At 38.2% G+C, this 142086-nt stretch overlaps 2 protein-coding genes and 1 non-coding gene across 4 annotated transcripts; all 3 read left to right on the top strand.

Moving 5' to 3' along the window:
* Positions 1-11028: 11028 nt before the first annotated feature.
* LINS1 (lines homolog 1) lies at positions 11029-17740 on the top strand. 2 transcript variants are annotated; one of them, XM_069465792.1, is made up of 6 exons: positions 11029-11382; positions 11521-11610; positions 12407-12548; positions 12969-13559; positions 14853-14916; positions 16858-17740. In XM_069465792.1, the coding sequence occupies exons 1-6, from the start codon at positions 11029-11031 to the stop codon at positions 17738-17740; spliced, it is 2124 nt and encodes a 707-aa protein (XP_069321893.1). The 2 variants fall into 2 exon arrangements, with proteins under 2 accessions (XP_069321893.1, XP_069321892.1); XM_069465791.1 differs by having other exon boundaries at positions 11029-11427; positions 14745-14916.
* Positions 17741-48267: 30527 nt separating this feature from the next.
* On the top strand, positions 48268-48417 carry LOC138382122 (small nucleolar RNA SNORA62/SNORA6 family). Its single transcript, XR_011233282.1, has one exon. It is a non-coding gene; the product is annotated as a small nucleolar RNA SNORA62/SNORA6 family (small nucleolar RNA).
* Positions 48418-68529: 20112 nt separating this feature from the next.
* On the top strand, positions 68530-140400 carry CERS3 (ceramide synthase 3). The gene is made up of 10 exons (XM_069465790.1): positions 68530-68702; positions 78192-78306; positions 82131-82249; positions 91187-91244; positions 91732-91782; positions 95513-95605; positions 98364-98492; positions 102323-102429; positions 111436-111589; positions 140221-140400. The coding sequence occupies exons 1-10, from the start codon at positions 68530-68532 to the stop codon at positions 140398-140400; spliced, it is 1179 nt and encodes a 392-aa protein (XP_069321891.1).
* The last annotated feature ends 1686 nt before the right edge of the window (positions 140401-142086 follow it).

The following is a 142086-nucleotide window of genomic DNA, read 5'->3' as shown; positions in this document are numbered from 1 at the left end:
GCAGTTTATGTTCTAGTTGACAGTAGGTACTGTTCTGGAACTGCAGGGAGTGTCTGGTGACCTGGGTATAATAAAGAGACCCACCATAAACACAGATGCATCACAGTGGACCCCATCCTCTACCGTGTAGCCTAACTTGGTAGCAGGAAAAGGCAGTGGGGCTGGGTAAAGAAATTGTACATTAGACCTTGGTCCCACTGTCCCAGCAAAAATGATGCTGAAAGAAAGGAAACTAACTGGCAGCTTTTGGGTGCCTTGTAGCTCCTATCCTATAATTTTACGGTTTTATGTCTTCTAGAGGAGTTTTTATTTGCACTCTGCCACAACAATTTTAAGATACGACTTCAGTGTGTCTTGCTTCTTGCTTCTATTGAGCACATTGTCAGATGTATAGTACAGTAAAGAATGAATGAGGTCAGAACTCAATTCCTGCTGTGGATACTATACTATATAATTTTTTGACATGAAATTTTTATTGTAATTTAAAATTCAGAAGTTAAATATTACATGGCATTTTTAAAATTTTTTGAGATCAAGCAGTACTAAAATAAACTTTGGAACTGATTTTAGGATTATTTTAGTCGTATACACTACTAAATGTATCTTCAGCCAGGAATATAGTCAACAAATACAAGTATCTACCTACTGTGTATCAGGCACCATTCTAGGAGCTGGGGAAGAAGGGATGAACCAAGCATGCAGCTCTTAACGGGAAGTTTACAGTCTAGCTCAGGAGATACACACAAAGTATTACAGAGATCATTAACATTTAGTAAGACAGAGCACTGATGCTGGCAGACTGAGAATGCCACGGGAGGAGGACCTAGCCTTGGCAGAGGTAGTTGTATTTAAGCTTGAAACAAAAGGGAAGGTGGATAGAAGAGCTTTCTCAGCAGAAGGAACAGTATTGTATCAAGGCCCAGAGGCAGAAAGGAACCTTTTCAAGGTTAATAAATAAAGGAGTATTGGCATTCTCCTACTTGAGTCGTATAAATGTTTTTATCATATAAGCCACGTGGTTTTTTTGCACATCTTTAAGTATGTGATACTTTCTGAGGTAGGTAGGTAACCTTATTTTATCAACTGAAAACCAAGTCTTATCTGTATGCACAGATTTCAAGGGTTCAGTAAAATCTATAGACATTCCCTAAACTCTACCCTGTTACTGGTAGTGGGGTTTTGTTGTTTTTGTTGTTGGGGTGGGGGTGAGGGGGTTGTGGGGGAGAGTGGAAATTGGACAGGACCTGGACTGATAAAGGGGAATGACTAAAGAAAACCTTTCAATGAAACGTTTCATTCTGAAGCACCACTTAAACAAAATCGTATTTTAGCAGCTAAGGTTAGAAGAGTTTTGTTTTCCATATTGGTACACTGGAGGTTTTCCATTTTTCAAAAAATGCTTAGCATTAACACAATATGATATAACCTAAGGAGCTCAGGTTCCTCACCAGTAAAATGGAGTAGATTGGTCAGTTCTCAAAGTGTAATCCCTGGTTCAATTTTTGGGCCTTCCCCAAACTGGCTAAATCAGAAAATCTGGGAGGCCTAGTCATCTGTGTTCTAACAAGCCATCTAGGGAATTTTGATGCTACGGTTTGAGAACTACTGGTCTAAAACATCTCTGAGATTTCTTCTAGTACTAAAATTCTAAATTTTAATGTCCAGCATTAATCTGTGCTATGTAAAAAAAAAAAAAAAAGTCTGCCTTTGGAGTGGTCAAATAATAGAGTTACTTGGGAAAGATATATGTGGGTATTTTCTGTTGATCAGGTTTATGTTAAATGCTATAATCCTTCTATCATTCCAGGTGTCAACGGAAAAAAAGCCAAACTCTGTAAAATAATTTTAAAGAGATTTATTCTGAGCCAAATTTGAGGATCATGACCTGGAGCCATGCCCAAGAGGCCTTGAGCAAGTGGACTCGCTGTGGCTGGGTTATAGTTTGGTTTTATACATTTCAGGGAGACAGGGGTTACAGGTAAAGTCATAAATCAATATGTGGGAAGCATACATTGGTTTGGCCCTTTTTATCTCGAAGGGGGGAGTCTGTAGGTTATAGGTGGGTTTAAAGATTCTTTGGCTTGTAGTTGGTTAAAGACATGAAGCTTTGTCTAAGGGCTTGGAATGTTTTAACATAGTTGCTGTTTATCAGAGATAAGCCACCGGACATAGATTTGTTGTGTAAATTGAGGGCCTGTAGGTTTGTCTTGCATACCCTTAGGCTTGTTAATGGGTTATAAAGGATGTCCCCAAGAAGGGAGGGGGGCATGATGAGGCATGTCTGACCTCCCTCCTCCTGGCAGGGAATTTAGTTTTAGGATATTCCTTTGGCCAAGAGGGGGTCCATTCAGTCCGCCGGTGGGAGGTGAGCCTTAAAATTTTATTTTAGTTCACACAGGCTTCTCAAAACATAACTACTTCATTGTTTGTCTAAAACCAATAATGGCTCTTCATGAGTCTATCTAGCAGCTTTGCATCTGCTGATACCTGCATCTTGCCCAGTTAAAGGCAAACTGGTATGGTCTCAGTTGAGTTGTCAGGTTGTTCAGATGAATGTGCCATCTTGCTTTTGCATTGTTTCCCATCTTTGAGACCATGCCCTACCCCCCTTTCAAAGGCCCAAAATCTGTTACCTGGTTCCTACTAAATTCCGTACCAAGAATCTGGTAAACAGTATTTTACTCCCACCCTCTTAAAAAACAGAACAGGGGGCTGTCTTTCTCAAAATAAACCACGTTCATTCATTTTTTAAAAAACAACTTTCCACCGTATATAGAAGTACAAAAGAAGACACGTGCAGGGCAGGCAATGGAGTTATTATGGAGACAATTGCAGTTAATTTAACCCTCTTAGCATCCTGTGAGCTGAGTGCCATTATTATTGTCACTTGAACATAGAAGGAGACTGAATCTTAGAGGATAACTTGCCCCTGTGGTGATTGATGTGGTAGAGCCATTTGACTCCAGATCCCAGGCTCTTACTGGTATACCACTTTGACAGAAAAACACTTTTAAGCATTGTTTTACCTGTAACTTGATTACCAGGCTTTTCCTTCATGCTTAAAAAAAAAATCTGGGCCTTTATCAAGAATCCTATGACAATAGTTTAATAGGAGGATTTACAAAGGGATAAAAGTTTTAAGTGTTCCTAGTATCTTAGCAGGAACCTGGAAACTTGTTAGAAATTCAAATTATTGGGCCCCACCCCAGAACTATCTTACAGGAAACTCCTAGGATAGGGTCTTGCAGTCTGCTTTTACAAACCTTTCAAGTGATTTCTCATGCAGGCCAAAGTTTGAGAACCATTGTTTTGAGGAAATCAGCAAGAGACAGTGCATCACCCCTTTAGGCCTAAAGATAAGGAGAGCCCCACAGTTCCTGGAACTTGAAGAACAGCCTTTCTCCCTGCCAACCCAGAGTCTCCTGTTGGAGCCTGTTGCGCCACTGAGAAGGGTGACGAGTGGAACTAACTGGACCAAGGGAAGATACCCAGCACATGGCATGCTGTTTGGAAGATAGCTGCCCTCCTTCTTTTAAAAGGGGAGGGAGGTGCTCTTGAAGAGTCTAAGGAGACCCATTTTATTTTTTCTGGCAAAGTTAATGCTATCTTGATTGGGGCAGGGAACCAGAATCCTGGAACACTGGCTTTGTTTAGAGTGCCTCAATTTCTGCTTGAAATACCACAGCGTCTTCATTAATGGAGTAAAATAGATTAAGTAGCCTCAGGCTACAATCGGATTCAAATCTATTGAATTGGGCTAAAGCCCACTGTTGAGTTTCCCAATCTATTAGCAAACTGCAGTAGCCATTTCATATAAAGAAAAGTAGTAATTTTTTTGCTTTTGATGATATTCACCATGAGAATAGATGTATTTCTGTGTTCTGAATTTAAACATAGAGGTTATCTAAAGAAAACGTCCTACAAGTGATGCTGATGGTTTTTTTTTTTTTCCACATAAAAAGAGGAGTTAAATTACTAGGAGTTTGTTCTTTGGTAATTTTGAAATTAAGTGATAGAGAGTATTTTCTAATGAACAGATTATATTTAGAAGTTCTACCTATTTCAACTGGGCGTGGTGGCATGTGCCTGTTGTCCCAGCTACTCAGGAGGCTGAGGCAGGAGGATATGTTTTCATTTATATTTTAATTGATACTAATGAAATCCTATAGATATTAATGCTAGGAATCAAAAGATCATCTATAGCTTAAATTGTTATTTTTCAATTAAACTTTTTATTTTTATATCACTATAGATTCACAAGCAGTGAATAATAATAGAAAAGAAATAATACAAAGAGATACTGTATGGCCTTTCCCCATTTTCCTACAGTGGTGTAATAAGATATCACAGCCAGGTTATTGGCATCAGTATAATCCATCAGTCTTACTCAGATTTCCCATTTTTCTTTTATTCACTTATATGTGCATATATTTAGTTCTGTGCAACTTTATTATATAAGTAGATTAGTGGGTCTCCTGCCACTTCTGTCATCAGAATGGTACCTCTCATAATCCTACCCACTGAGTGGGAGGGGCCTCCCTAATAGCTGGCAACCACTAATCTGTACTCCATTCTTTAATTTTGTCATTTCAAGAATGGAATCATACAGTGCGCAGCCTTCTGAGATTGCCTGTTTTCCCTCGAGAGCCATCAAAGTTGTTGCATCTATCAATAGTTGTTTCCTCTTTATAGCTGAATAGTACTTACGGTATGGGTGTACCACAGTTTGTTTAACCATTCACTCATTGAAGGACATCGTTTATAGGTCTCCGGGTGACTAAGTCTTCATTTTTCTGGAATAAATGCCTCAGGTGTGCAATTGCTGGGTTATATGGTAGTTGCATATTTAGTTTTTTAAGAAATTGTCGGACTCTGTTCCAGAGTAGCTATGCCATTTTATATTCCTACCAGCAATGTAAGAAGGATCTAGTTTCTCAACATCCTCACCAGCACTGGGTGTCTGTCACTAATTTTTATTTTAACTATTCTGATAGTGGTATTTCATTGTAGTTTTAATTTTGCATTTCCCTAATGGCTAATGTGGTTAAACATCTTTTCATGTGCTTGTTTGCCATCTCTATATCCTCTTCAGTGAAATGTCTGTTCATGTCTCTGGTCCATTGTCTGACTGAATTTTTTTTTAATGTTGAGTTTTGAGAGTTCTTTATATATATATTCTAGTTACTAGCCCTTTGTCAGATATGTGCTTTGCAAATAATTTTCTCTCAGTCTGTAGCCTGTCTTCTCATCCTCCTTAGTAGGGTTTTTTGCAGAGGAAAAGATTTTACTTTTGTTGAGGTTCAGTTTATCAATTTTTACTTTTACGGATTGTGATTTTGGGGCCAAGTCTAAGAACTCTTTGCTTACCCTTAGCTCCCTAAGATTTTTCCTACTTTTTAAAAAAAAGTTCAAGTTTTACATCCCATGACCTATTTGGGGTTAATTTTTATAAAAGATTGGAATCATTTTAGAGGAAAGAAAATCTAGGTCCTAGCCCTCATATTCATAGTGCCTTTGATGATGAACTATTGAACTGATACCCAAGTAGGAACAGTGAATGGTTTGGCTTTTCATGAAGAGGTGCTGGGTTTGGTGTAGCTACTAAAAGTACAGTAGGCCTTCCATATCCCTGGGCTCCACATCAGTGGATTCCACTACCCCCAGATCAAAAATATTTGGGGAAAAAACAATTACATCTGTACTAAACATGTGTAGACTTTTTTGGTCATTATTCCCTAAACAATCTAACTATTTACATAGCATTTACATTGTACAGTATTAAGTATTGTATTAAATATTATAAGTAATCTAGAGTTAAAGTGTACAGCATGATGTGGGTAAGTTATATGCAAATACTACACCATTTTATGTATGGGACTTGAGCAATTGTGGATTTTGCTATCCACAGATACACAGGGATAACTGTATTGTCATTGACAGCCCCAGTACCAATGACATTTGATCCCAGAGAATCTCATCATCATTAACAAGGTCAAGGACCCATGAAAGTCTGATTACCATGCTGGCCTTTTGATTCCGGAGCTTATATGGAACTACCGTCAGCCCTCTGTATCTGCAGGTTCTGCGTCCATGGATTCAACCAACTTTAGATCAAAAATATTCAGAAACAAAAGCAATAAAAAAATACAATAATAAATTACACAAAATTTTAAAAACAATACAGTATAACAACTGTTTACATACCATTTACATTGTATTAAGTATAAGTAATCTAGAGGTGATTTAAAGTATACAGGAGGATGTGCATAGGCAATACACAAATACTGCACCGTTTTATATCAGATACTTAAGCATTCATGGATTTCAGTATACTCAGCAGGTCTTAGAACAAATCCCCCCCAGATTCTGGCTGTAATTTAACATAAAAACTCAATCAAATGGGTTTCCTGATTAACTTTTCAACCTTTAGTTGCTGAGCATCTTTTGAAAGAATTAATCTTGGTTTGCGTTGGGAAATTTTCAGAGTGATTGACCTTGATTTTAGATTTTGTGCGGTATGTGAAAGTGATTCAGAGGACTGATATTCTCTTTTATAGTGTCAAAGATGAGGCTGTGTGAGTTACTATTAGTACTTAGTCTTAGTTTATTTGAGGTCCTCTATTCAACCATTGTCCTGGAGCTTTTGCAACACCAGAGGAAGTTTGAGGAGTGCGTCAGCAGAATGGCGAAGGTACAGGCTCTCGAATTAGACTTTCTGGCTTCAAATCCTGACTCTGTCACTAACCTAGCTTTGTGACTTAACCTCTCTGTGCCTTATCTGTAAAATTTCCTTATCTGTAAAATGGGTATAATAATTAAATACCCACCTCATAAAGTTGTGGATGAAGCTCACTTAGAAGAAATTCACTTAGAACAGTGTCTGGTACATAGTAGGCATTCAGTAAAGTTTAACAATTATTATTCCTAACACATCAATTTTACATGAAGATAGGTGGGAAATATATTATTTTTATATTAAGACACATATGGTTCTATTGGGGCATAGAATGCAAAATTCAAGTAGTTTATAGTACTTAAAAAATACAGGAGGCTTCAGATAAATTTTATGCTTGTAATGGGTACCCCTTAGGCCACCTGGTGTGGTAGTTCACACTTCTCTGCCTTTTTCTGAATACACTAAGAGAAGTACTTCTCCTTCACTTAACAGGCTTAGACCTCTCCAGTTATTTGCTTCCTTTCCAGGCTAGGCAAATCCTGAGCACCCTTCCCCCGAACACTTGTCTCTGAAAAGCTTGCAGTCTGAAGACTACCTCCCTCCAGGCCAGCGTGGCCAGGTAAATCCCTTTGTTTCTTTTTTAAGGATTTGTCCTTTCCTTGTAATACCACAATTGCTTTTTTTTAAAAAAAAAACAAACTGTAGTTTTCAATCAGTTCTCACCAGGGTACCGACAGACATTTATTTCAAAAGACTGTATAATTAAGAAAAGTTTATGCTTGGTCACTATAGAAACAACCTAACACCTATTGTCTTTATTCATTTGTTACCTGCCTGGCCCCTAGGCATTTGTGACCTTGTGGTGTTATGATGTATATATTTTGATTTCCATCCTGGAGTCCAGGCTTTCAGCTTCTGTAAGCCTATTATTTCCTAAATGAGTAGAACAATAAAGACTATCTTTTGTTAATGTATTTGGCCTTTTGTCCTGGGTTCCTGAACCAGCTTCAGGACACCTTCAGAGCATTAAAGGTAAAAGACAGTCTTTGTTATGTATAACACACCCTGTCCACACACCTGAGCTTATGCTAATGAGGCAATTTTTGGAAAATCTGGGTGGCCATTAGATGGGGGCCTGGCTGCCAGGGGAACCAGCCCTGTGCTCAGAGGGTTGAGACTTTCAGCCTAGGGCAGGCCCAGCCTCCAGGGAGGGGGGTGAGGGTCTGGAGGTTGAGTTGGCCAGTGATTTCATCAATTGTGCCTAAGTAATGAAGCTTCCGTAAAAATCTAGAAAGACAGGGTTTGGAGAGCTTCCCCATAGCTGAGCACATGGAGGTTGGTGGAGAGTGGTGTCCCCAGAGAGGCCAGGGAAGCCCCGCACCTCTTCCCAATGCATCATCCTATGTATCTCTCTATCTGTATCTTTTGCAATATCCTTTATATTAAACTGGTAAATGTGTTTCCCTGATTTCTGTGAGCCAATTAGCAAATTAGTCAAACCGGAGGAGGGGATTGTGAGAACCCCGTTTTATAGCCAGTTGGCTCTAAAGTAAAACAACTTGGGACTTGCAATTAATGTAGGAAGGGGGGCTCAGTCTTGTGGGACTGAGTCTTTAATCTATGTGATCTGATGCATCTCCAGGTAGATAATGTTGAATTGAATTGGAGGACACCCAGCTGGTGTCCTATGCAGAATTGATTGCTTGCTTGCTGGTGGGGAGAATTCCCCACACATTTGGTGTCAAGTACTTTATAAGAGCACAGTGAGGGAAACTGAATTTTGTTTCTTCCATTCATGACCCCAGTGCTTTTGTTTTTTCCTCTGTCTGTAAAGAGTCATTTTGAATCTGTATTTCTTAACATCAGGTTTACAACCTTTCAGTCTAATTTCTCACCATCACTCTTACCAAAGCATCTGGGTCCCACCACGAGTGAAAATAGCCCATTTTCCCCCTGAAATATTTATACTGGCATTCACTTTAGTTGATGTGCTGAAATGATCAAACCATATGAAATTGCCTGTTTTGTAGGTTGAAAATGGTCAAGTAGCAATTTCATTTTCATTTGTGGTAAAAATTTAAGGACTTAATGACCCATAGGAATATTTTTGGAAGTATTTTTATTGCTATAGCATTGAAATAAAAATAATTCATTCGTTGCTGTAATTTTTAATAAATAGAGTTGAGCATCTGATATTAGTTAAAACCGAAAATATCCTATTTTAAAGTGTCAGAAATTTTTTTTTGGAAGAAATACTATAACTAAAATATAAAGTAAAATAAGTACGGTGGAATGAGACTTTGAAGTAGAACATGAAGACTAATTTCTGATGTGTGACAGATCAGCAGGCAGTTAAGGAGATGATTTTATCCAGGCTATTGCAAGAGAGAGAATGTTCACCAATAGAAGACCTCTCAGAGAGAGAGAAAAAGTAGGGTTTTATAAAACAAGGGAGTCATTGAGAAAGGGTGGGAATAGATCCTCTCTGGGAATTATGGACATTAAGTTTGTCCTTTCTTGAAATAAAAAAGGATGCGCTGCTTCTTAACCATCCCTGCTTTCTGGGAGCACAGGGCTCAGTTAAAGTGTAACACTGTCAGATGGAACAAGGTTATAAATCAAGTAGTAGGTACACCACAGTTTGAAAATAGGATTTAGATGAAATTTGTCAAAAGTTTCATTCCTAACTTTAAATTAAAATCTATAGATTTCTTAATATTTATTTCTCCACTAAAGGACTAATACAGGGCAGCTTTGTCTTGTGGGATAGACAACAATTGAAATCCTTAGAAGCTACATAAGGGGAAGAAGTCAGAGGTTAAAGACCAAGGCTAAGTTAGAGGGACATGTTGTAGAAGTGAGACCCAGTATAAGTAACAGCCTCTGAAGCCTTTTCCTGTGAGGAAGGAAGGGCATTTATAAATTGGCTGGGGAAGAGAAGTCTGTCTGTTTTGTTAAGGGCAGATTTTAAGAGGATAAAATCATGACCAATCTAAAATGACCATGTACAAAGATTTCATTTAGCTCAGTAATTAATAAAGGAGCCAGTCACAACCCGTTTAAAAGAGCAGTAAGAAAACCATGAATCCTATGTAGAGTGGAAGAATGTTAAAATGAATTTACAAATGGAGGCAAAATTGGCTTTCCCCACTGGAGGAGGGGTGCCTGTCCACCAGACAATTATTTGTATATTTGTAGACAAGAATTATTTGCATTTCCATCTGTTATCTACAGTGTACAGGTGAAAAATAGCCCAAAGACAATGAAAGGAGCAAAGCCTCCCTCCTCCCCAAGGTCACATAATTCAGTACTCTTTTTTGCTTATGCCAAAGTCTTAACTTTTTCCTTGCTGTACTCCCTTTATAGTAACTACACGATGCTTCTGACACTGATCCATCCATTGATTACCCATATTCTCTGCTTTAACAGCCGAGTCTGACCCTAAATGTCCTTTCCCTTTGCCCCACCCTTCTTCATCATAAGAGAGGTATCCAGGACAACCAGAATATCTAAATTTACATCCAGCTACAAGTATAGTTGCGCATGTTTGGATCGTTTTTGCTTAACATCTTATCTTTTTCTTGGGAAGGTGTTTTTTAAATTTTAATTTAATGTTACAGATAACCATTATCATATAATTTTTAAGTTGGACTTTAATCAGCAATAGCCATAACTTAGTTTGACCGTATTGCAATCTAACTTTAGGGTTTTATCTACAAATTAGAAGTGAAGGTTAATAATTAATTTTGAGTTAGCCCAGGGGTTCTTGACTGGAGCAACTTTGTCCTGCAGGGAACATTTGACAGTGTATGTAGACATTTTTGATTGTCAAAATCTGGCAGGTAAGGAGGGGAATGCTTTGGGCCTCTAGCGGGTGTAGAGGTCAGGAATGCTGCTAAACATCCTAAGGTATACAAGACAGCTCCCCCACTACTAAATTATCTGGCTCCAAATGTTAACAATGCCAAACTTGAGAAACCCTGACAGCCCATTGAAAAATGTTAAAGGAAAGTTCAAGTTTCTGCTGGGATAAAACTAAAAATAATTTTGTGTTCTAAAATCTATATGGAAAGCATACATTTCCTTGTTATGGTCTTAAAATAATGTTCTTATTACAATTTTCCATTTTAGAAATTAAGCAGTCAGCATTTCCTTTAACTTGGGAGCCAGTTATTAAGTGGAAACAGTTGCCTTTCCCTTGTAATAAGTATATAGCACTTGGAATTTTTAAATTACTTTTCCTATTTTAGGTTTCACTGAAGAAACATCTTGGAGATTCATTGCACTTCTAAGATTTAATATTTACAACTAGGACTTGTCAGTCTTCTTAAAGATACATTTTGGAAATCAAAATGAAAGCTTTCTATGAAGTTTTAGAACAATTATATAAGAAGGTACTTGTTGGAGCTACACTTGAAAATGACAGCCATCATTACATCTTTTATCTCAACCCAGCATTTTCAGATCAAGATTGCTTAACAACCACCTCCTTAGAATGGACGGACACGTTTGGCATCCAGGACAAGGATCAGCTATCCTCTCTCAAGGTGGCTCCCATTTCTGTAGCACCTGTGCGTTTGAAGAGCACCTCTCAGATGAATGATGCCAGAGAAGTAATACTCCTTCAGTTAACAGTGATGGAAGTGATGATAACCAGGATATTGTCTGTCAAAACTGAGTTCCATGCAAAGGAGAAATACAGAGATATAATTAAAAATCTTTTAGAATCAGCTGAAGTCGATACTAAATTAGTAAGACATTTGTTTTTTATTTAAAAGACTAGGTATTTGAAATAAAAATTTTAAAAACATTCATAATGTTTAAATGTATTTGTTGTCCTGTAGATCTCTATGTTCCAAAATTTGGATAAATTGTTATCTCACATGGCTGCAAAGTGCCTTGCATTGCTTCTGTATTTCCAATTGAAAGAAAAGGCAAGATAAGTAATCAAATTATGTTATTTCTCTTACAGTTTCTTTAAAATTATTCTTTGTTATTTGATTTTATCCTTCAAATATTTGTATTAATAAAATGTTTGCTCACATAGTAACATATGTAAATCTATAAAAATTTAAGATTAGTCTTAAATATACTGTAAATCATCATAAATCAGATTCTTACCATGAGAGGTGGGTATCACATCAGAGAGTGCATTGCTTTCTTCAGATTCTCAAAGGATTGGGTAGACCTCTCCCCAGAAGAAGGTTTAGGAACCTCTACTTGAGAACAAACCCATTTTCACAGGTTTAATATAAACTCTGAGAATAGTCCTCAGCATTATGAAAAACAATGCAAACAAATTCAGAATGAGGTTTTTCTTCTACCTTTGAATTGGTTAATAAATCTAAGCAACTGCTGACTATCCAACTATAATCACTTTCTTAAAATAACATTTTTCTATATATAAAAACTGATATTCATAGTAGAAAACTTAGAATGTGAGACAAAACATAAAGAACAGAGTGAAAAGTACATATCAATCCACCACAGAGAGGTAACACTGCTAATATTTTCATGTTTCCTTTTGATTTTTTATTTCTATAGTGTATTAGATTTCTTGACCTAAAAATGTTAGAATATCTCTGTGCCTTCTTGTTTTACCATTTATTTTACTTTTTTGGGCAAATGAGTAAACAATGTTGTATATAGTTTTGTATATAACAGGTAATTTATAATTATAAAGAAAATATGGTATCATAACTACTACCTTTTTTCGTTTCTTTCTTGTAGATAACATTAAGTAATTCCTGGGTTACTTTTTGCCAAAAAAATCTTTCTGAATACTCTGAGAGTGATAAAGTAATATACTGCCTCTGGACTCATATAGCTGTAATAAAAGAAATCTTCAAAGATACATGTTCACAAAAAGCAGGTATAGATTACATTGACCCATAAACTATTGTCGTCTCTCCCAGGATCATTATGTTTATAATGAAAAATAAAACTTATTTTAAAACATCTGATCATTCTTAAAGTATGAAAAACTGATTCTCTTCCCATATTTCTTTGTTGAGGATAATCTTTTATAAAAGAAAAACAGTAAAAGGAAAAAAATAAAAGCTTTTCATTATTATATATTTCTTGCATAGTTCACTGTTGATATTTGTAAAACAAATTTTAACTGTGGTTATTAGCTGTTAATCTGCATATCCTCATTTGTTAATGTCAGAGGTGAACATTACAAATCTATTTTTTCATCTTATAAAGTGATATTTAGAACGAATTGTAAAATTGTGTTTTAAGAAGCCTTCATTTTTCCTGTTATTTATAATTACTTTTTTTATAATTGCAGAAATTCTAAAGGAGTTCCTGATTCCTTTTGAAACTGTTTTTGAAGTATTTTACAATTCCTTATTTTCTCAGCATTTTGAAAACTGCCAAGATACTTCTAAAATAATAAACAGCTTGATGTGTTTTCTGGAATTGCTTGAGCTTCTCATGGCCTCCAGAATCTACCTGAAGCTTTATTTCACTTGCCAGAGGATTTTATTTTTGAAACCATCTTGTGTGCTACAAGTTATTACCTGGCCTGTTCAGGCTTTTGTCAAAAGGAAGGTCATCATATTTATCAAAAAGTGCCTTCTCCATAAAGTGGGTGAAGACCTCTTTCGTGGATCTATGCCTGCCTTAATGCCGTCAGACTGTCATTTAGAGATGGACATGTTGGCTTTAGCGAATGCGGTTTTGCAAGCTGTGAATTTGGGGTTGTTGAAGACATTGTCTGTTCATGGAAAACCTTCCTTCTTTGGAGGTGATGAAATTCAGCCTGGATGTGAACATATCTCTGGTCCAGATCATGTGATCCTTAGAGCAGTGAGTTTAGTTATAATGAAAGCCTTAGAAATCAAGTTTCAAAATTGCACCTCAGCAAACGAAATGAAAGGTAATTCTCCAAACCCTTTTTTTATGCAAAGTAACATATAACTATTTACTTTAGTACAATAATTCATAATTATCAAATCTCAAGATTGGTATAAATTCCACTAATTTAAACTATATGTTATCCTAGTTATAATTTATTAAATTTTCTTCCAAAAAGGAATTGGAATTACCTTAAGAAACATGTCAGCTTTTTGTCGACTAAATGCAAAGCATAATAAATGATTTAGGTTTAAAAAAAAGTTGCTGTTGAGTCATCTCAAAGTAAGTAATAGATGTCAGTTCATATTCAAATATGTAGTATTCATATTATCCTTTATAAAACTAGTATTCCTACTAATGTAGATTATTGATGATTAGAAATTAAATTTAAACTAATGTATGAAAATTTGTATTGACAAACTGTTGCATGTAATTTCCAGGATGTTAATGAGTTCAAAGAAAGCCACATAAAGTATGATTTTCAGTTTTGATATTGGGGAAGACATGTTCTCCATTTCACTTAAGAAAAATGAGTAGTGAACATCTCGAAACAAGCAACATACAGAGCCAATGAAAAGTATAGATCATAAGCAGTGATTTCCCTGAATTGCTTTGGATATCATTTAGTGCTTAATAACTATACGTGAGTTATAATTCTATGCAGTTATAATTTACAACACTAGGTGGCATCTGTTAGATAATTCAGTTTTAAATTGCAGTTAAAACTCCCCAAAACCTTTTTGATTTCTGTGTTTAAGAATAGTACTTTGTATACTCTAAACAAAAAAAGTGTATTTTTCTGTTATTTTGAAGGTAAAATTATTTTTGCTTGGTTGCATTGTTGCCTCTAGTAACATAGCTGTGGCATCCAAATGAAGTGATCTCTATTGTCTACTCATTTATTTATATGCTTTGAGCAAGAAATCATGTCTCTTCATTTCTAAGAGACAGTTATTTGGCAGTTGTGGCAAATAGATCATCTGGTTGTACATTTTAAATGTGTGCTCTTGGATGAGTCACTTTTTTCCCCTGAGCCTCAGTTTCATCATTTGCAAAATAGAGATAATTCTTAGCTCAAGGGACTTTTTGAAAGTATAAATTATGATAATGTATTTTAAGGTATTTTAGACACTATGGACTTATATATAGGCAAGAGATTATTAATATATTCATAAACTGTTGCCTACACTTTGTATATTTTTTGAAGTTGACTTACAGAGGTTCATGTCTGAGTTATTGACCTTCCTAAAGCCTCACCTTCAGCCCTCTCTGCAGTTACACAATCCATGTGAATGGCTGTCTAGGGTCTTCATAGAACAGGATGATGACATGCTGGAGGCTGCTAAAGCATCGGTGAGCATCTACCTAACATTGACCAGGTTAGTATATTTTAAAGTCATTGTTGAACTGCATACAAGTCAGGAAAGCAGAAAACATTTCTGAAAATGTGCTGGGCATATTATTTACTTTGCATTGTTTGGGGGAAAACATCCTGTGCTTTCCTTATAAGTTCCAATTTCTTTCTTTCTTTAACCCTGACTTAAATGAAAAGAAGATTACATTTGTGTTACTGTGAGAACTTAGGCCATGCACCGTGGCTCATGCCTATAGTCCTGTTGTCCCAGTGACTCAGGAGGCTAAGGTGGGAGGATCACTTGAGCCTAGGAATTTGAGGCTGCAATGAGCTATGATTGTACTATCATGTTCCAGCCCAGGTGACAGGGCAAGATCCTGTCTTTAAAAAGAAGAAAACTTGGCTGGCTGGACAGATCTGGATTAGTAGAACTAACCTGGGATCTGAAAACATGGGTTCTAGTTTAGCCTCCAGTAAGTTAGTACACTTCTGAATCCTAATTGATGTTTAAGACCTCTTTTCATGTCTAAGACTTGCTTTTTTGTATTAAGCTTTAGTAAGATGATTTTTGCCTTTGTAAAGGTGAGTACAAACTTGTAAATAATCAAAGGAACTGTTCTCAATTTTCATTTTAATATAGTGAAATTTGGTCTGATGCTGTCTTGAGGCAAATATCTGAAATTAGTTATGAAGTTATGTTACTGATGACGTTTATACCGATTCTGTTTCTGCTTTATTAAAACAGCTGTACTTTGGGTAATATCTTCTTGTGGCAAATATCTATAATTGGTTATGAAGTTAATAACTGATGACCTTTTCCACTATTTCTGCTTCTGCTTTATTAAAACCCTAAAGTATTTGCTTTATTTCCATTTCTTTCTTGGCCTGGGAGAAAGGGATTTCTTACTAATGATCGGCAGTGCAGTATTGTGCTGCCAGTACTTATATTATGACACTGCTGGCAATGGCTGCTTTTAGACCCTTAAGTGTTTCGGGCCAATTTTCAAAAGGTTCTAATCAGGAACACAAAACTCCTGCATGTGATTTGAATTAGGTTCAAAAACAGTCAAATACAAATTCAGCCTGAAACACACATGCCTATAAGGGTTTATCTTAATTGTACTCAAAGTTGGCTTCTTACTCCTCAGGAAATACAAACGTTTGAATTTTCTTTATGTGTGAATTTCTCACTTTCTTAACTTCAGTTCAATATGTCCAGAGGGGCATGTACTCATGGTGTATGTATTTTTTTCAGTTGTATTAGTTAAGATTTTTTGGTTGTGAATGATAGAAGCCAACTCAAACTAGTTTATGTATTGGCTCACAACTGGGACTTCCTAAGGAGTCAAGTTGGCATCAGGTATAACTGTTTGTACAGAGACTCAAATCACGTCATTAACTATTTCTCTTTATCTCACAGCTCTGAATTCATTCCCAGGCATGGCCACCAGCAGGTCAAGGCTTACGTTAGCCTTATAGTTATAATCTTTCATACCACCAGCAAAAGTCCCAGGGGGGGGATCTGATTAGCCTGCTTGGGTCACAGAGTCTTATCATAACCAGTTATTATGGCCAGGAGCATGGGATCCTCTGGTCAGTCCAGGTCATATGTCCACTCCTGTTGAGGAGAATGAGGAAGAAGGTTTAGTCTCCAGCCCCATCTCACCACATGGAATTGGTTACCGATAAGAATGAGGAATGCTGATGTCGGAGAAAGGATGACAGAGGACTTTTATTGGGCAGACAAAAACTAGAACTGCCAAAGTCAGTGGACTTTCTTTTACTGAGTAAGATTTATTTAGAGTTTGTAGAGAAAGGAATGAGTTTCTAAATTTTTTTCTTTTAAGGTAATACATAGATTACAAAGTAATCTGATAGGTGAATTTATGGTATATGAATTATATGTTAAGACTGTTATTTTTATAAAAAGTCATTAATCTGAGTTCTCCATTGTCTTCATTTTTAGAGAATGTGAAGCTACTGAAAGCTTGACCCAAGAAAAAGAAATGTGTAAGCACCACACACATGAAAATGGCTACAATCCTCATTGTATTTTCTTATTCTTCTTAAAAAATATAGGTTTTGATTCTACAGTTCTTCTTGACTTTTTGATTTCATCAGAAACCTGTTTTCTTGAATATTTTGTTAAATATTTAAAATTACTGCAAAAAGACTGGGATAATTTTTTTACCATTTGCAAGTACTTTGATGCAGCTGAATCTAAATATGATGTAAATATTTGTGGTTGTGACTCCTCACTTGCCCAAGACAGAAGCACCAACCAAACGATACCTCATCGCTTGACTATTCTTGATAGTCATGTAAATGCTTGTGCTTGGGTCTCCTGGGCTTCGGATGCTGCTTCTGAACCACGGAACCAGGTTGTGATGTCCAAGGAGGCCCACATCATGCAGGCTCATAGTCTGTCTTCTCCCCAGGCTTCCCAAAGTCTGGTAGATTATGACAGCTCTGATGATTCTGAAGTGGACTCCACAAACCAGTGTTCAGCGAACAGTAAACAGACATCTTTACACCAAGAAGCTATTAAGAAAATTCAGGATGCAGCTGAGACAAGTAGGGATATAAAAGAACTTAGCCTAGATCCTCAATCAAGGCCTCTGGTTCCAAAACACTTTAATACTCCCTTCTCTGTTAACTGTGAAGTAGCCCCAAATAATACTGTCTTGAAAGTGGGAATATCTTACAGAACAGTAAAATGCTTCAAAGAGCTACAAGTTGCCATTTACCGTTTACAGAAGAAAAATCTTTTCCCATATAATCCAACTGCACTTTTGAAATTGTTAAAATATGTAGAGGCAATATGTAATAAAAGTATGAGCCCTTTGTAAAGCAGTGGCATATTATTTCCAGGAATTGTTTTTCCTTAGTATAAAATTAAGAAAATAAATTGCGCCTCAATGAGATAATAGCATAAAAAAAATCACCACAAAAAAATTTTCTAAGTAAAGTTCTTTTTGCCTTATTGGAAGCAGCCTAGTGACTGGAAAAGATACATCAAATGACAAGTCACTTGATATAGTTCATATACCACTCAAAATTTATGGCATTTCAAACTTATACAAAATTTGGGTTGATTATTATATTAGTTTCCTAGGGGTGTTGTAACAATTTGCCACATACTCAGCAGCTTCAAACACCTGAAATTTATTCTCTCACTGTTCTGGAGGCTAGAAGTCCAAAACCACGGTGTCAACAGGGTCATGTTCTCAAGGATCTGGAGAAGAATCCATCCCTGCCTTTTCTAGCTTCTGGTGGCTTCCAGCAATCATTAGTGTTCTTTGTTGTGTGACTGTATCATTCCAGTTTCTGCCTCGTGGCCTTTTCCCTGTGTGCATGTGTGTCCAATTTCCTTCTTATAAGGCCACCAGTCATTGGATTAGGGCCCACCCTAGTCCGTGATCACATCTGCAAAGAACCTATTTCTAAGGTCACATTCACAAGTTCTGAATGGACTTGAATTTGGGGAAGACACTAACCCAGTACAGTTATTATTTACCTCTGAGGTATTTAATAAGGTGCTATGTAAAAAATGTAAGATCTTAGCAGGTTGTTTGAGAAGTGATTATACATGGTCTACTCTGTGGACATGATTCATTTTAAAAAAATTTTAATCACTAGGTAATTTTCCTATTTAAAATTGTGATATGAGTAATTCTGTCTTTTTGAGGGAAAGCACTAAATTCAATTTTTTCTGTGTTTATTAGGTTTGTGTAATGTGAGTAGCACCTGTATTGTGCTGGTCTGTCATTAAAGCAATCTAAAATATCCTTAATATTTTCTGTAAATGATCCTTTTGTATTGAAATACAAGGAAGACTAAACCTACCAGACATTAAAATATATCTTAAGACTATGTTAATCAAAACAGTTTAATACTCAAGTAGAAGTAGAAAAATCAGTGTAACCGAATAGAGGATTGCTAATTAAAATAACAATGAGATAACCAATGTTAACCAAATAGAAATGCAAAGGTCAAAAAATTTGCACTTACCATACTGTTGGTAAGGATATGCACTGAGGCACTTTCTCATTTAAAAAACACATCAAAGAATGTGTGTTCAAGGATGTTCAATGCCAGATCATTTGTAAAAATAAAAGGCTAGGAATATGTGGTTAAGTTAGAATTTATATACTCAGTGGAATACTGTATACCTGTGAAAAGAATGAGTTGTATTCATGTTTCTGGATATGAAAAACCTCCAGTAAAAAGCAAGTAAATATACAGGGCTACCAATTATTTAGGAAAAGAAGCAGGGTAGGAGTAACACACACACTTTCATATATTTATGTATGCTTTTATTTATAAAATAAGAATATATAAAGGCCGGGCGCGGTGGCTCACGCCTGTAATCCTAGCACTCTGGGAGGCCGAGGTGGGCGGATCGTTTGAGCTCAGGAGTTCGAGACCAGCCTGAGCAAGAGCGAGACCCCATCTCTACTAAAAATAGAAAGAAATTATATGGACAGGTAAAAATATATATATAAAAAAAAAAAAATTAGCCGGGCATGGTGGCGCATGCCTGTAGTCCCAGCTACTCGGGAGGCTGAGGCAGGAGGATCCCTTGAGCTCAGGAGTTTGAGGTTGCTGTGAGCTAGGCTGACGCCACAGCACTCACTCTAGCCTGGGCAACAGAGTGAGACTCTGTCTCAAAAAAAAAAAAAAAAAAAAAAAGAATATATAAGAAAGTCATAATGGTTGCCTTGGGAGACAAGTCCAAATTAGTCTTGACTTCTCATATCTTTTTTGTACTCTTTTTAGCTGGGTGCATATAGTCATGTACTGCATAAGGACTTTTTGGTCAATGATGGACCACATATATACCACAGTAGTACCACAAGATTATAGTACCATACCTTCTCTGGTTTTAGGTATGTTTAGATACACAAATACCTACCACTGTGTTACAGTTACCTTCAGTATTGAGTACAGTAACATGCTGTACTGTAGCTTAGGAGCAATAGGCCATACCAGGATGTGGGAAACCTGTGGCCTTAAGGCCACATGTGGCCCTCTAGGTCCTTAAGTACGGCCTTTTGGCTGAATACAAATTTTATGGAATAAGTCCTTTTGTTTTTATGAATATATTTTTGTTCATCTTTTATATTTTTATTTTTAAAATGAACAGATTTAAAATACCAAAAAATGAAATAAGTGTCAATGAAATAATCCTCCCAGATTGACTGGCACAATTAGAACTTCAGTAAGCCGTAAGGGCTAAATGATGGCTACTATGCTCACAATTTAGTTCTAACTTCCCCCACCTGACTGGCACCACTACCACATGAGTCTGGTTGGTGAAGTTTATGGGGGTCACATATGCCAGCTTTTGACAATGGTGCACTGTGTTTGTCTGAAGTGGAATTTGTGAATAGTTGCACAGCTCCACAGTATTTTTTAATTGTCTGCCTAACTCCATCATGTCAAAGAAGACCAAGAGAATGCTGAAGAAAGAAAACAGATTTTTTAATGAGGATTGGGAATTGCAATATTATATTGTTTCTGCTAAAGATAAGATGATTTGCTTGCTTTGTGATACTGCAATATCAATGCTAAAGAAGTTCAATGCTCATCAACATTATAGCACTGATAAGGACCATAAATATTTTAAATTAGAGGGAGAGGTATGAAAGTTTGTATTGCAGAAATTAAAAGATGTAAAGCAAAAGCAAAGACAATTCTTTCAAGTAGCAATAAGACCTGGAAATAATGCCACTGAAGCAACTTATAAAGTAGCTTATATACATATATTAGGAGGGAAAAGGATGCCATTCAGTGATGTAGAAATTGTGCAAGAATGCATTGTCGAAGTTGTAGGATGCTTAAACCCCGATAACATTTCAAAGTATGAACAACCGCCTCTTTCAAAGAAAACCATAACTGGTCAGCAGCATGAATTATCCTTCAACTTAACAGATCAACGTCATGCAATGCTTCAAAAGGAAAATGTGTATCATTGGATTGCTTTGGATGAATCAACTGATACTGCTGACTCAGCACAGGTATTATGCTTCATTTGGGTCATAACAGAAGATTTTCTTTGCCAGATAGAGTTACTCACTTTGGGCACTCTTGGGAACAGAACATGAGGAATAGATATCTTCAACAACTTTCAAGATAAATGTTGTGAAGTTGAACTGAATTTGGGAAATTCAGTAAGTGTATGTACAGACAGTGTACCTTCCATGACAGGAAGACATGAAGGGCTTATGCCCAGATAAGAAAAGTATTAACAGATCCAGATGCTCTCATTTTTTTCATTGTATCTTGTGTCAGCAAAATCTCTGTGCCAAAGCTACTTCTTTCAGTGACACTTTGCAACAAGTTATAAGTATTGTTAACTATATTTCTACAAATGCAAGGTAGCATTGTCAGTTTTGTAACATGCTAAGTTGAATAGTGAAATATTCAGTGTGGATTTGCCCTATTCACTCTAAAGTGTGTTGGATATCATCAAATGGACAGGTGTTAGCCAAAATTTTATCTCTGTGAGAACAGATGGTTACATTTTATGAAAAACAGAATCAGCAGTGTGAATTATTGAAAGAAGATTTCTATAAGAATGCAGAATTTCTGTGGGATATGTCAAAACGACTTGAATATTTCTTTGCAAGGTAAAACTAAGTCTGTATACGATATGTGGCAAAAAAAATCCAAGCATTTTGAAGAAAGCTATCTTTTTTCAAAACAATTCTTCAAAAGGAAATTTCAGATGAACATTTTCCCCAGTTAGCAAAGGACATTGATGAGCAAGATGATATATGCAAATCATTTGAAAAATACACTGCTGTTACAGAACAATTAATTGGAGAATACAATGAAAGCTTCACTGACTTTGAAAATCATGACATCATACTCAAATCACCATTTCAGCCTCACTTAGTTGATATCACCAAGGCATCTAAAGAACTACAGGTGGAATAGATTGAGCTCTCAGTAAATGACATTTTAAAGTCATGGTTTGATGTTTAAGACTTAAGGTCCAATTGAAAAATGGAAAAATGCAGTAGACTACCCAAACCTTTGGCAGCATGCCCCCCAAATCCTTTCTTTTCAATGACTTATTGCTGCGAATCTACATTCTCCTACCTAACCCAAGTCAAGACACCCTTAAGGTCACAAATGAGTGATGCCCATCTAGAGGATCAACTGAAACTGTGGACCTCCATGCTGCAACAAAATATTCAAATGCTTTCCAACAAAAACCAGAATTAACAGTCATTAAAAGGTTAGTTAACTTTAAAATAAAGTTTTCATTTTTTGAAATTATTAAATACATGGTAGTTAGATTTTTACAAAAGAATGTACATTTTTAAGTATATCTAATTGAAGCTTCTTGAATGTGGCTTTATTTGGTTATAGCTAAATTAATGCAGCTTTCCAACATGAAAAGGTTCCCCACCCTTGGGCCATACCATATATAGCCTAGGTGTATAGTAGGCTATGCTGTCTAAGTTTGTTAAGTACTCTATGATATTAGCACAACAATGAAATTGCCTAACAATGCACTTCTCAGAACATGCCCTGTCAAATGATGCATGACTAGTTTTTAATGAAAATAACTTTTTGAGAAAAGAAAAAAAAATGACTGTGTTCCTAAGGGTACGTAAATGTTGAATGCATTGTAACTCATGCTTATGCAGATGTGTTTTTGATTTGTGTTTCTCTATAAGGTTATAAAGGACCCATCAGCCCATTGTTATATGTAAAATGAGGAAAAAGCAATCTTACAGGTATGCTAAGTGTTGATATTTCAGAATCTCTACCTATATAACTGACTCTTGAGTGTAAATCAATTCATCACTCACCCACTAAGCCCCACTGTTGCTAGCAAAGTGGTAACTCTCCTTGGCCTTCCAGAGCATCCAAGAGCTGTTCTGAGTTAGGCCACAAAGGAACATGAAACTGATAATTTGCACAGTGAGTTCCCAGTGTACCCCTGAAAGCAGTCTCTGATCCCACCCCTTCTCCTAGTAAAAGCATATGGAACTCCAAGTGTGCACACTGTTATGAATCTAATTTATTTATTTTAACTTAAAGCGTAAAAGATACATAAAAATGCCCATATAAGTATCCAGCTTATTGAATTTTCACAGCACACATGTGGAGCCAGCACCCTAGCTCAAGAAACAACATGCATGTCACAGAAGTTCCGCTTGGATCCCTTTCAGTCACTGTCCACCCCTAAAGGTAACTATCCTGGATTGAGACAACAGAGATTATCTTTGCCTGGCATTGTCTTTTATATAAATGGAGTCACAGATTATGTATTCTTTTGTTCAATGTTATTTGGGAGTGCGTTCTAATTTATTTTTAAAATGTCAAGTAGCTGCATTTCAGCTATTATTAGTAACATTACTTTTTACTCAGAATTCTCTATGGCACACCCAGACGGTGAGATTGACAAACACTGGTTGAACAGTCAAGTGTAGCCTGAACAGGTTATGCAGGATCTTGTGCAATTAGCCCTAACCTGCTTCTCCAGCCTCACCTGTGGTTGTCTCCATCCCCTGTTCTTAGCAGCACAACCCTTTCCCTTACATAATCATTCTTCCAGCCCCATCCTAAGCGTGAGCGCTGAAGCCTTCCCCCATCTGTTCTGCACCATTAGATTTTACATGCTCTGTATTCTTTGCACTTGGCTCTTCCCTGTAATTGTAGCGTTTGTCATACATTGGAATCATTAGTCAGCAGTCTTTCCATTTGCCAACCTCTTTTTACATTGTCCCCAGTGGATAGCATTCTATCTGTCATAGACACACCAAATTTTAAATAAATGGGAAGAGATCCCTCTCCAAGGACTTGATAATCCACTGGGGGAAACAAATGTGCAGAGAATTATAATCATTAACACTTACATTGCACTTCCTATATGCCAACCACAGTTCTAAGTGTTCTTCTAATCCTTACAGTAATGTTAGAAGGTAGATAGTATTATGATTCCTGTTTTACAGATGTGGAGATTAAGTAGCTTGCCCAAGATTACCCAGCTAGTAAAGTGGCAGAGCTGAGAGAATAAATTCAGGTAGTCGGGTTCCAATATCCTCTCATACTCCCCTTCTTAATTTATTCCCTGTCTTTAAGACAGCATGTGATGGATGTACACTATTAAAACTAAAATTGTTGCAGCTTTGATTATGTGTGGGGGTTGTGTGACAAGTCACACTAGAAAAGTATATTGGGGTCAGATCATTCAGGGGTACTGTGCTAGGGAACATTGACTATTCTATAGGCAGTGGAAAGCTGATGTAATTTTTGAGTAAATGACTGCTTTTGTGTTTAAAGAAAGTTACTTCAGTAGCAATGTATCGGCTAGATGGACAAGCAGAAAGACTGCAAAGAGTCTGTTGCATTCCTACTGAAGGCAAGGGCATCGGGAATGGGAAGGGGGGATCCAGGCCTTCTGGCTAGATTCCCACATCGGGTTTCTCCCGCTTCAGACACCCACTAACACAACAGTGAAGGGGCCCAAATCAGAATCAACAAGACACTATTTTGGGAGCTCAAAAGTATGTAGATGAGTGATAACTGACTGAGCAGACCCAGGAAGAGTTAAGTTCTTACCTGGTGTAGGGAAAGCTGAGAAGCCTCCTGAGGTACAAGGTGGATTCCCCAGAGTGCTCAGGAGGTTGCAGTATTGAGTCCCACACTGTACCAAGGGATGGTTGGTGGAAAGTCTGTTCAAGAAACAATTACCTCTAGATCCCCTGCCCCAATCTATGTAAGCTAACTACTGCCCCCTCCTCTACCCTGGTAGATTAGAGGTTTATTTCCCAGAGTGAAACAGAGAGTCTTTGGACTAGGGAGCACTATACACAGCTGAGGATAAGAATAACACACTGAAAGTGGGATTCTTTAGACACTTACACACTGAATGCTGAAAACTACCGTCCTCCCCAACCTTCTCCCCAACTCTATACTCAAGAGCACTTTTAACTCCAGGAGGGGAGACTAGAAGAGACTTTTCTGAGGAATCTAACAAACCCAAGAGAGAAGATCTAAAAATACTGACATTGGGGTTTACCAAAGAAATTACTCAGCTAAATTAGCCTGCTATGAAGCCCACATTTGCAAACATCACCGTGTACATAGAGCTAACTGGCAGTGAAGTGCCCCACTCTCACAGGTGAGTGAACAGCCAAGGATCATCAGGCATTTGGGGAAAGGCAGAGGCTGAAACAAAAACATGAAACAGATTAGACAAGGAGAAAGTTAACCTACCAATATCCTCAGAGATAAGAGATTATAGATAACACTAGATAAAAATATTCGGTAGAAGGGAAAAAGAAGCCTTATAAATTAATATAGCCAAAGTGAAAAACACAAGAGAAATATAGTAAAATTAAATTGAGGAAATCTAGGCAATATAGCAATAGGATAAAGAAATTGGAAAATAGGCGCGAGAAATACCAGAAAGAGAAAAAAGAACTAGAAAAGAGAAAGTACTAAAGAAATGCGAGAGAAAGATTCTAGAACTGAAAGACTTTGAGTCTTTAAATAATGTGTGCAAGTATAACTGGAAAAAAAAATTAAAAGGAAGGGCAGGATCAACCTGAAATAAGGAGACATTGTTTCACTGGCATGGCCGAGATGTTGCTCCTGTTGTTCCACTAAAGTAAGGAAGTAGAAAGTCTTGTGAGGAAGACAGTTACGTTTTCACTTGAAGTGAACTTAGGCACTGTCCTCAGCACGTGGTGATGTAGAGCACAGTTAAAAATCCGCTGTTGACAATTAGAAGGACAGTGTTAAACCAAATAAGGGATTCATTTGTGTACAGGAATCATGAAAATCATGGAGGAAGGTATGATGGCCCTGACTGGAGAGAGAGAAGTGGGGACAAGGCCTGGAGAGAAGAAAGCGGAAAGGGAAAGAAACGAGAGGCAGGAGAAGAAGAAATACTATGAGGAAACTAAGAGAGGTCAGATAGGGCTTTGAGAAGGAAAATGTATGTAGAGCTTAGTGTCTGTACGAGGGACAGTAAGATGAGATCTGAGAAGAAGCCACTGGATGGTTTGACCATTAGGAAGTTGGTGACTTCTGGGAGAGCAATTTTAGTTGGATCTGAATGTGCAGGGATGGGAGGAGGTAGAAACCACAGGACAGTTGTTTTTAATTTATTTGTGTTCTCTGTACACAAATACTACTGGAATGTTGGGTGGCACCTTTGAAATAGGCTGAAAACAATGCCATCCAAGTCAAAAATAATTTTAACGTGACTACTGAAGGTGATGTTCCAGTCAACAAGCATCTCCTGGGGCACTGACTTGACCTGCTGTTGTTCCTCCCATCTCTTCCTCAGCACAACCCACTAGGGCTGCATTTGGCAGACGTGGGCTGCCCAGATGTTTGGAAACCTGGCCTAAATTTTGAACTTTAATTAGTCATGATTATCGTTTATGACAGCATAAAGTTGTCTTTATTAAAATACCAACTTGAAAATTGGAGTTGATAATTATCTTTTCTGACTGTATTGTCATATATCAGACTAGCAAACCAATTCTAAGCTTTTCTGATTATTCCAAGGAAGGTAAGCTGAACTCAGATCAGAACCTTTATAGGTAATGCCATGTATCCCCTACTAATTGCAACGCTCGCTAGTGTATGTGTGTGTGTAGATATAGATACAGGAAAAGCACACAGTGATCCCTTTCTAAGTTTGCAGTATACTGAACTTGACCAAGTAGTTGGACCAAACTATAGTCCAGTTACTTACTGCATTGAGTGAAATACATGTTTGCACTTACCCTGAATTGCTTGTGTTTCTCCTTTTCAGGATTTTTACTTTTTTTCAAAGTACAGTTATCTGATATTTAGAAGCATTAAGACATAGAATGTGACCTGCACATGATTTCCTTTCCAGGGAGAAAGGCTGAAGTGTTTGCAAGTCTGGCTTGAGACAAGAACCTACTAAATCTTTGAAGGTACAGTCAAAACGTGGGTTTACGTTAAAAGGACTTTCTAGGGGTGGTGATTGGGATGTCTGTGTACTTTTTAATTGCTTTAAGCCTCCTGTCAGACACATTTCTCCCTTTGAAGCCCACAAAGTGAACACAACAGAAGCACACTTATAACTGCTGATGACTTTGGTTTTTGTTATTCAGTAAATTATGAGGAAGGGCAGGTTTTTCCACAGCTAAACTTTTTTTACTTGCTAAGAAGGGGAGAGTATATTTTCCATCTCCAAATCTCTGGGTATTTTTGTTTATTTGTTTTTGTGTAAAACATAAAAGAGTAGTATACTTTACTTCTGGAAAACAGAATTGAGTTTTTCACTGTCAATTTTTCTGTAAATTGTCTTTTAACACATTGACTGCCACACCAGAAAAAAAGAAAATTTCCTTGGGGCCACGGTGTTTTATCATGAAAATAGTATAAAAACTTTGAAAACAAAATGATCCTTTCTAATTTAATGAAAAATGTGTTACTTTTTATTGTTTTCTGTGTATAAGTTATATGCAACTTGAAAAATAGTTCTCTGTGGCTCCCAAGGTGAAGAGATGTGCTAGTTACATATGCTTCATGAGGCCCTGGGTTCAAAACTAGTGTGAGTTAAATACAACTCACATGGCAGTTAATGTGTTAATTTTTTTTCTGATTTTGCTATTTTTTTCACATTGAAAAGGTATCCCTCCCTCACTCACTAGATTGTTGACAAGTATGTCATTTTTGTTGTCACGTAGCATTCTTTGCTTGAATATGGTATATGCGCTCTTAATTGTGTGTCACTTTTAACTGGCAACAGCTTTCCCACTGTACGGGTGACTTTTATTACAAATTGATAATGGAATCAGAGTAACATTTGGGAGTGATCACAAATAGCCCGTCTCTGAAAGGTTTGTTTAGGCAAAAAAGCTTATCAGCACACCTTCAGTTGGGGATTTGGAAATAGAGCGCTCTACACTTCCTGGATGGATTGGCAAGGAGAAAGAAGAAGCCACCAGAATTCCATGAGAGGCATTTCTTTTAACAGCGTTGTAAAAAAATAAATAAGCAGTACTGCTTACTTGTTCTTTAATAGTCTGCTGCGGAGGATGGCAAAGTCCTACCTCCAGTGAAGATGTGTCATTCCAGTTGTTATAGGTCAATGGTGACATACCTTCTGAGGGAGGCTGGATTCACAAACACAGCAGCATGCCATTTGGAGTAGTGATATGTAGAACAGATGACGCTGGAACTCTTACGCAGTCTGTCTTGTCCACCCTGGCTCTGCTACTTGAGTTGTGAATCAGATGGTGACAAGCAAAAACAAAAAACACTGCAGTCTCTAGAGAAAAGTGCATTGGGATAATAATACAAGGCCAGGCTTTGAGGTTCCACTATATTATGTGACTTTTAATCTAAACCTTTTGGTATGATTTTTTTGGTCTGATTATTTATAAGCCGCAGATAATAAATGAATTTTATATCATAAACACAATCAAAAAACTTTTGTCTCTTTTTCCTTTTTATTGAAATATACATAGGTTTAACCTTTTAAATGCTTTTTCTTGTCATAAATTACATATTTGCTATTTTATTTTATTTCTTGGTGTTTATTTTCTTTTGGTTTGCATATAGATCGTTAGTAATTTGTATTTATCATCTCTTGCAGTTATTTGGAAAAGATACCTACTGTTTTAAACTACACAAATCATTATCTTTCTATGCTTTTCAAAAAACATGCCTGAAAATTCCTTTTGCTGGTTATCAAAGCCAAGACTTACGCCTTAAGTGTAGATTCCATTACACGCAAGATTTAGTTCACTTTCCTTTTCCTGCCCTGTCTGCCTTTCTGGCCATTGTTAATTTCATTTGAATTCATAAATGAAATTGCTATTCGCAATAAATTTTTACATTATATTTCTTCTCTTCAAATTTCATTTTTGACTTTACACTCCATTTTTGTTATAACCACTATATTTATTTAGTCTTAACTCAAGTTCATGATGTGTCTAATGAGCTAATTTTAATTTTGGTTCCCTTCTTTGGTAATGTTTCCAGGAAGGATGGCTGGGTTATTTATGCTTCTCAGCAACTTTGCTAGGAAGAGGAATATATTTTCTAAGACTTTGTATATCAGAGTATGTCTTTTGTTTGCTATTCCTTTTTGTTAACCTGAATGACAATTTGGGAGTAATTTTTGTGTCACAATTTTTCTTAAACAGTTGCCCTTTTACTACATTGTTTTCTGGCCTTAGCTGTTCTAAGCTAAGGAGAAGGCTAAGACTAGGTCCTTTTGATTATTTTCACTTAACTGTGTTTTTCTGAAGGGTGCTTTCCACAATAATTTCTTGTCCTTGAAATACAGAAATTTCCTGAGGTTAAATCTAGATCTGGTTAGTATTCTTACCCAGAATATAATGAGTCTTTTATATACCATCCCATATATTTTTTTGCTAAGTCATTTTGTCTTCCTTCAATATTATTATCATTTACAGTTCTTTAAGTCAGTATTTGTAGATTGAGTTTCTGCTTTCTAATCTCCATGCTTATGTCTTAGCACTTTCAACTCTTTGTTCTTTCTCCTGAGTGTCCCAGGAGAATATCTGAACTCTATTTCTTCATACCTGATTTGATCTTCTCTAGTGTCAACTCATCACCACCTCCAAAGCAGGTTTTAAATCTATTATTTTCCACTTCCTTGCAGTCTCCTTTCAGCCATCTCTATTCGTATATTAATATGAATATATATCCCAACTCCTTGTCTTTTTATCTCATCCTGAGCTCTCCTTAATGCCTTTTTGTTTTTCTTTCATGGTGACATAGTAAGACTTAGTAAGACTTAATAATTAAGTTGCTTATTATTGAGAATATAAATCAGATATTTTCTAAAATTTTTGTGTACTCTCATTGTAAATACTAAAAATAGCTATCGTTTCCTGAGTGCTTAATTTCACCAAATATTGTGCTAAATACTTTATAGACATTCTCAATCCTCAAGACACCCTGCAAGGAGGAATGATTATCCTCATTTTACTCATGAGGAAATGAGCATTTTAAAGGGCTATTAAAAAGCCTTAGGCCACACATCCCAAAGTTAGTGAATTAAAGTCAGAGTTTAAATCCAGAGTTTAAATTCTGGGCTGTCTGACTCCAAGGCCTGTTTTCCTAACTACTACACTATACTATCTCCTCTGTACATGGTTTTCATAGATTTGTATTTTAATGAAATATTCAGAAAATAATTCTCTACCTCTCTTTTCCTAGAGAGGTTTTTCATTGCCGCATTTTATCCGTCTTGTATTTATCAATCTCTGTTAATTCAACCTTGTAATGAGAGACTGCTGCAGACCTGCAGACCTGGACTCGCCTGCTGAGAGAATATATGGATGTGTATAGAATTATTCTAGAACAGCTTCCCCTTCCCATCCCTAACCCTGGAAGTTGTCAACAGTCTGTAGGCCAGACTTCTCTCCTCTGTAGAGATTGTGAGTGGCACTGGGTTTGGAGTCATGAAAGACCTAGTAAACCCCGGTTGTGCCATGTCCTAACTGTGTGGCTTGGGTAACTTAGCCCCTCTGGACCAGAAGTGATACCCTTGCCGCAAGGTCAACGCGCCGACTGACACGAGTGTAGCCCAGGCAAAGTGCCTGACACGGAAAGGGCACCGGTGAAAGAAGCTGTCGTCATCACCAGCGGCGCGGGGGCCTGCTGGGGCTGCCCTTGGCCTCGAGCCGCCGCGTCCCAGGGTGCACCGCTGCGCCGCCTGCCTGCTCCACGAACGCGGCCTGGGCCTCGGACGAGGAGAGAGGTGCGGGGATGTGCGGGGATGTGCGGGGTGGGCCCTACCACGCCGCCCAAGGAGGCGCCGCACAGGATGAGGCCAGCGTCCCTGTCCCCGCGCAGCCCCTGTGCCAAGTTTCTGTCCCTGCTCAGGCCGAGGCCAAGGGTTTCTGTCACCACGCAGGCCCTGGCCCAGGTTTCTGTCCCCTAGCAGGCCGAGGGTCTCTGTCCCCGCGCAGGCCTTGTCCCGAGTTTCTGTCCCCGCATAGGCAGGCAGCAGCTGAGCGTCGCTGTTCCCCTTGTAGGTCGTGCTCCAGGGCGAGTCGCCGGCCATCTCGCCACAGCCCCAGCATACTAGGCCTTGCAAAGTCCGTTAGGAGCGTCCCAGGGCTACAGTGTTCTGAGGTTTTCCACCTTTGCCTTTGCTTTCATGGGTTTTTGTGACACGAATTGAGAAGAGCGTTGCTGGGTTGGCTCCACCTTCTCTGGACATTAACCCCACACAGGTAAATAGAGATCTAGCCCAGGTTTCTGCTGAGTTCTGATGTAGGGATTCAGCAGAGGGCCCTGGAGACTGTCCAAATGGGCTGGCGGCCTAGACTTGATTCCACACCCACCTTCACCTTTCTAGTCCTGGCTACAAAGCCGCCTTCAGTGAGCTTTGTTTTTCTCAGGTGAAAGGTATGATCCCTTTGCTATGACTCTAAGAAAACATCAAAAACACCGCTTTATTTATTCTCAAATCCACAAAAATTTATCAAGGTACCAGTATGTGCCTAGAACCTACAATTGTAGGTGCTGGGACCTCAAAGGAGAAAGAGGCACCCATCACTCTCTAATATTTGAGGCCTACCCAGATTTTTTTTTTTTATTTCATTAGAAACTGTCTTTAAAGCAACTGAAATGAGGAGGAACAAAATCTAAGTAGTATGTGGAGTTGTAGAAAGGGCAAAACAATCAAATGAGGTTGCTTTGAGCAGTGTAAATTGTGCACCATCATCCATTAATAGGTCAATAAACCAATGCAGTGGGTCAGACCAACTTTTTTAAATTAAAGATTCTAAATTAAACCTGAATAGACAATGGGGTACATCACAAACAGTATCGTATAGTATATTGTTTTGTGAAAATTTGTTTTCAGTTGTATGTACCTATGTATATATTTATAGATACTTTTGTACTAGATAATGATGTAAAATGTATTTTATTGTGAATTACATTAAAAACAATTAAGTTACTGGGTTTGGACCAGGGCAAATATGTTACATATACAGAAAGTGCCGTTGCAATAGTAATTATCTTGAGTACTAATTGTTTACATGATTGGAACTGTAGAAGAGTTAAATGGTATTTGTGCCCTAATTAGCTCCATGTTTTACATTTACTTTACATAGTATGAAGTGTGGCATGTGTTTGGATATCTGATCCATCACATTTAGTATAGATCATTCCTGACTTGTAAGGAATAGAATGGCAGAATTGCTCCAATATGTGAGATCAGTCACTCTAGTGGTTGCCGATTATGGAAGCCATGAGCCATCATTGTTACCATGAAAATATGCATGATTAATAGATTATTTCTACTATTGCCATGTGTGACTATACAAGGGTCTTTCCTTTACTTTGTTTCTGCTGAAACTCAGTAATGGAGTTTAATAGTCCAAGAATTTTCTGATCTGTTCCAGTTATTATGTTACTTTCTCAGAAAGCTTAGGAACCTTGATAACAGTGCATTCCTGCGGCTGAAGGGGTTTCATTATTGACAGTCATAATTTCCATTTCAGCTTTGATAAAAGATTTTTTAGAATTTTAACTAAAGTTTGAAGCACTTACTTTTAGTAATTTTTATATTTTGTATTTTAATTTATTTTTTGATTAGTTGGATGGCTGATTTGATTTTATGGACTTAAATAGCTAAAAGTTTGAAGTATATTTGTAGGAGATAGTTTCTCAATATACCATTTATCCTCTTAATGTGGAGTCCAGACATTTAATCATGAATGGCTAGTATCCTATTTTGCAAATGGGCCTTGCAGACAGTTTAACATGATGAAACAAACCTTTTATTTTAGCCATACTGACTGGTGTCATAATTGCTATGATGACAGCAGCATAAATGTATGCATGAATGAATGTTATAAATTATTTATCTAAACATTTGGTGACATGTATTATCACTTTTTAGTAAACTTAATTTTTACTCCTTTTTTTAATGAGAAACTAATTTTTGGCAAGTTTATTTCATGGAAGCTCTCTGTCTGAACAGATACAGGTGAATAGAAATCATCCTGTCCTATAAAACACTTCAAACAGCACCCAATAATGAAACAGGCTAGGTGACATCTGAATTTCTAATTCAAAACCAGTCTAATGCAACAGAGGCTTAAAAATATATATATATACATATACATATATATTTTTTTTAAGTAGGGTCTTAGTAGAAGCCAGTGAAGGACACTTTATAATCAACTTAGTATGTGGCGGTTTTGTTTATATCCCTTTAGTGCCTTCCAAAATAGTGGAGCCCTAGCCCTTCCACGTAGCTCAGTTGATCTCTTGGTGGACTCCCACAGAGGGAGAGTGAATGGCTGCCTGCATTCAAGGAATGTGCTTGCTTTCTCTAGCTGTAGTCAAAGCTGCAGACTCTGAGTAGCTAGTAAGCAGGGACCATCTCTGTCTTGTTTGCTGTGATTTCCCTATTTTCAGACACACAGGAAGTGCTCCATTAATAGTTGTTGAATAAATGATAACACCATGGAAGGAGGAAGAGCAGCAGAAAAATATATATAGCTTAAAACAAAGAGGGAAAGAGTGTTATCATCAGGTAAGAGCTTGATATCATTCTCAGATAAGAGTATGTTATCTCACCCTTAACTAATATGTATTTGGGGCCTCCAATGAACCCAGCAGTGTTTCTGGGATGAGATCTGGGCTCATAGGGTTTACAGCCTCCTGGAGACAGGGCAGATTATCTGTGTGTACACACACATACTCTGATCAAGTTGAATTACAGAAGCTGTTTGTGCTGTAGTGTTGAAGATGGACTCCATATAAAATGAAGCTAATGGTATAATTTAGATATTTAACATAAAGACTCATGGAAGAGAAAGGTTTCTTTGAGAGGCAAAGTTTCCCAGAAGAAAGGGGTGGGGCTTGGATAAGGAGGGATCCCAGGTGGGCACACACCATGGTCAGAGTGGGCATAGCTGCTGGCTTACCTGAAGTGGAGACTGGGATTGGGGTTTGGTGGAGAGTAAGGTGGGACATGTGAGGTAAGGATCACATTTCAGAGGGGGGTTTAGGAAATAGTCATAAAAGTTTAGAATTAATGTAACTGGCATAAAGAAGCCATAAGTTCTAGAACAAGGAAGTAATTTGATGGGGGCTATGTTTTGAAATTACTTGTTAGCAGCAAATAGGAGGGCAGCTCCCTCTCAGGACCAGAAAGGGAAAGGAAACAGCTTCCCAGGATTGGAATCTCAGCACCACTTTTAGTCACACTGATGTTCATTCAGGTCTCCTGGGATGCTTTGGTGACACAAAAGCAACTGATAAGGGGAAATCCATTTGGTTTAGATCTCCCCCTTGGGAGGGTCTGGAAATGATCAAAGAGTAGCAACACCTGCCAAATAGCCATAGTCCTGCACATGGCTTACTCTCAACCTCAAGCTTGGTCTGCATTTGTCTAATGCCCCGTGTAGTAACCAAATCTTTTGTTAATGAGAAGGCAGAGGATGTGGGTGTCTTGCTCTTGGGAATGGGTCATCATTGGCTGACATTATGAAACTTGGTCTAGCTTGTGTTTTTCATAAGACATCCCATCCCACTTTTTTTTTAAAAAAAAAATCATGATAATGAGAGGTACACATTCTTAGGTGTCTCAGGTTTCCCAAGCGGCTCTTCTCCCAGTTCTTTGTTAGCAGGTGGCATGGCAGGGTGGGTGGTAGAACAGGAGAAAGAGGGAAATGCTAGATTATGATCTCCTTGGAGTCAGGGACATTGTCTTCATCTTTCTACCTTGAGCAATATATGTGTTGGGTTGATGATGGATAGATGAATAAGAAGCATTTTGTTTCCTCATTGCCTTGTTCACACAAGGCATGGTATTGACAGCCCAGATATTACTCAAACACTAATCTGTCTTCCTCTTGCCTTCTATTTCTTCCTACCTATTTAGTGCCAATGCAACTCTTATGAATCCATTCAAAGCACATGAAACATTTACTGAGATATCCAGTACAATGTCAGTTAAAGGAATCACAGATGTTGAAGTCACCAAGTTCCATCTTTAAAGACTGAGATAGTCATGAGGGGATGAAAACTTTGTTCACTTCTGTCTATGCCCTGATTCCATATTATGTAGTCTTAGCTCCTTATTTAAAATCCACAGCATATGCTTTCATGCATGTGGGTTATGAAATAGTAAATTTTGAGAGTCAGTTTTCTCTATGGTCTCCATTCGTACTTTTGTACTTGCGTATAAGCATATAAATATACTCACACGGCATACACATGTGGTTATTTCTCTTTGCATTCCTGTGTAATAGGTCTGTGAATGCTTTTGCTTATCCGTGTGAGTGTATATTTGTGTCTGTTTTGACATTCATGCTATATTTTTATTCTTGAGATTCTTAGTTCCTTCAAAAGATACGATGTGCCTGGCACAAAGTATAAACCCAATAAATAATTGCTGAATGAGTTAATGAATGAATACTATGTTCAGAAAACAGTAATGGCTGCAACTTGGAAACTTTACATAGTCCTCGTAGTTAAGATTTAGTTGGAGAAACTAAATCTATATGCATGAAATAGAGTCTGTTACAAAGTAACATAAAAGTAAAAGCCTATAAATTAAATATATTAATAACCATCATAGTAATCATAACCATAATCATAACTAACATTCACATAGTGTTTACTGCGTGCCAGGTACCATTCGAAGTGCTTATACACACACACACACACACACACACACACACTCTCATTCAATGTTTTTACCACTCTATAAGTATTGTTATTTTCCTTATTTTGCAGTTGTGAAACCTAAGGGACTGAGAGGTTAAGTGACTTCTCTGGAGTCACATAGCTAATAAGAATAAGATCACATAGTGAGCACAAAGTGAGCTGGAGGGTGAGCAACAAAAACTTTCTGGAGGAAGCAAGTTGGGCTGTGTCCTTCCCCCAGCATTGACAGCCACACTTGCCTCCTTTGCATCAAGTCCTCAGTATATGGTAGATGTAAGTCTTCAAGGGAAAAAAATCTCCCCACCTCCAGCAAACTCAAAGTAGAACTGGCCTCCTTCATGATACACAATATTGACTTCAAGTTTTGAAAAAGCCTGATGAATTATCATTGAAAAAGTAACTACCTATTGTATTAGAGAGGAAGAGACATGATCAAAGATATGTAGGTAAATAAATGTACTCTGTCAGCACTGAGTGTCAACTCTGTGCCAGGAACTGTTCTAACAACCCCTGAGGATTCAGGAGTAAACCAGGTAGACAGAAATTCCAGCCCTCACGGAGCTTACCTAGGGGAGAGACAGACAATAAACAAATAAGAGATATATTAATAGTAAGTTAGAAGGGGATGGAGTTTTGCGGGAGGGAGGATACCCAAGCCAGTTGGAATGTATGTGAACCATTTGTTCTCTCTAGTGACTCATCTGACTGCAGATGATCTTTTCTTTAGTTTACTCACTTTCTCACAAAGTGGCCTCTCAAATTATCTGCCAGGGAGCCTTTCAACCCTGGGCCAGTGTAAGTGTGGAAGCTGGGTGGAGTGGAGGGAGGAGAGATGAAATTCAGGCCCTGTAATCCTATAATCAGTTTGGGGTTTAAGCGAACCATCCTAAGGAGGAAGGAAGACTTTTATGTCAATAAGTTGTAGTCCTCAGATTCAGTCAATGTAGATATTGGTCCAGGGACATAAAGATGACTAACGTATGTCACTTAAGATTTCTCAGTATAGTAGGGAAGCATTTTTGAAGACATTTGTGTGTTTCATTGTATCCCATATAAGTTTTCCCACACACCTATTTAAAGAATACACAGTTTGGTAGCATTTTGACTGAAACTGTGAGCAAACCTTAGCATTTTTGAAGTCTATGAAAATAGAAAACATTAGAAGAAAACAGAATTTGTTGATAGTAAAAGCTTAAAAAACTTGGCTGGTTAGGGTAAGAACAATATGGCCAAAACTGTATTCATTAAGTTTCTTGAAAGGGATTCTGTCTGTTGAGGGAAAAGGAGGTCGATTCTATATAACGTATATTTTCTTCTCTAGAAAATTAGGTCAAGAATTAGTTCAAAGCCTGGCATGCAGCTTAGAAGTTGCCTCACTTCCCTTTCTTCTACGTCTACCCTCCATGCAGCTGTGTACGCCTTTTTCCTGGTCGGCAGAGCTTTTGGTACAACATCCAGTTCTCTTCCTCCTGCCAGGGCCCGGAGTCCATTTTCCTGTATCCTGCTTTCTCTGTTTTCCTCTTCTGAGTTCCTGAGCGGCCTTCCGGAATCGTGACTGGGTTTGCCTCAGGTCCGTGCTGCTCTTATTCCCCTCCTGTCCTTCTCTGTGTGAAATGTACACGGAGGCAGGCTCTTTACACATTCACTCACGTCAGTAGCGTCTAGAAACACGCTTGCTCTGTGTGTGAAAACCCATCAGTCTGTAACGCACTCCCACTGCTCTGACAGAACCTCTCCAGGCCACGCTTAGTATCTGCATTTCATTTGTCAGAGGTGTGATACTCACTTTTTAAAATGCAATGCATTGTTAACATTCGAATGAATGACTCAATATCTGTTAATGAGGATTCAAAATATAAAACTGATTTAATGTCTCAACTCACTCCTAAAGTTTTCTCATAAAATGAAACAGTTAAGTATCACCTAGAAGAAATGACACCCGTACAGCCATCTTGCTCTTTCCTATAATGCTTCGGAGGTTCTGTTTTCTATTAGCGGTGAACTGATAAACTTACTGTGAGGAGAGAGAGAGAGAGAGAGAGAGAGAGAGAGATTGAGAAAGGAATTACCTCAAGAATCCTTGAAAGAACCATATCCCTCTTTGTTTTCAGCTTGGTGGCCTGTTTCCTGCCCTGGGGTTGTTTCCTCAGAGGAGCCAAACCTGCATAGAGACCCACAACTCCCACGCAGTCTTAACTGAAACCCTCAGAATTCCTCACTCTCATCCCTCTAGCATGGAGTGTGTAATGGGCTTATTTTTACATCTGTCCTTACATTTTATACCTTGACAGTGAGTCTAGAAAGACAGCAGATGCTAAAGGGATCCTTTTGATTATATAGGAGGTATTGGCTATGTATAAATAGTTCCTATTTGATTTGAACATTATATCTCATCAGTTTTTGTATAACAAAATAACATGTATTTCATTATACAAAAAACTAAAAGAAAAAGTGATTCTACAGTACTCCTTTGGCTTGTTTAATTCTGAGAAAGGGACTCTGGAGTAGGGTTCGGGAGTATTCTCTTTCTCAGATATCCCTGGAGTGAAAATGAATGTTGCTCACAATTTTGGGTGTTAATTGCTCAGCAAGTATTGAATAGCTAGGCACTATGCTAAGCTCCAGGGATAGAGAGATGCCTACAGCTTGGCCTGTGAGGATTCCCAAAGTAGTGGGAAAGCAGATACAAAAACAGTTAAGCTATGATAGTGTAGCAAGTGTTGTAGGTATAAACACAGAACAGGGAGGGCTGAGGGCTGGGAGAGCTTGAGAGAGGAGTCAGATTTCATTAGGCAGAGAAGGCAGAAAGAGCAGCCCACAGCAGGGGGCTGAAAGCCGCTTGCTCGTTTTGCCCGGAATGCAGTGGGCAGCTGCAAAAAGAGATCCTAGAGCAGGAGGTTCCAACCAGGCTGCCTGGCATGCCAAGGAGCCTGGTCTTGATCCTTTAGGAGGAAGGTGGCTGGTGGAGGTCTATCAGCAGAGGAGAGAGAAATGATAAAAGAAAAAGAAAAGTTTTAATTAGGAAGATGATTGAGGAGGCAATGAGAGGCAGATGGGCTAGAAATAGAAGGCCTGATGTCAGGAAGACCAGGCAGTTGTGCAGCAGTCTCCTGGCAAGAAATGATGGAGACCTGAACTGACAAGGACCCCATTTAGTGACCAATCTGCTGTAAGTTTGACCATTCTGCCAGATGGGTTTTAAAACATATGAGCCCCTTGATGAAAAATACAAAGTCTGTGAAGAGGAGGGCAGACTAGGAAGAACTGCGTGAGCGATCCAGGAAAGGACCTTTTTATCAGTCCTCTTTCTTTGAACTAAATTCATTAGCAAAATTTGAGACCCTTGGGGAGTTTCAATGAATTTGAAAGTGGCATTACCCTTTCTCGGCCTCTACTCCACTTTTAATTTGCTGTTGTCTATTAGCTGATGGAAAAAGAAAAATGTCTTTCAGGAGTTGAAGACAGCTAATGAGACGAGCTTTGAGACAGGCTTTCAGAGTAGGCGGCACTGCCCCTGTTTGGTTTACGAGTGATACGTGAATCAACTTGTTGAATCTTTCTTACTTGTCAGATCACCTTTAAATAATCCAATCCCAGAGCTGTTTCATCTTCAGGCAAAAGAAAGTGAAAATGGCCCTGAGAGGTACAACATCTCAAATAAACATTATAAAATGCCTACACACTTGCCTTTGAAATTGAAGTGCTTCAAGCTGACAAACATTTATTTCCTGATAGGAATAGGCTTGTCTTTTTTTGTCTGTGATAATTGTTCTTGGAGACTGAAAGAAAAACGATATAAATTACATCTGACAGTTCTGAAAAGGAAAGATTGCCAGAGTATTTTATTTTTTGGTTGTTGTATAGTTTAAAAAAGTGACCATTTTTCCAATTACTAGGAATCAGGCAGAGAAATCACATTTCTGTGGACTGATGATCCTGAGTGGGATGAGTTTTGTGGCACAGTGGTGGTAGTAGTGGTGGTGATTTAGTAGCAAAAAGTCCTACCGGTATTCACAGGCTTCTAGAGAGTACTATAGTTGTCAAACCAGCTCATAGGATAGTGCAGCGTTGTTGACAGTGTTCCAGGTTTCTCTCCACCGCATAAGTCCCTTCCTTTTAATGCAAATGGCAAGACCATCCTGTTCAGTAGCTAATGATTGTGTGCACAAAAAGCCAACAACGATGAGGCAATGGATGTGTTTGTAATTCAGTGTCTGAACTCCAGTTTTCTCTTCTCCAAGTGGTGATACAGGAAGCAACATCCTATCAGGAAGAACCTGAGGTGCCATCCAGTAGCTTCGCCTCACGTCACGAACAGCCCTCAGTCAGAAATCTTGACTTGCAACTTTAAAGGGTGGGTCTCCGAGAGAATTTCAGAGCTTACACAGGGATGAGGTGTGTTGCTCTCTGATGAGAACGAGGCTGGCTAGGACGCTGGAAATCTCTTTCTGCTCTTCACAAGCAAGGGGCACCTTTTGTGGACTGAAGTTTCAGAAAGGTAGGCGCCATCTCATTGATGTGGTTAGTGTTTGAGAACTTTCAGAACCAAGGTGGCCTTGACTCTGTGTGTGTGCGTGTGTGGGTGTGTTTGCTCACAAGAGAGAGTAAGAAAGAGAAAGATGGGGAGAGAGAGAGGAGGAGAGAAAGAGGGAGGGAGAGACGGTGAAATGATGAAAATGCTCAATTTTGGCTTGAGGTTTTGGAAGAAATACAGGAAAGAGAGACTTGAAGCCCTTTGCTTGAAGAGTTTCACTTCCCAAAGTGTTTAGTAGTGGAGAGCAAATGTTGAGTCCGAACTTCTACTTCTGACCTATGTTACTTGCTCTTTGGCAAGTTCAAGCTGATTTACCGAGGGACAGGAAGAATGGTTTAGGCAGTGAAATCACACGAGGCTGAATGCTCAGCATAGCTTGGTTTATTAGGAAAGCCCCGACTCCAGCTGGAATAAAAAGGGTGGCCACAGATCTTTGCCAGGTGGCAGGGCAAAGGCCATTTCAGACCATCTCAGAGTGCCTTAAATTTAGAACAAGGCAGGTCTTGCTAATCCCACAGACTTTTCTAAGCTAGTTCTATCTTGAGGGATTTAGTGCTCAATGTCATGCCCGGAAGAAATTAGCTGATTCATTCTAAAACTTCCAGATTCATGAAGAAAAGCAAAATAAAACAAAACTTTATTTTTTCTTATCCAGGAAAATGTTTAGCAACATGTTATTTTAAGCATTTTTATTTTCTGAAAAGCTTTACACAAAGCAAGAGAAAGAAACCTTTGGGACTCACCAGATGATGAATATTAATTTATTCATTAATCTATCATAAGTGAAGGTTCAGACTTTAAACTTCACCTTTTCATTCTCCTCTACCTGCAAGCCTTTTTTTTTCTTAAAAAGGGTTTCTATTTATTTTAATACAATTTCATCAGTCAAATTGCTGTCCAAAAGGAAAAATTCATTAAAAAGAAAATAGGCATATGTTCATATAGATAATAATTTTGTGGTCCTCTCATTGAAAATATTTCTGACTGGGGCACAGTGGCAAGCAGTCCCAGCTACTCATAAGGCTGAGGTGAGAGGATTGCTTGAGCCCAGGAGTTTGAGACCAGCCTGGGCAATGTAGCAAGACCCCATCTCTACAAAATATTTTTTAAAAACCAAAAAAAAAAAACCTCCCACCTACTTCTGCCTTCTTCTAAAATATCAATCAAATTAATTTAAATAAGTTTGAAGATAATTCTGGGTTAGTAACAATCTACATTTATTGAGACCTTGCTATTTTTGTATGCATTTTCTCATTTAATTAAAAAAGACAGGGCTCATGCTTTACAGTTTTCAGATGAAGAAATTTAGGCTTACTGAGATTTACAGTAGTATAGCCAGAAGTGAGAAAGCCAGAACTTCATTGCCCTTCTGCACACTGAGATATAGGATTTGGACTCCTCTGTATTCCTGTCCTAGTCCATCAGCCCTTCGCAGAGTACTTGTCATGTGGAGGAGTGTCAAAACCCATGATAATACTAAAAGATTCTAACTTGGTATCTTACAACAAAAGACCAAAAGTCAATCTATCATTAGCTTCTACTGTTGAGGAGAAGCCTTGGTGGGGTGGACAGAGCATGGATAGAAAGATCTAAATCCGAATTCCTGCTTCCTGCTTACTAACTGTGACCCCAGCAAGTCAGTGATAATTCTTCAAACCTCAGTTTCCGTATTTATAAGCCAACTATTATAACGTCTGTCATTCAGGGTTGTTTGTCATAAGGAATAAAAAGACAAGGTATGCCCAGAGCCTTCTATATGATCTGACAAGTGATATGCTCTCCATAAGTAGTATTCTGTTCTCCACTTTGCACTCATGTGTGTGCTTTTGGTGTGCTGGAGTCTGTTCTAGGCCCAGGGGCATCACCAGTGAACAAAGTAGACAGTTCCTACCCTCCCAGGGCTTCCTTTCCACTGGTACTTGTTTATTCTATCATATTGTGACTTCTTGGGAGATCACTTTGTGATTATTGAGATCCTTCTTTATGGAGCTGATCCAGCTTTGAAACAGCCTCTGAAGCAGGGTAATGATATCCTATTCTAAAAGTCCCCCGACACACAGTAAAATTAGGCAAAAGGCATGAATATCAGATATTTCTTTTCCAAAAGTCAGTTTGTTGTGCTAATCATTGCAGAGTGATAGGTCAGGAAAGATATGCTTTTATACACACACACACACACACACACACACGCACAGTTTGTGAGTTTTCCCTGGCCCCCACAGCCAGAGCAGAAGCATTGCCAGGAGCTGGCTGAGCACACATGGGAGGAGGGTCCTGGGCCAGCTCCAAAGCTGCTCCCTCCTCCAAACTATTCATTTGCCTTGGGCCCCAGGCCGTCCACACAATAGCCTTGGGCTTTCAAAGGCCTCCCCAGTGTGAATTTAGGGATGCAGTGCAAAGATTGACCTAGGGATATACACCTTTATAAAGATGGATTGGGGACAAGAGTGATAGGCTTATTTATTGGCAAAAAGCCTAGAATCAAGTTCATTGAGTAGGCCAGTTGGCATCAAGAATGCTGTTTTGGAAATCTGTTCCTAACTTTGAATCCTGAGGAACTGCAGATCATAGTGGAGAGAGAGGAGAAAGGAACACAGGGGAGCTTCCTCTGGAATCGAATGCAGTTATAGACTTCTTTCTCCTGGAAACACCTCCACACCCAATACACCAATCTTATTGTATGCAACCCGAATTTGTGGTTTTATTTACTGGGTGGACCCAGGATGATTGAACAAATCTTTATGTCAGCCCTAGACGGACCAGACAACTGGCAATATGAAAGAACTCATCCTAAAGTAGCAGGACTTACTTTCCTAAGCCCTATGCAACAATCAGTGCCATCATTTTACAGCCATACTGTATACATCGCCTTAAGATTTGTCCTTGTAGCTGGTATTTTAAATGATGAAAACATAAACTAAGCTAAAAGCCTAATTAAAATAAATAAATTATGGCTTACGTATAAAAAATCCAATTGGCAAGTTAATGGAGAGATTAAGAATCTTTGAACTTATACAGCACACTAATGGGCAGAATTCTCCACTGAGCTTTCTGTTGATGGTGGACAGATGTTGATTGTAAATAGACTTTAGCAATCACTATGTTTCTAAAACAGATTATTTCTAAAGTTTTTTAGTATCATATCTTAAAGTCTGAGAAAGTCTATTAATAAATAGAAGGTATCTCTGATGGGAAAGGGATATGGCTTGGGTGACCTTGAGACTAATTTCACCTTTCCCATGTATGAGAAATTTGCCTTTTTCAGTATATGAATGTTTACTTCTCAAATATTAATATAAAGTTAAAAATTTTTGGTTATTTTTTGGCCTATCTGGTCACTGGGAGGTCTATGGAGAGGATTTGTGCTGGTGTTTGGTTTATATAAGTTTCAACTTAATGGAAAGTTTCTCCTTTTTATTGTTTCCTGAATTATATCTTTAGGAAATACCAGGAAACTAAGATATTTAACAAAAATTCCCAAATCCCTCTTCTCAGGTTTAGTACACACACACATTCACACACATACTTACACACATGTGCACACACATAATATGAAAACAAAATCAAAAGATACATACATTTCTCATTAATGGGAAAATGTAAAATTCACAGGTAAGGCATATATTTAGGTTATCTGAAGAGACAAGATATTAACATTAGGGGCTTGAAATAATTTTTATTTACTATATCCATGTTCTACAGTGAAATACTTAGTGAAGAAAAATCACGTGTGATAATCCATTTAATTCTCTATAGAGTACTTGTATGCTGGAACAAGGTTTGTTTTATTTTGGTTCCTTTGCCAGACATATTTTATTGGATAGTCAATAAATACTTGTTGATTAGATTGATCCTGACGTAGGCTGAGCAATAAGCTAATCATTTCAAGATTTGAGCAAAAAATTCTGAAAGCATTTTCTTCAACAATGAAGATACTTGACCTCATTTAATAACTAAATTGGCTTCAATTTCTTCCCTCAAAGTTTGTTTTCTTGTTTGACATAAGATTAAAACTTTAAAAACATACAATGTGCTGATGCTAAACAAATCTCAAATTGTGCAGATTAGCAATTTTCATTTGTAATGTTCACATCACAGAGTCATTACTACATTCCACTTTGGGTCAAAATTGCAGGGTCTCATAATGAGCTCCTCCTGTTCCATTAGCTGTAACTGGCTTTACCTGGCTTGTTTCCAACAGAGATCTGCCTTTTGTGGAATTCTGGTTTATAACTAATTGTGTAAGAGGAAAACTTCATAGCTTTTCTAGATGAGGACCATAAAATTATATGCAAGTTGGATTTTCCTAAATTGATTGTTTCATAGATTGATTACACTATTGTAGTGGTTTTCAAACTTTTTTGACCATTACTGATGGTAAGAAACTTTTCAGATCTCATCTTAGAACACACACACACACATACACACATATAATTTTCTGAAATAATAGTTTCATAAAACAATACTTGATACATGTCAATGTTTTTTCTTCTATTCCATTCCATTCTACTCCACTGTATGAAATTTATGGCTATGACTTACTAATTAATTTTGTGACTCACTGGTAGTGGTTCTCAATACTGGCTAAAAATTAATGTCAACCAGGGAACTTTAAAAAAAATGCTGAAGCCAGAGGCACAATAGACCAATAGAATGGACTAGAAGTGCTAGAAACAAACCTCTACCTTCAGACCCTTGATTTACAGCAGTGTTGCCACCAAAGGAAAGGATGGCCATTTGAACATCCATATGGAAAAAAATGAGTCTTGATTCTCACCTCAAAATTCATACAGATCTAAATATTAATCTAGACATGACAGGTAAACTATATAACATCTAGATCTTCACTGTCCAGTACGGCAGCCATTGGCCTCATGTGGATATTGAGCACCTGAAATGTGGCTGGTCCAATGAAAATGTGATTAAGTGTGAAACACACAGCAGTTTTCATAGTTACTCTAGAAAAAGAATACAAAACATCTCAATAATTTTTATATTGATTACATGTTGAAATATATTTTGGATATATTGGGTTACATAAAATATATTGAAATTAATTTCACTATTTTTTTTTTACTTTTAAAAATGTGGCTACTAGGAAATTTAAAATTACATATGTGATTACCATTTTTTTCCTACTGGACAGCATTGTTCTAGATGATAACATAGAATATATTTATGACCTTGGGGTCAGCAGTGATTTTTTTAAACAAGATAAACAAAAATACTATAATAACATGATGAAAAAGACCTATAAAGTGGACTATGTTAAAATTAAGAACTTCTGTTTCTCAAAGGATACCATTGGAAGAGTGAAAGACAAGCTGCACAGGGAGAGCATTTGCCATGCATATAACCAACAAGGAGTTATATCCAAAACATAAATAAGTCAATATTGAAAGATAGACCAACATAATAGAAAAGTGGGTAAGAGATTTGAAAAGGTTCTTCACAAAAGAGCATATTCAGATGGCAAAAAAACATGAAACATGCTCAACCTCATTAGCTTCAGGGGAATGCAAATTAAAACCACAATGAAGTACCACTACACACCCACCAGAAGGTGAAAATTTAAAAGATAGACAATAGAAATGTTGGGTCATATACTATTGGGAGAGTGTAAATTGGCACAACATCTTTGAAAACTGTTCAGCAATATCCATTAAACTAAATATAAATATGCCTTATGACCAGGCATTTCCACTCCTAGGTATATGTTCTACAGAAATGCACACATCACCTAAAGACATGTTCAAGAATGTTCATGGATAGCTGCATTAATTGTTATACCCCCAAGGCCGGGCGCGGTGGCTCACGCCTGTAATCCTAGCACTCTGGGAGGCCGAGGCGGGTGGATCGCTCAAGGTCAGGAGTTCGAGACCAGCCTGAGCAAGAGCGAGACCCCGTCTCTACTAAAAATAGAAAGAAATTATATGGACAACTAAAAATATATATATAGAAAAATTAGCCGGGCATAGTGGCGCATGCCTGTAGTCCCAGCTACTCGGGAGGCTGAGGCAGGAGGATCGCTTGAGCCCAGGAGTTTGAGGTTGCTGTGAGCTAGGCTGACGCCACGGCACTCACTCTAGCCTGGGCAACAAAGTGAGACTCTGTCTCAAAAAAAAAAAAAAATTGTTATACCCCCAAACCTGAAACAACCGAAATTTCCATCAACAGTGGGATAGTAGGCCGGGCGCGGTGGCTCACGCCTGTAATCCTAGCACTCTGGGAGGCCGAGGCGGGTGGATCGCTCGAGGTCAGGAGTTCGAGACCAGCCTGAGCAAGAGCGAGACCCCGTCTCTACTAAAAATAGAAAGAAATTATCTGGCCAACTAAAAATATATATAGAAAAAATTAGCCGGGCATGGTGGCGCATGCCTGTAGTCCCAGCTACTCGGGAGGCTGAGGCAAGAGGATGGCTTGAGCTCAGGAGTTTGAGGTTGCTGTGAGCTAGGCTGACGCCACGGTACTCACTCTAGCCTGGGCAACAAAGCGAGACTCTGTCTCAAAAAAAAACAAAAAAAACAAAAAAAAAAAAAACAAAAAAAAAAAACAGTGGGATGGTAAAATAGATTGTGTTATAGTCATATGAGGGAATGCTAAACATCAATGAAAAAGAATCAGCTACTGTTACATACAGCAACATGGATGCATCTCAGTCTTAAAAGTTGAGTGGAAGAATCAAGGAATGCCAAGGAATGCATTTGTATGATTTTATTTGTATAAAGTTCAAGAACAGGCAACCTTAATCCGTGCTGTTAGAAATCAGGAGAGTTGAGGAAGTTGGGGTGGTGACTGGGAGGGGGCACAAAGGGAGGATCTGGGGTGCTGGAAATGTTTTATGCTTTGTTGTACTTCAACGATTATGTTAAACAACGATTGCAATACCGATACCAGGACTGTACCTTCAGAGAGCCTGACTTAATTTGTCTGGGTAGGGGGAGAGCAGGTTTAAAAATCTCTCCCAAGTAATTCACATGTAGAGGGAGCCAGTGCACTAATGGGTCACAACTGGCCCTTTGAAACCCTTGTGCTATGACAAACCATGGTCATTATACCAGGCTATGGTAGGCCTTTTTATCTTTACTCAAGTTACACTGACTTTGAAGGCATCATTCACATTGATAAATCTTGGTGACACAAGGAGTCACAAAGTTAAATGCCTTAGAAAGGTAGTCAGGTAACTGAAATTAGCAGTGGCCAAGTTAGTAAGCTTATGCCCTGTTGAAAGCCTGCAGCTCCAGCGATTATTGCCACATATGATTTTTCAAGTTAAGTTGCAAATCTGGATTTTTATGTGAAAATTCCTGAATTTTAAATGTTAGCTCAAACTGTTTTAAAGCCCTGTACGTGTCAAATCAAACTGATTGCTAGGCCCAACTTGGATGGCACTAAGTTCTTCCATTGGTTTGGAACCCTGACTTCAAGTTTTAGAACTAGAGGGAAACTTACAGATATAGTTGTACAACATATTGATTATGTTCCCCTTTTTCTGCTTCTGCAGGGATGTTGTGAAAGTAAACGTGATATTTGAAGATATATATATATATATACACACACAGAGTACTCGAGTTCCTTGGTAGAACGCTTCATATCTACTCAAGGTAATTATTGTTATTTCTATTTTATTTTATTTATTTTATCTCTATTGTGTTTTCATAACTGTAATCTTGGAAAATTACATTCATGACTCAAAAGTTGGTTATCTGGCATTGTTTTTCATGTTCTGGGGAGGAGTGGTGTTTGGGCAAAGCAAGTACCATGTTATTTTCTATGAAATACTGCAGATTCATATTCTTTGTTTTTGAAAGGGGATATGTTGGCTGAAAGTTCCATTTGAGAGCACCAGTGGCAAGTATCCTCACCATCTTGCATGGTATTTGCAGCTGTGCTCTGGTCTCACCTTCCCCTGCTCCAGCAGTCCCTGATACCTGCTGTTCAGATGGGAAGGAAGGAGTAGCTGGTTGCACCAGGCAGGCCTCCAGCTTCCAGTGTCTTGCCTGTAAAGGCAACCTCTCAAAACCACATTTCTTCAAATTTATAAAATGTGACAATCAGTCATGATCACTTGCATGTTCAAGAGTCATTCACGAAGCATATTCATGAGTATTGAGTTGATGAAAGGCAAATCAGTGACATGAAGAGAAGTTGTACTTTTGTGCACATTGTTCGAGCTTAGAGTTAAGGCCACTGGCCAGTGAACTCACTAGTACAGGTGGTGTGCTACGTGAGGGGCAAGTGTTTTGCTAACACCACAAGGGTATCTGGCCTAATGAGTGAAGTTTGATAGTATTCTTTGCTATAATAACAATAAGTTGTACCTTTACCCTTAATGCATAAACTTGAGTCTGGCTCTGTGTCACCATGAGCAAGTTGCTTTTTCTATCTCTAAACTTCGTATTTCACCTGCAGATTGGAGGTATGAGTACTTATTGTTGTAAGGATTCAATGAGTGGGCCGGGTGCGGTGGCTCACGCCTGTAATCCTAGCACTCTGGGAGGCCGAGGCGGGTGGATTGCTCAAGGTCAGGAGTTCGAGACCAGCCTGAGCGAGACCCCGTCTCTACTAAAAATAGAAAGACATTATATGGACACCTAAAAAAAAAAATCTATATAGAAAAAATTAGCCGGGCATAGTGGCGCATGCCTGTAGTCCCAGCTACTCGGGAGGCTGAGGCAGTAGGATCGCTTGAGCCCAGGAGTTTGAGGTTGCTGTGAGCTAAGCTGACGCCACGGCACTCACTCTAGCCTGGGCAACAAAGTGAGACTCTGTCTCAACAAAAAAAAAAAAAAAAAAAAAAAAAAAAAAAGGATTCAATGAGTGAATGTTTATGGCTGCAACTTTGTAAACTGTGATATATTACCCTGTTGTTAGTTATAATTTAAATCATCTCATTTACTTTTTATAATAAGCCATGAAAAGGTGGTGTTATTATTCCCAATTTCCAGCTGCAGAACCAGTTATCAATGCTGTTAGGCATCTGAATCACATCTTACACTTGCCCCTGCAGCGACTGTCCTTGCTCACACAGGGCTCCGCAGTCCTCCGACCCGCCCAGCTCCCAATGAGACAGCAGAGAACTCAGATAGAAGGGGTTCACATCTGAGGCAACACCCTGCTTTGGGCCTATCATTTTCTACCCCTTCTTACCAAGAGTTTTGCTAAACAGCAAAGCCAGTCGCTCACAAATGTATTTTTTCTAACTGCTTTCTAGTGAAGGTGAAAGTAAATAGTGAGGAGGTAGCCTGTACAACCGGGAAGCACCAGTAAGCCACGGAGTGAGTAACTACCTCCTGCTTTCCCTGAGAGTTCCCTGGATCATCAGGAGTTATATGAGGCTTTCTGGCTTGGTCATGCTACCAGCCCCTCCGCTGGATACACAGCCTGAACAGATCCTTAGCTTCCAGAATTCCTGGGACTTCTGGAGTTGCTGACCTATCCTCAGGCCCTGTGGACAGGCCCACACCTAACATTTGAGAGCCCCAGGGCAAAAGTACAAATGGAGGCACCTAGCCCTCAGCATGGCTCTCTCTCTCTTCCCAGCTCTGGTTCTGTCCCCCCGAACTAGGAGCCTGGCACATGTGGCTGTGGCCACCTCATTCTACATGTCCAAGTTCAGTCTCCTTTTCCCCTCTCTGACAGTTTCCTTTAGGCCATGTCTAGTGCTGTCACTTTTAGGGCAGACCTGGGAAGGGGCCTGTACAGGTGCTGGAAGTGGGCTCAGAGCTGTTTGGGCAGGGAATTCTAGGATCCTGGGTACCCCCAGCAAGTCTACAAAGGAGGCATGGAGTGTAGGTGGGTATGTGTCTTGGACCTGTGCACTCCTCATCCCATTGAGAGGCTAGGCCAGGGTGGGCCAGCATGTGCGGGTGGGGTGCTCATGGGGATCAGGCTCAGTGCCGTTTGTATGCAGTTGGCACTCGGTCATATCACCAACTGATGACAGAATGACAAAGGCTGAGCAAGTTCAGAATTGCTGCGGAATGTGTAAATACCGCCCCCTTTCTCCCACCATGCTCCACAAACATCCACCTGACAGTGCGGCAAAGGTGGGAACGGTCAGGATTTCCTAAGAGGGCAGAGGAGTGACATTCCCAGCCTCAGGTACCAGCTGGGAGAGGCGTTTGCTGAGAAACAGCTTCACTTGGCAGGAAAGAGAATCAATCCAAGGCTCTCCCTCTCCCTCAACAAGAGGACTTCACTGAGGCTCAGGTAGATGTCTCTTGGCATATTTGAAGAGAATCAACACAGGTTTAGAGTAGTGTTTTTATTGGGTATATTTCAGATAATATTAATACTTACGCTTGGAATATTTGCAGCTGAGTATCATATGACCCTTTTGTTTGCTTTCTTTCAGAGCATTCCTTTCTTTTAGATCAACCTAAAGACATCTATATTTAAATTTCACTACCATGAATAACACAGAGGAACTCTGACTCCCCTCATACAGCACCTGGAGCTGCCACCTGAGGGTGGGGACGGAGGTGTCCAGTTCAACTCCAACTCCCATTCCATTACTCTCTCTTCTCTAGGGTCCTTCTCCACAAAATTTAGACCAGTGATTCACAGTGGTACTTCTGCCCACTATATTTTTTGGCAGAAAAAAATTTTAGAAAAATATCCAGTGAGTCTTAAAGAAAAAAATTTTAAAAAGAAGGCTTGCCATAGACCCCAAATCAGGATCAATAGAAGAGTAATCAGAAAATGACACTGGCACATGTTCAACTGATCCTCCAGAAGAAAAGGAGTAAATGATCAGCCAGATGTGGTGCTGAGCTAGGGAACTGTATGTATGTTAGCACGGTATTTTTGTTCATTCATCTCGGCTGATTTTCATTAATAGACAGAAATCAGAGAGATGAAATGAAAATTGTATGAATGCATATTGGTAGAAATGTAAGGAGACCCTTTTAGGAAGAATGTATATTTGAAAAGCCTGGACACCAGGGGAAATTTTTTACTTTTAAATAGTATGTTACATTTTCAAACAATGTGCCAGGACTTTTTCTGCCAGACACCTTTGCAAGCAAAGTATCTTTAAATTTAAAGTTATAGATTTAATCATTAATCAAAAAAGTATATTGAATAAATAAAATTTATTTTCTATGTTTCAGACTTTGCAGATACCCTTATGTCAGTCTCTCTCTTTCTGTCATTCTGTGTGTATCTCTCTGTGTCTGTCTGTGTCTCTGTCACTCTCTGTTCATGTCTTTCTGTCTCTATGTCTTTGTCTCTCTGTGTCTTTCTCTCTATCTACTTAAAATCTGGGTGTTACGCATTTTTTCTTCTTTTCTTTAAAAGGATTCTTATATTAGATAGGGGCTAGACAGGAATGGCCAGCTCCTTTTAGTTCTGAGGTCTTATAATTTATTTTCTCTTGGTGAATCCTTAGCAAGTGCTGGTAGCCGCTGGCAGAGGGAGTAGAGTCCCGGGCAGAGAAATGAATGAGCCATCCCTGTGTGCTCAAGGGAGAAAACAATGACTATTTTAACAGGTGCCCAGTCCCCCAGCCCAATGGCAATGATCCTTGGCCAGAGGGAAACCTTGCTTTTTTTTTTTTTTTTTTTTTGTCCTAGCTTTTCTTATGACTTCAGAGCCTGAGAAGAAAGTGCTTGAGACTCTGTAACCGAGGCTGTATTTTCTGCCTCCTTCCCCACTTCCCTGCCCTCTGCTGTAGGCACTCACACTCACTGCACCCCACCCTCACTTGGAGATTACTAGAATCTTTGTCATCTTGTTCTTTTCCAAGGGATACTTTGTTCTGTGGGGGCAGCAGGCTGTACAACAGGAAACCTGGCCTTTCAACATTACATAAACATACATTTTAAAATATTAAAATTCAGGGGTTGCTTCATCAGTGTGCCTTAGTAACCCCAAGTCCTTCCCTAAAAGTGACCTGGCTTCCTTTTTATCTGTGGATGAGACAGATGTTCCAAATTCCTTCTTGATCAAAATGTGGCCTCACACCCTTCTCTAGGTCTCACTCCTCTTTCGTAAAGTGATTCCTTTGTTGACACTGCCCAAGACCAGTTCCATGATGTAAGAAATCCTTCTGTCACTGAGGAAGCCTGTCATTGAGTTACCCTGTCAAGTGACTCTATCTCCCAGAATAACCGCTCCCACACCAACACTTGGTCTGGGTGACCTAAGTGCTGATCAGGGCATTGTAGGAAATCAGAGTCTGACAGCTGCCTATCATGCCATTTGGAAGGCCAGGGTGCCATTGATGAGGAAATGCAGACAGTGACCACAGTACTAACACCTACAGCTTACTGGACACTTGCCATATGCAAGGCATTACACTAAGTGATTTAGACACATGGTGTACCTTATTTAATCCTGACCTAGACCTTATAAAATAAATAGTATTATGCCTATTTTACAGATTGAGTTGCTCAAGATCACTTAGCTAGTGACAGGTCTGGTCCTCAAACTGGTCTTCCTGAGTTTAGGGCCAAAGTTGTTTCTTAAGTTTTTAGGCTATGTGAGGAATTAAAGGCTTAGAAAACATCACTTGTCCTAGGTCACATAGCTGGAAAGTGGTGGCATTCATATTTCCAAACCCCCTTTCTTAATAAGCCACTACACCCTGTGTTCCCACATGTCCTGTCCTGGTTATTCTACCCTTGTTTGTTGGGGTGGGAGGGAGGTCTGGACATTTCTCCCCGACCCTCAGTTGAGACCTGTCATTGGAAAGCTTGGAACTACCGTCCCGGTGCAATACAGCCTCTCCAGGACTTGTCCCCTGGTTTTTTGCTTGGCAGGGTTGGTACCCATTATATAGGCTTCCTTTGCTGAAAGAAGGCTATGAAACCAGTTTTGCCTCTCCAGCAGTGAGATATAGAGAACATGGTGGGTAAGGAGGCTGTGAAGCCACAGGAGATTCTCCCTTCAGTCTTCCTGGGCAGGCTTAGACTTAGTACTTAGCTTTGTTGTTTAAACCAGCCTGACCTCTAATTCTTTCCCATACTCAATAGGTTAGGATAATAAGATAATGTCACTACATAACATTTATCCAACATTTTACTGTGTTCAGGTATGTCTGTATGCCTCATCTCCCTTCATCCCTCAACAGGTCTTTGCAGTGGGTAGAATTAACGCCATTTAACAGGTGAGTAAACTCAGAGAGACTGAGTTGCCCAAGATCACTCAGCTAGTAAGTGAGGTCACAGGCTGGCCCTCACATCTGGCTTCCTGATTCTAGAGCCCGAGTTCTCTCATAAGTTTTCAGGCTGTGTGAAAGACTGAGCTACTCGTGGTGTGTAAAACACCGCACTCATTCATTTTTATTTATTTGTTTGGTTTTCATTTTTATTTTATTCATCCATTACCAGCTTGCAATTTGTATGATGGCTTTACCAACCCCCTTTTAACTGGATGATGTGACGAGAAAGCTATCGAAGCACCCTTGAGTGGCACACAGGGGTCTTTGCGGACACTAAGCCGATCCTTTAGTCTCTCATATGGGAAAACTGAGACAGAACCAGGTGACTCAGCGTAGGCCCTTTGTGAGTCACTGGCAGCAGGTTCCCAACTCCCTGCTCTGGCCTGGACCACTGGCTTGTGCCTGACACTAACAACCCCGCAATTTGTGCAGATGTGTGACTCACCAGGAAAGGGAGGAGAGCCTGCAGGGATGGACCGGTGGAGTGAGGCAAAGTATTTAGTAGCAACTGGAAAGGAAATGCTGACGTGATGCTATTCAGAGTAACATTTCTTAACATTGCAACACCATTGCTTAGTTACCCAGCTACTCATTTATATTTTCTTTTTAATTTTTAAAATAGGAATTCATGTTTTTTCCATGATTTACACTTTAGATTCCTGAAGTTAACAACAACAACAGCAAAGGTGGGCAGGCAGAATACCTTTGAAGGCAGAATTATCAGTCCTGTGTAGCTTTCTCATAGCTTCCCTCCCCGGCACCTTGGACCCCCTTTTCTTTGAACCCTAAGGTTTACGTTCTTCTGAGACTTAGCTCTTCTGTAACTTTGCTTTACGTCCTTCTGACTTTGGTCATACCTGTTTTTCTGCAAATTTCTATCCATGTTGCCAGTCTAAGTAAACTTCCTGGCTTGCTTACCTCCCTGGGTCCCAGTGGGACTTTGGCAATCTCTGTCAAGTTGATCATCAGGACCAAAACGAACCAGAGAGTCGATAAAGGTGAGGAGGCGTCAGGAAGAATTACGTTTTGGTGAACGCTGCCTCCTGAAACTTCATGTTCTGTCTTGTCTGTATTACTTCCAGAATCTAAAGTCAATTTATAAGTAGATCTCAAGAGCCTGTCTTCCTACTGGCTAAGCACACTTTATGTTTTCTCTGAAATACGGAAGATTCCAATAGTTAGCTATTTGTGTATGTAAAAAGGCTGTGGTGAGTTTTCATGTATGTAGCAAATTTGCCTTACTTCAAATCAGCCATTAGTTTTGTATATGAAACATTCACTTGAAAAAATTAGCCTCTTAAAAATATTAATGTGAAGTAAATTGCCTTAATAACACCTTTTAGTCAGTGGGTACTAGGTGTATATGGAAAAAACACTGGCTTTCCTGGGTTTACTCAGGTAAAGCAATTTTATTTCCCTGGCCCTGTTTCCTCATATCTATAGGGCTGGACTAGATGTTGTATGATTTTTTTTTTTTTTTTTAGAGATAGGATCTTCCCCTGTTATCCAGGCTAGGGTATAGTAGCCTGATCATAGCTTACTGCAGCCTCAACCTGGGCTCAAAGGATCCTCCTGCCTCAACCTCCCAAGTAGCTGGGACTACAGGTGCGTGTCACCACGCTTGGCTATTTTGAAAAACTTTTTTTGTAGAGACAGAGTCTCACTATGTTATCCAGGTAGGCCTGGATCTCCTGGCCTCAAGCAATCCTCCCACCTTGTCCTCCCAAAGATCATAGATGTGAGCTACTGTGTCTGGCCTGATTTTTAGAACAAAATTTGCTTTTGTTGATTTGTATCATCAAATAAGAAAATAATTATAAATTTTTTAAACATTAAATCAAGAGTAACAATATTTAAAAAGTTTGAGCCATCCAGAATTTTGCCACTTTAATGTATCAATTATTTTCCATATTTCTTTCTAGTTTTCATCTTTATATACATACATACATATGCATATTTATAAAATAGTTTGATATAGTACAATCATATACCATTATATGATCATAGTATACATATAACTTTGAATTTGGGTTTTATTTTTAACATAAGCATTTTCCATGTTGATACATTTCATAATTTTTAACATTAGCTGAATATTATTGCCTGGAATTAACATTTTAAAATGTACTTAAACATTCTGGTTTTTAAAAAACTAATATTACTAATATCAAAGTGTTATACATTTACTGTAGTTTAAAAAATTTTGTCCAGTTTTATGTATATTCCTATGTAGGCATGAACATTTTAGTGACTCCTAAAATTTATTATCTAATTTCCAAAAGGGTGGTATTGTTTATGTTGCCACCAGTAACATATGAGTGTAATAGCTTTACTATATCATAGTTAGCACTGAATATTATTTTTAAATAACTTTTTCTAATTTAATAGGTGACAATTACAGAATTTTAGGACATGAAAGTTCATTTCGTTCCTCTCTTTAGAGGGGCAACTTCATAATATTTAATAGCTTGACTCCAATTTATCATTTAACAGACATGTAATAAAGTGATTTACAAGTGTTTACCCGCTTACTCATACTAACAACCCTACAGGGAGATACAATTACCATCTCCATCTTACAGATGGGGAAACTGAGATCATGCTAGTTGTCCAAGAGCACATGGCTAGTTAAGTGTCAGAACCTGGCTTTCGACCCTGGGAGCCTGGCTCTGAAGCCCAAGTTCTTGACCACTTTGTTATACTGCCTTCCCTAATTTGTACTGGGCACTTACTGTTTGTACACTTTCTATGTGCCAAGTTTGGGATGCTGCTGTGAACCATTCAGGTGTAGTCCCTGCCCTCAGGGGAGTCAGACCTTAATTAAACCAACATGCAAATCTATAATTATAAATTTGATACATGCTATTAGAAAAAAATGGGCATCAAGTTCTGCATCTAAAATAAGTACTTCACTTAGCTTTGGGAGCCTTGGAGAACCAGGGTCCTAGAAAGCCTGGATGTGGATCTTAAAGACAACGAAATGAAGACTTGAGAGATAAGGAGGAGGGAGAGGGTGAAAGGTTGAGCAAAGCATTCTGGGCAGAAGAAACAGCCTATGCACATGCTTCAAGGCCAAACAGAACTTTACATGTTGCTCTCAAGCATCAGAAAGCAGACCTAGTCTTTGCAGTATTAGAGCGTGAGGGGAAGGGTGGCACAAAGTGACTGGAAAAGTAGGTGGTGGCCAATCACCCAGGGCCATTTTATAAGCATCTCAGTGATAGGAGAGTACACAGGGAGAGGCAGGCAGGGAGCTGCCTCCAGACAGAGGTATGGCCATTTTGGACCATTGGACCATAAGCCTGTGGCAGAACCTTCCCCAAGTGAAGTTTCTTCTATACACAGCGGCAGACAGTAACTCTGCCTGGAGCTTCTCTAGGAATTAAACTTCATTGGCTCAAGATGTAGATTAGGAAGGGGCTGGTGGATGGCAATCTAGATCACGGCATATTGTGAGGTCAAAGCCAAGGGAAACATGGCTTGAGGACAAGAATGCTAGGAATAGTTCTGGCCTGAAAGGGAACCTGTCCCCTGTAGATGCCAAATGCCCATTTGGCATTTTAGAGGTGTATTAGTTTTTCTGGGAAAATATACCAATTGTGTTTAGTAACAGTGAAAAGGTATCACCCTAGTGGAACATGATAGCTGGCTCATGGAGACAGACGTTAATCTAAGTTTTAGGATCAGTGGGAGCAAAAGGACAGAATGACATCTTCCTGAAACCTCAAGTCTTTATCTAATCTGTGAGCATGGCAAAGTAAAGCAAACTCTGCAAACAGTATTGGAAGGGAAAACGAGCAGGCTCTCCCTTCTACTTTGAATTTCAGAGGTCTTTTTGCCTTGCCCCGAGGACCCTCAGCCTGTGTTATTTAGTGTTAGTGTAAGCATATAAAGGTGGCTGGACTTTTCCGTCAAGGCAGACTGTGTCCAATCAGGATTGGAGTAACAAGGCATTGGCCAGTAAGAACTCCTCAAGAACAGAGGAATAGCAGGTATAAGAAACAGTCGCTACCCCTCGGATAGTGAGCACCCAAGGAAGAGGCTCCCCTGGGACTGAGACGCAGACCCTCTTGGAGAGAAGTCTTTATAATGCCAGCAGAACTTGCTGGAAACCAGCCCTCTGGAACTTGCCATAAAACTACCCTGTAGGGTGCTGAGAGGGCTGTTCATTAGGTGAATGTGGAGTTGAGAGGCATTAAATCGATAACTGGCACAAGCTGCACACAAGAAGCCCTGTAGGCAGAGCCAATACTTACGATGCTACTCACTAGGCAGGACGCTAACAGAAACCCTGGCCCCAAGTTGACTTGGAAGAAGTCCTCTGATTTATTTTTTTATTGAGTTATAGAAGTTCTTTGTATATTCCAGGTAACAGTACTTTGTATTGCAACTACTGAAAATATTTTCTCTGGGCTGTAGTTTGCCCTTTTATTCTCTTAATGATATTTTTTGATGAGCAGAGGTCTCCAGATTTTATAATCCACCTGGAAGCAATACAAAGTGTGGTTCTTTCTACTTCTCTTTTATATTCTTCTCTCTATATTATTAGAGTTACAGTCTAGGCTCTTATAACAAAGAGAACTCGAAGTTCAATGACTTTAGTAAGGCAGAAGTTCATTTCTCTTGCAAGTAGCAGTCCAGATATGAGGGCATGCAACCAGGGCTAATGAGCTAATTGGCTTCAGAGGCTGCTCTGTGCTGTCATCTCAATCTCAAGCTATCAGGAAGGGAGATAGAAACCAGGTCATGCAGTTCGGTCTTTAGGGAGACCCAGGCATCGTCACAAGGGGAGGCTGCTTCACGTGGCAGGCAGCCAGGTGCCTGGGCAAAGCAGGGGTGGAGACATGGGGCTAAAAGTCAGAATAAATGGATACTTGGGGACATCCTGATAACACTCAATGGCATCTTTGAGGTATTACCATGTATTTGTTACAAATGCTATGATTTTTTTTTTTAATCTCTAAGTCGGTTCTAATTTCTTCAAGTCTTTATTTTTTTTTTTTTTTGAGACAGAGTCTCACTCTTTTGCCCAGGCTAGAGTGAGTGCCGTGGCATCAGCCTAGCTCATAGCAACCTCAAATTCCTGAGCTCAAGGGATCCTCCTGTCTCAGCCTCCCGAGTAGCTGGGACTACAGGCATGTGCCACCATGCCCGGCTAATTTTTTCTATATATATATTTAGCTGTCTGTATAATTTCTTTCTATTTTTAGTAGAGATGGGGTCTCGCTCTTGCTCAGGCTGGTCTCGAACTCCTGAGCTCAAATGATCCGCCCACCTCGGCCTCCCAGAGTGCTAGGATTACAGGCGTGAGCCACCGCGCCCGGCCTTCAAGTCTTTAAATTGATATAATCGTAAAATTTAGTATAAGAGAATTCCTTAAAATTGTTTTTTATCTTGTGGTCAGTTAATTGGTCTTCTACATAAAGGATAGGGTTTTTTTCTTTTTCTCTTCAGTTTTGTTACAGCTATAGGCCAAGGCATTTATAGGTTTTTTATGCACTAATATACGATAAATATCCGTCAGGGTCAGGTAGTTCTGTTATTTGCATTGCCTTATTAATTTGAAATGGCACAATTTAAAATGCTTTTAGAGCTGGGATTTACAGTTGACTCAGTTCTTAACACTGTGCACAGGAAACAAGTAGATGCTAATGTTTTCCTTTGTGTTTTATCTTAAAGGCATAACCAGTTTTTTTGGCTGGGTTTGTAGAGTTTGTTCCAAAGACAGTACAAACAGACTAAATGTAGATAAACATGTTTACTTGACCCTTCAACCAAATTTTAAGAATTGTTTTACAACTAATAAAAATGAAGTTGTTTGTAGATAATTAAGTTAGATACCATTTTTGGCTACAAATGATATCATTCTTTGATTGTTCAAAAATGCATTTTAACCCCAGTAAGCCTTACATCCATTCATTCAACAAATACTCATTTAGTGTCTACTGTGTGGCAAGCTCTGAGTAGATAGTAGTGAGCAAGACAGACTAGGTCCTACTCTTAAGGAGCTGACTTCCTCTTCACCACAGAACCCTGGCCCAGCTACAGTCTAGCTGGTCTCCCAATCCCCAAAACCTCTCGCCAGCTCTCACATCCTGCAACCATATGACCACTGCCCAGAGACTGTGAGTGTCGATTCAAGACTATCCTTCTTTCACTTTAGCACCCAGGAATATACCTTTGCTTCAATTTGACTTGCCTGCCCACATTCCCATCTCTTGTCACTGTTCTCTGAGAGAGATTTTTTGTTCTGTATAGATATTTTCTCTTCACTTTCCTCTATCTGAGAAATGAGTTCTATAGAGATAGCTTCTAAGCTGATGTGGGGTTTATAGTAGGGGTTGGACGGATTACTACCCGAAGCTGTCCAAAGCCTTATCCTGACTTGGAGTTCTTACTGCAGCAAAAGTTTGAGGGCTGCATTTTTTAGTACATTACAAAAACGTTGCTTCAAAGAGTGATAAACTTGTGGCCCAGATGGCTTTGTTTCTTTAGTCCTAAGGTCACATTTCCATCTGAGGAAGTGGCTCAACAGGCTTCATTTACCCTATTGGGTTCTGTATACCCATGAGGTCAGAAAATAATGACCATCAGTCACTACGCTAGCTAGATTGTCTTCCTGCAAACTTTTGGCAGCTGGAGTTGAAAATAGGGTTTAAAAATTCCATGGCAGTGGCAGGTGGGATAAAATAAAGAATCCCTGAATTTAAAAACTCCAGAATAGGACACTGCTTTTTAAAAAGAAGAGAGGATAAAATCAAAGGATGAAATTAGCTCTTAAAAAAAATTTTTTTTAATGCAAGAGCAAAAGTAAAATTCAGTAGAAGGGTGAGAAAATCAAGTTTAGGTAATCTCCCAAAACACAGAGTAAAAAGACAAAGAGACAGAAAATAGGAGACAGAAGAAAATGTGAAGACTTTTCTGGGAAGTCTGCAATCCAAGTAACACAGCTGAGTAGTGCTGCTGCCCCATCCCTAGTGTCGCCCCCAAAGCACAGAGAGATAACTGCAGGCGTTTTTCTTGCAAATATTCATTATTTTAAAAAGTACTTTCAGATATTTTTTATATAAATAAAAATTGCAATTTCTTGATACATTTTGAGATGAGTAGAAATTACAGTACTTTGAGAGTATACAAGGGATGAGAAAAGGAGCTTTGAGTAGCTAAAGAGAACAAAAGGGATTAGGAATGACCATGGAGTAAGTAAGTACGTTCGCCTCCAAGAGAGTGCTGAGCAGAGGTGCTGACGAGTTGTCAACAGAGTTTATTTTCACACTGCTAGAAAGGGCCTAGAGATGGAGATGAATACAGATGAGAGATGGGCTAAGAATCTAGTGTGGGAGTCAATGGGCTTCTCAGACTGACCAAAATGTGAATGAATGACAGTATTGCGAATGCTCAGGACTTTTTTAAAGCAATAACTTGAAGGATTTTAAAAATGTAGATTTCTCTCCATCTCAATATTCTGTAACTGTCCTTTCCATCTGGGCATTGTTGAAGTGTTGGAATACTTAGACAGTTAACCCAGCATAAATTTATCACTCTACTCACTGTGTAGGTAAAATGTGTAGGTCTTGTCATCTACCAAGCACCTTTTTAAGTCTGTAAAAGGGAAGCCAGCGGCCTTTTTACACTGAACAAAAAAACCTTAAGCAGTGACTATTAGTGCCACTCTCAGATGTGAAGCAGACAGAGCAGGTGCAAACAAAAGACAGAAAAAGAAAGACAGAGAAGGGGAAAATGAATGTCCATTGTCAGCAAAATGAGAGCAGAGGCTAAACGGGGGGAAACTGACAAATTCAGCAGGCTACCTACTCCCCAGTTATAAATCTTAAAAACAGCAATTTCTGCTAAGTTTAAGGTTCAGACAACTTAATTGGAGCTATCAGCTTCTATTACAGGAGGGTGTAGAAGATGCCAGGTGTATCACTCCAGGTTCTTGGTTGTAGGCGATAGAACCCACCTTTTTCTTAGTACCTTAAACAAAGGACTTCATTGGAGGTCACTCACCTCACTGAAGGAAGGCTGATGGACGAGACATGGATGACAGTGGAAACCAAGGCAATCAAGAAGGCCAAGAAGCTGAGCGACAACATGATCTTTTCAACAGCAGCTGCAACAGCTTCCACAGGATGCCATCTGCTGCTGCTGGATGGCACAATCTGCTCCAGATTCAGTGCTGAGTAAAGCATGTGATTAGCCAGGCCTAAGCCCAGGCCCATGCCAGCAAATGGAGAATTGTCCACCTTGGCCTTCACGGTGGGAAAGGCATTGCACCAACTCCACCCATGGTGGTGATTTCCCTGACTACTATGAGGGCTAGATGCTGAGCTATCTCCAAAGTGGCAACTCCAATACACTAGGGTCAGGGAAAGGTGACTCTAAAGGATGCCAGTGGTGCTGGCTATGGGTTAGCACAGGCTGTGGTCTTAGGAGCAGCCATGGAAAGGCCACGAGAAAGTGACTTGTTTCTTCCTTTTTTTATGTAAAAATTTTTTTCACTATTTCCATTTTTTAAAATTTCAAAATATTAAGGGGGTACAAATGTTTTAGGTTACATGGATCACTTTTGTAATGCTTGAGGCCCAGCTACAGATGTGTCCATTACCCAAATAGTGTTCATAGTACTATGAACCCTTTAGGTAGTTTTTTTTTCCCCTCCTCTCGTCTTTCCTCCCCCTGGTTGATTTCCAGTGAATTTTACTTCCCTCCGTGCACATACGTGCTCATCAATAGTTCCAATTTAATATTGAGTACATGTGGTGTTTGTTTTCCTGTTCTCGAGATGCTTCACTTAGCAGAATGGTCTCCAATTCCATCCAGATTGTTGCAAAAGGTATGAATTCATCTTTTTTATGGCTGAGTAGTACTCCATAGTATACATGTACCACACTTTGTTAATCCACTCATGAATTCATGGGCACTTGGGTTGATTCTACATCTTTGCAGTTGTGAATTGTGCTGCAATAAACATTCGAGTACAGGCATCTTTTTGATGAAAAGTCTTCTTTTCCTTTGGGTAAATACCCAATAGTGGGATTGCTGGATCAAATGGTAGGTCTCCTTTTAATTCTTTGAGGAATCTCCATACTATTTTCCATAGAAGGTTATACGAATTTGAAGTCCCACCAAAAGTGTATTGAGTATTCCTTTCTCTCTGTATCCAAACCAACATCTATTGTTTTGGGACTTTTTAATAAAAGCCATTCTGACTGGGGTTAGATGATATCTCATTGTGGTTTTAATTTGCATTTCCCTCATGATTAGTGACATTGAACATTTTTTCATATGTTTATTGGCTTTCTTCCTTTGAAAAGCTTCTGTTCAAGTCTTTTGCTCACTTTTTAATAGGGTTGTTTGTTTTTTTCTTGGTGATTTGCTTAAGTTCTTTGTAAATTATGGTTATTAGCTCTTTGTCAGATGTGTAGCTTGTGAGTACCTTCTTCCATTCTGTAGATTATCTATTTGCTCTGTTGATTGTTTTCTTAGCTGTGCAGAAGCTTTTTTAGTTTAATCAAATCCCATTTATTTATTTTTGTCATTGCCGTGATTGCCATTGGGGTCTTAGTCATAAATTCTTTGCCTAAGCCAGTATCTAGAGGATTTTTCCCTACATTTTCCTCTAGAATTCTTATGGATTCATGCCTTAGGTCTAAGTCTTTTATCCATCTTGAATTAATTTCTCTGAGTGGTGAGAGGTAGGGGTCCTGTTTTGTTCTTCTACATGTGGCTATCCAATTTTCCCAATGCCATTTATTGAACAGGGCATTTTTCTGCCAGTATATGTTATTGTCTGCTTTGTCAAAGATCAGTTGGTTGTAGATAGATGGTTTTATATCTGGGTTCTCTGTTCTGTTCCTTGCTCTATGTCTCTATTTTTGTACCAATACCATGCTGTTTTGGTTACTATAGTCTTGTAGTATGGTTTGAAGTCTGGTAATGTGATGCCTTCAGATTTGTTCTTTTTGCTTAAGATTGCTGCGGCTATTCAGGCTCTTTTCTGATTCCAAACAAAGCATAGAATTATTTTCTCTAGATCTGTGAAGTATGACTTTGGTAATTTGATGGAAATTACATTGAATTTGTAAATCGCTTTGTGTAGTAAGAACATTTTAACAATGTTGATTCTGCCTACCCATGAACACAATATGTTTTTCCATTTGTTTGTATCCTCTGCAATTTCTTTCCTCAGAATTTCATAGTTCTCCTGGTAGAGATCTTTCACTTCCTTGGTTAAGTATATTCCCAGGTATTTTATTTCCTTTGTAGCTATTGTGAATGGTATTGAGTCTTTTATTTGATTCTAGCTTGACTGCTATTAGTATATAGAAATGTTACTGATATATGTACATTGATTTTGTATCCTGAGACTTTGCTGAATTTATTTATCAATTCCAGGAGACTTTTAGCCGAATCTTTGAGGTTTTCCAGCTTTTCTAGATACAAGATCATATAATCAATAAAGAGTGATAGTTTATCCTTTTCTTTCCCCATTTGGATGCCCTTCATATTCTTCTGTTGCTGGATTGCTCTGGCTAGGACTTCCAGAACATTTCTGTGAATAGAAGTGATGACAGTGGGCATCCTTGTCTTGTTCCAGTTCTCAGGGAGAGTGCCTTCAGCTTTTCCACATTCAATATGATGTTGGGTGTGGGCTTGCCATATGTGCTTTTATAATTCTGAGATATGTTCCTTTTGTGCCTAGTTTTTGAGGGTTTTTATCATGAAAGGGTGCTGGATTTTGTTGAATGATTTTTCTGCATCTATTGAGATGATCATATGGTCTTTGTTTTTGCTTTTGTTTATGTGGTAAATCACATTTTATTGATTTATGTATGTTGAACCATCCTTGTATCCCTGGGATAAAGTCCACTTGGTCCTGGTGGATTATTTTTTTGATGTGCTGTTGAATTTTGTTTGCTAATATTTTATTGAGGATTTTTGCATCTATATTCATAAGAGATATTAGTCTGTAGTTTTCTTGTTGTGTCCTTTCCTGGCTTTGGTATCAAGATGATGCTGGCTTTGTAGAATGAGATGGGGAGGATTCCCTCCTTCTCAATATTATGGAATAATTTCTGTATTATGGAATAATTTCTGTATTATGGACACCAGGTCTTCCTTGTAGGTATGATAGAATTTGGTTGTGAATCCATCTGGTCTGGGGCTTTTGGGGGGTGGAGTTTTTTTTTATTGCTATTACTGTTTTGATTTCACTGTTAATTATTGGTCTGTTCAGGATTTCTATTTCTTCCTGGTTGATTCTGGGATGTTGTGTGTTTCCAGGAACTTTTACATTTCCTCTACATTCTCTAGTTTATGTACGTAGAGATTTACGTAATATTCATGGATGATGTTTTGTATTTCTATGATATCAGTTGTAATGTCACCTTTTTCATTTCTGATTGAGCTTATTTGAGTCCTTCCTCTTCTGTTCTTGATTAATCTAGCAAGAAGTCTGTCAATTTTGTTTACCTTTTCAAAGAATCAACTTTTTGTCTTGGTAATCCTTTGTATAATTTTTTTGTTTTGTTTTTCCAGTTCATTTAGTTCTGCTCTGACCTTCATTATTACTTTTCTTCTGCTGGCTTTGGGTTTGGTTTGTTCTTCCTTTTCTGGTTCCTTTAGGTGTGACCTTAGGTTGTTAATGTGTGATCTTTCTGTCTTTTTGCTGTAGGCATTTAAGGCTATGAATTTTCCCCTAAGGAATGCTTTTGCTGTGTCCTATAGATTTTGATAGCTTGTGTCCCATTTGTCATTCAGTTCAAAGAATTTTTTGATTTCCATCTTAATTTCATTCTTGACCTAATAATTATTTAGCAGCAGGTTGTTTAATTTCCATGACTTTGTGTAGGTTTGAGTGTTTCTCTTATGATTGATTTCTAGTTTTATTCTGCTGTAGTGTGAGAAGGTACATGGTATGATTCTGATTTTTTTTTAATTTGTTCGGGCCTGTTTTGTGGCTTAAGATATGATCAATCTTAGAGAATTTCCCATGTGCTGCTGAGGAGAATGTGTACTCTAGTTTTGGGGTAGAATGTTCTATAAATGTCTGTTAGATCCATTTGGTTTAGAGTTTGGTTACGTCCATTGTCTCCTTATTTATTTTCTGCTTTGATGACCTGTTGAGCTCTGACAGTGGGGTGTTGAGGTCCCTAGAAATTACAGTGGTGCTATTTATTTTTTTGCTTAGCTCTAGCTCTAGTAAAATTTGCTTTATGTGTCTGGAAGTTCCTGTGTTGGGTGCATATATATTTAGGGTTGTTATGTCTTCTTGTTGAATTGCTCTTTTTACCATTATCTAATGACTCTCTTTGTATTTCTTTACCTTTGTTGGGTTGAAGTCAATTTTATCTGACATGAGAGTGGCTACACCTGGTCTCTTTTGATTTCCACTTGTGCAGAATATTTTTTTTCCATCTGTCACATTGAGTCTGTGTGTCTTTGTTGTTTAAATGTGTTTCATGGAAACAGCAGATACTTGGGTTGTGTCTTCTCAACTATTAAGCCAGCCTGTCTTTTGAGAAGATCATTCAGTCTGTTGACATTAATTGATAGCATTGATATATGGGATGTTGGTCTGTTCATCCTGTTGGATAGTCCCTTATTGCTTTGTTTTACTTCTTGTTCTATTGTTTTATGAGTTGTGAGTTTGGTGGGGTTTTTTTTTTTTTGGGTGAATTTACATTGATGGGTGCTAATTTGTGTATAGTGCTGTTCTGAGTATTTTGCGCAGGGCAGGTCTTGTCATGGCAAATCTCTTCGGTATTTGCTTGTCTGGAAAAGACAATTTCTCCATCAATTGTGAAACTTAGTTTTGCAGGATACAACATTCTGGGCTGGAAATTGCTCTATTTAAGTTGATTAAAAATGGGGCCCAAATCCCTTCTGGCTTATAAAATTTCTGCTGAAAGGTCCGCAATTAGACTGATGGGTTTTCCTTTGTAGGTTATTTAATGCTTTTGTCTTGCTGTTTGCAGAATGTTTTCCTTCATTTTGACTTTGGCCAGGTTGATTACTATGTGTCTTGGAGATCACCTATTCGCTATGAATCTTCCCAGTGTTCAATGTCCATCTTGTATCTGTATGTTTGAATTTCTGATAATACCAGGGAAGTTTTCCTCAAACAGGTTTTTCATGCTTTTAGCTCTTTCTTCTTCTCCCTCAGAGATACCTATAATATGAATGTAAGTTAGCTTCACAAAGTCACATATGTCTCTCAGTGATTGCTCAGACTTTGTTATACTCTTCTCTGCCTATTTGAATGACTGGATTATGTTGAGAGCCTTGTCTTTGAGCTCTGAAATTCTTTCTTCTTCTTGGTTTAGCCTGTTACTAAAGCTTTCTACTGTGTTTTGAAATTCCCTAAATGACTCTTTCATTTCTTAAGTTCTGTTATATCCTTTTGCTAAATCTTTGTTGATTATTTTTGCTACACCATACTTGCACAATTTTGCAACTGTATGAATGGGATTTACCCCTCCCCCTCATGGTAGAGATTATAGTAAAAGGATAATCCATGCAAAAGAAGGTGGCCTTTCTTCGGGAAAAAAAATGAAGCCTGAACTCCCTTTGTTCTCTGTCCAGCTTGGATCCTATTAATGACATGGCCAGCATCTTCAGTTCCCTCCAGTTGCCACTGCTCCAGCCAAGCCTCCGCATTTCTGGTCACACCTATTGTTGCGAGCTCCTGATTGCTCTCCAGTCTCTCTATCCCTGGAATGTGTTCCATGTCACTGCCAGAAAAACTGCTGTGTGTGCCTGGGTAGGGGTGGAGGCAGGGGCAGGGGCAGGGCCTGAAATCCAGCCCTTGTCCCACTGGGTTGAAGAGCTATGTCTGCCCAGGAGGAGCACCTGCCTCTAGTCAGCACAAAGACACCATATGGACTCACAGAGGACCTGGCTGCCAATGTAGCCTTTCTAAAATATCTGACAATCTTATTCTTCTACATATAATAATACCTTTCAGTGGGTCCTATTAGCTAAAGTCCAAGCTCCTCAGCATGGAATGCAAGTAAACCCTCTAAGACCTAGCCAGCCTGTCTCACTAGCCTTTTGATAAGAGTGACCATATAATTTATTGTTCAAATAGGAACACTTCTGCGAGACGGGAAGAGCTATTAATAATTATGCCAGGACAATAAACTGAGACTACCTGGGCACCTATCTGTAACCCACCATTCCACACCTTGGTTTCTTTCACTGTAGTAGTACCAAACTGCTGGTAGTTACCCATGTACACCTTGTAATTTCCAGATCAAGAGGTTTTGATAGAGTTATTTTGACCATACTGACTCTTTTTTCTGATTAAACATTAAAAGATGAAATCAAAACATCCTCAAGGTCAAAATGCCAAGACCACAATCACGGCCTAAACAGTGATATTAAAACATCAAATTCTTGTTATTCTATGTTTCTGGGTTACTTGTTCATAGTACTTTTTCTCCTTAAAACATCTATTCTCTATTCCTCAGTTTTCTGCCTTTCCCTGGTTTATTTCCACTTATTGTTCAATGCATCACAAGGACTATCTATTCCAATTATTCTTCCCTGACACTTCCTAGCTGGGCTCAGTGCTCATCATCTTGTTCCCATAGCACACTGTATATACCTTTTTTATTATACCTAAAAAAAATTTCATGCAAGTTAACTTTTCAGGCCTGCCTTGCCTACAAGACTATTAGTTCCTCAAGGCAGGAGCCCTGTCTCTAAAATTAATCTTTGTATCGTCAGTGCCTCTCACAGTGTTTCACAAATAATAGACTCTCAATAAATATTTATTAAAATGGATGAATTTGAACTCCTTTTGTAATATGAAGTTAAATGTTCCTATCCTTTATCTCCTAGGAAATTTCTTAGGGTACTAGTGAAGATTTATACAAACTTAGAGCTTTCAGGGGTTTAACTTTTGGTGTATTGAAGTTGTAGAGTTGAGTTATGTTTTATACTGTAGAATCATTTAAGAGGAAAATACACACCCATAATATTCATATATGTTCTGCTGAAAGTATGAACAGTGATGTGTTAAACTTCAGTTTCTCATGCCATAACCAAAATTGTTCTGAGAATATTGGAAGAGTTATTCTTGTTTAATGCAATGAAGGGTCATTAAACCCATTACATAATAGTGCTCCATTCTTGCCTTATTTTCAAAACTCTCTGGTGTCAGTATTTTGAGTGAAGGTACTCAACGTTATTCCTATACTAAGTGTTTGTTTTACAAGTCTAATGTATTCTTTTTCCATTTCTCTAGAATGTTTCAGACGTTTAAAGAATGGTTCTGGTTGGAAAGATTCTGGCTTCCTCCAACAATAAAGTGGTCAGATCTTGAAGATCATGATGGACTCGTCTTTGTAAAACCTTCTCATTTATATATGACAATTCCATGTGCTTTTCTCTTTATGATCATCAGACATTTATTTGAAAAGTAAGTAGTATTTGCATGTCTTTTCTCCCCATTCCCTTTCTTTGCTCCAGTGCTAGAATAATAGAGTCTTAGACTTGGTGAGATCTTTAAAGAATCTGTTGTTCAGATTCTTGGGGGGATTAATGAAATCAAATGCAGTTCAAATATTATCTATAGGCTAAATAAGAAAAATTATTAAGATAAACATGGGTCCCCTTGAGTGTTTTAGTTTTACAGTGAAAAAAAAATTGAGATAAAGAGAAGTTAAGGACCACAGAGCTTATTAGTGTTAATGACAATGCAGGAAGCCAGTTCATCTCCCATGCTTCCATGGTGTCTCACAATGCATATGTACTCCCAGAAAGGCAGCACTAAAAGAGTTGGGATGCATTATCATTCTATAATGCCTACACAGTAACAAAAATGACTCATTAAAGACCAAACCAAATATTTCTGTATAGCATAGTTTATTTTAAAGGTTTATTTAAAGGTTTAATAGCTTCCCTTTATTCCAAAGTATAAAGAAAGTAAAGAAAAAATATGTTTACTTTCTCAGGAAAAGGAAACTTCTTTTTCTCTTTGATTTAATTTAAATAGATATCATTTCCAACCTTTTTATTAAAATTGTACTAGTATTATGATAACAGTAGATAAATGTTCATCTATAATTTCTGTAGTTGTCTTTTGAAAAAAACTGTTATTAGCACATTAATTCATTTGGAGCAAAAAGAATATTCAAATGTCAAGTGTTGGAAAAACTTAAGACAAAATCTGGTAAAGATCATTTTGTCCAAGACTAACTGTAATGCAGATCATATGCTTATAACCATTTGCAGGGTCCTTATCTCAAGAGTTAGTTTGACCAACTCTGTGTCATGAACTCTCCAAAACGGTTTTTGTACAAATAACAACTTCACTTGGGCCAACAATGTGCTATTGCTATTGGGAGGGAGAGGAAGGCCCCGGATACCACTAAACCCTAGCTGAGAGCATTTGAAAATATACTTCCTTTTTGAAAGTTAATTCTATTTTTTACTCACATATTTGGATTTGTCAATGAATGCATAAATAAATAAAGTACAGTTTACCCCTGTGCTTCAAAATTATCAAATTACTCTTTATTATCCTGAAATATTTGCTTTTCTTGCATTGTGTCTGGTGATCTTGGAATTTGGCATCCAGGTCTATTACTTATTTCTGTTGCAGATTTCCTACTTTTCAGTGGACAGCTCCATTTTTCACAGTTTGGCCAGGACTGTGAGCCAGAACATTCTTTTGGTTGCCAAAGCAGCACAGCTGTGGAGGACCAGCTTGTCATGGCTCGGTCTTGGCCTCTACAACAATAATCAGGAAAGAATCCAATCCTCTTTTAATCCCTAGGACCATTGTTGTTTCTTCTCCAGGAATTAAGTATAGTCTATATCTTTTCTATCTCCCTATGACTTTAATTCCCAATAACTCACCCTTGGCTTTTTCCATTTTGTGACACTACAGAAAACTATGTGTTGCTCCACTAGCTTTGTATCTCTTTTAATACAATAGAAGGAAGGAAATGTAACAGGGAGAGAAATAATACTTTTTAGAGTATAAGTTTATATTTTTTTCCCAGACTTCTATTATCATATGTAGTAGATTAAACCATTTATATCATAAATAAAATATTACTTATACCTTGCATTTGAATAAGAACTTATAGTTTAAGAGGTATATAAAATCACAAGTGGTGTGGTTTCAGTCTGCACATGAGGAAATGAGAGGTGAATGACCTGCCCAAGGTCACACAGCATGTAAGAGAATGTCAGGGACTTGAACCCATGTGCTATGACTCCAGGTTCAGGATTGTTGTTTTTTTATTTTCTCACTATATCAGGACTTCCTGGACGTTCACAGTGAAATACTACTGATGGCAGAAGAGAGTAGATGAATATCTCTTGGAAATATAGAAGACATAGGTTAAAGAGATGATATCAAATGTGAAATTTTTTGAACTATCTTAAAAATTCATGTCAATTTGATATTATGTTTCAGCATATCCTATGATATATTTACCACAAGAAAGCGTCCTTCCTTTGTCCTAACTATACTTATGCTTCTCATTCTGTGAAGTAACCAAGGGTTGTGATTTGGCTGGCTTGTTGTCCCTTAGAGAGATTTAACATCAGGAAGTAACGTCGCTTCCTAGAAAAGCAAGAATGGAGAGACAGAACACATAAGAAACAAAGGGGCAGATAATTTGAAAGTGACTGACACTTGCATTGTATTTAGAATTTCCTTTCCTTGAAAGTTTTAGTTTGTGGCTTATGTTTTGATTTTATTTGGTTGGGGGCAACTAGCAGTTTATAATTAGTTTATCTTCTATGTATTCTTTTATGTGTCTGAAATGTGATTTAAAGGAGATCTAAGCTATTCAAGTTTCAACACTTGTAGAATAAATAGATTGTTTCAAAGTAAATTCTGGTCCCAGAAGATCCAAGGCAGGGGTGGCGTGTGGGCGGTAAAAATTAGAAAGTCACCTTTTTCTTTTACTTAATTGTACAGTGAATAGATTATGCACACTAGACTTAATTTTTATCTGAGATCGGTATTGCTCTAGATACTTTGTTCTCACATAAAAACCCTCTGAAAAATTCTGCTCACACAGCCTCTGAATCCTTCGGAACTGTGAATCAATTTTATACTAATAGGCTATAGTATCTATTTAGGAGAAGTATTTAAACTTAGCATGCTTAATGTCTGCCTAGGGATACATTCGTTTTATTCTATAAAAAATATTGAAAATAAAGGGGGCTGTGGGATTTCTGGGCTTTTGGCTCCCAGGTAAATGATGGGGTGCTGGACAAAGAGGGGGCTGTCTGGGAGTCTGGATGGGGCTGTCTGAAGTCTCAGTTCTGCAATAGTAGCGAACCCAACGGACTCATTCCCTGGTAATTAACCTAACTTTGAACCATTTACGTCGGAGCAAAAGTTCACCATTCTTTTTTCTTCCTCTTGGACTTTTTTTTTCTATTCCATATCAATAAAATGAAAGTTTAGTCAAGCAAACCTCAAAGGTCCCTTCTAGGGCTAGGACTTAAAATTTCTCTTCTCTTTTCAGTTCAGTTTATCAAATATTTACTGTGCTTCTTTCTTCTCTCTTTTTTAAAAATAGATTTTTAATTCAGTGCCTATTCTACTTATCTACCTTTATATTAAGTAAGGTGGTTGATTTCCTAGATTTATTTGAAAAGGAAGGATAGAAATGAATTAGACAACTGTATTTATATACTTTCTCTGTTCTATTAAAAATGTTATTTCTGTCCTTGAAGCTAATGACGAGGACCGTATTTCTTTTTCTTGTTTAAATTAATGATTTTAATATATATTTGTTCCTCATATGAGCACGTATGCTATGGATGTGTATATTTATCTACATGTGTATACTTATTCATATACTTACTCTCATATGACCCTCAGAAGAAGGGTTAGAATAACAGAAGAATGTTATTCATTTGGCTTTGAGATTAGTTTTATTTGTTTATGGTATAACTATTCTTTGGTTAAATTATACTTTGATTTTTTATTTTTCCTAATTTCTTCATTTCTAACATTTGAAGGAGGTAGCATTAAGTGAATATGACTGAAAACACTACCATATGAAACCATTTCATATATGTGTTATTCTACTAGTAAAAACAATGGGTGTTTTCTCCACTAAAATTTTTCAACTAGTAGGTTGAATAAATGAACCAATTTGATTATTTATACAAAACCCTATCAAATATATTTTGTTGTGATTTAGTTAATTTTAAGTATATCTTAGTTTTGGGGGGGTATTTTTGGACCTTTACTGCAAAGGGGAAATTAATTAATCATATTGCTCAAATCATAGCATGCTGTTTTTTGTCTGTATAAGAGCACTTTTGAAGGATTGATTTGAATAACTTTTTCATTAATTACCTTTTATCTCCATTCCCTACTCCCTTTCCTCTCCCTGCTGTGTTCTGTATATTTGGTGGTTTTTTATTTGTGTGACCCAGTGAAATAGTGCTTTATGTACATATAATGTTAGTTGACATAAATGGTATAACGTTAAGACCTCATTCTCTTTCTTCTTTTTAAAAATTTAGCACTGTTTTATGAGTTATTCACATTGCTTTGTGTACATCTGGTACACAATTAGCTTATTTTTATATCTCTAAACTGTATGGGCCATTTTAAGGGAACTTAGTTCACCTGAAAGTTGGACTTTCAGATTTTACATTTTATCAGATTATCTTAGGAAAGTTTTTATTCAATTTCTATTGATATAAAAAATGAATCGACAGACTAAATGATCATTCATAACTAAAATTTTCAGCATTTAATTAAACACAGAAACTCTTTTAAATAAGTACTGGAATAGACTGACCTGGCAGATGATAGAGCCTTTGTCAGAACTGAAGGAAGAATAGGGATACATCACTATTTTTAAAAAAATCAGCTTTATTGAGGGTTGGTTTGCATACAATAAACTTTATCCAAAATCTGATGCATTTTGACAAATGTACACAGTTGTGCAATCGTTACTACGATTGTGATGTAGATTTCCATTAGCTGGCAAATTTTCTCATAACCTTTTCAGTTAAAACTCTCCCTACCCATTAGCCTCTGGAAATCACTGATCTGCTTTCAGTTACTATAATTTTGTATTTTCTAGGATTTCCTATAAATGAAATCATATAGATTATATCTTTTGTGTCTGATTTCTTTCATTTAGCATAATGCTTTCGAGATTTTTCTTCTCTTGTCATGTATATCAATTGTTCCTTGTGTTGCTGAGCAGACTTTCAACACACAGATGTACCACAACTTACTTGTCTTTTAACTAGTAGGAATTTTTGTTGTTTACAGTTTTGAGCTGTAATAAATGAAGCTGCTATGAATAGTTGAGTACAAGAATATGCATGGACATATGCTTTTATTTCTCTTGGTAAAGAGTGAAAACATTTGCTCTTCAACAGACACTATTGGTGTACTTCCATGTGATGGAGTATTATTCAGCAATAAAAAGGAATGAACGACAAATACGTGTTATGCCATGGATGAAAATAAAAAACATTATGCTCTGTGAAAGAAGCCAGACACAAATGACCGTATATTGTAAAAATCCATTTATATTAAATATCTAAAAAAGACAAAGCTATAAAAAGAGAAAATAGGTTAGTGGGCACCTGTGGCAGGGGTGAGAAGGAACAGAGATTAATGGTAAATATGCATGAGGGATCATACTGGAGTGATGAAAATGTTCTAAAACTGCTTCATGGTAATCGTTGTACAACTTGGTAAATTAATAGTAAAAAGTCATTGAATTGTATTCTTCAAAAGATTGAATTATGTGGTATGCAAAATATTCCTTGATAGTTATTTTTGTAGAAAAAGACATTGTAAGTAAAATTAAAAGGCAAGCTAAAGACTGGGAGAGAATATATATAAAACATATATCTAATGAAGAACTCATAACTCAATAATAAACAAAGAAATAACTTGGTTTTAAAAATAGGAAAAAGATTTGAGCAAATACTTCATCAAAGAAGATACAAATGGGAAATAAGAACATGAAAAGATGCTCAACATCATAGTCATTAGGAAAATGCAAATGAAAGCCACATGCATTGAAGGTTAGAAAAATGTCAGAGTAAAGACCTCTGAAAACTCTTTCCTCCATAAAGCAACCAGAAAACTAGCAAAAATAATCAGAATCAACTTTTTTGGAATTCAGAATTAGCCAAAGTCTTGTAGTAACCAGGGATTGTTATTTAAGAAATAGCTGAATCTTGGAAAGAATAGCAAGCTTGTGGAATTTTTAACTTGCCCTGTTCCTGTCCTTCCCTCTCCATATCAGTGATAGCCTTGAAAAACGAATAGCCCACAATTACAGTGGAAACTATTAATAGCAGCCTGGCAGCCATTGAAGGGATCAGAGCAGAGTTGGAGCCCCTACAAAGCATGATTACCAGAGAATTGTCATTATGTGATCTGTCTGGTGGTTCTCTGGAATACACTACTCACAAGGCTGTCTTTATTTGACCTGACTCAGGGCTCACCCAGTGAAAAAGGCCTTTTCCCTGAGGGTGTTTGACTAAAACAATTAGAAGCAATTGATTAACTTCACAACTACCTGAGGCAAACAATAAACTAACCAAAAAGCTTAAAAGGAAAAGCTAAAAAATGAGATATACAAGGAGGCCTTGAAAAACTTTGCCATGTTCTTGGAAATCTAAGAGGCCACTTTTATATGTAGGATTTGTACATGTTCAGGACTATCTGCATGCTCAGGAAAGACCTGAGAAAACCCTAAGCTCTCACCTCTGGATGATTTTGAGGCTCTGTGCAAACAGGAAGTGAAGGCTAAGGCAGAGTTGTATACTGACTGGCTGAATGTTGAAGGTGTGCCCCAACATGTACACCAGAGCCTCTAGGAAAGACTGAATGACTATTGGTTCTAGGAATTTAAGGAAATATCTATCTAATCATTAGCTGACCGCTAGGTAATCTAATAAAAACCTCAGTGCTCATATATCACAAAGAATTTACAGATTAGTTCAAAAAGGTAACTAAACAAACAACACAACAAACAGCAAAAACAATAAACTCTGGGGAGGGTAAATAATCTGGTTCTCAGAGTTGCCACATTATAATATTTAACTTGTCCAATTTTCAACACAAACTTATTAGACCTGCAAAGAAACAAGAAAGTATGGCCCATACATAGAAAACATAGCAATTTACTAGCAAGTGTCCCTGAGAAAGCCTGTATATCAGGATTATTAGACAAAGACTTTAAATCAGCTATTTTAAAGTCCAAAAAGTAGAGAAAACTATGCTTAAAAACTAAAGGAAAGTATGAAAACAATGTATCACCAAATCAAGAATATCAGTAAAGTGACAGAAATTATAAATTATAACAAAGAACCAAACAGAAGTTCTAGAGTTGTAAAGTACAATGACTGAAATAAAAATTTCACTAGTGGGGCTCAACAGCGTATTTTAGCAGCCAGAAGAAAGAGTCAGCAATCTAAGTAACAGAAAAAAATGAAGAAAAATAAAAAGCCAAATACACACAATGGGAATTCCAGAAGGAGAAGAGAGAATAAACAGGTCAGAAAAAATACGTGAAGAAATAAATGGCCAAAATTTTTCCTAAATTTGATGGCAAACATGAATCTACACATCCAAAAAGCTAAACAAACTCCAAGTATGAGAAACTTAAAGAGAGCCACACCTAGATATGTTATAATAAAACAGTCAAAAGCCAAAAACAAAGAGAAAATCTTGAAAGCAGCAAGATAGGAGCAACTTAGCACATACAAGGGATTCTCAATATGATCAGGAATTGATTTTTCATCAGCAACCATGGACGCCAAAGGTAGTGGAATAACATAAAAAGTGCTAAAAGAAAGACTGTCAACCAAGCAAAATTATCCTTCAACATGGAAGAGAAATTAAGACATTCTCAAATAAATAAAAACCAAGAGAATTCATTACTAGCAGACCCAGCATACAAGAAATATGAAAGGGAGTTCTTTAGACTGAAATGAGAGTACACAAGATGGTAACTCAAATTCATGTGAAGAAACAAAGAGCACTAGCAGAGGTAACTACATAAGAAGATAAAATGATAGTATAACTGCATTTTTTGTTTGTAACACTTTTTTCTCCTGGTTTAAAAGGCAATTGCATAAAATAATCATAAATCTTTGTAGATCAGAACATAATTTATAAAGATGTAATTTGTGATAATAGCACAAAAGAGGGGGATGGTATGGAGTTTTTGTATTCTATTTAAATTAGTTAGATATTAATATGAACTAGGATGTTATACATTAAGATGTTAATTGTAATCCCCAAGTCAATCAATAAGAAAATTAACTTTTAAAATAGTTTAAAAAATGACAAAGGAATTAAAATGGTATGCTAGAAAATATCTATTTAAAACAAAAGAAGGTAGTAATGAATAACAGAGAAACCAAAAAGGCATAAGACATATAGAAAACAAATAGGAAATGGCAGACATCCTAATTTATCGGTAATTACATTAAATTTAAATGGATTGAAGACTCCAATAAAAGGCACAGATAGGAAGAATAGATAGAAAAACATGATCCAACCATATGCTGTCTAAAAGAGACACACTTTAGGCTTAAAGACACAAATAGGTTGAAAATAAAAGGATGAAAAATGATATACCATGCAAACAGTAACCAAAATAGAACTAGAGTGGCTATACTAATATCAGACAAAATAGAATTTAACAAATTTAAAAATTACTATTAGAGACAAAGGACATTTTATAATGATAAAAGGATTAATCTTTTAAGAAGATATAACAATTATAAACATATATGTACCTAGCAAGAGAGTCCCAAAATACACGAAGCAAAACCTGACAGAATTGGAGGGAGAAATAGACAACTCAACAATAATAGTTGTAAACTTCAATACCCCACTTTCAATACTGGGTAGAACAACTAGGCAAAAGGATTGAAATACCAAATATATTTTCCAACCACAATGAAATGAAATTAGAAATCAATAACATAAGGAAATTGAGAAATTAACAAATATGTGGAAATTAAATATTAAATAACACATTTCCAAATAACCAGTCAGATGAGAAATCACGTGGTAAATTTGGAAATACTTGAGATGAATGAAAAAGAAAACACCATCCTGAAACTTATGGAATGCAGCAACAGTAGTGCTTGAAGGGAAATTTATAGGTATAAATGCCTATATTTAAAAAGATGAAAGCCCTCAAATCAATAATCTAAACTTCTACCTTAAGAAACTAGAAACACAAGATCAAACTAAACTTAAAGCAACCTATTATTATTATGAAATAATAGAGATTAGAGTAGAAAATCAACAAAACCCACTACATACCCAATGGAATTGCCGAGACTGATAATACCAAGCATTGGCAGGGATATGAAGTAACTGGAACTCTAACATATTATTGGCAGGACTGCAAAATAATACAGCCACTTTGGAAAACAATTTGAAGTTTCTCATAAATCCCATCAACCCCGTTCCTTGGTATTTACCCAATATTCGTGCCATTTTTTTTGCACATTAGAACTTGAAATAGGAACATAATAATTTCTTTAAGATATTATCACCAAACAAAACTTTTTCTGACAAAACTTTTATTTATTTTAATTCCTCAAAGTCTTAAAAATAAAATTGTAAGTAAAATGGCTTATCCTCATTCCTAAATATTGTATATAAATACATTTGGGTTAACATAAAATGAATTTTATAATTGTGTGAGTGTTTTATTTTATGTTTTTAAATTATTGCTTGTATATATGGTCTGAAAACTTTCTCTCCTTGAACTTTTGAGAGACAGATGTTGGCTATTGGTAGCCCCAGTGACAATATGAACAAATGATTGATCTTTCACTGGACACCTACAGTTACAGCTCAAGTTTTCTGTGTCATTGTGGATTTATTCTCAGATTTTGAACTTACTTTCTTTTCATGTTTTTGTAGATTTGTTGCTTTACCTCTAGCAAAAACATGTGGCATTAAAGATACAGTTCGAAAAGTTATACCAAATACCACCTTAGAGAATTTTTTCAAACATTCCACAAGGCAACCATCAAAAGTAAGTACAAATTCTTTGCTTTTGGATTTAAAATCTTCTTTCCTAATGGTTCAGTCATCTGCAGCTTAGCTTGTCTGTGCAAGAAATCTATTTCAGTTGACCAGCAAATGATTTGATTCACTTAGATTTTTTTGTTCTCAATATAAAATAACAAATGTTAATAGTTGAACTATTGTGTTCAACTATAGCGCTCAGCACTAATAATCAAAGCCATGATTTGAGTATAAGGATCACAATTTAAATTTTAATGGTAAAATATATGCAAAGTATATATTGATGAAGAAAGATCATTTTTAGAGCATAGAAGCCCATATCTGACACGTTTGATGATGGTGGCACCATCCAAATACATTACACACATTATGAAACTGTCTATTGGGGTTGCTTTCATGAGTAGGACTCTTATTCAAGGCCTCCACATACTTAGAAATATGCTTTGCCCCTGGCTACTCTCCAGAAATAAATTTTTTAAGAGAGTCAGAGTTCTCTTCCCAATATAAAGTGTTTGTCATTAATGTTGTAGTGCACTGCATGTTTATATACCATGGGAAAGGTTTTTAATCTAATAGTTAAAAAAATAGTGTCTAGGTAAGTCTAGTGTTCACTCCAGTCTCATTATGCTTCCTTAGTTAAAATGACAGATAGAACAAAACTCCAAAAGTGGCACAACCTCTATGTGTATATAGACATCTATCACTAGTAATTTTAAAAATCAAGAGTATATTCTTACGCAGTTTTAGGATAGATTTTTGAGGGTCCTGAACTCTATTGCTGGGTTAAGTTGCATGCACTATGACTATTGCTCTGTTGTTCTGGTGGGCTTTCTGCACATGAAAGCATGTTGGGGTTTGACTGCCCGGCCTAGCATGAAGCATAGCGTCCAGGATTGTTCATGGCTGGCCAGAGCTGTCTCTAGCTTGTTCTGCCCTCAGCTTCTGTATTTGACTACTTCTTAAAAACGGGGACAGTCTGACAGGCCATCTTCACATGCTTTTTATTTCTGTGTGCTTTAAATGACTACAGTCATTCATCTAAATACTTTAGTTAGCACTGGTGGTGATAATGCCTATGCATCATTTTACATGTTTCAGAAGGGAAATTAGTTAGCTGTGTTTGTGACAAAATGAAGCTCTTTCAGGGAGTCCTTATTATCCTTCTCTGTTTGGGAATAACTAATGTTGGCAATACCTTGTATAAAATGTGAAGAACAGTACTATACTATCAGTTATTTGCTATATTTGCTGTAGCCAAGAGCTTCAAGTCAGCTTTTCAGGTATTTAAAATAATCTGGAAAATTTGGTCCTTATCAAGTTTCCCTGCTGTGGAGAGAAAATGGCCATCTGACAGTTAAAGGAAAACTGAGAAAAATTGAAAGAGATTTAGAGGGTGGATAATCTTTCTTCATGACTAAGAAGAGGAAACTAAGACCCAGCGAGGGAGAATGGGCTGTCATGCAGCTCATTAGTGGCTGAATTCAAAGCTGGAACCTGGCCCATACTTCCGGTCCAGAGCTCTTTCTACTACACTCCAGTGACTTCTTTATCTGTAAATAGAATGTTAAAAATAATTTTTAAAGACTGGAGCTATGTTTGTAGTAATTGCTGTAACTCAACTGACATTACAGTATAGCTTAATGTAGACATAACTTGGACATTTGCATCCAGTAAGAGAAAAAAATGTTATACATCACCCCCAAAGTATTAGAAAGCTTTATCTATTGAACCAAGAAGGTGAAGGAAAATAGTTAAGATTCCTAAATTATATTGTTTTTAGTTTACAAGATTGAGGCATCATTTGTATAGCAGATCAAGATAACAAGTTGGCCAGTAAAATGCTCACAGCTTAAAAGTACTAGAACTTAGGAAGATAGAATATAATAGAGGAGGGCAAAGTTCATGACCTAATGGTAATTTCCGATGTGGAAACAAACTCATCTCATAATAGTGCCACACACTAACTTGGCCAATGTCATACAGGTAGCATTTTGCTTAATTTATGGCTGATGTAATAAGACAAATTGCTGGGTAGATAAAAAAAAAGTTTTGTGCTGATTCAAGTTATGGGTATCACCACTAAAAGTAAATATTCTAAACCTATAATGGCAGAACACTGTGTTGGTAATACATGTAGATAACACCTGGCTTTATTAAAACAATTGAGTACACAGATCCCAGTATGCTTTTTCACCTGCTATAGATTACACTATTGAAAACAAAAACATTTCAGTGTATACCATATCGAGTGTGGGCTGGTTAGCACAGAAGGGCTTAACATGGTACTGATTAGGCTGTTCACTTAGATCTCTAATGTCTAGCACAATGTCTGAAAGAAGTAGGTACCAATTAATAGTTGCCAACTTGATCTCCTCAAAAAACAAAACAAAATAAACAACAACAACAGGTGAACCCTTGGCCTATAAAAGAACAGGTATTAGGGCAATTTCTAAGAAACTGGGTATAATATGGGTTATGTCTTGTTTTTGTTTTGGTTTTCTTTTTCTCTCTTCAGATTAATAGGCTAGCAGTTTAGCAGGTGTGTAGAAGCCACCACTAGTCCTTTGCCAATCTTCAGTGTGGTAGCTTCTGTATGAATTTTATCTACTATTACACTGTGCCCCCCAGACAATTACATCAACTATATGAGATAGCAGAAGCTATCTGGCTAGACACAAACTATTGGGTGTCCAGACATCTGGCCCACAGGCAGGCTTTGTTTGGCCTTCACAATATTCATCCGTGATTGATTTACATTTACTTTGTGGTATTGGTCAATATTTTAAAAATGTAGTGATTTACATCAGAATACAGGATTTGCATGTTTTCTCTGGAAGTGCCAGCCAGAGCGTGGTCACAGCCGGCTTTCGGGAATGCAATACCTGCCTTTCTGCTGGCTGCACCCACACAGCTCCTGCTTACTTCCTCAGTGCTGAAGCTGAGGGCCAGTCTCATGCAATTTTACTTTTCTCATAATAGCATTAAGAGGAATTTGAATCATTTCTTATACTCACCCTGGAAAATGAAAGATCAAGGAGGCTGGCATTTTTCAAGAGCATATTTCTTTCTGATGTGGAGAGAGTTTCCACAGGTTTAATGTACGGAACTCGCTTGTTAAAATCCCACAATGAAACAGACCTGGTCCACTTGGTCATTTATGTTTCTTGTCTGGCTTTCATAGACCTTCGAATTTGTCACTTTGGCCTACTCCATTATCTGTATAGTTTCAAATTTTAAATCTTATCATACAACTTCTGCTTCCCAAAGGAGAAGCAATCATTATTTTTGTGATTGGAATTATTTTGCATTTGTTTGAAGGGCTCTACATTTGATTAATGTGAAAGTAGATAGCCAACACCTGTTTGAGGCTTTCCTGCATTATCTTCTGCAGTTCTTAGAGCACGTGAAATACTAGAAGGTGGACTAGCCTAAGTTCTAGTATACACTTTACTACTAATTTTAGGTCTTGGACAAGTCACTAAAATTCTCAGGGTTTCAGTTTCTGCATAGGAAAAATGAAGAGACTGGATTCAGTTGACGTCTTGAACTATACTACTCTACCTGGCACCTAGGAGGTCCTAGATTGATATTTCTCAGTAACTCAGAGAGCTGGGATACTAACATTCTCTCTGTTTTTTTGTTTTTTTGGCACGTGTGTGTGTGAGATTCCATCAGTAAAAAGGTAAATTTCCTGGCTCAAGGTCTCATGGTAGAATTTCTGTCATCCCAAGTACGCAGCTCTTGTAACGCAATATCGCTGTCTCTTGACTGCCTGCCAGCCAGTCTGCCTCTGTTCTTTATCACTCATTTGTTTGTTTCATCTTTTTTCAGACTGATATTTACGGACTGGCAAAGAAGTGTAACCTGACGGAGCGCCAGGTTGAAAGATGGTTGAGGAGTCGGCGGAATCAAGACAAGCCTTGCAGGATAAAGAAATTCCAGGAAGCTTGGTAAGAAGGATAGTCAGAGCGTTTGAAATGTACTGTGTTATCTGGAGTAGAGTGGTCATCTCAGAGAGAATACTACCATTAGAGCAGAGGAAAGGTTCAAACCCAGCTCTGCCACTCCCCGATAGGGTGTTTTAGGCGAGTCACTCCTTTGCCTTCTGAGCTTCCATTCCCCTCTATAACACAGGCAAGCTATGAACTCTCTAAGAAGAACAGGAGATCTGATGTACTTTCCCTGAAGTCCAGAAAAATCATAAAAAACATCTTAACTAGTGTTTTTCTTTTCTAGGGTCTAGGCTGGCCCTAGGTCATAAGACTTTATCACCTGTTTCCAGTCCTTATAATTGTATGGACAGAGAATGTCTGAGAGAAAGTCAGTGTTCTCCTCGCGGAAGACCAACTGAGAAGGCCACTTTCTGTCTGGCCTGTCTCATGGCCCCAGCCCTGCCATGGGCTGCCTAGCCTGTCTCTCTTGGTTTCCCAGGAGGCTTAGCAGGAGCCTCAGGGAGGGTTTTGCCAGAGCTGGCTACTTTGAATACATTCTGAGGGAAGGAGGCAGCATTGGATTTATTTTTGGCTTCATTTGAGTTCTTCTTCCCCCCCCCCCATAGAATATTATAGTTCTTTAGTCACTATCTTGGTGGCAGACACTGACACCTGTATGAAGAAGGAGAACCAGGTTATTGCCCTTGCTTTGTTTCTCCTTTATATCCAGACGAACGTGTCCTGGTTGGGTTGTGTTCAGTGCCACATTCTACACACTAACAGTATTCCTTCCTGCCTGTTTCTTAAAGTCCTCACATTGCTTCATGACTTCCACCAGGTGTTTTTGTTCTAATGGTGAAATTAATAGGAAGCTGATGTAAGACTCTCAAATAAGTGAAAAGAGGCTGTGGGAGGCTAAGCTTTAATGTCATCTTTAGTTTACCTATACGTTCCTGAGTCCTATAATCCAACTGTGACATGGGGTGATGCTTAGAGGGACAGACCAGTTCTTCAGGGTTGCTCACTCAGATACTCACTTGTCGTCACAGGCTTCCACTGCCTTTCCCACAGTGGCTCCAGGTGTATGGCCTTGTTTCTTTTCTAACCAGCTTCTCTCTGATTTTTTGCTCTTGAAAGGTTGGTAAATATTGTATAGCTTCTGATGTCATCTTGGCAGAGGTATATCTCTCTAAGCCGTCATCACAGCAGAGTACCCAATGGATCTGGTCTCCCATTACATCTTCCTTTTTTTCCTGCTCTCATTTTTCACAAATTTCACAAACTTATTCTAAGTCAGATAACTGTTAGAAGTTAGACTAGACAAACAGACTAAAGCAAAATGCCAAACTGTTTAGTTGTATAGGGACTGTGCTTTATTCTATCAGCCATGGGATGTGCCACAGAAATCATAGAACAATGTGCATAGCCCCAGGCATTTTGGAAATCTCTACAAACTTATTTCCCAACACCAGGCTCTTAAAATGCTCTCCAACAGGCAGAACTTCCTCTATAACATGAGGATGGGTTAGCCTCTGAGCATCCCGAGCTCATTGTATTGTTTGCTTGATTACTTTATTTAATGATGACCCACATCTGCTGTTCCACAGCATTCAGGATTTTAATACATAGTGGGTCCTTTTTTAAAAAAAACCATCAAATTCCATATTAGCCAACCACTTTTCTTTGTAAAATAAGCATTTCCATCTAGCAGTAAGAAGTAACTCCCAAGTGCTTGAGGTATACAGGCAGGAGGACTCCCCAGTGCGGGAGGGAGGGCTCCCCTTGGCTGGGTGGACGGTGGCAGTGGCGTTGCCCTCACCTGACCTGTGCAGGCCCATTGCCTGTTCCGTCTGGCCTCCCCCACCATAAAGCCCCATCTCTAGCCCCATCAGCTTCTCTCTGGCCTAAGTTCACTCTGCCCAATTCCTCCTTGACTTCACCCTATGGTCCCATCGTTCACGATTACTCTTAATTTCTGCATTGGTTTCCAGCTTTTTTTTTTTTCTTTTCCCACAATTATGTTTAGCTCAGCCTTTCCTTGACAAAAAAGAAAGTTTTAGTACTTTAGGTTCATTTGAATCAAGTAAAATGGCATTGACAAGTATGTCATCATTCACTTTATTATTAGTGAAGTGCAGAAGTTTTCAAACTGCTCAGGACCCCTTTTTCTCTTTAAAAACTCTTGAAGATCCCCAAGAACATTTATGTGTATTATACCTATTGATATTTAATGTACTAGAAGTTAAAATTGAGACATTTAGGCCAGGTGTGGTGGCTCACACCTATAATCCCAGCACTTTAGGAGGCCAAGGTGGGAGGATCACTTTAGTAGAGGAGTTCAAGACCAGCCTGGACAACACAGCAAGACCTCGTTTCTACAGAAAATATAAAAATTAGCCAAATGTGGTGGCATGCACTTATAGTCCCAGCTACTCAGGAGCCTGAGGCAGGAGGATGGCTTGAGCTCAGGAGTTTGAGGTTATAGTGAACTATGATGACATCACTGCACTCTCGCCTGGGTGACAGAGCTAGACCCTGTCTTAAAAGAAAAAGAAAGCACAAAACACTGAGACATTTATAAAATGTGAGACTACACAAGCACACATATCATTAGTGCAATTTCATTCAGAGCAATGATTGATCACATATCAGTGTAACCTTGCTTGTGAGACAATGAGAGGAAAAGGCAAATAACGTTTTAGTGTTATCATGAAAATATTCTGACCTCAGGGATCCCTGGCACACACTTTGAGAATCATTGGCGTAGTGTAATGAAGTCTGAGTAGAACTGGTCATGAAAAATGTGAAACTTGGGTTGTACTTTTGGCCTCCTGATGGTTACTGTAGAATGTTGGCTAAATTTTGTGACCTCTCTAAACCTCAGTTTCCTTTAGTATTTATTTTATCTGCTTTTTAGGGTTGTGAGAATCAAACAACAGTCTGTAAGAAGGGACTAATTATATTACTGGCTTCATAATCTTGTTATAAAGATTAAAATGTGCATAATGTGTGCTTAGTTAGCACAGTGCCTGGCCCAGAGTCAAGAAGTCAATACCAGCCTAGAATCTTGTACCCTGAAAAACTAAATTTCTTTTACAAAGAAATAAAGACCTTCTCAGATAAGCAAAGACTGAGGGAATTCATCAAGATAAGACCTGCCCTCCAGGAAGTACTCAGAACAGTGTTATACACAGATCAGCACAATAAACACTCACCAGTGTAGAATCATCCAAAAGCCAAAGGTCAGAGGCCAGATACCTTTGACACTGGCTCAAGAAAGGAAACAAAGCAACAAAGTTTGACTCAACAGGATGAACAGAAATCTGCCCCACTTATCAATTATTTCCATAAATGTGAATTGCTTGAACTACCCACTAAAGAGACATAGGTTGGCCGAATAGATAAATGTACATAAGCCAAGTGTCTGCTGTCTTCAGGAAACACATCTAACCCACAAGGATGCATTCAGACTCAAGGTGAAGGGATGGAAAACAATCTTTCATGCAAATGGAAGCCAAAAGAAAACTGGCATAGCAGTTCTGATTTCAGATAACTTAGTCTTCAAATCAGCAAAGTTAATGAAAGACAAAGATGATCACTATATAATGGTGAAGGGCACAGTTCAACAAAAAGACATAAAAATTCTACATATTTATGCACTTAACTCAGGTATACCAAGATTCATAAAGCAAATCCTACATCATCTAAACAAAATGATAAAAAGCATCACCATAATAGCCGGGGACTTCAACACCCCTCTGACAGAATAGGACAGATCCTCCAAACCGTAAATAAACAAAGGAACAATGGACTTAAACAGAACTCTAGAACAAGTGGCCCTGAGTGACATTTACAGAACATTCTACCCACAAACCACTGAATATACATTTTTCTCATCAGCTCATGGAACATTCTCTAAGATTGACCATATCCTAGGCCACAAAGCATGTCTCACCAAATTTAAAAAAATAGAAATTCTACCACACATCTTAGACCATAGTGGAATGAAATTAGAAATCAACTCCAATAGAAACTCTCATCTCTACACAAAGTCATGGAAACTAAACAACCTTCTGCTGACAATTATTGCATTAAGGAGAAAATTAAGATGGAAATCAAAAGATTCTTTGAACTAAATGATAAAGGAGACACAAGTTATCAAAATCTGTGGGACACTACTAAAGCAGTTCTGAAAGAAAAATTTATATCTATAAATGACTACATCCAAAAGACAGAAAGATCACAAATAAACAATCTAATGAATCATCTCAAAGAACTGGAAAAGGATTAGCAAACCAACCCCAAACCCAGGAGAAGAAAAGAAATAACAAAGATCAGAGCAGAGCTAAATGAAATCAATAATAAAAAACTACATGGAAGATTAATAAAAAAAGTTGGTTCTTTGAAAAAACAAAATTGACGTGCCTCTTGCTAGATTAACAAGAAGTAGAAGAGACTCTAATAAGCTCAATCAAGAATGTAAAAGGAGAAATTACAACTGATAACATGGATGTACAAAATATCATCTATGAATACTATAAAAACCTCTATGCACATAAACTTGAAAATGGAGAAAATGGAAAAATTCTTAGAAACACACAGCCTCCCTAGGCTCAATCAGGAAGAAATAGAATTCCAGAACAAACCAAACTAAAACTGAGCAGCAATAAAAAACCTTCCTAAAAATAGAAGTCCTGGACCAGATGGTTTTACACCTGAATTTTACCAGACCTACAAAGAAGAACTGGTGCCTATCCTGCAGAAATTATTCCACAACATCAAGAAGGAAGGAATCCTTCCTAACATGTTTTATGAAGCCAATATCACCCTGATACCAAAACCAGGAAAGGACGAAACAAAAAAGGAATAGACCAATATCCCTCATGAATATACATGCAAAAATTCTCAACAAAATCCTACCAAACTGAATTCAGGTGCTTATGAAAAAAATAATCCATCCTGACCAAGTGGGCTTCATCCTAGAGATACAGGGATGGTTCAACGTATGCAAATCTATAAATGTAATTCACCACATGAATAGAAGCAAAACCAAATACCACATGATCCTTTCAGTAGACACAGAAAAAGCATTTGACAAAATTCAGCACCCTTTTATGAAAAGAACACTTAGCAAAATAGGCATAGATGGGACTTACCTCAAAATGATAAAAGCTGTATATGATAAACCCACAGCCAACATCATATGAATGGGGAAATATTGAAAGCATTCCTGCTTAGAACTGGGACCAGACTAGGTTGCCCACAATCACTACTTCTATTCAACACAGTGCTGGAAATCCTAGCCACAGCAGTCAGACAAGAGAAGGAAATAAAGGGCATCCAAATGGGGGCAGAAGAGGTCAAACTATTGCTCTTTGCTGATGATATGATCTTATATCTAGAAAACCCCAAAGATTCTGCCCTGAGACTACTGTAATTGATAAACAAATTCAGCAAAGTATCAGGTTACAAAAGCAATGTACAGAAATCAGTAGCATTCCTATACTCCAACAATAGTCAAACTGAGAACCAAATCAAAGACTCAATACCCTTCACAATAGCAACAAAGAAAATAAAATGCCTAGGAATATATTTAACTAAGGAGGTGAAAGACCTCTACAGGGAGAACTACGAAACACTGAGGAAGGAAATAGCAGAAACTGTAAACAGGTGGAAAACCATACCCTGCTCATGGGTTGGTAGAATCAACATTGTTAAAATGTCTGTACTATCCAAAGTGATTTATAGATTCAATGCAATACCTTTTAAAATACCAACATCATTTTCTGCATATCTAGAAAAATAATTCTACGCTTTGTATGGAACCAGAGAAGACCCCATATAGAAAAAGCAATCTTAAGCAAAAAGAACAAATTGGGAGATATCAATTTACCACACTTCAAGCTATACTACAAGGCTATAGTAACTAAAACAGCATGGTACTGGCACAAGAACGGAGACAGACCAATGGAATAGAACTGAGTACTTGGATATAAAACCATCCTCATATAGCCATCTAATCTTTGACAAAGCAGACAAAAACATACACTGGGGAAAAGAATACTTATTCAATAAATGGTGCTGGGAAAATTAGATAGCCACATGTAGAAGACTGAAACAGGATCCGCACCTCTCACCTCTCACAAAAATCGACTCATAGTGGGATAGCATACTTAAATCTAAGGTATGACACTATAAGAATTCTAGAAGAAAATGTTGGAAAAACTCTTACAGACATTGGCCTAGGCAAAGAATTTATGAAGAAGACCCCAAAGGCAATTACAGCAACAACAAAAATAAATAAATGGGACCTGATCAAATTTAAAAGCTTCTGCACAGCCAAGGAAACTATCAGCAGAGCAAAGAGACAACCGACAGAATGGGAGAAAATATTCGCATGCTACATATCCAATAAAGGGCTGATAACTAGAATCTATATAGAACTCAGGAAAATCAGCAAGAAAAAATCAGACAACCCCTATCAAAAAGTGGATGAACGACGTGAACAGAAACTTTGCAAAAGAAGATAGACTAATGGCCAACAAGCATAAGAAAAAGTACTGAACATCTCTAATCACCAAGGAAATGCAAATCAAAACCACAATGAGACATCATTTATCTCCGGTGAGAATGGCCTTTATCAAAAAGTCCTAAAACAATAAATGTTGGCCTCAATGCAGAGAGATAGGCACACTCATACACTGCTGGGGGACTGCAAACTAGTACAACCTCTGTGGAAAGTAATATGGAGATACCTTAAAGAGCTACAAGTAGAACTACCATTTGATCCAGCAATCCTATTACCAGGCATCTACCCAAAGGAACAGAAGACATTCTATAAAAAAGACATCTGCACTTGAATGTTTATAGCAGCATAATTCACAATTACAAAGAAGTGGAAACAACCCAAGTGCCCATCAATACATGAGTGGATTAATAAAATGTGGTATATGTATACCATGGAGTTCTACTCAGCCACAAAAAACAATGGTGATCTATCACTTCTTGTGTTATCCTGGACAGTGCTGGAGCCCATTCTGCTAAGTGAAGTATCCCGAGAATGCAAAAACAAGCACCACACGTACTCACCATCTAATTGGTATTAACTGATCAACTCTTAAGTGCACATATAGTAGTAACGTTCATCAGGTTTTGGGCAGGTGGGAGTGGGGAGGAAGGGATGGGTATATTCACACCTAATGGGTGCGGTGCACACCATCTGGGGGATGGACACACTTGAAGCTCTGACTCAGGTGGGGTAAAGGCAATATATGTAACCTAAACATTTGTACCCCTGTAATATGCTTAAATTTAAAAAAATGAATATACATCCTGTTGGTGTTAAAAGAATATGGGTCCTAAAGGGACAATTACATTTTTAGTTCTTAAATAAAAAGATGTCAACAAATGTTTGAGAAACAAATAAAATGAGATATAGTACCTAGATTTTTGGCTTCATTTGTGGGCTGGCTTGACCTTATTATCTCCTGTTTTTTATGGTTCTTGTTTGGACAAGATAATCCAGGGAGTCAAGGAAATACTCTCTGCAAATAAAACAAGTGTGATCAGGTCTTAACTTTGATTTTGTAAAATGCCCTTTGGGTACTTTTATGGTTCAACTTCCTGAGTACTGAACCCTACTTTTTTCTGCTATCAAAATGAGCCATGAAGAAAGACTGTCATCCAGCTTAGAGGTCATGGTAATGTTTGGGAAACACTGCCTGATGCAGAGTCCAGAGACCTGCACTTCAAATCCCAGCCTTACTACTTCTTAGCTACATGAGCTGTGGAAGTGGCCTCATTTTTCCGAGTCTGATTTTTCATTTACAAAATAGGTGTATGTCTATGTTCCTCTTTCCTACTATCTTATAGGTATGTTGAGGAAAGCACCATAAGGCCTTATGCAAATGTAAGGAACAAATGTTATTTTAATATTATTATTATTCCTTCAGCAATTATTAGATACAATAGATGTAACTTAAGAAAAAAGCTTTTTAGTTTGGAAAGTTGCATTTATAAAAGTAGAAAGACTGCGTAATGAATTATATATGCTTTTGCCAACCACCAACTTTGACGCTGATCAACTGAAGGCCAATCTTTTCTCAACTGTACCCCTACCTACTTATCTCCCCTACCACAGACGATTTTTGAAACAATATCAGACATTGTATGATTTCATTTGTAAGTATTTTAGTATGTATTTCTAAAAGATAAGAACTCTTTATTTTAAACATACTTGCAATTATCAGCATCATAACTAAGAAATTTTTATTTAATAACAGCAAATATTCAGTGTCTAGACTTCCTTGATTGTCTCATAATATTCTGTACAGTTTGTTTATTTGAGTCAGGATCAAAATAAGATCCATATGCTATGATTGGTTGATATGTCTTTAAAGTCTCTTAATCTATAGATCTTTCTCCATACATTAGGAAAATTTTCTTTCAAAATCTGGTTTTAGGACAAAAGACTAAGATCTGGCAACATAGAAAGTTTTTAACTGAGAATTAAATGGGGATAAAATAAGTGATTAGACTAATTAGATTCCTTCTTGTTATGGTGATAATACTAATACTAATAACACTAATATCAAGCTATCATTTCTTGTGTGTCTGGAACTAGGCTAGCCGTGATAATAATAATAATGGCTACCGTTTATTATTGCTACCTTTATACTAGAGCTATGATTGATACTTTCATAAATTATCTTCAATTCTTTTTTACATTTTGAGGTAAATGTTGTTATTCCATCTTACAGATGAAGTTAAGGCTTCTTGAGGTTAAATAATTTACCTAAGTTTGCAGCCATCTAATAAACGGCAGAGCTGGGATATGCACTTAGATTTGTCTGATTCCAGAGTGTGTGCTTTCCAAACTCTGCCATACCAAAGCCTTTTCTCCTCAAATGTCAATCACCTTTACAAGGGAGTAAAGAACTTTCTTTCTTTTGGCAGCTGGCGATTTGCATTTTACCTAATGATGACTATTGCTGGAATTGCATTTCTTTATGATGTAAGTTATCTTTTGGATATCTTTGATTGGAATTTGTCTTTAGTCCTTAAAATTCTTGCATGTGAATTCCTTTAGAATATAATACTTTCAATGAGATAACATATTTCAGAGATTTCCTTCAAGATTCAAGATTTCTCTCAAATATTGCTACAGCTGTCTCATGATATTTTTATTGCTGCAGAAGCAATAATATAATTGGTTTGGAAATAATTTTGTTAGTAGATTCACTAGTCTGAAACAGTTTTCTTTAGGCGACAGCAGTATATACTCATCTCAGATTCACTAGAAGTGGTGAAGTTCACCAGGGGTGTTATAAAGGAATACCTAGAAATACCTCTACAGAGGGATAAATATGTACAACAAAAGTGCGTCTTCTGTGCATCTTCGCCTCTTGTAAATATCATCAGGAAGAGCTTAGGTTTTCTGCTAAAATCAGCCTTCGGCTCTGACTAACTTATTTCATCTCTCTTGGTTCCTTGTTTTTCAGAAACCTTGGGTATATGACCTATTGGAGGTTTGGAATGGCTATCCCAAACAGGTAAGTCCCTTTTCTGTTGGTCCCTCCCCACCTTACTTCAACACCCAGGCCCCTCAAATTGTCCCCTTAGTTAGGTCTTGATCCCCTGCTACTGTTTATCCACTACTATGTCATTCTCTGGTGCTTTTTCTGCCTGAGTTTCCTCCTCCTTATTGACCCTCACTTATCTCATTCCTTTAGTTTGTTGACAGCTGATATAATTACATATTTGGGTTTAAATCTACCATCTTATTATTTATTTTTTATGTGTACCACTGAACACATTTTCTTTTGTACTCTCTTCTTGCTTTTCTAATAGGACAGTCAAATTAAAAAAAAAATACTATTCCATTTCTTCCCTTATCTTGACTTTTCAGTTATGCATGCTTTTGTTCTTTAGTAGTTATCCTAGAGATTACTATTTACATACTTGATTTATTATAGTCTAATATAATTTAGCTCTCTTACCTCTTTCCAGTTGCTGAAAGATCATTAGAATATACCATATATCTCCTCCATCAAATATTAATATTTAAAACCTTACAAATCATTGCTATTATTGTTTTGTAAATCAATCAAGTTACCCTTTCCATGCTGTTCCTTGCTTCCTGCATGTTTGTACTTCTATCTGGGATCATTATCCTTCTGGCTAAAGAAGCCCCTGTGGTGTTTTTTTTTTCATGGTGGGTCTACCAGATTTTGTCTGAAAATGTTATCATATTGCCTTTGCTTTTTAAGGGGTATTTTTTCTGGGTATGGAATTCTAGGTTAGCAATAATTTTTCTTCAGCACTTTTAAAGATGTCATTCCATTGTCTTCCGGATCCCATCAGCTACTTTAAGAATTCAGCTATCACTTGTATTTTTGCTTCTTTGAACAGTTTTTTTTCTCTGACTGATTTTAGTATTTTGTCTTGTCTTTGAGCAGTTTTATTATGATATACATAAATGTAGTTTTCTTTGAATTTATCTTGCTTAGTACATCCATAGTACATCTTGACTCTGTGGCTTGATGTCTTCAGTCAGTTTTAAAAAATTCTTAGCCTTAATCTCTCTTCACTTGTCTGAAATTCCAGTTACAAGTGTGCTAATATGCTAGACCTTTATACTAGGCCTCACATGTCTCTTATGCTTTTAACAATATTTTCCATTCTCTGGTATCTCTGGGCTTCAGTCTGCTGTAAAACAATTCTCCACAGGTCTCTCACATTTCTGCATGTCGTATGAAGTGAAGCACTGGCTGCCTTTTGTTTTATACTATCTTGTCAAAGATGTTTGTATGGCAAACAGTTCTGGGAGATAGATATAATGCCTCCCTCTAGAGCAAAGGGTAGACACGTTACTGTCTGCTATGAAAGATACAGGTTCTCTGGCTCAGGGTTTCTCTCTTGTGACACAACCCAACGTGGGAGCAGTTATCACCTGACCCTCTTTGGTTAGCCATGTAGGAATTGAGGATGAGCGAATTGGCCCAAATACTGATACTCTGGCTACTGCTATTACTGTAAGTCATAATCTATCCTTTATCTCTGACTCAGGAGTCTCCTGTTTTCTACCAGCATCCATGAAATTTGTGGCAAACTAATTTGTTAACTTGTAAGTAGGGTGAAATCTCAGACACATCACAGTTTTGCATACTTTCTATTTTCATGTCCTCCACTTCCCTAGTGCTTTTTTCAGCAGTGTCTAATTTATTGTTAAACATATCTTTTGAGTTCTTAATTTCAATTATTGTATTTCTCAGTTCTAAAATTTTCATTTAATTTAATTTTCTTTATTTTATTTTTTATTACAGGTCTCTACTGAAATTTTCCTTTAATCCATTTTTGAAGTTATTTTAAAGTCTAAGTCTATTAAGTATAATATCTTAATCACCTGTGGATCTGTTTTCTTTCTTGTTCCTGTCTCCTTATGCTTGCTAGCTTTTGATTGAATGATAGATATTACATGTAAAAATTATAGATGGTGAGGATGATATTGTCTTCCCTTCTTAGAGGATTTATTTTCAGTTCTGTTAGGCAGTAGAGTAGGGGCAGACCACCTTTAGTCTGTAATTGAGCTGATTCAGTATGCACTTCAGTCTTTGTGAGGGCAGATATATTTCCAACTTACCTATAAACTAGGATATTTTTCTTCAATGGTTTTAAATAAAAGACTACAGTGTTTACTATGACTCATTTTACTTGGTCAGCATAGATAGCAGTTAAATTCCTGGCATTATGAGATTACCAAAACTCCTGCTTAACTTCTGCTACTTCTTAGTCTCTGTGCTCCATTCTGCTTATACATTGGCAAATGCAGAATTTACGATATTTATATGGTAGTTTTCTTTGAATTTATCCTGCTTAGGGCTTGTAGTACTTTTTGAATAAAGAGTTCACTTGAAATAAAGGGTTCACTCTTTGAATGAATTTTTCTTCACTTTGGGGTCTTGACTCCACAGGTTCTGTATGGCTTGGTTTCTCTCTGATATCTTCAAACAGATATTCTTTTTTGTCTTTTATTCATATTTTTTTTAGTTCTCAATAGGAGGGTCAGCCTTATACAGGCATGTTTGTCATAAAAGAAAGCAGAAACTCTGTCTCATTCTTTTGTAGTCTTATCAAGGATGATAAGTTGATCAGAAACATAAAAACATTAGTCCTTTTAATATGTTAGTCTCAGCATTAAGGAGTCAAAGTTTAGACCATGAGGGACCTGGGCGTTATCTAGGCCAAGTCCTGGTCCTGTCATCTTCCAACTCTAATGTACTCTTATCTTCTCAAATGTATCAGTTATTTATTAGTACATAACAAACCACTCCCAATACTTAGTGCCCTAGAACAACCTTCTATTTGCTCATGACTTGGGCTGTCAATTTGGGCTAGGCGCAGTTAAGCAGTTCTGTTCCATGTAGTGTCAGCTGAGTTCATTCATGCATTTTCAGACAGTTGGGAGGCTGGCTCACGTACCTGGTGCCCTCACTTATATTTTTGACATTTGGCATCTTGATTCTCTTCTTTGTGATATCTCCAGCAAGACAGGTTTCTCACATGGTGCTTATGAAGTCTCTGCTTGTATCACATTTTCTTACATCCCCTTGACCAAAAACCAGAATCAAGTCCATAGTCAGTGTGGGTGGAGACAACACAAGGGCTTGGAAGACAGCATTAATTGGGAGCATGAATGTATTATAACAATCTAATATACCAAGTAATATAATGTCTCAACTTAGCTAAAATAAGCTCCCCCCACTAAAAAATTATTAAGGAAAATTCTAGACGTAGGAATTTCATTCTTTTATTCAGAAAATTTTGTTACTATCCCATTTGAGAATGGGCTAATTCTGAACACCAGCCTATTACCAGAAAAGAGGTTCAGATATCAGATTTTGAGTAGTATTAAAGAACCATTAAACAAGGTAAATCGTGGGACCAGTAGAACAGACTTCCTATTGTCCCTAAGTAAAGATTTAAAAAAAAATTTTAATGTAACTCCCAATAAACTAAAATAAAGCAATTACACCTGGAGCAATTTCATGAACTTTTTAAACAGAACATTTAACTTGCTTTTGGAATACTTGTCTACCCTTTTAAAAATAAAATGCCTTGAAATATTATCTCCAATTTCTTTGTGGCAGTTGAAATATAAATCGTTGTTAATTTATGGAATTTTGTGGAATATAAATAGGTATAAACTGTAGATTTTAGTGCATTAAAATGAGTTGCTTATATGGTAACATTTAAAGTCATGAATACTCTTCTCTTCCTCAGCCCCTGCTGCCATCCCAGTACTGGTACTACATTTTAGAAATGGGTTTTTATTGTTCTCTGTTGTTTAGCCTTGGCACTGATATCAAGAGGAAGGTAAGTGTCTTATTTACAAAGCTACTTTATCAGTTTCTTCAAAATTTGTATCTCCCTCCCCCAAATTCTAATTTTAAATTGTATTTTTATGCGTATTTTAGTTCATTGATTTTTTGCTTTTTGTAGTACATACAATAGTGCAAATTATGCTCATACTTTGGTGCCTTGGTAAATATTTGTAGTGAAACATTATAGAAACTTTATCATTGAAGCTCCACCCCTGTTGAATAAGAACAGAAATCTCCTGGCATGTCGTCTATTTCTTTTGATTTGGGAGTTTAATGTCCATCAAGGCAAAAAAAAAAAATGTTTTAATTGATTACAGAACCACCTTTTGTAAAACTTTTTGATGTTTTCAAAGACTTTGAGAACATTTCTTCCTTAATTCATCAAATATCGTTACGAGGAAACCTTGCTTCAGGCATAAAGCTTTGCTTTATTTGCAGGGAAACTGAGTCACAGGCAGGCTAACTGCCACCTCTGAGGTCACAAAGTGAGGCATTTTAGGAACTGTTTGGTTGTTCCTGATTCCTATTTGCTGGTCCAGCAAATCATGTTAGACCCTGAAGGCAGTCAAGGTTTTGTCACATATGTTAACGATGCAGATCAAATGACAGACACTCTGGCATATACTTCATAAGCTACATCCTAGGCAAAAGGCTGGTTTGTAGCAAAATTTATATGATAAATAAAATTGAGTTCAATATTTGATAAACCAAGTTGGTGTAATTTAAATGATGTTCGAGTTGAGTGATGGTGGTCATTACCCATCACTAAGGGGCACACTGTGGTCAACTGGACATCTTAAAACACATGGACTCTAAATATAAGAACATACTGTGAAAAAAATCTGATAGAAATGATCTCCATTTCCATATAACTCAATAATAGCTATAGATTAACTGTTACTAACTTTAGGTTTGGAACACATCAAAATTTAATTGATTGACTTATTTTCTCAAGGGATACAATTGAAAATAATAATTTTTTGGAAAATCTTCATAGATAGGTAGGTTGATCCTGTATTTCTCTGACCTTTGATTTTTCCACAGTTGACTTCCCTTTTATTATTTACAGGTGCATCGAGCACATTTTCAAAAATTAAATGTAAAAGTTCTAAAGGCGTTTCTTTAGAAATATAAAATATTGGGGAGGCGGCTAAAGTGCAGGCTCGGGAGTCAGACCGCTTGGGTTTGAGTCCCTGGCTTCACCACTCACCAACATCTGGAGCTAGTTGGTTAAAATTCCTAAACTTGGCTTCCTCATCTATAAAATGGAGCTAAAAATAGTTCCTATCTTCTCTGGTTGTTGTGAGGATTAAGTAAATTAATCTGTATAAAACACTTCCTGCTATACAGTAGGTGCTAAATGAGCTATTATTATTGGTATTATATTTACTCTTTTCGTTTGGTTGCAAGAAAACTGGAATCTTTAAGTTCTTTTAAAAAAATATTTTTATTGAAGTATTCCCATACCACACAATTCAGCTATTTTAAGTGTATAATTCAGTGGTTTTTAATATATTCACAGAGTTGTGCAATTATCACCACTATCAATTTTAGAACATTTTGTCACCAAAAAAGAAACTCTGTACCCTTTAGCAGTTACTTCCCATTGCTTCCAACCTCCCATCCCTGGCAACAGCTAATCTACTTTGTTTCTATGGCTGCGACTCTTCTGGATATTGCATATAAATAGAATCATACAATACATAGCCTTTTGTGTCTGGCTGCTTTCACTTAGCATGATGTTTTCAAGGTTCAGCCACATGTTATAACATCTGTAGTACTTCATTCCTTTTATTGCTGAATAACAGTCCGTTGTATGGATAGACCCCATTTTTTTTATTCACGTATCAGTTGATGGATATTTGGATTATTTCCTCCATTTTGTTATAATGAGTAATGCTACTAATATTGATATACAAGTTTTTATATGAACATGTTTCATTTCACCTAGGAGTATAATTGTTGGGCCATATGATAATTCTGTTTAACCTTTTGAGGAACTGCCAGACTGTTTATTAGAGCAGCTACCATTTTACATTCCTATAAGCAGTGGATAAGGGTTCTAATTTCTCCACATCCTTCCCAACACTTGTTATTGGTAGTCTTTTTTATTATAGCCATCCTAGTGAAGTGGTATCTCATTGTGGTTTTGGTTTGTATTTTCCTGGTGGCTAATGATGTTGAGCATCTTCTCACATGCTAATTAGCTATTTTCATTTCTTTGCAGAAAACTTTGACGTTTTTACACTCAGTGACAGTAGCTTTCCTTAGCCTAGATTTGCTAACATAGTTATAACACTCTCATTTGTTACTTATTTCATATTTGTTAACTTATTTTAATAGTTGCGTAGTTTTATTACATCTTATCTTTTTCTTTCCTTTTTGGAATTAGGGGATACACAATAAATGTAAATGTCCATGGGAATATGCTTTGTGTGTGTGTATTTATTGTATGTGTGAGTGTGTGTGCATATATACAGTGTGGGGTAGCAGAAAGAACAACAGATGTTAGGAGTTAGATGACAACTATTCAATGCTGGCTCAAAGTTAAATGGCTTCATCAATGAGAATAATACTTGTCCTAGCTGCTTCACAAAGATTGTGTTTAAGAATTAAAGCGAACACATTTTATAAATTTCAAAATGTGCAGATGAACATTATTGGTATCATTATTACTATTATTATTTCTTCCAGTGATTGGGAAATAATGGCATTTGCTTAATGGCTTTCATTTTCCCCTCATTATACAGGATTTTCTAGCTCATGTCATCCACCACCTGGCTGCTCTTAGTTTGATGAGCTTCTCTTGGTGTTCTAATTATATTCGCAGTGGGACCCTCGTGATGGTTGTGCACGACGTAGCTGACATTTGGCTTGAGGTAAATGTTTGCCATTAAAAAACTAATGACAATACCACGTCCTGGATTTAACTGCTCACAGAAGGAATTGTCTGTGAGCAACGTAGCAGGGCTCTCTGTCCTGAAAACACCCAAAGTCTGAGACTGTCTCTGGGTTCCCAGATCCTCCAAGATTAAAGAAATGAAACCTCTCAGTTTTTATTTCTAATCCTCCATGGTATTAGAGAAATGTTGATTTGTGGGATTCCACTCATGAAAGTCGCATGCAGATGCTAGCTCAAGAAGTAAGATGAGCTATTTGAAGAAGGAATGAATTCTTATCCTTTGAAAGGAATACTTCGATTTATGGCATTAAGGATTCTCAGAGTTGGATGCACCATCTCCTCGCCTAAGCCAGTGCCTGAACACCTACTGTCCCACCCCATCCTCCTCAGCCTGATCCGTTGCTGTAAGGACTGTAAGGCACTGATTCTCTAAGGGAGCAAGAGGAATCAGGATGTTTTCTGAAGCAGGGAACATTAAAGCAAGAATCTTCCTAATAATATAAGGAAAAAAGCAACATCAGGGTGTTTTCTGGACCTGTTTCTGCTATGCCTTGGCTCCCGTGGACGCAGTGGCAGTGATCGAGTGGTCCCTCTCTGCCAGGTCTCCCACTGTATCGAGGGCAACGTTTCCCAGAGCCACCGAGCTATTCTTTTAAATATAGTCATTTATAATGAATCCAGGGAAAATGATGCTAACCCGTTTCACATTTGGGATTGCCTCTTGAAGGACTAATAATTGAATATAGGTTGATATGGAAGACATTAAATTTAATAGAATCTTGTTCTTCTAGATTGGGGCTCAGCAAACTCCTTGGTAAAGGGCCAGGTAGTAAATCTAGTTTTGTGGGCTGCATATGATCTCTGTCGCATATTCTTCTTTGTTTTTTTTTTTTTAGTACCCTTTTAAAACGTGAAAACCATTCTTAAGGGCTGATCAGCTTTAGCCCATGGGCTGGACTGTAATTTGCCAAACCTGTTGTAGAAGTAGCCAGAAGCCATTTCAAAGCATTTGAAGCCATCTCAAAGCAACTGGCCACTGTTAAATTATTCTCTGTGTACAGTTTTGTTCCTACTTTGTATGTAATCATAATTAGACATGTAAATCTTCTAAAGGTCAGGATTATTCTATAGGCTTCAGGGCAACAGATGGCTTAGCAAAAGAAGGACTGTGCCAGTTTTCCATGTGGTGCACTCTGAATGCAGTCATCTCTGCTGTAATTACCTCCTTCTCTGATCGTACCTCAGTAACCCTGACTGAAATTAAGACCACCTTGGCCCTGACTTAAGAATTTCATGTTACTCTGTTGCTTCTAAACCCTCTTGTGCCTTTGGTGTGTGTCCAATGTGACAACAGCTTCATTGTGTTGTTAAGGGAGAGTGAGATGTTCAGGCTGGCAACAAACGCTGGGTTGTCCCCACCCACCCACCGCACCCTGTCATCAACATGACATGACTCCCTCCGTGACTTGGGCAAATCACTTATTGTTTTGTTTTCTACCCCCAGCTGTAATATGAGAAGTCATACATATCCCTTAGGGTATATCATGAAGTTTAGCTCATTACTGCTTGAAAATGTTCTGAGATCCTTAGGTAAAAAACAAGAAAAATGAAATGTCAAACTTAGAGGTCCCTTCATGGGGCAACTACAAGAACAGCTTCATGTTGTTAATGATCATGAATCATTCTTGATTCACAAGTCATGATCTAACTTGAGGTTCAATGAGCAAGACAAGTACCTTCCATCAGCTGGTGGTAGAGACAACATTAAGTAGTGGCAGAGGCCTATTTTTTATATTCTCCCAGGGTGCATATCCCACAGCTTTTCTGAATAGTTTGTTTTAGTGTTTGTCCTCTCAGTCAAGTTCTAATTGAACCCAGACACTGCACAACTTTTGGCCCTTGCTTCCTTGAGATGGAGCCCATTAATCTTTCATATTTTTCAAGACAGTTGGTGGGTCCTTTCTTAGCTCTTTCTTTGCAAGGAAAACCAGCCTCAACCCTTACCACTCTCACTCGTAAGCACCCTTTTGCCTTCTTCATGCATCTTCTTGATGCTTTCTGATTTTCCACGTAGTCAAGTTTGGATCCAGAACCCAATATTTTAACAATGTCCTGACTGAAACTTAGCAAAGAAAAGGGGTTATTGTCAGGAATTTCATCATTATACAATCCAGAATGTGTTGTATGTATGTTTTACCCTCACAAGTGAGCCTACAGAGGTCCCTCCCATAGCAGTGCACATCCCCGGCTTCCACCCTGGTCAGCCTCCGACCCTTCCAACAGCTGCCTGCTCCATTGCAGTTACCCTGAACTCTGGCCTTTCCTCTCCACACCCGTCTCCTGCCCACTGGGCACACCAGCGTTCTGTGTCAGCAAGTGAATTGTCCCCTATGGGCCCTCTGGCAACACCACCCCACCCCCGCCTTTGGTCTGGCCATATTCTTAATCCTTGGTAAATGTGGAAAAGTATGGAAAGTGCCATGTAAACCCTTCCTGGAGGGTAAATATATTGCCTCTCTTGTTCTAGAAGGACCTTCAGTCTCCAGGGTGATGTAAGTTCTAAATCGGCCCCCAAGTCTAAGCCATGCTCCCTAGATGGACGAGCTATATCACAATGACTGCCCCAACAACTCCTACCCACCTCCCACCCCCAAATCCCACCAGAAACCTCCCCCTTCAGCCTCAGGCTCCACTGGATAACGCAATAGAGCAGCAGTCCCCAACCTTTTTGGCACCGGGGACTGGTTTCATGGAAGACAATTTTTCCATGGACCCTTGAAGGGGGAATGGTTCAAGCACATTACATTTATTGTGCAGCCAAACCTTTCTGCCAATGATAATCTGTATTTGCAGCTGTTCCCCAGCGCTAGCATCACCACCTCAGCTCCACCTCAGAACATCAGGCATTAGATTTTCATAAGGAGTGCACAACCTAGATCCCTCGCACACTCAGTTTACAGTACGGTTCTAGCTCCTATGAGAATCTAATGCTGCCACTGATCTGACAGGAGGCAGAGCTTATGCGGTGATGCGGGTTATGGGGAACAGCTGTAAATACAGATGAAGCTTCAATTGCTTGCCCATCACTCACCGCCTACTGTGTGACCTGGTTCCTAATAGGTCACAGACCAGTACTGTCCGCAGCCCAGGTTTGGGGGAATAGAAAATCCTCATCCATTAATCTTCTATTACCATTCAACAATACTTTCTGTAATTATTTTCATTAAACACAGATAATATGAGCAAGATAGACTAGCATAAAATAAGTAGGAAAAATCAGGTGCTTGCAACTTTATTTCAACCAGGACAGGGTTCTGAGAGCTGCCTCCTGACTCTACCTCTCCCACCATCTACCTTGAAATAGCCATGTTGATTGCAACATTCCCAGCCCAGCCCGGGAGTTCATGCCTGTCCTAAGCTTTCTTCAATCCGGTTTTCCTCCCGGTTGAATGGAGATATTAAATAAATGTGCAAATGAAATGCACACTAAAATTGATTATGCTAACTTATGGAGTTTTTGAAAGACAGTAATATTACAGTCATTTTAACATATCTTTTTTAAACATTATATTATGGAAATGTCAAACATATGATAAGATAAAGAGAATAGTGTCTTGGACCCATCAGCTTTAACAGTTATCAATATGACTAATCTTGTTTAATCTATTACCCCATCTGTCCCCCCTTCCATCCAGATTGTTTTGAAGCAAATCCTGGAAATCATGTCATTTCATTTACAAATATTTAATTTTTAAAATGTATACTACTATATATTTATCTGAATGCAGTTTCTTTCTTTGTTTTCAGTCTGCTAAGATATTTGCTTACGCTGGATGGAGACAAACTTGTAACATCTTGTTTTTCATCTTCTCCGCCATGTTTTTCATCAGCCGCTTCATTATTTTTCCCTTCTGGTGAGTAGACAGGTGATGTGTCCTGCCTTTGGTCAGTGCACAGACGTGGCCTTGGAGCATTGTGACTATCAAAGCATTGCCCTTTCTTTCCATACATGGGTCTCCAGCTATTTGTGTTAAGGTATGTAGTAGGAGAAAAGAATGTGACAGAGCCATTTTTATGAATAATTAAAACAACATTCTCCAGTGTGGAAAAGGTTTATTACAATGGGAGATGGAAAATGTGTACCCCAATGGGTAAGTAGCAACTCTTATTCTGTATCTTGTTTTGTGAATATGGATCTTTCTTTGTGATTAACAGTTTTTCCAAGGCCGGGCGCGGTGGCTCACGCCTGTAATCCTAGCACTCTGGGAGGCCGAGGTGGGCGGATCGTTTGAGCTCAGGAGTTCGAGACCAGCCTGAGCAAGAGCGAGACCCCATCTCTACTAAAAATAGAAAGAAATTATATGGACAGCTAAAAATATATATAGAAAAAATTAGCTGGGCATGGTGGCGCATGCCTGTAGTCCCAGCTACTCGGGAGGCTGAGACAGGAGGATCGCTTGAGCTCAGGAGTTTGAGGTTGCTGTGAGCTAGGCTGACGCCACGGCACTCACTCTAGCCTGGGCAACAGAGTGAGACTCTGTCTCAAAAAAAAAAAACCAAAAAAAAAAAAACAGTTTTTCCAGTCACTCAGTGAAAGTCATTGGCCAATCACCAGTTCTCTAAAAGAGAGGCAGTGTTTTGTGTTACATTAATCATAGCCATTACTTGAATGCCAGACACTGAGCATTAACTCAGGTAACTGAGTTAATTAATGGAGGTAATACATATGAAATAGTTTAGAACAATGTCCGGTACATAATAAAGACTCAGTAAATGCTATCTATTAATATTGTTATTAAAATTATTAATGAGTATCTCAGAATGTGGAGTTTAATCTAGAATCAAATCTAAGGTACATATTTCAGATATTTTCCTTGGTTGATCAATCATATTATTAATACCATCACTTTTGCTTTGACTGAGCAGGTATGTTTGTGAAATTCTAACACTGTGTGATAGCAGTTATTGATAGGATAAGTATTGACTTGCAGATAATGGGTTGGATGTAGCTTTTCAGTGTGACTTTTGTGGCACTGTAAATCCAGCATTTGCCCCTTAGTCCCTCCCACTATGTCCCAAGGGCACCACACGTTCCAGTTGCCTGTTGCTGCATAACAAACCGTCTGAAAACTTAGTGGCTTAAGACAGTAGTAGGCAAACATTTTCTGTACAGAGCCAGAGAATAAATATTTTAGGCTTTGAGGGCAACATGTGGTCTTTGTTGCATACTTCTCTTTGTTTTGTTTTGTTTTATAACTCTTTAAAAATGTACCAAGCCATACTTAGCTCATGGGCTGCACAAAAACATGTTACAGGCCAGAGTTTGTAAACCGTAGTTTGGAGACCTCTCCCTTAAAACAACATCTATTAATTATTATTATTACCTCTCATGCCTCTGAAAGTTGATTGGCCTTGGCTGGATAGTATTAATTTGGAGTCTCTCATGTAGTTACAGTCAGATGGTGGCTGAGCAGTCAAATAGTGGCTAGAGCTGGAATTTTCTTGAAGCCTTCCTGAGTCACATGGTTGAAGTAATACATACAAAATCAGCTGGTTGATGCGGATTGTTGGCTGGGACCTCAGCTGTGGCTATCAGCTTGAACACCTATAGACGGCTCCTCGAATCCTGGCTGCACACTGAAATCTTAATCTTGGACAGGTTAGATCACCTTTCTGTGCCTCAGTTGTAAAGTGGAAATAAGGGTTGTCATGAAGCTTAACTGAGGTAATACATATACAATAGTTTAGAACAGTGTCTGGTACATAATAAAGACCGTGGCCTCCTAGCATGGCTGTGGCATTTCAAGGGTGAGCATCTCAAGGGAGCTAGAGGGATGCTGCATCTGCTTCTATTACCAGCCTCAGAAGTCACATCATGTCACTTCCAACCTCATATTCTTCAATGGAACCAGGTCACTAAGCCTGGCTCATATTCAAGGGAAGGATGACAAGACTCCATTGTTTGATAGGAGCAAAGAATATCCAGACATATTTTAAAAACAAATGCCATGGAAGCTCTCAGTTCAGGGAACTCTCTGAGAAGCTGATGCAGCATTGTTGCTCTGGTTGGCTTTTGGTTGAGCAATGGGGAACATTCACCTCAGACTTTCCCAGGATTTCGCAAAATAAACAAACAAGCCTACTCACTCATGATTGAACACTGTGGTGGGGTTGAGTGATTGTGGAAGTAGTGTTGTGCTATTTTCCCACACTCTCTTGACTTTAAAATCTTAGATTTAAGAACTCCTTCTCTTGCCAGCATTTCTGGATTCCAGCACAGTTACATGCTTTTGGCATTTTCTTGACCTTGATACTGAATTCACTAGCCCACTGCAGAGGGCAGCAAGTACCACTGTTTGCCGTCTTCAGGGCCCTGGATTGTGAATAAACCAATATTAATTCCTGGCAAATTTCTTGCAAATTAGCTTAATTTACAAAATTTTTTTGTAAAAAAATTTTTCCTGGTAAAAATATTTCTGTACTGACGTTGACTGATTCTCATTCCTTGGAAGGTTGAGGAAAACCTCACCAAGACATTGGAAGTTGGGGAAATCAGTTCTCAATGGTCTTTGAAAGAATCACTGGATTGTAATGCTGAAGCATGTCAGTCAGAGAGGCCGCTTCTCCCAGGCGCTCTGGCTTAAATAGTCTTCCCACCGACCTGAGCTTGTTACACAATCATCTCGGTGGTGCTAAAGAGGAAAATGTAGTTCCTTGTTGTTAGCCTGGCCCCAACCATCTGTCTAAAACTTGGAACTCTGTAGAATTCATTTTTCATGGGTATTTTATTCTGTCCAAATTTGTTGGGATTTTACTATGGACCAAGCAATGTGCAGATAATAGATGCCACTGAAAAGCAGCTCAGCTGATCTATGTCAACATTCAGACGTTGTAGAGATGCTGTGGGGGGCAGTTTGCAATCTAGCTGCTCTGTTTTTCTTTCCAACTGCTTTTGTTGCACATTTTGTGGTGAGATATAGGGTAGGGTGGGAAGAAAGCTAACTAGGATTATGCCCATCTGAGATTTGTCTGGAAGCCTTGAGAAAAAGAACTGCAACTTGTACATTACACTTGTCTTTCCCTTTTTCTGATTTTTCCTTCGTGTCCCCCGGCCTCAAGCATGTTTACTTCCCTGATGAGCCCGGCTTTTGTGTTGCTGCGACTGTGTCCCTTCCTCTCCTTCCCTCCTGCCATATCTGGGGATCTAATTAGCTGATTCTCAGTCAGTGTCAGCAAGAGTTAGCGACATTGGTTTTCTAAACATCATTTCACCAACATTGGCAGAAATTCAAATTGGTGTTGGTCAAATTGCTTTAATTTAATTTCCTGGCAATCTCATCTGTTTTCATTTTTATCCAAAACCATTTAAATTGCAGCCTTAGCGTTTTCACATTGTGTTCCCAACTATTGTTTTTAAAATGATTTTTATATTTTTGAATTATTGGATGTATCTATCTATTTGAACATTATCCAAATACCTCCAGAGAATCAGAAAGGCTAGAAAGACCTTTCTAAGGTCAGGTAAACTACTCCCCTGACTGCTGACAATTTTTCTCCACAAATAACAAGAGCAGATAATGATCCCGTGCAGACTGGTTGATCTAAAGGGAAGGAACACTCTGCTTTGCTGACTTTGCAACCTGCAGGTTCAGTGTCTGTTGCAGCTGAGTTTGTAGGTGGCAGTGCGGTTTGTTGCTTTATTTCTTGAACTCATAACAACTAGGTGTTGTAAAGAGTCCAGGGGGAGTGAGACATAGTGCCTACCCTCCAGGAGAGCATGGTGGGAGGAGAAGAGATCTTTGTATCTACCCCTTATTCATATAGTCACAAGACTATTAACATTGCCTGTGTTTCTCAGATGTTCCAAAAAGAAAAAAAATAAAACATTTGCAACTATGAATAATGTTCACATACCTAGCTTCTTTACCTCCAAGGCCACATATGCTTGGGTAACTTTTTTCCCTTCACCACTGGTTCACTGGACTTCAAGTTCCAGCTTTTGATGATACATCTATCACTAGTGTGGAAAAATGGTACCCTGGGAAGCCCACACATGAAAGGAAATGTTATGGGTGATGAGATTGTATAAATACTTGGAATGGCTAACAGAGAAAGGAGAGTTTTAAAAATAAAGAAAAGAAAAGAGAAAGCTGAAAGCATCCAACAGTGCTCTTAGCTGACATTCATCAGTGGGAACCAAGGATGAGGACACAGTGGACCCACGCTTTCCTCTGAAGGTCGGGAGCCTTGGTCCTGAGTGATGAGCAGAGGGCAGAGCAGGGTTCTGATGGTGCCATGTCAGCTAGTGCCCTTTGCTTGGCCAGCAAAGGAAAGGAGGGGCTTGTGCAATGTGAGAAGCGCTTTTGCAATGTGAGAGGGGCTTGTGCAATGTGAGAAAGGCTCTGCCAAAGCCAGGCCACTCCCTTAGGCCACCACTGCAGATGCATATCTTGGAACTAGACTTTCCAGTTACACAACTGACGAAGGAGACAATGCATTCTACTGTCTCATTCACCAGTGAGACCCCAGAGCTCTCCCCTCACGCCTGTGCATTTGGTGCCTTCTTTAATTGTCTTTAAGTTTATGAAAGACAGCTACAGCCAGGTGCAATGGCTCACACCTGTAGTCTCAGTGACTTAGGAAGGATAAGGTGGGAGGATAACTTGAGGCCAGGAGTTTGAGGCTACAGGGAGCCATGATTGTGCCACTGCACTCCAGCCTGAGCAACAGAGTGAGACCCTATCTTTCTAGAATCCTAGAATGAGGACCTTATTCATAATTTAATCCAACCCCTTTATTCATTAATTCATTTGTTTAGAAATAATTTCAAGCTTACAGAAAATTTGTAAGTATATTACAGAGAACTTCTATATATACACTTTACCAGTTAGCATTTTGTTTGTTTAGTTTGTTATTCCTTTTCTTTCCTCCAAGACACGTGTGGGTATATACATTGGCGACAGCAGATTATGGTGCCACAGTTAGATACATTCACAGGTGACCAGAATAGCATGGAGACTTTCGTAGTAAAGGGGCCCATGCTTTATGGATGAAAACAAGTTCAGCTGAAAAGGGGAAGTACATTCTAGACAGAGTGTAGAACAAGGCACAAAATTACCTATGGACCCAGAAACCCAGAGTGGCAAATAAGCTTTACGTATATTATTTTCTTTAATTCCCATTAATAACTCTGTCAATGTTAGCACCAGAATGTAAGCCCTACTACTTCAGTTTTCATCCTTTTCATTCATTGCTATATTCCTGGCTCCTACCAACTGCCAGGTAGCACTTTGGTAGGCATTCAGTAAAAGTTTATTGAATGAATAAGGTAGGTACTCTTTGCTTTCATTTTGTTAATGAAAAAATGCACAAAGAAATGATACAAGGTTACATAGCTTTGTGAGTAATAAAGCCAAGATTTTAAGAAAATATGGGTAAATATGTTTTGTGCTGATAGGGATGAAAAAGATCTTTTAAAGCATAATATATAAGCTAGATATAAAACAAAGAATTGACAGATCTGATTACAAAACTATTTTAAAAATTAATTTGCCAAAAAATCATAAACCAAGTTGAAAGAAAATATTGGACTATGTAAAGATATTTAACATGATTAGAAAATAGTGCTGATATGCTTAATATATAAAGATTACTTATGAATGAATCAACAGAATAAGTAAATGCTCTAATAGAAAAATGTACAAATACCATGAAGAAGCAGTTCAAAAAAATAAATATAAGTAACCAAATAAGATAAGCAATGAAATATATAAATATATGTATAAAATATATAATCATATCACATGAAATAAAAATGTACATATAAACAGTGCTATGTTATTTTAGGTAGATACTGACAAAATTCAATGTTGGCCAAGGAGCAAGCAGGTACTCTCATATACTGGGTGTAAGACTATAAATTAGTACGTACAGTCTTGCTAGAAAGCAGTCTAGTAGTATATTCCAAAATGTAAAATGAGTCTACTCTTTGATTCAGGATTTTAGCTATCCTAAGGGGATAATCAAACAATTATATCAAAATGTTTTTACAAGTAATTCTCACAGTGTTCTTTCAAATATAATGAAAATTTGGGAAGAATTTAAATGTCTGTCAGTAAGGGCTTAAATTATGATATAACTATAAAATGGGTTTCTGTGCAGCCATTACGTAAGACATATAGTGGGGGCTGGTGAACTCTGGCTTATAGGCCAAATTCAGCCTACTGCCTGGTTTTGTTGACAGAGTTTTACTGGAACACAGCCATACCCATTTATGTGTGTATTTTCTACACATGAATTCGTTTATATAATGCTAGCTGCCATATGGATGCTTTCATACTATAATGGCAGAATTGAGTAGTTGCAGCAGAGACCAAACAGCCCAAAGGCCTGAAATATTTATCTTTCCCTTTACAAAGTTTGCTGACTCCTGATATATAGCTGTATTCGTTGACATGGAAAGCTCTTTGTAACATACACTATTTTTTAATTTTTAAAAATCCATATCCAATTTGTCTGGATAATGTAACATATTATTGATACCAAAATCACATTTATGGTGTGGTCCCTGTTGTGTGTAATCATGTGGTAATAGGAGAGGCAAAAAGAGCACCTTAAAGAAGGTATTTTTAAGAGAGATATCTTGAATTATGTTTACCAGAATATTCTGGGCTCCTTGTGAAATCCTGTGATTTTTCCTTAACCTCTTTATATTTTTTTAATAATTCCTAAGTTTCTAAAAAGCAATAAAGTTGTTACATTTTTAAATTGGAAAGTAAACTTGAGAAATAATTGCATAAATAAAATGAATAAATGGCTAATATCTTTATCATATAGAGTTCATATAATTGTTTTTCAAGCAAAGAACTTGAACTGATAACTCACAAAAGAGGAAATAGAGCTACTAAACAGACATAAGAGAATTGTGAAAGCCTTGCAAATCATCCGATTTTAAACTTATTCCATACTGGCTCGGGGTTCAATGAAACATTTCTTTCATCAATTGCTAGTGGCTTTATAAATTGTTGTAATTTTAGAAAATAATTTGGCAATGCCTTAATACCTTTTAATGTACACTTTGAATTTATGTACCTCTAATGTACACCTTGAAACAGTAATCTCACATTTAGGAATATACACTTCTAAAGAAATAATCTTTAATTTATGAAAGACTATATACACCAAGCTGTTTAAACAGCGTAAAATGTCTTTCATTTAAAGCTAAATGGAAAAATAGACCCAGAAATCCTAAATATCAAAAATTGTATGACTGTATCAAAACATCTTATGTACCCTATAAAGATATATAATTATTATGTACACATAATTAAAAATAAAGAAATTTTAAAAAGTAAAGCTAAATTGAATTGAACGTAAAACCCTGTAAGTACTATGCTTACCACAGTGGCAAGAATCTCTCTCTGTAAGACAAAACCAAGTGCTGATGGGGATGCAGAACAGCTGACATTCTCGTGCTTTGCTGGTAGGAACGCAGAGCAGCCACTCTGAAAAACAGTTTTTCCATTTCTTATAAAATTAAACATATACTTACCACATTACGCAATAATTTCACCTCTATGTACTTACCCTTGAGAAATGAAAACTTCTGTTCACAGATAAACATGGACATGGATATTTATAGCTGTTCTACTCAAAATTGTCAAAAACTGGAAATAACCCAAATACTCATCAGTGGTGAAAAGACAAACGTGGCACATGCATCCAATGGGATACTACTCAGTAATAAAAAGGAACATGCGACTGCTCCCCACAACTTGCATGACCCCATACAAGCATTACGCTGAGTGAAAGAAGGCAGCCTCAACAGCTCTCACACTGTGATTCCATTTACATGTTCTTGAAAAGACAAACTAAAGGATCGAGAGCAGATAAGTGGTTGCCAAATGTTGGGAGGAAGGTGTGACTATGAAGGGAAAGCACCGGACAGTTTTTTGGCATGATGAACTGTTCTGTATCCTAATTACAGTGATGGATACGCAAGCCTGTCCATGTATTATAAGTCATTGAACTGTATACCAAAGAACAATAAATTTTACTATCTGTGAATTTTAAAAAATAAAATTAAAATATATCTGATAGGAAAAAAATTGGAAGATAATACACAAAAATTACAATATTGTTTGTTTACAGTGATGGCATTATGGATAATTTTCTTTTTTTTTTTCTTATTTTCCCAATTTTACATGAACAACTTTCTTATCACTAAAGTAATATAAACAAACATATCAAAGAACTCTAAAATCATAGTAGTGCATGAAGTTTGGGACAGGAACAAGTAGCCCTTCATACTGCAGTAACATCCAAAGACACTGTGCATCTTGGGTCACCAGTGTCTGTTCAAATTGTGTCCAGGAATCTATTTATGAGATTCATGAAGCATGCAATTTACTTTAGGAAGTAGAAGTGGAAGTACTCATGGATTTTTTTTGCTTTGTTAAAAGCCCCTTTTATTTGGAAAATTTACTTTTGTAGAATTCTCCATTCACCTTTGATGCCAAATAAATGAGAATATATCATAAAGCAAATAATAACCCCATGTAAACATGCCTTACCTCATTTGTTCTTCAACACCTCCTTTCCCCCACACACTCCAGAAAGTAAGTACAATCTTCTGTTTGCAAAGAGGAAACTGAAGTACAGCAACATTCTAGGTTAAACAGTGGGCAATAAAAATGCCATTTGTTTTCACTTTTCTCCCACAAGACAGATTGTACTTTTTTTGTTGCTTGCCAATAATGATGATAAAGGTAATATTGTCATATCTTTTCTCTCAAGAATTTCCTGGACTTTGTTAGAAATGAAATAAATGTTGTATGTCTTGGGAGAGAAAGTACTTGTTTTCTCACTGAAAATTCACAGGTGCTTTGGCTCTAATGAGATTCTCCTGTTTGGTTTTCCAGGATTTTGTATTGCACACTCATTCTGCCTCTGCATTACCTTGAGCCGTTCTTTTCGTACATCTTCCTCAACCTACAGCTCATCATCTTGCAGGTCCTTCATGTTTACTGGGGTTACTACATCCTGAAGATGCTCAAAAGATGTCTATTCACGAAGGTAAGGGCTGTCCAAATATTATTGCCCTTAACAAGGGAACTTCATTGCCTGATTTAAGGTGAGGCCCCGACAGTGGAATGTTCAAGTTTATTCATAGTTTTAACCAGAATTCTGTTTTAAAAATCTGATCATTATTGATAAAATTATCTCTAAAATAGAGCTAGATTTTTCATAAGTAGCTCTCCAAGATGCTTTTAAGAAATTGCTTTTATTAGAATATGTGTTATTTTGAAATTTTTTAATCCAAAAATTGCTGCTTTTTAAAGAATCCCCTAAGGAGTCAAAATTACCTCTAGTTTGCAGCAAACTTTATAACAATAGTTGAGCAATATTTCAGAGCCTTCTCTTTACTGGGGATCCAATTTTCACATAATGCTCTCTTGAGCTTGCTCCTACTCTCTAAAATATTGTCCATCACTTGGCTATCCTTTGTTTCTGAAAACATATTCCCTAGATAATAACAAGTTAATAATACTTTTTAGGCAATATAGGTTTTTTGTTTTGTTTTGTTTTGAATTTAGTTCTGTGCTTTGATTCCAGAGCGTGGTGAGAGAAGGGCCACAGCAATGAGTAGGACACAAGTCGCTGACTTTAGGGAAACAGCCCACCATCTATCTAGTGGGGATATCTCACCTACTAGGAGTGAGCTATAATGCAGAGAATATTCTGTGCTAGAGGTCCCGGAGACTTGCTGTGGAAGAAAACTTGAAAGAAAAGTTGATTCAAGAGACCAAGGAAAGTATTATTGAGTGATGGATTTTTGACTTGAACCCTTAAGGCAAATTGAAAAAATCTGATCACACTCCTTTGTCTTGAAATCATACATCTAAGGGAGTTTTAATTAAGGATCCTTCAAGTCGAAAGTTACAGCTGGCCCACTTTTGAGTGTCACTATTCGTGTATAACACAATATTGTATCATCAACAGATTAAGTGACTTTTATGTAACAATATGCAGGAAATTAGTTTGATAAGCTTATTTTTTATCAACTCTTTGATTAATTCATTTTCTGATTTAGTAAATGTGTCTCAAAGATAATTGAAGAGTTGGCAGTGAAATGAACATTGCAATATTGTAATTGACCTCGGGGTTTTCCACCATCTCTTAGTTTCTAGTTCAAGACAGAGGTATGGGAAATTGGGCTATATCTGCATTAATCTAAAAAAAAAAAAAAAAACCTTGAAAGTTTTTTTTTAACTAATTCATTGATGTGAGCTTGTTTTCTGGAGAGCTGATTTTTCCCCTTAAAATTGGAGTGCCAAGAAAAAACTTCCCTTGAATGGTTCTAGTTTGTTAAAGTTCTAAATGTTTTTCTATGGTCTCTGGAAAAATTATCTTATCTCTAAGTGACTGATAATGTTGAAGTAACTGAGATAAGGTTAAGAATTTGAGCAGTTAAACAATTTACACATCCAGTGGTTGGCATGAAAAAAGGTCCCTGAACTGAGCCTGTAATTCCACTGGGCCCAGCCTTCCAGCAGCTCCTGTCTCCACGCAGAAACTGTTCCCTTATTACCTAGTGAGAGACAATAGTTACAGGCCTGGAAGGGATCCAGGGAAAATGAAGCTTGGAGACCAGAAGGTACCCTTGTTTGGTTTCATTGTGATTTTCCTATTTCTGATCTCTAATGGGTCATGCCAGTCTTGATTAGAAACCCAGTGGGTTGGGAAGCTGTGGACAGGAATCCCTGATTTCTCGTGCTGTACTTTGGAAAAGCTGTTTCCAATTGCAATTTGACAGCAGTTGTGAAGGCCCCCACAGCCCTAATCCGTGCAGTTTGTATGACTTCAGCTGGCTTGCATGTGCACTCTGTTTTCCACCGCAGTGGCAAAACTGGCTGTGAAATCAGCTTGTTCCTCCAAAGCCGTAAAGCCTCCGTTTAAAGAATGCTATTTGAAGGCATGGTTGTACTGCAAAGGGGAGGAGAGGGCTAGAGGCAGAAATTGAAATTCTTGGAGAAACAACTAACAAATCAGTGTTCAACTTTATTTAATAAAAATTCAGCATTTAATGCAACCTCAGTTGTTATTAAAGTGACTAATTCTTGGATACTTTATAAATGAAATTGCAGAAGTTCCATAGGTCTCTAAATATTTTTTTTTAAATCTTACAACAGAGATTGAGAATTTGTCCTTCCAATTCCTTACAGTTGGCAGGTTCTCTATAAGGAATTTTGAACATACAAATGATAAGTAACTTGGGGAAACAAACCACCCTGTTTTGGGTGGAAAGTTATAAAATACTATATTAATAAGCATTTTTTGTCTCCATATTTTCATGGCAGACTGAAAAGAGGTAATTATGCTTCTTAAAAATAGAATTTTTTGGTAATAGTCACATCTTATTTTCCCTAAACAATAGGTTATTGCATACATATGATGATTGAGAACCTGCCACCATTTACTTTTACTCCTGAATACTTTAAAATAAGAATATCACTGTAATTTCAGGATACTAATGTATATGGGTCCCGCATAGCAGGCATCTTGCTCCTTGAGAACAAGGCTTGGTAGTGAAACTTATCTGATTACCGTAAAATGGGTCGTTTGTAATGAGCCACCAGCCCACACATCACATCAGAAAATATGACAGGCTGACATATTCATCTTGTCGTTCTCTTTGCAAATGTGGAAGGTGCTTTGAGAGGAAATTAGAAGAAACATAGTATGCTTTTGTTTAATATTACTTAAGAGAACTTGATCATCCTTAAGCTTTTATTTTCTGCTTTCTAAATATCATCCTGGGTGCCGGCCAACTCAAGCATGTCTCTGTGACATCTTACACTGGTGAATAGCCAAGGCGTGCAAGGGGGAGCTGGAGTTGCAGCCATTAAAGCCAGGATGGAGAAACGAGCCCCTTGGCAACCTGCCCCAGCCATCTGCAACTCAACAGGCAGCATCTCTTACATTCATAGGGTGACACTTTACATACGCTGAACTGTTCTAGTTAAAAAGGAACACGAGTAAACACAAGGAAACTGAGGCCTACACCAAATTCACACAGTAATTTCACGACAAAGCTAAGACTAGAACTTGATTCTCTGAAAACTTGTAATACTTCATCTTTTTTTATTATTCTTTATTTGAATTAAGGGCAGAAAATTATTAACCAGAAATAACTGAAAAATTAATTTAAAGTACTTGTATGGAATTAAAAAAGTGAGTACATAAACAAATTGAGTAATCAAGATTTTAGATTAAAGTGCAGCACAAATCCTCTCACTTCTGAACTTTTTAAAAGCATAAGAAAATGTACTGTTAATTATTTTTTAATCCCAAATCATTTTCAAGTAAAGCAATTAGATAGCTAAGAGTACAGGCTCTGTGTAGATTCAAACCTCTGCTCTCCCATTCACTGGCTGTGTGATCCTGGGAGTATTACTTCTGTTCATTGCCTTAGTTTCCTCACCTGTAAAATGGGGATGATGATAGTAGTACCTGCCTTGAAGGATAAAGCCCTTAGAACAGTGTCTGGCACATAGTAAGCACATGATAAGTGTTAGCTGCCATTATCATGATCAGTGTTACCACTAAGCAGGTTCTTTCTACCAAATTACAGAGCGCCTGTGAATGGGAAGTTGCCTGGCAGTTGGCTCTCAGCAAGCCTCTTCCTTTTGCTTACACAGGGCTGCAGCTGGTATCAGATGTCAGTCCTTGACTTGCAACCAAAGGCTCCAGTGACAGTTTTCTGGGCTGACTTCTGCCAGTTGACCTTCATGACTCACATTCAGCTGATCTTTCTTGACACATCCTCTCAGATGTCAACATGTTAGGGAAGAAATACAAAATCCGCAACATCCAAGAAGTCTGCAAGTCTCTTTTGTTAGTAGGCAAGAGCAAATGTAAAACTGCACTTTGCTGAGCAACACTTCATAAACACATCACAAAGACTGACGATGAAAATAAAGTATTATAAAGATGCTATCAGCTTATATTTTTTATGTTTCTGAGTATTTATACAGATCAACTAGTTTGACATTTAGTCAAGCAACAGCAGTGAAATTTGTAAACTTGTAATGATAAAAATACTGTGTCAAGATGCTTGGCTTAAAGAATTTCAAATCTGAGTATTCTTCCACACTACGCAGCTCAGCAACGAAATAGAATTCCCATAGGATTTTAGAACTGGAAGAGACCATGATTGTGTACAAGACACTGTGGCTCCTCTCCCCAGGGCCTTGCTGTTGTTTTGCAGTTCACCACTCACACCCACATGTATGAATTCGTACTGACTTTGAGTCTCATGTCAGTCTGTGAAGCAGCTATTGTTCTCCCTCTTTCACAGAGGAAGAGAACAAGGGTGAATGAAGAAGTAATGTGACTGCTTAACGCCACACAGCAGTGGAATGCACACCCTTGAAGCCTGACACGTCAGAGCCCATGTTGCTAATACTGTGCTCCTCTGCTTCCCCAGAAGTTTTGTATTTGTGAATATCTGTCCTAAAAACACAAGTAATACATATTTTATGTGTGTGTTTACGTGTGTTTCTCTGGGTGTGCATTTCGTGTGGCTTATGCTCCATTCTCACAAATTTCATAATGGTATCTCTGACTTGGCTCAGTTATCTTTGTTATCATTACTTTACAAGTAATGAATTAATTCTGGCTCTTCACAGAAGGCACTCTAGAAAACCTCATGAAGGGTATGCCTTTTAGGGGATCGTCTTGCTTAAAGCAATCATAAGCCGGAATTTTTATAAACAGGAAAGGGTAGAGTTGTTTAAAGAAGTCGGAGTTGAATAGGCAACCATCTGCAGGGCTCTAAGATAAAAAAAGCAAGAAAATGTACTATGAGTGAGAGGACAGGGCCTGCAGGTAAACTGGCTTCTTCCCAGGTCTCTTGCCCCCATAGAATTACTGTTGTTTTGCCCTTGACCTCGAGGCCTCCAGATCAGACCCACAGATTTAACAAGGGCACTGAGATGAGTGCTCGGGAGAAGACCCAACCACACCTACATAAGTCGAGGTGGAAGCAGCACAGAACGGAAAGGAGGAATTCATTTGCCCAATGGGAAGTGGAGGCTCAGAGGGGGCAAAGGGCTTCCTGAGGTCGTGCAAATCAGGACTGAAACCCACACAGTTTCGGATAGCTTTTCTCTACCCCGAGATAACATTATTCAGGCATTTTCTGATTAGTGTGCAATTAGGATGTGCAATATGTTTTTCCAAGCTATTTGGAAATTCTGTCTGTTTTTATACAATGATTCCTCTCTGCATTAGGATAGTTGTGATCCCCACATGCAGATGCTGCAGCACCTCTCTCTGCTGCTGCTGGCGACAGTGTGTCTTTTTAGCTCTTAATCCCAGGCAAACTGACCTCTGATGGAAAAAGATTATATCAGGATTTTTAAATGAGCAAAACAATATTTTATTTCAGCTTTCTTCAGTCCACCTCTGTTTCTTTGGAAGCAGGCGTGGAGAGCAGCGGGGTGCCAGCAGCCGAGTGAGGACAGTTCCCGCGAGGAGGTTCCAGCTGCCGGTGTCTGTTCAAAGCAGCGGACCTCACTTCCCCGCAATTGCCCGTGGCTTATTTAATTATGCGAAGGATTTTCCATATTTACTTTATGACATGTTAGCTCCCTTGTGCATACTCTTAAACTTCTCGTCTAGTATATTCTCTAACAATGGTTTTCAAAATACTAGTTCTTTGGAGGTGCTGGACCCCTGAAGTCTTTGGCTGACAGGAAGGCAGCTGAGGCAGCTGCAAAATGAAGGGGCTTGTCCATGATGAGAGCTGCTTTCGGAGAGCAGTGCACTGATGCCCGTGGGCACGCAAGTCCCGACTTCCCTTCCTCTGTCCTGGAGTGGACCACGATGTCGCCCCGAGCCACTGCTCCTGTTCTGCTGAAGTGGGAAAGGAATTTGAGGGATGGAGAGGATCTAGGTAAAAAGAGGTCTTTAAGAAGCTCTGACAGCTCTGGTACCCATGATTTAAAAAATCATTTCACAAAAATGGAATGAATTTTTATATAATCCTGAAAAAAACCAATAGTCTCCATTTTATTAGTAGAGAAACAGACGCACACACAGATGTTGTATATGGAATCTGAGTTTTAGACAAGGGGCAACGGCACAAGTCACGGCCTGTTAATAAATCTACACATTCACACCAGGACGTGAAAGTTTTATTCATGGGCTCTTGGGCCAGAGAGATTGGTAAAACCAGGTGTGGGGGAGACTCCTGTGGTCAACACTGTCCCTGTTAATCCCCTGCTGTTTTCTGTGGCCTACCTGACTCTGTGGCCATCTCCCCACCTCCACCACGTAAGTCTCAGAGGAGAGCAAAAGAAACCTTATTCCTGAAAACTCATTCAGTGTGTAGATATGGGTAACAGAAATTAGCTTTTCAAACATTTTCATTTTGATTTATCATGTGGGCTTTAGTGCCTGAGTGATTTATGATGCAGATGGCTCGATCCGTGCTCTGTCTTGGGAACGGCAAGCATGCCATCTGTGGAACTCGGGACTCTCAAAGGGGCTGCGTTCTTCAGATGGTGTCTCCTCGCCACATGTACCTGGCTCAGGCAATCCTGAGGACAGCAGCCCTGGGCACATACTCTTCACACAACTCCACAGCCCATGCTCTGGGAGCCTGACTTAAGAATTGTCCTTCTCAACCAGCCTCAGCCTCAGTATTGCTCTAAGCAAGTGGCATGTGTCTGTAATGTGTTCAGTACGGACCTGGAAACATGGTCACGTCCTTCAAGGGAATGAGTAGAATTGGCTATGCTCAGTCACTTGGCTGAGCTGGAACCACTGACCACTGAAACCACTCTCTAAACTATAAGGTGTAGAGAAACGGTGTTATAACTGTGTTATAACCATACATTCTGTAGTTTCCAAGCCAGTCTCTTCCAGTTATCGTTTCCTGTTCCCCCCTCACCCCCAAGACATTCATTTCTCTCGGGCTGCATGTCCTTTTCTGACATGTGGGAAATAGTTCCTGAGCCTCAGCCCTTCTGGAAGGCATGGAAGCTGCCGAGGTGTCTGGCGAGAACACCTGCCACGGCCAGGGTTCTGGAGGTGGGGTTGGGGCACTGCAGTGGCCGGAGCCCCTCCCTGGGCACTGTCTTAGGAAGGGAGTCGGAGCCAGGCCTGGCCCTGCCAAGACTCTCGAGGAAGGTGCTAGGGGGCAGGCACTGGAGCTGGCAGATCTGGTATCTTGTCTGCCTCACGTGCTTGTTTCAGTCTCCAGTGGAGACGTGGCCCTCCTGGCCCCCGTCTCTGCAGGAGATCCTAGCAGTCAGGCTCAGCCTCCCCATGAAGCAACCTCTAAGTCAAAAGCCTGCCTTCAGCTCAGGGGTTCTCCACAGTGGCACTACTGACATTTGGGGCTGGGTAGCTCTTTGTTGTGCCATCTGTCCTGTGCCCTATAGGATGGTGAGCAGCATCCCTGGCCTCTACCCACTAGATGCCAGTAACAACCCCACCTGTGGTTGTGACAACCCAAACCATCTCCAGTTGTTACCAAATGTCCTCTGTGGGGTTTGGGGTTGCCCTGGCTGAGAACCACTGCCTATCCACATGTAGTTCCATTTCTCTCTCTGGAGAGGTAAATTGGGTTATCTTCTGCAAGCGCAGGAATAGTATTGTTTCTAGATGTTCCAAAGGCTATATTTTATTGTGTCATTAATTTATTTACTCCCGTCCTTTGTGCTACTGTTGTCATATATTTTTATTATATATATATGTGTATTTAATTATATCTATGTATAATTAACTCTATATTATATTGCTTTTTCTGCTTTAAACAATGAATTATTTTTTAAAGTGCTAATACAAATTTTAATGTCTTTTATATTTACCTACAGATTCACAACTTCTGTCTTTCTTCATTACTCTGTGTAAATACAAATGCCTATCTGGTACCATGTTCTTTTATCTGTCCTTTTTGCCCCATTAGGACATTCATTTCTTGTATTACAGGTATGCTGGTGATTAATTCTCTCAACATTTGTTTGTCTGAAAAAGTCTTTATTTTTTCCATCATTTAAAAAATATATTTTTTGATGAGCTTAGGATACCATGGTTTTTGTTTTGGGTTTTGTTTTTCTTCCAGTACTTCAAAACTGTTGCTTCATTGTCTTCTGGCTTACATGCTTTCTGGTTAGACGTCCGCTATTTTCTTATCTTTATTAGTCTAAATAATGTTATCTTTTACTTCTGGCTGCTTTTATGATTTTTCTCTTTAGCACTGGTTTTCAACAATTTGATTATGATGTGTCTTAGTGTATTTTTCTGTTTATTCTGCTTGAGGTTTGTTCAGGTTCTTGATTCTGTGAATTTGTAGTTTGCATCAAATTCAGATTTCAACACATTTTTTTAAAAAATTTCTGTCATTGCTTCTCTGTCCTCCCTTCTCTGACTTTTTCTTTTGCAACTTCAGTCGCCATTTATATTGACCCACAAGTCATTGAAATTTTGTTCGTTTTCAGTCGTTTTATTTCCTCTCTATGCTTCATTATGAATAATTTTTATTTCTAGGTCTTTAAGATTTTGATCTTTTCTTTTGTAGTGTCTAATATGCACTTAATCCCATCTAACATAATTTTTGTTTCAGATATTTTATTTTTTATCTCTATAAATTTCATTTTGTTCTTTGTTATATCTTCCATTTCTCTCCTTATTATGTTCCTTACCTACTTGAATATATAGAGCACATTTGTGACAGCTATTTTAATATCTTTGTCTGCAAATGCCATCATCTCTTAAATTTTGGCATGTTTCCTTTTTTATTCAAAATATTGATTAAGGGGGGGTACAAGTGTTTTTGTTACATGGATACCTTGTATAATGCTTAAGTCAGGGCCTTTGGTGTGCTAGTCACCAGAATAGTGTTCGTTTTACATGGGTCTGTTTCTATTAATTGAATTTTCTCCTGAGTATGTGCTATATTTCTCACCTTCTTTGCAAATTTTGTAATTTCTGATTGGATGTCAGACATTCTGAATTTTGTATTGTTGGATGCTGGATTTTGTTGTATTCCTTTAAATAGTATTGGATTTTGGTTTTGTATGCAGTTAAATTGCTTGCAATAAGTCTCAAGCCTTGCTTTTAAGCTTTGTTAGCATGAAACCAGAATAGTCTTTAATATATGGTTGTTAAGTAGAGTACTTCTTCATATTCCTCTTGATGCCTATGTATTAGGAGTTCTTTTCATTCTTGCTAGTGAGAAGACAACAAATTGCCAACCCAGTATGAGCTCCAGTGATTGGTTTGCCAACTCCTTTCTGGTGATTCTTTGCCTGACCCCAGGTAGTTTCCTCATACACATGCACAGATCAGTACTCAGCCAAAGACTAAAGGGGACCCCACTGCAATCTCTGGAGTATGCTTGTGTGCTTGTTTTCTCTCTCTCTCTCCGCCCCCCATCCCTCATAGCTCTCTTCTCATTTCTTTTTAATATTCTTCTCCACAGATTCTAGCTTCCTTGGCTTTGGAGAATTCCAATCTCAGTTTCCTCAACTCGGTGGTACCATGGGGCTCTGTTTTAAGTTTTTTGTTGTGCTTCCGTTTAGAAACTGCACCCAGGCTATAAGCTGGGACAGTTGTAGGGCTCCCCTTCTCTGTTTACTTTTTCTCAGGAATCACACTCCTGAGCTTCTTTCTGAACAGTGCCTAAACACCATTGTTTCATATATTTTATGTGTTTCCTAGTTGCTTAAAGTGTTAGGTAATCTAGTCACTTTTTCCATTATGGTCAGAAGCGGAAGTCACAGTATTTTATTTTCTAAATAACAATAGTGAATATGATCCCTAAGGCAGCCTGTTTCTGTTTTCAAACAAGTATAACTGTTAGGTGGTTCCTTCTTTGTTTCTGATTTTCCCCTCTAGGCCAGTGCTGTCCAATAAAAATATAATATGAGCCACATATATGACATTTAAAAAATAATGAACAGGTGAAATTAATTTTAAGAATATGTTATATTTAATACAATATAAGAAAAATATTATCATTTAAATTTTGCCTGATGTACATTTTGGCTGGAAGTATTTAATCAAGGGAGAAGTATAATCATGTTTAAGGCTAATACAATTATTCATTAATCAATACTAAAAATTGTTAATGAAGTATTTTCATTCTTTTTTGCACATTAAATCTTTGAAATCTGGTGTGAATTTTAGACTTACAGCACACCTCAATTTGGACTGACCACATTTCAAGTGCTCAAAAGCCACCTTGTGGCTGTGGTTACCATATTGTACATGTGGCTCCTGGCTCTGGAATGGCAATTCTGCTTCTCCACTGCATATGGGATAGGAGGTGGGATATGTTCCCATGTGAGACCTCTTTCTAAGGGGTCCTCAGTGCTATGCTCAATCACAGTATACTGGGGATGCCCACTGCTCTTTCTTTTACACTCAAGAAAGCATTTCAGTTGGTGAGTGAGGGAGGAGGGTACTCTTTTAGGGAGAAGTGCTTTTTTTTTTTTTTTTTTTTGGTAAATCCTTTGTCTTGTTTCTCTTTTGCTTCTGCAGGATCCTTAATTTTTTTTCTCTTATTTCCTTCTTTCCCTTCACTGCTCATCTCCAAGTACTACTTTTTCTCCATATACCTGACTCCCTGACGAGCTCTGCTTCTCTCTGACTGCCACTTCCTGTCCCCCATACTTTGGACCACCTTCTATCTAGCAAGGGCTATGGACTACCAGGTCCCACCTGTGACATTCATGGTTTCTCTTTCTCTTTCTGGTGATTTTATCCATGCTTCCTGAAGTCCTGCATGCTCACCCTGCTCCTGTTCACAGAGTCATTCCAGCCTACCCTCCCCACTTTCACGGCCACAAGCTTGAGGGCTGTGGGAGCGCTGTTGAAATTTGTGTATTTTTTCTTCTTCTTGTAGATAATTTGAACAATCTTTCTGTTTCCTAGGAAAATGGAAGGCACGTATTTATGTTGATTCTATAGCTGTTTGGGGAAGGTATGGGGGAAATTTGGAATCATTGTTCTTCAACCCCAGAAGTCTTCAAGTATATCATTTGCAAACTTAGGTGCTTGAACTATTTTTAATAACAGACTTCATACCACATACCTGACAAGTGATCTTGACAATGTCTCAGTTATGGAGAGCTCCACAGAGCAGCACAGAACCATAGGGTGGCACCTCAGATACCAACCATCATGCCCTACCACCGCCCCCAAGGGTCTGTTTCTGCAGGCTAAAGACATCTAATTCTTTCAGACATACCTCCTAAGGTGTGCTGGGGAGTCTTCTCACCTACCTGATCACTCTCCTGTTCCGCATTATTCAGATTCTTTAACTGTTGTACCTAGAACTGGGCACAGTTTTCTAAATATGGTCTCACAAACACAAAATCAAGGAGGTCTATTATCTCTTGTTTCTGAAAACCCTACTTCCATTGATGCAGCCTAGTTTTGTATTTAGCTGCTGGTAGTTACATTATACTGTTAATTCATACTAATGTTGAAATTGATTAAAACCTCCAAGTCTTTTTCATATGGCTACTGTTAAGTCACGTTTCCTCCGCTTGGGAATTTTCTGGTGGTAGTGATAATTCTTCTTTTATTTGTTGGAAGTTGCATTCCTTCTTGTTAAACTTCATTTTGCTTGATCTGGTTATCATTCCAGCCTTTTCTTAAGAATAAGAAACCAAGACAGTTGGTGACAGGTCCTTTTGTTTAAAAGGCCTATTAAAGCTGGGTGCAGTGGCTCACACTTATAGTCCTAGCTACTCTGGAGGCTGAGGTAGGAGGATTGCTTGAGCCTGGAAGTTTGAGGCTGCTGTGATCATAGTGAGCTATGATCATTCCTCTGAACAGCCACTGCACCCCAGCTTGGGCAACATAGTGAGACCTCATATCAAAAAAAAAAAAAAAGAAAGGAGGCCTATTAAAGGAATTCAGGAATATTCTATACAAGCCAGTTCACGAACAAGTCATTATTGTTTTACGTGATATATATTTTAATCAGGGCAGGGTTGTAATTATATTTAAGCCTAATTATAGAATAAGTTATACTGCTCACACCCTGAAGAAGATCTCCCAGAATTCCAGATCTTTACTTCAGATGAACTTGTGAAATACTAGCTATGCTGACTATAGCTAACTGGAATGGCCTATGGAGCTTTAACAGAAAAATACTTATGGCCAGGCCACAAGACAGACCAATTAAATCAGAGTCTGTGGGGGCAGACAGTGGAATTTTTTGACAGTTCTTTTCTCTCCGTAGCTGGGAATTCCCTGAGTTTCATCCTCAACCCAGAATTCTTCTAATTTCTATCCTGGGTTGAGATCTAGATTAAGTAAAGAAAACAAGCTGTGTGTGTCCTCTCCACCACTGAAAACATATGCAGGGATGTCTCTCTATTTACTTGGTCCACTTTCTAGAAAGCAGGGATGGCTATACTCTTCCCCACATTTGTAACATTAGTATACCTCAACAAACACTCCCATGTTGCAAATTTTAACAAAAGTAGTATTCGTGTTACCCTGGTGTTCTGTGCTAAAAACAAACAAACACCTTATAAAGGAAAATTCAGACTGAAATTAGCCCATTAGGATTCTTTCGTTTGTATAAAAACAAAATTCTTCAAATGGTACATTTTTCTGGAGAACTAAAACCATGATTTATTTTACAAAATGATTTACTAATTATTTTAAAAGAACCGCTTATTATATAAAGTGAGACGTACTTGTAATTTTATATTGACTTTCTGGACTGAAAAGTTACTTATGAAATATAACGACTAAGGAAATCAAAATTATTTGGAACCATGGAATTTCATAAAACATGAAAGACCCATAGGTGGCCTTCTGCTGCATTTTTGCTTTTCACAGAGGACATCACTCTAGAGAGAGTTCCTGGCCTTGCTGACTGAGGGTTGGTCTGTGACACAGCCTCAGAATAGCTCAGAGATTGTTAAAAATGTAATATCTCAGGCCCCTCTAGTGACCTCCTGAATGAGAATCTATAGCTTATCAAGAACTCCAGGTGATTCCTATGAACGTCAAAGTTTGAGAAGCACTGGTCTAGAAAATTCATATTCCAGGTTATTAAAAGGAAAATGTCCATGAATAGCTAGTTTTTATAGAACCCAATGCAAATTTAATACAACTCCTTTGAGGACGAGGAAAAAAAGGAAATGCTCAATTGTTTTTTTCTGTGACCTTGCCAACTTGGATAATTAGAATGAGTACAACAAAAAGGAATGACTTTGCTAGTAGTTCAGAAAATTGAACTCTGACTGAATGTAGTTGCTTTTTTTTTTCCTACAGTTAATGCTAAAAGTTAGCTTTCAAAACGGCATAAAGTGCTTATTATATTGCTCTTTGTTTCATTGCCAGCTGTGGATTTAGACATGGAGTCATTCAAAAAGCAGTGGGGCATCATGAGTCATGCACAACCTTTTGGGCTTTTGACATTACTGCAAAGCCACAGATTCCCGAGCACGGCATTTAGTTACAGCATTTCAGAAACACAACTCCATGACTTTGTTGAAGCATAGTGCAGATGTCATCCCCAGAGGTGTATGGAAGTGCTGTAGGCGGAGAGTATTCATTTACTTGAAATGAGCATTTTTATCCTACTAGCACTAGTGTGCATTTTTTTTATTGCCAAGGTTTATTTTGTTTGGTTATTCTTGTAATCATTTTTGAGGAATACAGACCAGGACCAGATACTTATCTTAACTAATAGGCAAATCATGTATAATTGATAAAGATATATATATACACACATACACAAATATATATATTCTGGAATCTTAAAATATATGAAAAAAATCACATTAAAAAAAGCCAAAAGTATAGACATTAGGATTTGAGTTTAAATGTATTTACTTATTATTATTACTTTTAAAAAATGTATTTCTTCACTTTTCTTTGGTGGAGATGAAATTGGCGGCAAATTGCGTATTAACTGAGTGATGCTGGTTATGTTACATGTATGTTACATGTTACATGATGGCTGTGGATAGGAATATGTTTATTTAAGAAACAGGTGGTGGGCTGGGTGTGGTGGCTCATGCCTGTAATATTAGATTCTGGGAGGCCAAGGCAGGAGCATTGCTTGAGGCCAGGAGTTCGAGACCAGCCTGAGCAAGAGTGAGACTCCATATCTATAAAAAACAGAAAAATAGAAAAATTAGCCAGGCGTAGTGGCATGTGCCTGTAGTCCCAGCTACTGGGGAAGCTGAGGCACAAGAACTGCTTGAGCCCAGAAGTTTGAGGTTGCAGTGAGTTATGATGATGCCACTGCACTCTAGCCCAGGCAACAAAGCAAGACTCTGTCTCAAAAAATAACTAACTAACTAACTAAATAAATAAAAGAGGATGGTGAGGTATTTTGTGTTTCTATGCTGTTTCATATGAGGATCAAGTGAAGAAAATGGGAATATTTAGCTTGAAGAGGAGTTAACTATCTTGAAATGTTTGAAAAATTAACCAATGTTTGAAGGAAGTACACAGTTTTTGCCTGGTCCAGAGGGGTAGAACTTGGAGTACTGGATGGAAGCTACAAGGAGGCCAATTTCAGCACTATACAAAAAAGGAAGCTGGCTGGGTTCCGTGGCTCGTGCCTGTAATCCCAGCACCTTGGGAGCCCAAGATGGGATGATTGCTGGAGGCCAGGATTTTGAGACCAGCCTGGGCAGCACAGTGAGACCTCATCTCTCAAAAAGTTTTTTTTTTTTTTTTTTTGTTTTGTTTTTTTAAGGAAGCAGATAATGAATTACTACAGATGCACAGGCAGGACTGTGTAATTCTTTTGCTCGGGTTATTATAAAGAATATACCAGCATCACATAGAAACTAGATCGAATGATCTTAAAGGTCCCTTTCAAACCCAGAGGTCTTGGACACTATTGTTTCCTATGTAATACCACTTCTACGTCTCAAATGCTATCTCTACAATCCAAGCACTAGTATTTCTCTCCTGCACTGCAACCTTAGCCTCCTCAGTGAGGCACCTATGATCACTCTGGACTCCCCCCAGCCATCTCCACACATCAATGGAAAACACTGTAATATATAAAGTAGCTCCTCCATTAGTGCAGAAGTTCACTGAGGACAGATACCTTGTCTATTTTGGTCACTGGTATGCCCCCAACACCCAAAGCAGTGCTATATAGTGGCTTCCACTTGGGCTTAGAAGTGAATTTGAACTTCCGACTATGACCTGTAAATTTCATTATCTGGTCCATGCTTACTCCCCGACCTCACCTGGGGTCATGCACCATCTTTCTCACCACGCTTTAGCTATACTGGCCTGTCTGTTCCTGAGCATGCCAAGATTTCTCCCATCTCAGGGCCTTTGCACAAGATGTTTCTTCTTGAAATGTCCGTTAGTCCACTATTCTCTGACCACTCTTACTTAAACTACACATTGCAACTTGAATTCCATTTCCTTAGCAAGGCTTTTCTGCCATCACCCCATCTACATGAAAATTCCCCAATTTAAGTACCGTAGTATTCTCTACTTCATAACATTTATCAAATATGTAATTATATATTTCTTATTGTGTGTTTGATTCCTTAGCGTTCAGCTCTTTCAATAGACTAAGTTATTTGAAAACAGATCATTATGTCCCCAGTGTCTTGTGCAATGCACAGGGGATCAAGAAATATTTTTTGAACCAGTTGCTCTCAACTGGGACAATTTTGGCCCCCAGGGACATTTAGCAACCTCCGGAGACATGTTTAGCTGTCACAAATGGGAGGTGCTACTAACACCTAATGGATAACTAGACATACTTACTGTTAGACATCCTTCAGTGGGCAGAACAATCCCCACAAAAAAATATCATCTGATCCCAAAAATATCAATCATGCCAAGGCTGAGAACTCTGGGATGAATGAATGAACTCTGCTTTTTTATCGATTCTCTTTTGTGATTCGTGTTTTTCCCCCACATTATTCATTGCTTTCCTACTTGCCAGTGTCATGCTATCCAGAGAAAAGTTAGATTTATGCAGGAACAGCCAAACATACTATGCTTTGAGAAGCCAAGCTCTCCATAATTAGCTCATTAGCATCTCTTCAGCTGCAAACACTGGCAGTTTAAAATTTACTCAAATGATAATGGTTGCCAGCCATTTCCTTTTGAAATAAGGTGACTGCTTTTAGAAAGTTCTGATGGATTGAGAGAATGAGATTGTAGCTAATTAGTCAGCTGTAACTATGAGAAAATACTTCCTTTGATAGCACTCCCCACCACCACCTTCAGTTCCTTCATTGGTAGGTACTGTTTGGGTTGGGAGGGACACACCAGGAGAGGGAGTCTTGATTATGCCAAAGGGCGGCACTTCATTCGTTCTAATTCATTTAGTGACCATCTCTCTCTTATCCCTTTTTTACTGCATAACCTCTGTGAATGTTGGGTCTAACCCAGCAGAACCGTCCACATACTGGAGGCGGCCACCCTCGCCTGCTGCACTGTGCACACACCTGTCCCTGTAGACCTCACAGCTTCCCATCTCTAGTCTAAGCCATCAATTTACAAGGAAGAGTTCTTAGAAGAAAACGAGCCAAGGATTCTGCCCGTTAAAAAATCTTCAGCCTTGCAGTGAGAGTCTAGGGCAGCATTTCCCACCCTTTGTCACCTTATGGCACCTGAGGGACTGATGTTTGCACAGCACACCAGGGTAAACTGAGGTGGGCACCCAAAGCAGGAGGAAACACCATAGGCACCCTGGGGCTCTGGTAGCTTCAGGCTCTACCTTGCTGCCCCAAGGCCTGAGGAGATCAATGTCTCAGCGTAGCTTTTAACTCTTTCCTGGCACAGCAGTTGGAAATCTCTGGGGTAGAGCAGCCTCATGTAATGGCCTCTCAGCGGTGGGCCAAGCAATGATAATGTTATTCATTTCCTTTTGTAAGTGGGCTGGTGGATTGGACTTGTCTAAGAATAAATCATATTTCATCTATCCCTAGAGAGGAGCAGGCAAGATGCATTTTAAATTTTTCTGATTCAGAAATCTTGCCAAAAATAGCAATCTTGCTCCTTTGAGACAGGGAAGCAGCACCATCCAGCAGGAACTATAGGGACTGGCTGTCACGAGGCCCGCTGCAGTGAACCGTGGGTCAGTATGAGTCTTTCAGGACCACGGCACATGCAGCTGCGTCCAGAGGGCCAGGCTGTGCAGCACAGGGGGGCGCCGCTGCCTGCTGTGCATCCGTACTCTGGGCGTGGGCGTGGGCTTGCCAAGAGACCCTCCAGCTCAGAGTCCGGTCCTGGCCGGAGACTTGATACAACTTGGAAATCCCTGAAGACGTTTGGAGAGCTGAAAAGCGCAGGGACCTGTATCAAAGAACTTAGCAGAGTGCAATAGGCTGGAAAACAAAGTCTCTCATAAAAAGCAGGGATTGAGGATAATTTTTAGGTTTTTGCTTTGAGCAACTGAGTGGATGGGAAGACCAGTGAAATATGGAAGACCAGAGAAAAGGACCCGAGTTTGACAGGCTGTCTGATAGCTGAGGGGAGATTGTCTAGCTTGTGAGTTTTTGAGTTTGGTACCTGAGAGAGTGATATAAGTTTGGGAGTAATTTACATTTAGATGGTATATAATTAATGCCGTGCTATGAGATTCACTCCTTCATTCACTCACTCAGCAAATATAAATGAAATGCCTTCTGCATACTAGATGAAATCATCCATAAGAACCTAGAGAAGACAGGTGGTATATTCCAGTATATTCCAGCTCCTCCCCCCCCCTCTCTCTTCCTCTGCATCTTGAAGCTGGTATCCTTCCTCCCTTGCTTTTATGTGTTTATTATGTGTAGATACAGCCACAAACATTAGAGTTACTGTTTTCTGTATCTTTAAACTTTACATAAGTAGTATGATCTAGTATATATAATTGTGAAACCCATTTTTTCACTCATAAGATTATTCATGTTGATATATGTCTCCTTGTGAACATGTGTATGAATTTCTTTATAAGTGGAATTGCTAGGTCAAATTTACCAGATACTGCGAAACCGGATACTCTCAAACCAAGTATATGAGAGTTTTTCTTTCCTCATATCCTCGCTAACTTTTGGTATTACTAGACTTTTCAATATTTACCAGTTTGATGGACATGAGATTTTATCTTATCATTTTAGTTTGCAGTTTCCTGATTACTGAGATTGAGCATCTTGAATAGCTTATGAGTCAATTGCATTGCCTCTTCTCTGAGCTGCCTGTTCATACCCTTTTCCTGCTTTTCTATCACATTTGAGTCATTTGTGTATCTTGGATATTAAGATTTGAAACAAGCTTTAACAATTCAATTTTACTGCAAGTTTTCTGAGTTTAATCCTCTGTCTTTCCATGGTTATTTCCTAAATGTTGCTTTACCTAAAATCCTAGTGAATTTTTTTTTTTACAAAATGGCTTTACACATCTTTGCCTACTTAGAGTTGTAGAATTTTCAGGTGGAGCCTAAAGCTATTTCTAAAGGATGTAAAATGTGACAATTCAGAGAATACTCTGCATTTAACAGTTTTGATCTTCAAAAAAAATTATATTCATGTAATCAAATCATTTTCTGCATCCATCACAGTTTGATGATCACCACAAATCCAGTGAATTTTTTATTCATTTTAGGTAATGTGGAGAATATGAAAGAAATCCCTGCATGTTTATCAAAGTCCACACCATGTAATCTGGGATCCACTGCCACTCAGCTATGTCATTCAACTGGGTGGGACTGAGCTATAGCTTTTATCTCATCTGGGAAATGAATATGTCAGCCTAGATGCTCTACAGAGTCTGTCTAGCACTAAAACTTACTTTTTCTCCTAAAAGCTAATTTTTAAAAGCTTTTAAGACTTAGCAAAATGAAATAATCTCTTAAGAAATTAGATCCATTGATAGCAGCAAGAAAGTAGAAATAGAAAATATTCAGTAGAAAATATTCTATTTTACCCTGGTGAATTGGGACAGCGTAAAAAGCAACTTTTGTGTTTGGCTCTGAAATTCAAGAGGAGGCATTCTATATACCAGCCACAAAACTTGGCTCTGGTTTCTTTTACAAGTCAGGTAATCATGAATAAGCCAATCTTAAAATCATGTTTTAAGCAATTTGGATCCAAACTCCAGAAAGACGTTGGACACCCCAAACAGCCAAAACAATCTTGAAAAAGAAGAGCAAAGCTGGAGGACGCACACTTCCTAATCTCCAAACTTATGATGAAGCTGCAGTAATCAGGACAGTGTGGTACTGGCATAAAGGCAATCACACACACCGTGGTATAGAATAGAGGGCCCAGAGATACACTCTCACATATATATGGTCAAATGGGTGCCAAGACCATTCTATAGGGAAAAGACAGTCTTCCAACGAGTGGGACTGGGAAAACTGGATATCCATATGCAAAAGAGTGAAGTTGAACCCTTACCTAACATTGTATAAAAAATTAACTCAAAATGGACCAAAGACCTAAATGTGACACTGAAAGCTATAGAACTCTTAGAAGAAAACATAGGGCAAATGATTTCTTGGATATGACACCAAGGGTACAAGCAACAAAAGAAAAATAGGCTATTTGGACTTGATGAAAATTTAAAAATTGGGGGCATCAAAAGACACTATTAACAGAGTAAAAGGCAACACACAAAATGAGAGAAAATATTTGCAAATCATTTATCTGACAAGGGATTAATAAATAGAATGTACTGAGAACTCCTAAAACTCAACAATGACAAAAAACCCAAATGACCCAATTCAAAACGGGCAAAGAAGTTAAAAAGACATTTCTCCAAAGAAGATATACAATAGATACAAATGGCCAATAGGCACATGAAAAGATGCTCAACATCACTAATCATTAGAGAAATGCAAATCAAAACTATAATGAGATACCACCTCATATACATTAGGATGGCTACAATCAAAAGCCAGAAAATAACAAGTGTTGGTGGAATTGTAGAATGGTACAATCACTGTGGAAAACAGTATGATGGTTCCTCAAAAAATTAAACATAAACTTAACCATATGATTGAGCAATTTCACTTCTGGGTATAAATCTAAAAGAATGGAAATCAAGGATGGAAACAGATGCATGTACACCCATGTTCATGGCAGCATTATTCACAATTGCTAAAACATCGAAGCAACCCAAGTGACCACTGAGAGATGATTGGATAAACAATATGGGATATATGTATACAAAGAAATAGTATTCAGCCTTGAAAAAGAAGGAAATTCAGACACATGCTACAGCATGGATCAACTTTGAGGACATTATGCTAAGTGAAATAAGCCAGTCACAGATGACAAATACTGTGTGATTCCACTTATATGAGGTACCTGGAATAGACAAAGTCATAGAGACAGAAAGTATGGTGGAGGTTGCCAGCAGCTGGGAGTGGGAGTTAGTGTCAATGGGTACAGAGTTTCGCTTTCACGAGATGAAAAGGTTTCTGGGGAAGGACGGCAGTGATGGTCAAGCAGCATTATTAATATAGTTAACACCCGAATACACTTAAAAATGGTTAAGATGGCAAATCTTATGTGCATTGTGCCACATAACTTTTTTAAAGACTTTTGACGGTATTTTGGCACTTCAGCAATGTGGGAAGCCAGGGCTTTGTCTTGGTCTTGGTATTCTGTGTCTAAGAAGTTTGACACCAGCCAAAGCTAATTACCATGTGATATTTCAGGTTCCATCATTTTTTCATGAGCCCCTCAAAAGAAAAGGATAAATAATAGAAGTAAGTGTGTCTTGCTTTAGGGATACTCCAGTTCTCTCAGTGAGTGATTCTTTGAATGTGAGACAGTTCATCTCTGTGCCTCTGCTCCTAGAACACGCCTTTCAAAGGAGAATTTTGACTTTGACATGAGTTTATTCAGGAGAAGGTCATTTTGGTCCTAATTTCAGGGTTTTCTGTTTTCTCTAATGTATGGGATGCTGTCAGACTGATTGCGGGTCTCCCTTCATAGTGACTGTGATTTCAGCCCCATCCACTGAGTGCAGGTCTCTCTGCCACTAGGAGTGCCAGGCTGACAATATTTGCCGGTTCTGGTCCTGTTTAGTGATGTGAGGGCTCCAAAGCGCCTATTAGAACTAGTAATAAGATCTCTACTAAGCTAGTAACTTGTTCCTCATTCTTTTCACCATTCTTTTGTGTAACCAAAAGGAGTTGTTGGGGGGGGGAACTCTTAAAATATCTTTCAAAATTATATCTTGCAAAAATTATAACCATCTACTTCCAATGTGGAATGAATAATATTGTTAATAACTTATTCTAGAGGACCCAAATCATTTTTAGAGAATGTTTTTAGAATATTGGATACCTTTGCTAGTCCCAAAAAGAAAGTTATCTAAAGTTATCAGAATAGTAATATGTTCTCTTTAATAGCAGCTGCTAGAAACTTCATGAAGCGGGAGTCAGTCTGGCAGGTGACAGGCGTATGTGCTGGAATATGCTTTGGCAAGTGTGAGAACTGTGCACAAAGTCACTGCAGCCCTTTGGCTGCTGAAACTGGGTACACCACTCTTCAAAGAAGGTTTTGGATCTTTCTTTATACATGTATTTTCTTGGCCCCTTAATGATTTGTAGAAGGATTCAGTGCCAACAATTTGTATGAAACAAGTTCTAATAGCCCAGCAACAATACCTAAGAGTACAGGGTATTGGTGTGTGGAGAGCAACAAGTGGGAAGAGCAATAAAATAAAAGAAGCTGCTGGGTTCCAGGAGAGGGACTCATGCTGGTCGTGCAGGCAAAGTCTTGGCACTCCGTGGAGGCAGACAGGTGGAGTTCCAGAAAACACCACTGCTTGACTTTATCAAGTGTGTAGGTGCCTTGCTTCCCTGAGAGCAAACTTAATTTTGTTTCTGATTTTTATTAAGTGTTTTAATTACTGTAAAAGATCTCCAGTTGTGAAATGATTTTTTGCAGAATATAGATTGTGGTCTATATATTTTCTTAAACTTTTCTGATTTCAGCTGATTAGAAAAGCCTCATTTCTCTAGCATACCTTAGCCAGTGTTTTTCAAACTGTGGATTGCTAATGATTAATAGGTTACCAAATCCACTCAGTAGATCTTTACCATGATTTCTAAATGAAATAGAAAATAGAATATGTCATTTTTGTCTCACCTAGTAAAAATCATTAATTAAGGATGATTTTTATTATTTCAAGTTTGATGTGTAAAGGCCAGTCCTAATGGCACCAAGGGCAAGGTCCAGGTGGGAGCGAGAAGGTGCAGAGACGGCTGGTGATCAGCTCAGGAGAAGGAGAGGAGAGGGCGCTTTCTTGTACAAAGAACTGACTTCAAACAGAACTGGGCTGCCAGCCTCCTGCATGCCCTGTCTCTTCAAGAATTTGTGCAGGCTACTCCAGCCGGAGTCTGCAGAGCATGTGGTTCAAGGTGTCTAAGCTTAGAGTCTAGGCTTTCATCCTGTCTGCCTCTCATAGCTGTTTAGTCTTATAAAAGTTACTTAATCCTCTGAGCCTCAGTTTTCTCTCTTTTAAAGTAAAAAGAATGATGGCTCCTGTGTTCTATGGTTGTGAGGAGGAAATGTTGTTCATATTAACTGCTTAGTTCAGTGCCTGGCACGTGGTAAGCCCTTTACTGTTGCTATTACTGTTATACTAAAGATGGCATGTACAAGGTAAAATTGAATATAAAGTGAGATTTTATTAATATTTGAATAACACACAATTTCCAGTTTATGTCATTCAAGCTTGCATAACACACAACCACCCTGTACATCCATCTAACAAATTCTTACCACCAGGAAACCCACAGGGACCCTCTGTGAGCTTGATTCATCATCTAAGGCAGTGGTTCTCAAACCTATCGGACCCACATCAATTTGCTAGCCTGAAATTAAATCCCTAGGTAATATAATTTACCCAGAATCATAATTTCAAAAACAATATAGTCCCCCAACTGTAATAAAAAAGAGATAAGATGAAAAACATTTCTGATAAAATAGCATTTTGTGTATAAAATGTGACACGACTATAGCAGAATATGTAACGAAGCTGACAGGTGCTTGTGCTTGCATATCTGAACAATCACCATAAATGGGACAGCTACAAGTGCAGACTGAGGTGGCTCAAATGTCACGGGTAGCATTGCCATCAGTGACATGGTTTTCTGGAATTGTGATTTTCCAAACAAAAAGGAGAGTATAGTTATCCCTTGGTATCTATGGAGGATTGCTTCCAGGATGCCCCAAGGATACCAAAATCCACAGAAGCTCAAGTCCCTTGTAGGAACTTGAGGAACCCACAAAGAGCCTACTGTATACTTTAAATCATCTTTAGATTACTTATAATACCTAATATGGTACAAGATAACTGCTATGTAAATAGTTGTTATACTATATTTTTCAGGGACTAATGACCAGAAAAAAACATCTGTATATGTTTAGTGCAGAGGCAGCCATGCTTTCTTTTTTCCAAATATTTTTGATCCAAGGTTGGTTGAATTCACTGATGCAGAATCCATGGATAATGGAGGGCAACTGTCTGGGCTTCCTTTGACTTATATACATAGTTGCAATCCTGGAAAATTCAGAATATATAAAACCATGTAAAAACTACTGCGCTTGAATGTAAAATAGAGTTAGGTTCTCGGCTTGGATGGTTGTGAACAGGGTTTTCACCTCTATGCACGTCTGAGGAGATACATGGGCATCATGCACATTGCAGGATTTCCAACATGCCTACCCTCTGCTCATTATAAGTCAGTAGTATTCCCCAACCTTTGTGACCACAAAAATGCTATAACGTTCGGAAGAGCCCATATGGTCCAGGACCTCTTCTTAGAGGTGAGGGTGCTGGAGGATGTGGCTAGGGCAGTCGGGTGGCATCCTCAGGGACTGGTTTCTGCCTTAGCTCTTCAAATCCTGTAGAGATGGGTGTGTAGGTGCCAATCTGCCTTTCTGATTAGAGTTTCCCCTTGATCTCTACCAAAATATTTTGGGAAGGGAAAGGAGGCCAGAGCTGACCAGGAAAGCAAGCACGGCCCTTTCCTGAAAGGCTTCCTCTGTAGGAGGCAGCACTTTTGATCCCAGCTCCCAGCATATCAGAGAAAGGTTGCCTTGCTCTGTTGCGTCTTAACTGAGGAGATGCCAAGTTTATTCCTCCATGTTTACAGTGAGGCTTGTTTATTTTGACACCCTTTCTGTGGTGTTGTGGGAAAGCACAGAACTTACAGAGAAGAACCCCATGAAGTAAAATTTCTGTGATTAAGCCAGCAGAATGTGTGTACATTGGTTTTTTAAAAAGCCAAATTTGCAAATGGATTGTACACAGAGAGGGTGTTTGGTTACACATACCCTGAGACTCTCGGGAGGTGGTCAGTTGTAGTCTGCACGTCCCAAAAGGAAAAAGTAAGTCATACAGTAATGGACACCGTCTTGAAAAATGATATGAGAGGAAGCAGCCTCCATCTTCCATATTTTTTTCCCTTTTCTAACCTGGGTTTAATAGAGACGTTTGTACAGTGGCTTAAAGGGTGACCCAGGGGTCATGTCCATCACTGGATTTGCACAGAGCTTGAGTTCTCTTATTTGCTTTAATAATTCATACTATCTTTTATTTTTCACAATTAGGGGTAATCTATAGCAATTCCATCTCCCTTCCTCAGGGACAATGTTATTTTTCAAGAAGATTTCCTTGAAAAGTTACTTTAAGAAACGATGAGAGAAGAAGAAACATGTATCTTAATAAGAACTGTCCTTGAAGGAGTTCCTGCATAAAGAAAATAGAAAACATTCTAATTACAAGCAACAATAATATCCAGACCACCACAATTCCCACATGAGTAATACTTTACCTAGCAAATGATACTGGGAAAACCATAATATTTGCTTTCTAAAAAGGAATCCTTTTAAGTTTTATTTTTAAAATTATCATCAGTGAAATGGACTTTCTTCTGTTGGTGTGCAGTTCTGTGAAGGTTAGCACATGGATAGACTTGTGTAGCCACCGTCATAATCAGGATACAGAACAGCTCCGTCACCCCAGATAACTCTTCCCTCTACTCCAGTTCCTCGAGACCACTTTTCTGTTCTCTGTACCTAGAGTTTTATCTTTTTGAGAATGTTATGTAAGTGACATTAGTATATCATATTGTTAGGTAACATTTTGAAACTAACTTTTTTTGCTCAGTATAATTTCTTTAAGATTCATCTAACTTCTTATAAGTATCAATAGTTTGCTCCTTTGTATTGTTACGTAGTGTTTTATTGTATGGATGTACCATGGTTTATCCATTTACTGGTTGAAGAACATTTGGGTTGCTTCCAATTTTTGGCAGTTATGAACAGAGCTGTCTCTAGGGTAGCTCCTCAGGAGAGAGAGAGACACTAAATGTATATTTAACTTTATAAGTAACTGTCAAACTGTTTTCCAGAGTGTCTCTCTGCACTGTTTTGCATTTCCACCAGCAATATGTGAGGGGTCCAATCATTCTCCATCTTTGTCAGTACTTGGAATTGCCAGCATTTTTAATTTTAGCTATTTTAATGGTTTTAATGTGCATTTTCATAATGGCTAATGATGCTGAACATCTTTTCATATGCTTGTGTCCTCTTCAATGAAGTGTCTCTTTTTATGTCTTTTGCTCATTTTTAAAATTGGGTTGTTTTCTTATTGTTGACGTTTGAGAGTTCTTTATTATGCATACAAGTTGAATGTGTAATATTTTTGCCCAGTTTGCCGTTTTTCATTCTCTGAATAGTGTCTTTAGTACAGCAAAAGTTTTTAATTTTGATAAAGTCTAGGTTATCAATTTTTTTCTTCTGTGGAGTATGTTTTTTGTGCCATGTTTAAGTATTCATTGCCCAATCCAAGATCATGGATTTTCTCCTAAAAGTTTTATGGTTTTACATTTTACATTTAGATCTGCGGTTCATTTTGAGTTGACTTTTGTATGAAGTATGACATTTAGGTGAAAATTTACTTTTTGGACTATGGATGTCCAGTTATTCCAACCATTTCTTGAAAAGACTATCCTTTCTCCAATGAATTGCTTTGATCCTTTGTAAAAACTCAATCAGCCATATTTGTATGGAATTATTTCTAGAGTCTCTATCTGTTCTACTATGTGTTTATCCTTTTGCTAATACCACCCTGTCTTGATTCCTGTAACTTTATAGTAAGTCTTAAAATTGGGTACTTTAAGTCCTCCCATTTTATTCTTCTTTTACAGAATTCGTTTAGCTATTCTTGTTCATTTGCCTTTCCATGTAAATTTTAGAATCAGCTTGTCTGTGTCTACAGAAAATTCTGCTTGGATGTTGATTGGTATTGTCTGGAATGTATAAATCAATTTAGAGATAATTAATATTTTTATTATGTGTAGTCTTCTAATTCATAAACATAGTATGTCTCTCCAATTATTTAGATCTTCCTTGATTTCTTTCATCAGAGTTTTGTAAGTTTTACATAGAGATCCTATACATAGTTTGTTAGATATATACCTAAGTATTTCATTTTTGGAACTGTTATAAATGTTATAGATTTTTTAATTTCAGTTTTTAATTGGCACTGTTAGTGGTATTAATTTCTATGACTGCTGTAACAAATTATGACAACTTGGTGCTTAAAACAACAGAAATGTATTCTCTCATAGTTCTGGAGGTCAGAAGTCCATAATCAGTTCTGAGCCAAAATCAAGGTGTCATCAGGACTGTGTTCCCTCTAGAAGCCCTAGGAGAGAATCCGTTCTTTGCCTCTTCCAGCTTTTGGTGGCCTCTGGCATTTCGTGGCTTGTAACTGCATCATTCCGGTCTCTTCTCTGTCTTCATATTGCTTCTCCTCTGCGGTCAACTTTCCCTCTACCTCTATTTCATAAGGACTTGTGATGGCATTTAGGGCCCACCTGGATAGTCCAGGATAATCTTCTCCATCTCAAGATCCTTACCTGAATCATGTCTGCAAAAACTTTGCACAGGTATCACGTGATATCACTGGTCCAGGGATTGGGACCTAATATCTTTGAGGACATTTTTTAGCCTACTAAATTAGTGTTTAGTAATGAAAATTTGTGTGTGTGTTTGTATGATTTTTTTGTATGTTAACTTTATCGTCTGCAACCTTGCTAAACCAACTTATTAATTCTAGGAGTTTTTTGGTAGATTCCTTAGGATTCTCTACATAGACAGTTATGACATCTGCAAATAGGGACGCTTTTATTTCTTTCTTTCCAATATGTATGACTTTTATTTCTTTTTCTTATCTTACTATATTGACTAAGTATTCCTATGCAATGTTGAGTAGGAGTAGTGAAAGTGGACATCCTTGTACCTAGTCTTAGGGGAAAGTGTTCAGCCATGCACCATTAAATATGATATTAGCTGTAAGATTTTGTAGATATTCTTTAATAAGTTCTTTTCTATTCTTTCTTTGCTGAGAGATTTTATTTTATCATGAATCCATGTGGAATTTTGTCACATGATTTTTCTGCATCAATTATCTATTTTTTTCTTCTCTAACTTATTAGTATGATGGATTGCATTGACTGTTTTCCAAACATTGACTCAACCTTGCATTAATGAGATAAATCCCACTTTGTCATGGAGTAGTGTTATTTTTATACATTGCTTATTTTGATTTGGAATATTTTGTTGAAGATTTTTATGTCCATGTTTATTAGAGATATTGGTCTGTAGTTGTCTCATATTATCTCTGATTTTCGTATCAGGGTAATTCTGGCCTCTTAAGGTAAAATAGGACATGTTCCCTCATCTTCTGTTTTCTGGAAGAGACTATAGAGATTTGGTGTTTATATGCTTCATAGAATTTGCCAATGAAACCATTGGGCCTAGTGCTGTTATTGTTCAGAAGGTTTCTGACTACAAATTCAATTTCGTTCATGTTATTTGACTATTCAGGTTACCTATTTTATCTTGAATAAGTTTTAGTAGTTTGTCGTTTTTGAGAAATTGGTCTATTTCATCTAAGTTGTCAAAAGGGTTGCATAGGGTTATTCATAACATTCTGATATTATTCTTATAGTGCCTGCAGAATCTACAGTCATATCTCCTTTTTTCCTTTCTGGTAATATGTGCATTCACTTTTCTTTTGTTTTCAGTCTTGCTTGTGAGTTATTAGTGTTATGGATCTTTTCAAAGAACCAGCGTTTGGTTTTTTTTCCTTTCCCATATTGTTTTTCTGTTTTCAGTTTCACCAATTTATTTTATCTTTATTATTGGCTTCCTTTTGCTTGCTTTGAGTTTATTTTGCTCTTCTTTTTTCTAGTTTCTAAGGTTGAAGCTTAAATTGTTTGAGATCTTTCTTCTTTCCTAATATAAACACTTAATACTATAAATTTCCTTTTTTAAGCATTATTGTAGCTGCATTCAACTAATTTTCATATATTATATTTTCATTTTCATTTAGTTCAAAATATTTTCTAATATTCTTTGAGACTTACTCTTTGACCCATTGACTATATAGAAGGGTGTTAATTTCCAAGTGCCCTATTATCTTTGATATTGATTTCTAGTGTAATTCCATTATGATGCAGAATACTTTGTATAATTTCAATTCTTTATATATGTTAAGGTTTGTTTTATGATCCGTGATATGGTCAACCTTGTGAATTTTTGGTTGTTTGGGTATTGAGTTTCCTTTCATGCTTCTAAACTGGGCCCACTAGTTTGCATGTCCACTCAGAATTCTTCCTGGAAGGTTGTCACTCACAGCCAATTCTTTCCTTTGTCTAGAGCATCCAGGATGTGAGAAGTGATAACGAGGATGAGGAGGAGGAAGAAGAAGAAGAAGAAGAAGAAGAGGAAGAGGAGGAAGACGAAAAAGAGGCTACCAAAGGCAAAGACATAGACTCTTTGAAGAATGGCCTTGGGGCCGACAGGCATCTCATTCCCAATGGTCAGCATGGCCGTTAGCTTGAAGCCCACATAACTCCCATGGCACAGCATGCTGCAAGGGCTGTTGGAAGCGCGGAATGATCCCCCATTCATTGCTGAGGCCTAGAGGACCCACAGAGACCCCAGACCCCAGATTCTGCCCTTCCCTCTTTCTAACCCCCACCTTCCCTCCTACCTAAAATGTGTTTAACAAACTGTTGTTAACTTGTGTTGAAATGTTAAATATATGCATGCCCGTGGATTTTACTGCAGTTAGGACTCAGACTGGTCAAAGATTTCAAAGATTTCTCCAGAGAACCGTTTCAGTTCTAATTGCATTCCTTCATGCATCTGACTTTTTCAGGAGCTCACTTTGTTGTAGGCCCTTTCACCTTCTCACCTTGCCTGTCCTCAGGATGGTTTGACAAGTGCTAAGTAAACCCACTTTTTCCAGGTGTGTTTGGCCACAAAGAGCAGCTCATTTCCCAAAAGTGAGTTAGAAGTGGCAATGGAACAGAGACAGAAGGACCAAGCCAGGAGACAGGCCTCCAGGGTTCTAGGACCACTTCCTACCTAAGCAAACTTAGGTGCTTATCTCTACAATGCAGATGGTAATCCCTGCCTTGCCACCCCACAGGGTTGGAGTGAGGATCAAATGAGATAGCAGAAGGGAAAGTGTATGCTGTCCACTGTGGCAATATTGTTAATGGGCCCTCTTCGTGCTATGATTCCAGCTCTGTTTAGGAGAGAGAAACCTGGCTAACCTTGGCATTGAATGAGCCGGAATGAAAGGCACAATCTTAAAAAATCCCTCTTAAATGTGTCTGGAGATACCTGAAAATACCAAGAAGGCTGTTTCCATTTTCTTTGGTAACTATTTATTTGTTAGTTCCATAAGGATAATTCTCAAATTCTCCTGGAATTCTGCTTCCTCAGGCCCCATGGCCAAGGGCAGGGAGTTTGGGCCCTGTTCCTTCTTGTCCTTTGCTGTCTCTCACTTTTTACCTCTCTAAGAGGGAGGCTTCCTGCTGCTGCCCTGGCCCCTCTTTCAGGCCAGCCGAGCTACCCAGAGCACTGTATAGGTCCAGCTGGGGCCTCTCTGGGGGGTCAAACCCAGGTCAGGTTGCTCACTGGGCCACACCCCCAGGAAGTCTGAGCCTCTGGGGAAGACACACATATGAGCTGCCTGACCCAGAGGAAATCTTGGAAACAACAAGAGGACGCTACATGATTTCATCTCACTATCCAATCCAATCAGACTCCATAACCATAAACCAGCACAACACAAAAGGCTGAAAAATACCTCTGAGAAATGTCCAAGGACAGGTGCTAGAGTCAATGACAACTCCCTGGGAGGAGGGATAGAGGCCAGTAGGTCAGTAGCCAGCTCTCCCTCACCCTCCAGAAACATGTCCCTACCCCCTTCGCAGCCTTGTCACTGCAGGGGACACATCTTCTGAGCACAGTGTACGGGGCCAACCTTGGAGACTGCTCAGGTGCTCACAAACCAAGGAGAGGCCGAGCCTTCAAAGGAAGAGCTTGAGCAGACTATGTGCCCTCCCTTCAGCCCCTGCCCCAGTCTCTCATATTTTGGGATGAGATTTTGTATTTTCATCCTATTTTGCTCAGGGGCTCGTATTATAAAGCCACATGGGCGGTTGGAGTGTGGGGACTGGAAAACCAGCCCCGCCCAGTGCAGACTACAGGGCCGCTTCACTGTACACA

This window comes from Eulemur rufifrons, chromosome 3 (assembly GCF_041146395.1).
Source record: "Eulemur rufifrons isolate Redbay chromosome 3, OSU_ERuf_1, whole genome shotgun sequence".
NCBI classification, from domain to species: domain Eukaryota; kingdom Metazoa; phylum Chordata; class Mammalia; order Primates; family Lemuridae; genus Eulemur; species Eulemur rufifrons.
The sequence above is the reverse complement of the archived record's forward strand: the minus strand, read 5'-3'. Positions and strand labels throughout refer to the sequence as shown.

What these genes read in the sequence shown, in the direction of transcription:
- LINS1 (XM_069465791.1), top strand. Translation starts at nt 11,029, where the DNA reads ATGAAAGCTTTCTATGAAGTTTTAGAACAATTATATAAGAAGGTACTT. An exon ending in CTGAAGTCGATACTAAATTA is followed by an intron (nt 11,428 to 11,520) that starts GTAAGACATTTG and finishes GTTGTCCTGTAG; the next exon opens with ATCTCTATGTTCCAAAATTT. An exon ending in TACATGTTCACAAAAAGCAG is followed by an intron (nt 12,549 to 12,968) that starts GTATAGATTACA and finishes TTATAATTGCAG; the next exon opens with AAATTCTAAAGGAGTTCCTG.
- CERS3 (XM_069465790.1), top strand. Translation starts at nt 68,530, where the DNA reads ATGTTTCAGACGTTTAAAGAATGGTTCTGGTTGGAAAGATTCTGGCTT. An exon ending in AAGAAATTCCAGGAAGCTTG is followed by an intron (nt 82,250 to 91,186) that starts GTAAGAAGGATA and finishes TTCTTTTGGCAG; the next exon opens with CTGGCGATTTGCATTTTACC. An exon ending in GCACTGATATCAAGAGGAAG is followed by an intron (nt 95,606 to 98,363) that starts GTAAGTGTCTTA and finishes CTCATTATACAG; the next exon opens with GATTTTCTAGCTCATGTCAT.